The sequence below is a fragment of the Botryllus schlosseri genome, chromosome 9, assembly GCF_051294905.1.
Source record: "Botryllus schlosseri isolate E-star chromosome 9, Bs_hap1, whole genome shotgun sequence".
NCBI lineage: Eukaryota > Metazoa > Chordata > Ascidiacea > Stolidobranchia > Styelidae > Botryllus > Botryllus schlosseri.
In genome coordinates, this window is record NC_137244.1 from 24,434,690 (window position 1) to 24,575,241 (window position 140,552).

General features: G+C 40.4%; 14 protein-coding genes across 16 annotated transcripts; 8 read left to right on the plus strand and 6 right to left on the minus strand.

Annotated features, from left to right (window-relative positions):
* Window positions 1-4,226: 4,226 nt before the first annotated feature.
* Window positions 4,227-11,781, minus strand: LOC145446581 (uncharacterized). Its single transcript, XM_080324931.1, has 7 exons — window positions 10,708-11,781; window positions 9,788-9,960; window positions 8,312-8,459; window positions 7,155-7,303; window positions 6,876-7,098; window positions 5,776-5,878; window positions 4,227-5,220 (listed from the first exon to the last, which is right to left on the minus strand). Exons 1-7 carry the CDS (start codon window positions 11,720-11,722, stop codon window positions 5,088-5,090), a joined length of 1,944 nt encoding a protein of 647 aa, XP_080181057.1. The 5' UTR covers window positions 11,723-11,781; the 3' UTR covers window positions 4,227-5,087.
* A 4,310-nt stretch (window positions 11,782-16,091) lies between these two features.
* LOC145446906 (uncharacterized) lies at window positions 16,092-21,735 on the minus strand. Its single transcript, XM_080325274.1, has 7 exons — window positions 19,722-21,735; window positions 18,911-19,083; window positions 18,508-18,655; window positions 17,711-17,862; window positions 17,418-17,646; window positions 16,761-16,863; window positions 16,092-16,418 (listed from the first exon to the last, which is right to left on the minus strand). Exons 1-7 carry the CDS (start codon window positions 20,380-20,382, stop codon window positions 16,280-16,282), a joined length of 1,605 nt encoding a protein of 534 aa, XP_080181400.1. The 5' UTR covers window positions 20,383-21,735; the 3' UTR covers window positions 16,092-16,279.
* A 450-nt stretch (window positions 21,736-22,185) lies between these two features.
* On the minus strand, window positions 22,186-37,763 carry LOC145446641 (DNA-binding protein RFX6-like). Of its 2 annotated transcripts, none has more exons than XM_080324993.1 (21): window positions 36,487-37,763; window positions 34,796-34,919; window positions 34,370-34,431; window positions 31,096-31,173; window positions 30,999-31,032; window positions 30,790-30,900; window positions 30,653-30,730; window positions 30,428-30,541; window positions 30,078-30,127; window positions 29,846-30,005; window positions 29,638-29,782; window positions 28,590-28,675; window positions 28,401-28,527; window positions 27,228-27,344; window positions 27,046-27,162; window positions 26,811-26,872; window positions 26,257-26,396; window positions 26,080-26,195; window positions 24,940-25,201; window positions 23,673-23,788; window positions 22,186-22,350 (listed from the first exon to the last, which is right to left on the minus strand). In XM_080324993.1, exons 1-21 carry the CDS (start codon window positions 36,651-36,653, stop codon window positions 22,235-22,237), a joined length of 2,382 nt encoding a protein of 793 aa, XP_080181119.1. In that variant the 5' UTR covers window positions 36,654-37,763; the 3' UTR covers window positions 22,186-22,234. The 2 variants fall into 2 exon arrangements, with proteins under 2 accessions (XP_080181119.1, XP_080181118.1); XM_080324992.1 differs by having other exon boundaries at window positions 26,811-26,890; window positions 36,487-37,762.
* A 1,813-nt stretch (window positions 37,764-39,576) lies between these two features.
* Window positions 39,577-47,382, minus strand: LOC145446643 (uncharacterized). Its single transcript, XM_080324994.1, has 6 exons — window positions 46,584-47,382; window positions 46,290-46,416; window positions 45,400-45,513; window positions 42,379-42,516; window positions 41,263-41,518; window positions 39,577-40,703 (listed from the first exon to the last, which is right to left on the minus strand). The coding sequence occupies exons 1-6, from the start codon at window positions 47,154-47,156 to the stop codon at window positions 39,590-39,592; spliced, it is 2,322 nt and encodes a 773-aa protein (XP_080181120.1). The 5' UTR covers window positions 47,157-47,382; the 3' UTR covers window positions 39,577-39,589.
* Window positions 47,383-49,949: 2,567 nt separating this feature from the next.
* Window positions 49,950-55,019, minus strand: LOC145447276 (ficolin-3-like). Of its 2 annotated transcripts, XM_080325693.1 has the most exons (4): window positions 54,859-55,019; window positions 54,613-54,805; window positions 54,335-54,431; window positions 49,950-50,246 (listed from the first exon to the last, which is right to left on the minus strand). In XM_080325693.1, exons 2-4 carry the CDS (start codon window positions 54,670-54,672, stop codon window positions 50,137-50,139), a joined length of 267 nt encoding a protein of 88 aa, XP_080181819.1. In that variant the 5' UTR covers window positions 54,673-54,805; window positions 54,859-55,019; the 3' UTR covers window positions 49,950-50,136. The 2 variants fall into 2 exon arrangements, with proteins under 2 accessions (XP_080181819.1, XP_080181820.1); XM_080325694.1 differs by having other exon boundaries at window positions 54,613-55,019.
* Window positions 55,020-60,695: 5,676 nt separating this feature from the next.
* LOC145447265 (arrestin domain-containing protein 17-like) lies at window positions 60,696-85,965 on the plus strand. Its single transcript, XM_080325681.1, has 8 exons — window positions 60,696-60,937; window positions 62,037-62,159; window positions 69,759-69,845; window positions 69,907-70,031; window positions 70,091-70,236; window positions 83,349-83,586; window positions 83,900-84,067; window positions 85,074-85,965. Exons 1-7 carry the CDS (start codon window positions 60,721-60,723, stop codon window positions 84,050-84,052), a joined length of 1,089 nt encoding a protein of 362 aa, XP_080181807.1. The 5' UTR covers window positions 60,696-60,720; the 3' UTR covers window positions 84,053-84,067; window positions 85,074-85,965.
* Window positions 85,966-100,944: 14,979 nt separating this feature from the next.
* LOC145447264 (arrestin domain-containing protein 2-like) lies at window positions 100,945-107,372 on the plus strand. Its single transcript, XM_080325680.1, has 8 exons — window positions 100,945-101,287; window positions 101,943-102,065; window positions 102,539-102,625; window positions 102,683-102,807; window positions 102,867-103,012; window positions 103,971-104,208; window positions 105,678-105,840; window positions 106,494-107,372. Exons 1-8 carry the CDS (start codon window positions 101,176-101,178, stop codon window positions 106,673-106,675), a joined length of 1,176 nt encoding a protein of 391 aa, XP_080181806.1. The 5' UTR covers window positions 100,945-101,175; the 3' UTR covers window positions 106,676-107,372.
* Window positions 107,373-108,064: 692 nt separating this feature from the next.
* LOC145447263 (acetyl-coenzyme A synthetase 2-like, mitochondrial) lies at window positions 108,065-110,375 on the minus strand. The gene has a single exon (XM_080325679.1). It carries the CDS (start codon window positions 110,184-110,186, stop codon window positions 108,162-108,164), a length of 2,025 nt encoding a protein of 674 aa, XP_080181805.1. The 5' UTR covers window positions 110,187-110,375; the 3' UTR covers window positions 108,065-108,161.
* An 882-nt stretch (window positions 110,376-111,257) lies between these two features.
* LOC145445891 (mediator of RNA polymerase II transcription subunit 10-like) lies at window positions 111,258-113,226 on the plus strand. Its single transcript, XM_080324047.1, has one exon. It carries the CDS (start codon window positions 111,368-111,370, stop codon window positions 111,761-111,763), a length of 396 nt encoding a protein of 131 aa, XP_080180173.1. The 5' UTR covers window positions 111,258-111,367; the 3' UTR covers window positions 111,764-113,226.
* Window positions 113,227-113,255: 29 nt separating this feature from the next.
* On the plus strand, window positions 113,256-116,590 carry LOC145445887 (nuclear exosome regulator NRDE2-like). The gene has a single exon (XM_080324043.1). It carries the CDS (start codon window positions 113,256-113,258, stop codon window positions 116,460-116,462), a length of 3,207 nt encoding a protein of 1,068 aa, XP_080180169.1. The 3' UTR covers window positions 116,463-116,590.
* A 22-nt stretch (window positions 116,591-116,612) lies between these two features.
* LOC145445889 (putative RNA-binding protein 18) lies at window positions 116,613-119,023 on the plus strand. The gene has a single exon (XM_080324045.1). The coding sequence runs from the start codon at window positions 116,619-116,621 to the stop codon at window positions 117,237-117,239; it is 621 nt and encodes a 206-aa protein (XP_080180171.1). The 5' UTR covers window positions 116,613-116,618; the 3' UTR covers window positions 117,240-119,023.
* On the plus strand, window positions 117,284-119,935 carry LOC145445890 (adenosine 5'-monophosphoramidase HINT3-like). Its single transcript, XM_080324046.1, has one exon. It carries the CDS (start codon window positions 119,069-119,071, stop codon window positions 119,501-119,503), a length of 435 nt encoding a protein of 144 aa, XP_080180172.1. The 5' UTR covers window positions 117,284-119,068; the 3' UTR covers window positions 119,504-119,935.
* Window positions 119,936-119,965: 30 nt separating this feature from the next.
* Window positions 119,966-120,412, plus strand: LOC145446744 (adenosine 5'-monophosphoramidase HINT3-like). Its single transcript, XM_080325099.1, has one exon. It carries the CDS (start codon window positions 119,966-119,968, stop codon window positions 120,410-120,412), a length of 447 nt encoding a protein of 148 aa, XP_080181225.1.
* Window positions 120,413-120,430: 18 nt separating this feature from the next.
* Window positions 120,431-127,885, plus strand: LOC145445888 (phosphorylated adapter RNA export protein-like). Its single transcript, XM_080324044.1, has 6 exons — window positions 120,431-124,464; window positions 124,789-124,895; window positions 125,388-125,535; window positions 126,196-126,319; window positions 126,384-126,464; window positions 127,290-127,885. Exons 1-6 carry the CDS (start codon window positions 124,163-124,165, stop codon window positions 127,539-127,541), a joined length of 1,014 nt encoding a protein of 337 aa, XP_080180170.1. The 5' UTR covers window positions 120,431-124,162; the 3' UTR covers window positions 127,542-127,885.
* Window positions 127,886-140,552: the final 12,667 nt, after the last annotated feature.

Below are 140,552 nucleotides of genomic sequence, written 5' to 3' on the forward strand. Positions count from 1 at the left end.
ATTTGCCGCCGCCATGGTTTCTTCCACCATTGCTACGCGGATGATACACAGGTTTACGGTCTTATGAGAAATAGCAATGACTGGGAGAGCGTGTCATCCAAGTTACAGCGATGTCTTATCGATATTGAGCTCTGGATGACACAAAATCGTCTCAAGTTGAACAAAGAGAAAACTGAACTCATAATTTTTACGCCAACCAGACGCCCCATCGACTACAATCAATTCACCATCAGATTCGGACCAGACACCATCCAAGCCAAGACCTGTGTACGTAACCTAGGTATTCACTTTGACGGCATGCTCTCAATGGAAAAACATATCGACTATACATCAAAGATCTGTTTCATGTATATCCACAAGATCAGTCGAATCAGGAACTACCTATCTGAGGATGCATGCAAAGCCATAATACTGTCGCTGGTGATATCACGGCTTGACTATGGAAATGCTCTGCTTTACGGGGTAAACCAAAATTGCATCGACAAGCTACAAAAGATCCAAAACATCGCTGCTCGTTTGGTAACTCGGTCAAGGAAGCGTGATCACGTAACGCCGATTCTTAGATCCCTTCATTGGTTACCCGTGAAATTTAGGTCTGAATACAAGCTTCTTCTGTACGTCTTCAAATGCATGGAGGGAAGTGCACCAACGTATCTTCGTGAGCTAGTGACAATGTATAATCCCGGAAGAGCGCTACGTTCTCAGTCCCAAATGCTCTTGTCAGTTTCAAGAGTTAGAACATCGACCTACGGCGTGAGAACCTTTTCTTCCTCGGCCGCCATTCTGTGGAACAATCTTCCAATTTCTATCAGACTATGTGACTCGCTATATGTTTTCAAACGCAAAATCAAGACCGTTTTATTCACACGAGCGTTCGAACTAGAGTAGTGTTCTTTCCGCCCTACAACTATGCACTTCGTCTTTTATACATATCGTTTACTTTTATATTTTATTGCCTTTTATGTACAGCGCCCTAGTGTAGTAATTACATATTGTTATATTCGGTGCTCTATAAATTATTATATTATTATTTTCTTTATTCACAGTAAAACTGGTAGATACACACATAATCCGGGGAGCAACCTGCCCCCAAAGGAAAATGGCGAGATTGGAGTAAATTTTTAAAATTTCAGTAATACATTCAAATTGTTATTCCTATGCAATACACGGAGAAGTCAGATTACAGAATTGCAGCAGATGAAGAATTGGCAAGGGTTACAGAGCAGAGGTAGAGATGATTGAAGATGAAGAATCGAAATTACAGAAATTATGCTGTGATTCACAAGTGTAATTTTAGTCCAGTGGTGCATTCAAGGCCTTCCGAAGAATGTGCACAGTGCCCAATAATGTGATTTTCTGGATCATGTCGGATCGAACGTTACCCGGAATTTGTTGGATATGCCTCATGAGTTTTTTGCTCACGACCCCTGTATTATTATTATTAATATTATTATTATCGAAAATTTTGGCTCCTAGGGTGACCAGGCCACATAAACTTTGCTGACCATCAAAATCACGCGACGGGGTTCTTGGCGGCGAAGCCCACACGAGTTTGGTTTATCACACTATGGGTGACCAAGATAATCATTTGTTACGGCCCTCCCTCTGACCAATTGTCTTTATTACAGTCCTTACAATATGAGGTGGGGGGCGCTGGAGCACGATAATTTTTAAAAGGGGGCGATGGAGGAAAAAAGGTTAAGAAACACTGCTCTAGGGTATAACTGGCATCATGGATAATTGAATATCCATTGATAATGCGGTACCAGTAAACCATTTATCGTAAACAGAACATCATATGTGTAAATATACCGCGGTCTCGAACTTCTGCAACGACATAAAAAAATAAGACTGTAGATACATATACACTATGCAGTTACACTTTTTTACGCTATAGTACACATGCATTTGCACATGCATAAGTAACAATGAATATCATGAAAATCTTACCACCAAGTAGCCTATCCTCATATCATAGTCATTGAGGGCGAATGTGCAGCAAGGTATCGCAAGACAATGCTGTGATGATTCGCGGGCCATATCACTCAAACCAACGAAACGCACCAATCAGCGACGCGCATGCATTTCTGATACACATGTCATATCTTGGAAAAATGACACATTGTGAATTGATTTTATAAATCTAGTCATGACGCAAGACGGCCTGTTTATGTTGTTTTCAGTGTTCATAGTGTTTCTACCTCTACATCTATGGTTATTTTACACCAGGCCGACATTCTTTATTATGATTTCTGAGCTTCTGTGTGGGCATTTGTAAGGCGCCGCTATTTCGGATAGGTTGGCCATGACAAAACTAGAGATATAGGCCCACTAGCGTAGCCCGGAGGGGGTGAAAGGGGCCATGCACCTCCCCAAACTTTTCGTGAATTAATATAAAGTCTAGTATTTTTGAGCAAATTTATTCAACATGAAATTGAGTACCCGCCTCTCGATAAATTAAAATAAAAAATAGGCATGATGTACAAAATTGTATCCAACTGTATTCATGTGTGTTGCCTATTGCGCCCCGTGAATAAATGGAAATTGGTAATTGTGCGCATCTCACCAAAGACATTTCTCTTCTAATTGGTTGTGGTACGTGTGGGCGATCTTTTAAGTGACGACAACTGTCGACGGAGGTCAGGCAATAACAGCATGCTTCAACTAAATATATTATCACAAGTCGCTCGCCCGAAGCTCACCCGACAGGAACTCATGAATAGTCTTACCGTATCGTATGAACAATGGACATATAGCTCACGATCAGGGGTGGCCAACCTGCGGTCGTAGAAGGAAATTTGCGCGGCTGCCGATACGTAATTTAATTGGTATGTGCTGGCGGCCGTCGACATTCAAATTTAATTTGACTCCCTAATTTTCGAGTTAATTTTAATTCATTTTGAAATTTACTTCGCGCTAGGTGCGATTAAATGCCACTTCATTTTTCGAGAGAGAGATATGGTATTCTTTTTCGCCTGTACCATCGATATGCTTTGACGACGGAGATGCGATACGGCCTTTTATAGTAAGGTCATCTAGTCTGCACCCCCGGTTTTTTTCCTCCATGCTATCCGTGATTGCTGGGCGCCTAGCAGGATAGCCGCGGATACCAGTTTTCGAGTCTTTGGTCTGACCCGACCGGGGATCGAACCCACGACCTACCTATGGAGAAGCCGTACGCACAACCATTTTACTATAGCACCGCCCCTTGCGATCTGAGCCCCGCAGTACAAATGCGAATAACATGGAAAATGATGCGCCCCATATAGAAATAACTACTTACAGTCGTGTGCTCCTCACGAATGAAATTTATTTCTGGTATATGTTTGGGTGATTCCGCTATACCAACAATCCTAATGGGAGGTCAAGAAAGAACAGCATGCAACTAATCACATGAATAATAACAATTGTCCCATCCGAGGATGCATCATCATTTATAACTTTCTCTAATTATTTAGAAAACACTCCCTCCGTCAACTCTACCAGTGAATCCGATCACATGGTTTGAGAAAGCATAAATCTTTTATAGTAATATGTGCATGGAACTACTAATATTAATGACGAAATTAATTCGTGAATCTGAAAAAAATTTTGCCCGCCGCGATATCAAAACGGTCCGCAGTCACTATTAATAACATGACCAGTGGTCATTGACCACTCGCGATTTCGCTGCTTATAGTAAGCCGATACGAAGAAGTAGATTAGTCCCGACTTCACCGGAAATGGACACGGACAGTTTAACATGGGTATTTGGCGTCCAGTTAGTTCATTACGGCTATGCACTGGAATGCGACCGTAGGCTACATACGGTATCGAAATGCGGCCGTGAATAGCAAAAAGGTTGGGCCCCCTGCTCAAGATGAATAATTGCGTGCCTTCTTAATCTTTAGATCTTTTATCAGCTCTATACCTTCGAATCTTATAATGATAAAGTATATGTAGGACCGCAGGGCAGACTTGGACAACTACCTTCCAGCCAATGATATCTATATATATATCGGTCCCTTCAAGCATATATTCGAGAGCCGATCCGTAAGATCAGCCTGTATTCTGCAGACGTCGGTAGCCGATGTTTATTCACGATTGTATCACGCTCTCCGGCTGACTATCCTTAGCGGTTTAGTGCAACAATGTTACAAGACCGCTCTGGCAATTTTATCATCATCTTTATTGGTAGTGCACTGGTGAACTGGCGTCGCTCTTATTTTATCAAACACTCATACAAATGCAAGGCATGATTTTACTACGCAGGAAATGTGTGTATCTCCCTCCATCAATTGAATAGATTATTACAATACCAGAATCGAAATGTTATCTAATACACGCGCAACTGTTTCTTCTTCTTATAGTCATATATGACACCATCAACAGTGGAGGCTTATTAGGCATAAATTGTACTTCGGACAATACACAATACTAAATGCTGGTATAAAAATAGATCGTATAATGGAACAGTTCATTACCGATTCCGCACGAATGCAAATATAATACGTCCCATCGGGTTACCCGAGATCTTAACTATAGTACGCGACACTTGCAAATGTGACTTCATAATTCTAACAATGAACATATATCTTAACCATAACCTTAACCCACATTCTCAAGTGTCACATGGTTTTAGGTATCGCATGCTCATATATCCACAGACATGCATTACTAGTTATAAATATCATATTTTCACAATGCAAATACACGTTCTGGGTGAAGACATATAATATATTTGATCACAGCCACAGACAACGATGTCGTCACAGTCTGTATTTCAAAATTTGTGGGCAAAATACCTGAGATATGATATCAGTGCAAAGTTTATTCAATAAGTTCAGTTTTCCTGACACAGCAAGATTCTTTCGTAAGCGCTCCCCTCGAAATTGTTAACTTTCGCAAGCCGAACACAGCCGCGTACCTCAATTTAACATCGTCCTTCGTCATAATGTCGCAGCAATGACACACGTGGGCATATACCATAGGCACCGTGAAATTCAATGAATATGCTAACAGAGCATATGAATAGTATGTTTCGTCGATTCATTTTCTTCGCGGAGTGCTTGATTTGTTGTCCTCCAATCGACATGACGGTGACATATTCACAAGCGGGAGCTTTCCCAGTCTTTACTTGACATAAATATGCCACTTCGTATCTTATCGATTCGGAATAGTCGCTTTACTGCGGAACGAAATCGGGCATCTCGTACGGAGTATATCAATCCATTCATCAAGCTGCAATCATATATTGGTCTTAATTTAAAAGATTTAGCAACAGAACAACGTACACAATGATTATACAAAGTATTCGGAAGCTAATCCGAGCGGGTTTCGTTGACATTATTTGATTCTAGTTTTATTATTTCCGAAATGCGAAATAGAAAATTGCATCTGATGCAATTTATGAGTGAATTTAAGTTATGCACATCAGGAATATATAGAAATTCGCCCCGACATATTCTCAACTTTATCTGCAAAATACAGACCATAGTTCCTAGTTGATGATAGCTGCAAATCATGCGTGAGATGCTCTACGAATTACTGTAAGTCAGAACACGATATCACGTGCATTTGATATTCAGCAGATTAGGCGGTAACCTCGAAATTTTTCTCGACAGACCTGTACAGAACACTGTACGGTGCATCATGTAGCACTTTAGCATATCCTGAAATTCGGGCTTGTCACGGGGCCTTCATGATACCATTTCTATGTGTAGCTAATGCTAAGGCATAGTACCAAGCGAAGATAAGAGGCTATTTGATTTTGTGACTACAACATATCTGGCGCACCTGTTCAGCAGACCGAAGTAGAATGATGCCACGTACGGGATCGTGTAGTTTCCGCAGTTTAAAACACCGTTCGAAAATAGACCCGTCACAATGCCGAATGGAACTGAAATAGAAGGCGACTCGATAACCAGTAACCATTCATATTCATATGAAGAAGTGTTCAAAGTATATACATCGGTAATCCGTAATTCAAGTATAGGAATACAACTAACGGCGTGAATTTATATCTAATTACAAGTGGACGTATTGATTTCAAGTCATGCCAAAAGAATATAAGTATATAGAAACTAAAGTTATGAAAATTACCTCAACTATAGCAGTTTCATACATACAGACATACAGCTTACAAAATCACTAATTTCATCTCGTGGAATGTTACATGACGACTAGTTAGTAGAGTAAAGATTGACCACAAAGTGGACGATAGCGCCCCCCGGAGGGGGGGGTAGATACGGTGGAATAATTGCTGTTAAAGTAGAGGGAGTAGACATGGAAAAATATGTTGAGCTTGATGAGGGGTGGGTGAGTCAAAATGTTTGGGAACCACTGGATTAGAATAATGAATTACAATTATTATATAATTGTCTACTATATTCATATTGAAATGAATCCAAATATTTTTCATTTTTCTTGTTCATTTTTTCCATTTTTTTCCAAATTCTCTACTAGTTGCTAACGATTACCCCGGCGAGTGTCAGCCAATGGGTTCATTTCAATATGAATATACTATTCAATCGTATATTGAAGCTCTATACCTCCAAGAAGCTCTTCAATTATAATTTAAAAGCTACATTCTGTAATTCGGATATAAAGATGACCGTGGGTCAGGTGATTTTTACGATTCAACTCTTGGATAAGATGCAAATATATAAAAAAAAATACACTCTACTTCACCGAATGTAGAAAGAAACTGATTAGTATAGTCCCGTTATAATATTGTTAATGGGAAAAAGGATATAGTATATTCTCTGCAATATTAAGATGAAGTCGACAAAACTTTTACTTCTAATAGTCCAAAAATGTAGAAATACTTAGTTGTCAACCAACTCGCATACACTTGGTCTATTTCTAATATAATACAAACTATCCAAATTACTTACGCGTCGTCACTGTAAACGCGCCGATCATAATTAAAATCGTCACGAAAATCGCTATTTCGGGCCGTGCATTCCTTTTCTTATTTTGTTGACCAAGTGTGCTTTGATCCGATTTTGGTATTGTGTTTCCGGCATTAGACGATGACGTGTGGTCTTGTCCGAAAAATCGGGCCGTTGATCGCAACTTTCGATACGAAACAATTCCCGTCAGGATGCAAAATATGACCTGGAAAGTTTCTCGTGTGGTGGGTTACGATTTTATGGATGGGTTGCGGTACGTACCATGATTGTATAAGGCAACGCCAATACCAAGGCGTTATAAATGACATTTTGATGGCCCGCCTCCGAGGTGGCATTGTTCACTTTTGTCGTTACTGTGTGAATGAGCAGTACCGGTTGAAATTGATATGAAAAATGGTCGGGAAAGATAGCTGGAAATAGAAATAAAGTCAATTTGTAGAAATAAACCTATTTTAAGAGCAGTCAGGCCCACTACAGACTACGTAAAAGAATGTATGTAGGACAAGGCTGTTCAAAAATAACTTTTTTCCCGGATTCCAGCCATTCACTGATTAAATCGTCAGGTTACCCTAAAAAACGGTGCACACCAAATTTGGTTCAATTCTAACAAGTATAGGACTCTGCAGATCCAATTAAATTTTTTTGATTTATTAGGTAAAATTGAAAAATAAAAATTTTCAAATTTTTCTGCCAACCTCATGAGAGAGCGGAGTTATTTGAGTTTCTCGATGATAATCCTCGGATTATCCTTGATCGGTGGATAATCCGAGAATTACCAACGAAAAACTCACATAACTCCGCTTCTACTGGTCGGAATTGACTCAAATTTGTTTTGCATCGTCTTTGAAGACAGCTCAACAATTTCATGGGGTTGGAAGAAAAATTTGAAAATTTTTATTTTTTAATTTTACCTAATAAATTCAAATTTTTAATTGGATCTGCGGAGTCTGTTAGAATTTGTTAGAATCGAACCAAATTTGGTGTGCAGCGTTCTTTAGGGTAACCTGACAATTTAATAAGTGAATGGGTGAAAAAAAAGTTATTTTTGAACAGCCCGTAGGTAGGCCTATGTATTGTCAGGTAATTCATAACTGTCCTTTCATCATATTTTCATTCTAAATCAGTTGGTAGGCCTTGAAATATTGCTGCTAAAGTACTATCGTGTCACGTGATTCACGTGGAGTCACTACGAAACGGACATTCACAAATTTGTGCGGCTCTGACTTTGAACCAGTTTACCAGTGTTTTTAGGATTGCGGCATATAACGATTATTTCTTTGCGGAACATTAGTGTGTCCATTTCAAATTTGTATAGTCTGGTTATGGCTATTTGATACGTAATCTAACCGTTCCTAAAATGTTACACATGTAGTGATCTGAGTCTTTCTTGGAATCTGTGTTACTTGTTATTTTCATACCTGGTACAAATGCGAACAGAAAGGAAATAATCCATATCACGACCAGACTTGTAACGATGGATCGCGTACGTCTACTGATATGCCAAAATGTCCATTTGATAGTCATGAATCGCTCGATGCTGAGGAAACATAGATGTAACAAAGATCCCTGTAAAGCACCGGGAAATGTGTACATTTAACATCAATAGCAAACAAACAAATCTATACAGCGATTCAAATGTATGTTATAGCTCGCGATTTAGTCCGAATTTGACAACAAGATATTCCCATCATATACCGTTACCAATTCGTATTCATTTCAACCGATTTGCGCTTTGATCGCACCTTATGCCTGCCCCTCTTTATTTTACAAATCAACTCATTATATCTTATCAAACTACAGCCTTTCACCACACCATGGCTGTTAGAGCCATTATTTTCTTCCCTGTTGAACATAGAGTCCAAACCACGAAACAGACTTGATGGTTGAAAACACCTGTTCTAGTGTTTTCTTTCCGGAATGGTCATTACTCATTACTGCAGCGGTAGATTTCGACCAATTTCTCATCATCAAATGATTTGTCACCAAATTATCTTGCGCTGAATATTATCCGAACTCGAATGGGATATCACGAAACTGATTTCCCGTGTGATATTACCGATTGGCGCTACCCTTCTCGTGTCATTTTCTCATTTCAGAACCCTTTGTGAGCTCAAATTATGTTTCATGAATACGCTTCAACTTGCCAACGACCCACACATTATTTTATAATGAAGGCTAATCAAAATATCTTTCCACGTGGTAGGGACTAGGGAGATCGATTTCTACACGTTAAATGAACCCGTTACAAACGCACTGGTTTATATTTATATATCAATAGTGAAAAATTGTTATCATGCCCTTCTAATATGTATTGGAAGTTTCTTTAATCATAATAGCAGTTTTTTCTTTTGATTTTGTCAATCGATGTTAACAAAATTGATCTTAGATTAGACAGACTGAGCTGCAAACAAGCGGCTGGGTATTCAACTTCAAATGCACCACGTGATAAGAATATTGTAAAGCATTTAATTTCAGAAGTGATTTCCCATAGGATTAACTACAGTTCTCGATTTGCTCGGATTAATCACAGTTTTGAATTAGCAAGCAGAAAATGAACGGGAATGGGTGTTAAAATTGAAAGGTAATGTATTGATCCATGCATTAAAATTATTGATAGAAACAATCCATGATCAGTAAACCACAAAGCTAAGTCTACATATCCCGCCGAGTTGCCGGGCGAGACAGTTTAACGACCCGAGACTCCAGCATACTGGCTGGTCGTGTTGTTATGCAGTGTGTATGAGGTTTAGTACCGTATTAATGCGCACAGAGGAGTGAGACTGTTGACTAATAAATCGTGTCATCTCTGAGCACATATATATTCTTCCCCGTATTCCAGTCAATAGTAGACCCCTACTACAAATTTTACAACTACTCATTAGTATTATACATACGTGCGTTGTCACGGTGACGAGGGATCCAACTAGAATTGCTGTTGCAGAATTTTCGTCATTCCGAGCGTAGATCACCACTTCCTGTTCGGTAAGGTTTCGAACCCACATCATATTGGGCAGCACCGAAAACATCATCAAACACCCAGTCAAACCGTTCGCGATCGCAAGCGATACTAAAAAGTAATGCGTATATGATTACGATGAAACATTCTTCGATTGTGTTAGCCCGGCTTCCCAGTTATTGACCTTATGAAACTAGTAGGGTAGCGAAAATGAGTGTTGTTCGTATAGCGCGACATGATATCACCATGCTAAAATTACGGCTATATCTCCGGATATGACAGAGCATTTTCGAAGAAACTAGGAATCTGGCATATGCGTTGAGACATGATATGCGAAGTGCGTGTAATACCATATACCGACGCTTTAAAGACTGAACACGTATATAGATTACGCAATGCAGGCTTGGATATTATGGAAACGACATGTTCTGATGAAATGAGCAATTTCTCCAGACCTCACAGTTATGGTATGGAGTATATTCAGAACACATCGAAGAAATCTATTATTATGGTGGTAATCAATAAATATATGTGTCGCAGTTTTTGAAAGTCCACCGCTCCGCAGTACTTGTTATGAAGTTCACGTGGCCAAAATGGTCAAGAACCACTGCTCTAGGCCAATGTGAGACGTGGGTATCTAATGTAAAATTTACTTAAAGTCGTTTCGGCACCCTCCTATATTTTCAATATATCGCCATATTTCAGTGTTTTGATCTAATAATTGATCGATTGAAGGTCCGTAGCATCTCAAGGAAGTATGATGGTGATATACTAACTATTTTCTCCATCTCTTCGTGATTGCATTTAGGAATATGGGCTAGGATTTCGATGCCGTGTCAAAGTTATACAAACGCTCGCCTTTTATGTAGTCGTAATGCGACCTCATGTCGGAATTCTTCGCAAAAACCGCCGGAATCAAGATGTTCACGAAAATTATCGCAGCGCCGGCTAATCCCACGAAGATTCCGAACAGAATTCTTCCCCATTCCTTCTCACAATTCGAAAGAGTGTCGGAAAAATAGTTTTGTCTGAGGCACGCCGTTCTGTTGTTGTATGGTGGATAGCCACATAGTCCCGATACTGTCACATATACTCCCGTCGCAGTAGAGTTACTTAACGTTCTGTTTACCGCATTCACCTGGGTGCTTGATGCTGGTATTGGAGCGGTTCTCGTGTTTTCGACTGGATCAAACGGTTCAACCCGTTTCGTTGTTGAATACTTTGAGCTATTCTCTGCTGGTCCTGGGAATTGCCTATTCGCGGTTATAGACGACGTACTTTGCAAACTCTCTGTCGTGGTAATTATTGCCGTGCTCTTCTTCGTGTCTGGGCTGACACTTTCTGAGGCAGGGGGATCGATGGAGACTAGTCGGGTTTTGGTAACTGGTACCCCAGGAGATATTAAAGGAATTGTAGTTGTGACACGCCGCGATACGGTAACAGGTACCCCGACAGTTGGTTGAAATGAGAATGCTTCTGTTGATGTTGTAGAGGACGAACGTGTCTCTTGAGTTGGAGTACGAGGAATGGGTGGAGTTACAGTTCGAGGGGTGAAAATGGGCACCCCTATCGTGGCGCCTATGTCTGGCGTTGACTGCTTATTCTTCGTTAAAAACACCTTGGCGGTAGTTGTAGATGTAGTAGTCTTAATTTTGGGCGGGGTCGTTGTCAGTGCAACGAGGATGGGTGACTCTGTCGGGGGGGCCGTGGGAGGCGGGGTAGGCGATATTGTTCTATCTTTCACCACAGGTACTCCTACTGTATTTGGTCGATTGGGCCGGAATGGAATGTCGATCGGCACTCGCGCTGAAAATGATTGTCCCGATATCACAGGGAATAAAGTTGTAACGACAAGTATATACGAAGATTTCATGCTGAAACTATAGTTGCTGCTGAAAATTTGAATAGACCACGTTTAGTTCAATGGTTCTTAATCTTTACTATTTTTTTTTGTGGTGTATTGAACTGATAAAATTGCTAATAAACCAATGATGGTGATGATGATGACTAACCTGGCGAACCCCGCTAATTTACAAGCCTTCGGCGAACCCTGAATAGGCATGAGTAACAATCAATGACGTGGTAGTCCCACTTCCAAGGTTCCTCGTATGGAAATCACTGAGAGTGAAGGCACAGCAAGTTAATACCTGATACATCTCACTTGAGAAGCCTGGCGTAACTATCCACGATCTTCCTTCGATAGTACTGTCGATTGGATAGAGGCGAAACATACATCTGCGCTTATTTATATCGACAGCTTATGCCTGCTATAGCCCTTTCACAGACGCCGGAACTGCGACAACGCCATCAGCGCGTGCGTCGTGTGATGTCTGGTATGAAGACTATGATACAGCTTAATATTTCTCGATCGTCGGTTAAGAATCGTCACAAGACGTAGTTACGTGTTTCTCAGTGCTATCACGTTTTCTGAGATTCATTATCTCAAGGTTCGTGCGACGAAACACAAGTTTTGCTCAATAGAATACTAGATAGTTTTTCCTATCAAATTATAACTTTTCAATTTAATTACAACCGTTTATAAGCTAATACGAATACAAGATATGCAACCATATGCCCCAAGGTTGGTTTTAGGTGTTTGAACTTGGCGTCATTCTGAATTTATATCAGTCAAAATTGGGAATTTGTGGATGTTTGTACAGTTGGAATTTTGATTACTGCATATTAGTGATATGTAGGCTATGTATGCGATGAACAGTTATCCTGTGACGCGCAATACGTAGCAACTAATTTCCCTTCACTATGTTTCATCATGACGCCTATATAGACTGCAACATATGTTAGTGAGTTTTATAAAATCGATGCGTGACCATCGTTAAAGGCAGCGCATTGCTCCCCAGTTGATTATCTATAGATTGATGACGCGATTCGCAGATCTCAAGTTTCAATATACAACAACAAACCACTTCCAAAATCACTAATCTTCCAAGAACTGCCTGGAGTCTCGACCCTCGTAAATTTCTGAAAAGGTAAATTTTATTGCCTCCACGGTAGGCTATACCCTCCATGGTTAATTATTATTATTCAGTAAAATAAATGACATCTTTGGGCTTATCAAATCATATGCAACTGGTTCAGATCCAGGTTAGCCTCCTTCCATCAGGTTAAGCTTTTGGTGGCGTTCTGGAGGCGTGGCTTAGTACTTTCCTTGTATTGTGAACGCTACGTATAGTTTGATGCACCGATTGATATGAACCAATCCCCGTTTGCTGGTTTGCATAGCTGGCAATGTAATACATATCCAATGATTGATTCCTTAGAAGATTTAATTACAGTGCAATTTCACTGAATAAGCTAAGTCGTCATCGCCCCTTATCGCCCGTTCGTCCGTTTGCGCCCCCTGTGTTATTTTCATACACCGCCCCCCCCCCCTAAATCGCAAAATCGCCCACGTCGGGAACCACTGTTCTATACGGAAATGTCACTTGTCCGCCATTGTGGTATGGACTTGAATTCACAGATGATTACAGTTGTCGTTTGGCTTCGTCAAGTATAAATGATGTCTTATATACATTTTAATAATATATTCATTGCAGAAATATATTAAAACCCGAAGCTTTTCGAGCTGACACTCTTCAAGGGCAATCGTCAGCAAATGGAGAATTTCAAAAACATGCATCTATCTTAGGGTTGCCATACGTCCGGAATTTCCCGGACATGTCCGGAAATCTGCGTCCTGGGGGAATTTCTAAAATATGCCTAAATGTCCGGAATTTTGAAGGCTTGAAGCAGGCTCAAAAGTTTTTCGTAAATCAACAAAAACAATATTATTTTCAAGCAGATTTATGCTGTTCAAAATTGATTTTCGCGCCGCGCGCGAGTTAATGCAACGTATAATGATATTAGTATGGGCACCATGCAGGCACCACCCTCGCAAAAAAATGCAAACAAAATAAATATAAAGAACCATAATTTACTGAAATAAGTCTGATTGTAATCGCAATTATAAGCTAACGGTATATTCCTAGAGTTGGTTAAGGCCGATGAGATGCTTCAGTCACAGACAGTGGTTCCAAATCTTGGGGACGTTCGCCTTTATCTGGGGATCGCGACGATGTTGGACGTAATCAACTTCCTAGGCCGTGAGTAAGTTTGGGCAAGTTGAATTTTTTTAGCTTATCAAGTTTTGAGCTTTGCCACGGAACATTTTCAAATGGGAAATGAGGTCGCGACCATAAAAAATTGAAATTCACCGGATGTGCAACCTGCTGGTGAATTTTATAGTAGCCTAATATATGGAAGAATCAATATTATTGACACAATTCATACATAAAATTTAACAGCCAAATGCATATAGCAAGTGACCAACAAGTTACATCGACTACCCTATGGTGGGCCCAAGATCAGTGCTTTTTTGGGAGGATGGGGGCAGTAAAACTGTTGTTTCGGACCTGATTAAAACACATAAACAGATAGCCTCACCGACCTAACAGTATAGCAGGGCTGTCAAACACAATCCTGACAAGCCAGACACGGCCCGCCAGATGATTTCATCCGGCCCGTGGAGGAATCTATTTCAGACCCTAGCAAGTAGCAATCACCAGAGCTCACATTACAGATGGCCCAATTCATGACCTATGTTCCACTCCATTCCTGTATAGTGTATACCAGGGGCGGCCAACCCGTGGCCCGCGAGAAGGTTTTGAGTGGTCCGCGACCTTAATTCTTGAAATTAGTTATAACACAAAAAATTAATCAGCCAGGTAATTTATTGTGAACTGGCGAAGCAAACTAAAAATTTGATTAGTCTGACCACGGAATGTATGATGTGGATGACTAAAATATCAGTTCCTACGCATTGACGTAGGGGCCAACCACATTTTCCGTAGATCTTCGTATATGACCAAACAGTATAATATTTCGTGGCCGATTTCTTTGACTTGATATTTTTCTTAGAACTTCTCGTATGATTTATTGTCACTCGATTTCTTTGTTTTAGTATTGGTACCCCCCTGAAGAATAAAATTTAAAAATACGCCCAATTTACAGAATGGAGTATATGACTATATTCGAAATTATGAGAGAACGTGTCGTCCAACATGTTCTAGTCTGCAATGACAGAAAGATCGTTGGAGATAAAACCTTTGCACAAAATGTTAGACGCATATTTGCCGAAGCCCGAAATATTCGATATTAATATGCCCAAGAACCGATTAATCAGGTCCTTGCCAAATGAGCCTAGCGGTATATAGATTCGACCCGCAATATATGCAAGTGACATTATTATTGACCAAATACGTTCACAAACTTTTAGAAATTTTCGCAGCGGTTGAGACCTGAGTGCACTGCACACTGACTTTTCATGACACAATTGTAATCGATTTGAGCGCGTCGTAATATAACTATTGTTTTCGCCGTTACCTAACACATGGTTATTAACTACAAGTGGACTGCGCAATGGTTCGTAAATCTCATGTGGCCCTTTGGCCGAAAAGGTTGCCCGCCCTTGGTATATACAGTCGATTGGCAATGCTTTGCTAGTGTGACGTCATATTGACGGTCAATGTGTTACACCTCATTTTAAAATCCGCTAGTGGGCGCTAAAGAGTGTCCGGAATTTGTTTCACAAAAATATGGTGACCCTAATCTAGCTACATTGCATACAACCAATTATGACGTCATAGAAACAAACAACATGAAATACAGGCAAACCGCGAGTGCAGCTAGTGGCCAATTTTTAGATTGACTAAAAATTCCTTCTGCTGACACAAGCGCGGTCGGTGGATTTTAATATAAGTCGATTCCAGTGCAGACAGATGGAAATTAGTGCGGCCTCTACCTAATATAGAGAATCTTTCATCGCGATAGTTTTTAGAGCAAGTTGCATTCTCAGCCAAATGCTTGCCGATGGCAGAGTTCATAGCCATGGCCTGATTACGTTCTAGTAATCGCGGATCAGTTACGGCTGCGTGTGATGTCGTAAATTTATACTCAATTACAAATTGAGGTAGTTATTGAACCACTAATTTCACCGTGTCCAACAGCTTGTTCTACACTTCTCTATTACAATTGGGACGTCATACAATCTCCAAAATACATTGGCGGGAAAAGAATGAATTCAGTCTTGACTATAGCTATCTATCATCTCTGACCAAGCTCTCTTCTACGAACCCGTAAAAAACTAATAGTGTGATTTGAGAGGGACTGTCGGGTGTATCAACTTTGTGACGTTCTGTACATTCCGGGACGGACGAATAATACCGAGGCATGATAACGATAAACAATCAATTTTCGAACGTATATTTAAAATGCCACGTAACATAGAGATAATATAACATAAATTACGCGGAATTTGAATTTGAATGGGGATCATAACAGCGGCAAGATAGCAGGGAACAATGCATTATCCTTCATATTGTTTCCGTTGTTCCTGGAGTCATATTCATGATCAGTCCATTGAATTGAACTCACTCTAGCACTGTGAACTACGGCAGTCTTTATGTGAAAACTTCTTGGATTCAATAATCGTTCGATTTTTGATGCGCAAAATGCTTTTCACGGAAGAACGAAATCTCGGATCTCTCATCGAGTATATGATACCGTTGGCTAAGCTGTACATGTAAATATGTCATTGGTTACAATGGTTATATTTACTAAAATATACATTGCTAAAATACGCAGATACCAATGGTGCAAGATTATAATTATCTTTGTAACTTGTATCCGCGAATCAAACAATGTTTGCGTAAACCCACAAAAACACTTCCTGAATAACACTTTGTTGGAATAAGTGGGATTATTTTGCATAATCATTTGAATTATGCTATTACAAACTAGCTAATTTCATATGGAAGCAAGACCATACCACAATAACATCTAGCGTAGACTTATTTGTGACTCTAGCATGAAATCATGTGAAAATATTTTTAGAATAATTATTATTTGACCCTCACCTGTTTAGTGAGCCGAAATAAAATGATGCCACGTATGGTACCGTGTAATTGCTGCAATTAAGTACTCCTGTCACGAATAGCGCCATAACGATACCAAATGGAACTGTAAAACAAAATTCTGATATACAACAGAATAGTCTAGAATGGAAAGTTATTAAGGTCTCAGCAAGTTGTCAAACAACTGACTCGAGCAGTTGCTTTACGTAGGGTTACCATATTTTGGAATCGGGAAAGGAGGGCACTTTTCCAAATTTTCAGACTTGAAATTGTGGAGTAAAATTCGAAAAAAATGGTAAATTTTTCTCACTTCGCGGTCGGTTGACTAAAAAAAGGTCAACTTTCCGGCTCAAGTCTAGAAATACAGTTTTTTGTTCACACTTTGCGTTGGTTGACTAAAAAAAATTCGTCACTTTCGTTCGAATCACGAATTTCCTATTTAGCGTCATTTATGTCCATTTTCACTCGAATCTATCCACTATCTTAGCTCTAAAAGCTGTAAAGGAGGACGAATTCCCAAAAAAATAGGACATGTAGGCGTCGTCGGAGGACATTTTCAAAAACCTGAGAAAGGAGAATAAATCCTCCTAAAGGAGGACGTATATAGTAACCCTACTTTACCCATCTGCCTACCTAATGAATGCAGAAGGCGATACTTACGTAAAGTCAATGTAAATGCAGCAATCATTATGAGAAGCGTGATGAACACTGATATCTCCGGTTTAAGACGTTTCTTGCGGTTTTGATTTCTGGACGACGTTCTCTCCCCACTTAAGGTTTTCGCTTCCTCTGAATTACTCTGAGGAGACTTTTGTTCCATTCCGAAAAAGCGAGATGACGATTTCAACTTTTTGTATGACACAATTCCCGTTAAAATACAGGCCGATACCTGAATGGGAAAGAAGAGATTTTGACCACGGCGTTTCAGATCACACCGTCGTAAATATACTCGCCGTGATGACGTAAGGCAGGACTATTGTTGTTGCGGTATAGATCAGTCCCACGTACCCCGCCTGGTGAATGCTGTCGGTCTGTGCTTTCATAGTCATCATGTGTATCAGTAATGCAGGTTGGAACCTGTACTCGAAATGTTGAGGGAATAAGGCTGCAAACGATAATGGATATATATTAATCAGCGGTAATATTATTTTCATGCGCTCAAGACACGCAATGTACAAAGGGATGCACAAGACAGGCTCCGACGTGAAGAATATTGGACAATTAAGACGATGTCGAATCGGCCCTGTGCGATCCATCAATTTACTGACCATATATTAACCAGGCCGTCTATGTTTTAATAACATAACTTTGATGTTGTTCATGATGTTCTGTTGTTCTTTGACATTTCCTTGTCATTTATACATTTGTCTGGTCGTTCTCTGAACTTCTCTTACGTTAAAACTCCGTATCAACAGGAATATAGAGTTGGATCAGCTCAGGCCCCAGATGAGCCTCATACTCAGCCATGACACAACCCGACACTCTGGGGCGTGTCATTGGTGATGTCATAATCCATTTCAGTTCAGCTCATGACTAGTGACTATGCTTCACGTAATTGTAAAGTAAATCATCTGAACATCTACATACTTCTATGCTAAATTCAGCGCGAGTGAGTTCGCAAAAGTGTATATAAACTATAAGTTGCGCAAACAGACAGTGATAAAGCTGAGAGTCGCGTCACGTTGCATGTAGCCAAACCAAGTTACGACAATGGAAAATGTAAGAGCCTATAAATACTTTGAAATTCTACCCGGTGAAAAAGCTGAAATTATAGCACAGGTCCATATTCCCACCAGAGTCATGATGATTGTTCTCGTTCTTCTGTCGATATGCCGGAACGGCAGATTGATGGCCATGAACCTCTCGATACTCAGGAAACAGAGATGAAGCAACGATGCCTGTTCAAAGAAGCAATTCAGATATCCAGAATTTCAGTATAGTGTTAGTATAAATCAAATTTGTGTTGTTGTCACATAGTTTTCCACTCTAGAACGTGCTGAAACTATAGCCAACAGACTTCGGTAAAATTGGAATCTAAAATATTCCTCACGATTTCAAAAGACACCAGCTACAGTTTCTGAAATACTGATATCTCGAGATCTGGAAAACTCGTCAATAAACGAATGCCTATTTATTTAGTAAGAAAAACCTACCTGCTTTGACGCTGTGACAAGAGAACCGACAACAATCGCTCTGACAGAATTGGCATCCCTTCTGCCAAACACTATCAGCTCCTCTTCGCTCATGTTATGTATCCCGGCCGTATTAGGTATAACAGCAGCAAACAAAAGAAACCCGGTTATGGTGTCTGCGATCGCGAGTGATACTGAAAACAATTACAAATAGCAACACAATATTTCCTGGATGAAATTATTGTTGAAATCGATACGTGTTGTCTGTCGAGTAGTATATAAAATTTAGTTGGAATCAATCATAAACTGCATCCGGTGAAGGTCTACGTGGGCGCCATAATTGTAATAGTTTATTATTTCTGGAAAATTGGAACTTGGCTTCGGTAAAATCGATTCTATCGTTGGTAAGCAGGAGAATCACAGTTAATTCTATTATTATACATCGGCAATTTACCAAAATGCATCCTCAATGGTCCTCCAAGAATAAAATAGGGTTAATGACATCTATAAATTTAAATCGCCGGAAGATGGTACATATATGTTGTTATCATCGCTCTCATTCGTATTGCTTTAAATTCGAGATACTAAGAATTACGATACCGTGAGAAGAAGGAATGGAATCGAAACGATTGGGTGAAGTCAATCAACCGAAATCCCATCCTGGCTCACAGATATATATTAGCAAATGGAAGAATGTGTTAAAGAGAGGCATATATATTGTAAACTGCACTTAATGAGAATTAGACTTACGGATTTATAAAAACAGTTTATTGTTGGGGTATCTCCCATCTGCATCGAGATCTTCAATGTATAATATTCAGTTCTACTATACCTTTTATGATATCGTAGTGACTTCGCATTTCCCGGCATCTTGCGACTACCATCGGAATGAGGATATTTACGCATATAATAGCCGTGGCTGCCAACCCTGTACAAATTCCAAACAGAATTTTCGCCCATCTCTTTTCACATTTACCAAGAGGGTCGTCGAAGTAATTTTGTCGGAGGCACGCCTTTCTGTCATTGTACGGTGGATAGCCGCAAAGTCCTACTACTTCAATATATTCCCCAGTGAAATCGAAATCGTCCGTGATCACACGTTGAGTATTCAAGTACTCAACTCCATACCTGGTCGTATTTTCACTCCATTTGTATGAGGGCGCTATATCCTTATATCCTGATGTATCCCTTTTCGTGATACCAACATGGAATCTAGTTGGTTTAACAATTTCTGCGAGATGTGTATCACCAGCTTTCTGAAGTCTTGCGTTTTGCGATTTGACTGTTCTGGGATTTTCCACTGGTAGGCCGACATCCGAGCTTGGTAAATCCGAATCAGTAATGTTCCCAGTGGTCGAATTGCCATAACCCCAGACCATCGGAATAGCCAGCATAATATATATCAGTGCAGCTTCCATATCAAGAAATATGCTAACACTGCTTTTCAACCTATTTAAGAACCGTCCGCACTTCTGTTTTTGCAAAAATTTCATTCGTACAAATCAACATATAATAATTATTACACAAAAAGAAAATGAAGAAAGCTCCCATTTATTTATTATAATGTACAACAAGTAGACTATAGGTTCATCAATGAATCGGTCGCTGAGAAACAATTCTGGCTGTTTCATACCAGTTAGGCACAACTTCTTACTCCAAAAGCTCTCCGTATTAGGCCATCAAGTTTATCATCAAGAAAGCGGCTCCTTTTCCTCGTTTTGATGCCAGCTATAGTGCACTATGGCCAAACAAGTTGTGGGATTTTGTACAGGCACTGTCAGTGCTTGAAAGGCCAGGTCATTATACCCACATTCGAATCAGACTTTTGGATGCGTAATAATGTTAGTGCGCAAATATTAATTCACCCCGGCGGGTACGAGAAAAAATATTGTAAAAGCTACGATTGGCGGTGAATCGTAAGTCCGAGTTTTTACAAATGCGGGTCAAAGAATAAAGGTATTGGAGCCACTGTATTTATTATCCTATTAAGTTTATCTGAATTCTTCCACGTCAGACAATCGTCATCCTCACCATGTTCGTATCCGCACTGCAATTTTGTTTATCCGCATAAGCGCGTACTACCCCACAGGTTGAAAAACACTGTGCTAAGGGATGGGAGAAGCCCTTCTGTTGCGAATTTCTGGTGCTCTCTCGAAAACCAGCTTAACTATATGTCAATTGTAGAACTGCGATTACAAACATATATTGTACTCTGGTGCATGCTACTAAATCAATTGGAAAACACGAAAAAATTCGATAACTTATGTCACATCGCCAAACATGCAGGTCAGCCATATTGAACTTATGTAATAAACATTCAGGTCAATTTGTTCAATAATCATGACTCATGTTCTCGCGACTATATATATTGCGCTGAATAGTTTAAAGGTGGCGAATTACCCATATTGGCGTTCTATAAGTTCATTACTCCTATTCTACTCAATAGCTACGTGGCGAAATATATACGCCATCCGAACCGCGTAAGAGGTGCCTTACAAAAGCCTGTGGCGAAAGGGGGTCTGGCATCATAATCAATAATATCTATGCGGTGTAAAATAACCTAAGACTAGGTAGTCGGAACACCACGAATACTAAAATAACAACAACTCAATAGCTGTCTTCCTGTCAATTGTAGGTCATCCTCGAAATAATTGGCGTATTAATGAAGGTACGAGTTATTGGCGATCGCAATCCGTATTACCTTTACCACACCGATACACACTTAGCGAAAAGGCTGTGCGTTGACACCCAAAAGGAGGTACCACAACACAAAACATGTCTCAGAATTTATCGCGGTGTGATTCAAACACATTTTAAATATAAATGTTGATGAATAATGCTTTACAACCATGAATCAAATCAGAACCGTCTCCTCAGCAAAGTGATCAAACGATCAAACCTACAAGTGATTGAATCATGATGAAGATAAAATCGCCGTTTGATAATGCTGAAAACATCAAACAGTCCCATACTGAAATGGAAACGCACTAATAGGGATATTCTGTTCGGTCGAGAACAAGTTCTGTGAAATATTCGAGGGACATCCCGGGGTGTCTGATTTCCGTGGTAGGTAGTTTTCGTATACCGTCCTTTGGGTGTGAATATACACATGTTTTGCCAAGAGTTTCCGGTTCAGAAGCCTTTCCTTGTGAGGAATCCTGAATGTCGGGAAAAGATAAAACTATCACATCAGAACTTTTCCAAAGACCCTATATGCATTCCTGGCTCGTGTATATTACCACTCGCTGTTTCACTCGCCATGTCTGATCAATCGGTCGAGAATACAATTGAACAGCTTTTCACTCTTGATAGTAATTTATTAAATCACTTTTTGTATCAATTAAATTATGAAATATCAGTAATTTTGAAAGTCGATTCCCAAGACGGGCAGGAAGTATTTGGGGCGAAATTGGAAGTATCGCTGTTTATCTGCCTTCCCATCGATTCCGCGTCCCTGGAATCTGGAAAAAGTGAAAGAAGAGGAAATGAAGCCATCATGTACCCATGCCAGTGCTACCGTATGCCGATTTCGACAATTCTAGTTGGCTATTTAGAATAATAATCAGAGCGAAATGCCGATAATTTAATTCACATCTCATTTGTGAAATGTTTATATATGCTCTAAATTTGATTCAAATCTAACTTTTGATTTTCCTGAAAATGCCGTAGACGAATAGTATAAGGCGAAACGTGCCGAGCTTGGCGTATAGACCTTTGCCATTCTCGTGCTTATGAGTATGAATTCTGATTTGATGTGAACTGAACTTGACTTTTGTCGTATTTATTTCTAATTCGAAAGTTAATTCAATTCCGAAGTTTCTGCAAATTCAGTAGTTCTAATTCCAACCTATTAGGGTCCATCAAACCACTAGGTGTCGCCAGACTTTGGGTGGTAACCGCAGTTGTTACGTACGCGATACCGTTGTCAGAAACCCGTAGGCTGCTTTCCCGACTGTAAATAATGGCTATTACGTGTTCTACTTGGACCGTGAGCTCGTTAAAGGATGAATTAAAACTTCGGAACAACGGCGGTTAACAACCAAAGTCTGGCGACACCTAGTGTTTGATGGACCCTAGTCGGACCAGCTGAAAATTGTCTGTAGTTGTCAAACCATAGTGTCCTATATGGTGTCGACACAAGCAAATCTCACGGCTCAGTGATATTGTATCACGTCACAATTTCCATTTGCCTACAGGCAATTTGGCGGTCATTTTTGACCGGCTTGTCGAGCATTAAATTTGGTAAAACTGGTATCAATCGAAAGCTGACTCTGCAGTCTGCACTGATCACGGAAATATAAATTTTATTCCGCTCGCGGCCCTGGAACCCCCAAAATCAGCCTCAAATTTTTCATTGTTATGGAGATTGGCATATAGGCATTGTTGCGTCCCAATGTCAATCTCTCGTTTCGCCAGACATCATTGTTGCGTCTCAATGCCAATCTCTATAACAATGAAAAAATTGAGGGTGATTGTGGGAGTTCCAGGGCCACGATCGGATTAAAATTTATATTTTCGTAATCAGTGCAGAGTCAGCTTTTGATCGATACCCGTTTTACCAAATTTAATTCTCGGCAAGCCGGTCAAAAATGACCGTCAAATTGCCTGTGGCCAAATGGAAGTTGTGACGTGATACAATTTCACTGAGGCGTGAGATTTGCTTGTGTCGACACCATATAGGACACTATGGTCAAACTCTGGCCATATATGCGTTCCAAGATTTTTGACCCCATTCGACTTGCTAGGCCGTATGAAATTTAAAAAAACACGATCGGGGGCTCACCGTAGAATTCTTCACCATAGCTGCCCGGACTTCCAGCACATGTCGTTTCGTGGCTTCCGTTCAAGGAACCGGTAATTGGTATCGTGTCTATGTAGTTGTCGTAGGTCCCGATGATTCTGAGGTGATATCGATGGCGTCGGTAATATACATTCGGTTGTTATATTGACTGCTATGGGACGCCAGGGTTGTAATGACTCGAGTCATGACTCTACTCTAGTCCCGATGTTCTGGTGACTCTACTTGACTCGAGTCATTTTTCAAATAGGCAAAACGACTCGACTCGAGCCAATTTGTGTATGGATTCGACCTGTACTCGAGTCATTGTGAATGACTCGAACCAAGTCATATGACCCGAGACTAGGACGGCCAAGACAGACGTTGTAACTTTGTAGAATAGGAAAGTCACCATATTATTGGTATTTCGTCTATCAGTCCTGATACATGGAAAATAGGGCCGGAAACTGTTTGAACTGAGGAAAATTACGATATTATGAATGTGAGCCATTCTATATCATTCGAGCAGTGTTGAAAAAAGTGGTTTGATTTGATCCGGATTGAACTCAAAACTGAACAGTGAACTTAACGACTAGGTACTCGGACTCGAGTCATAACACTATGACTTGGACTCAACACCCTACTTACTGACTTGGACTCGGACTTGACTCGGTGGTGAACTGAAAATGACTCGACTTGACTAGAGTCAAAACTATAAAATTGAGATTGACTTGTGACTCGGAACCTTGTGACTTGGTTACAACCCTGATGGGACACTGCATAATTGAACTATTTGGAGGGTTATCTGTAGTTTTCTTTTGCCCATGAGAATATTTTAAAACAAACGTGTTTAAAACAATGCCCTTGTTTCAAACATGTTTTTTGAAGCCATGGCATCACGAATATTCAATGGTCGAATGACATTGACAATTAAAAAAAAGTGTTTTAAACAGCCATAATTACGACCAATCGAGGTTTCAAGGCTTTCACAAAGTATCTAAAAAAGTATCGAATCTACAATTCCACTTGATTAGTTAACTCATAGTGGCGAGGAGTGTATAATTTGAGCACTCAAAAAAATCATCTGTCACAACTCGACTTGAATCAGCGTGCCCATCCCTACTCATGCATCTGCTGACTCGAAATTAAGAATTCTAAAAATAGGAAATAGGTGGTGTGATAGCTCAATGCCCTTCCATATCTAAAAATACGAAATTATAGTGAGATTTGATGGAGCGAGGGCAGATGCTTTTAATAATAGAAATCAACTTACTCGGTAGCATCATCCGAAGGTTTCGTATTCACGAAGTTGCCTTGTAAATTCTCCATCGCGCTTTTGTTACCGTTTGCCAGTTCATCGAGAGGAGACATCATCCCTGTCCTCTCAGAACTTGGACTGAGAGAGTCCAGACATTTGTTGTCAGATTGCGGACGAGAGGCCATACTGATTACGGAGACGCATTGATGACTCGACAGCGGGGAAGTTTCGTCGACAGTGTAGCTACCGACGGGTGTATGCAGCGGCTGTTGATATTCTGAATAACATTTGGCGTCTTACAGGAGCCGAGGAAGTGGGCCGCGCTACAAGTCGGCAGATCCCAATAAGGATTACTGGCCTGGTGTAGCCTAAAATGACCAACAACATTCTGATCAATGTCTTGTAAACTACACATAACGGCATAGATAGACCTTGCGATTTCATTTGAGAGCAATTGATTGGTCACCGGAAAAGTAAAGTGCATGATGAGAGCTATACTACCGATACCTCAATACCGCTAATTCGTGCGAACGTTTGCAATCGGTTCCAAAACTTTAGGCTCAATCCTTATATCTTCTTGGAGGTATTCTATGTCGAAACATATATTTGTTCTAAAATCCTAACGATAAAGAGAGGTGGTCAGTAACGAAGTAGCCTGCTTCCGTTTGGAATACTCCAGTTTAGCAGGGTTACCATATTATGGTATCGGGAAAAGAGGACACTTTTACCAAATCAGAAAGTTAGTTGATCAAAACTGAAATCAGCCGATTTCGCTATTTTTGCCGAAAAATTTGGTGGGTTGACAAAAAAAAGGTCATCACTTTCGTTCGACTCCCGATTTACACACTTTTTACTTGAAATAAAAAAAAAAATAAAGGTCGTCGATTTCAATCGAACCACGAATTTCCTATTTAGCGTCATTTATGCCCATTTTAACTCGAATCTATCCATTTCCTAGCTGTAAAGGAGGGCGAACTGCCAAAAAGGAGTACATTTCCAAAAACCTGAAAAAGCGTCGTAGTGAGTATAGCTGTTTGATCGCCGCTGACATCAAACAATACGCTGCAAGGATTGTTGAAGATAATATTATCCCAATGATGACAATGACAGAAGCAAGTCCGATTCGCATTGTTCTGAAACAATTGCGTTACTTACGTTGCGGGATCATTGTTTGCTGCACTGCTCCTGGTTGGAAGACATCTGATTGAAAGTTATCAAGCGAAGTGAATACTTGATCTCCGTCGGAGATATAAGTACTGGCGGGCTGCACGCTGTTTGAAAAAATCAGCGTTAAGGCAAATGATAATGGTAGATCCGTCTGTTGACCCTTACGAATTCATCGATGCCGGCCCTCCGACAATAGCTGGCAAGCTGGCTTGTGTATAATTTGTTGTGGGGTATATCGGATGATTGTAAAAGGAGCTTGGGTGATGTACGAAGTCGGGAGAGAATTGCTTCGCCGGAAAGTCTGTCTGCGATCAAAAGTTTTCATTACCTAAAACAGGAGTTACCAACCTGGGGGTCATGAGCTTTTTTTTAAAGAAGATTCATCACTTCTAAGCCTAACCCACTATAACAAAAGAAATAAGCTAAAATTTTGTAGAAAAAAATAACAGCTACAGCAATAAGATACTTCTTGATTTTAGAGTTTAAATTCTTCCTTCCGCCATCAGACCAACAGTTTAGACATTTATCAAAGCAAAAACAACCTCAAACATCACATTAACTGAATATGTCATAATTAATTAATTTAACATCGTGTTTATTGTGTGTTGGATTGATATCATTTTATCATTCTAAGGAGGGCATGGGAACTCCTGGCCTAATACTTCCATCATACGGATAACCATAAGATTTTTTTATTTACGGCTTGAGTTTTGACATACCTTCGTAGCAGACGGCGCTTCCGAAAACATATTAGACACTTGCGCTGGATATGGCGAAAACGCTGAAAAATCCGAGGGCACTGTTGATAAAATCACTTGGATAGGTATATGTTTGTATTTTTATTGTGGAAAGTTACAGCTATTGTTTTTCATACCGGAAATCAGGAATATCTAGAACTTATAGAACTTCTAGATATCCCTGCAGGAAAGAATCTGAAAACGGATCATATCTCACCTTGGTTGATCACTGAGGGTCTGAGTTGGAAACTAGTGCCCGACAACGTGCTCTCCGGTGACGACATCCTATCCTTCAAGTGCGATGAAAACGAACTGGTGCCCGCTTTCGCTTCCTCTGAAATATCACACTTTTGAGTGCCATGTTTAAAATCAAGAAATGTGCATGGTTGAAAGGTATACTTCGGATGTTCTTTTCAACAATTGTCGCCAACTCCTGGTCCTTCTCGTTGTTGAATTGAGTTTCCACTCCGAACAAGATGTATTCGTCAAAGAGCATTCTTAGAACATGAAACGAACCTGTCGCAGAAGAAATATTACGGGACTTTGTTCTCAAGCTCAAATTTACATCATTCTATTTTTACGGAATATTGAAATAGTATATATATTATTGAATAAGTTATTCATATTGAAATGAACCAGAATATTTTCGGCTGACACAGCATAATCGTTAGCCACTATATAGTAGAGAATTGAAAAGAACATTGTATATCAAGAATCATATCACCAAATATGACGTCACGGGCATGGAAATTCGAATAATCGGGGCGAACAGGTGGCTTAAGCTCAATGTATACTCTATAATAATCGTGATCGTGATACATAGTTAAACTTTATCAATTATTATTCGTGCCTTTGAGCATTGACAATTGGCCTTCTCCTAAACACGGAGCAGAAAAAGGTTTTATGGAACGTATCTGTCATTAATTGCAATAAATCGACATTGGATCCGCGTTTTTGTGAACCGGTTGTGCAATGTAGAGATCACAGAGGTGGTCAAACTAGTCAAGAAACCTACTCAAGTAGAAGTAGAAGTAGCGACCCAGAAATATACTCAAATACGAGTAGAAGTGGTCTTTTAAAAAGCAAAAAAAATCTTCTTCAAGTATAGAAATAGAATTGACTGGCTTTAAATCTACTCAAGTAAGTAAGTAAATAGTTGTCAAAACAGTCATAATACGTTCTCATGCGCTTTCGATACCTGTAAATTGAGCTATACGGAAGGTGCAGAGAGTTTGATTCATATTGATACATCCTAAGAGGCATAAAGTATCACCGCTTGAGCATTCCACCCCAATATGGGATGTAAATTATAGTTTTGTTGTTTGGTACTCCCTGAAAACAGCCCCGAAATTGCTAAGTCATTTCTCTAATTCGAGGGATATAATACTTCTACTTGACAAGCTGAAAATAGAGAAAAGTAAGTAAGTAATTTACAAAATATTACGAAGTAGAAGTACCAGAAACTTTTTTACTTTGAGTAAGTACTACAAGTAGTGGAAAACTACTTTGAGTACTTCGAAATGGTAAATTTACAAACGAATTTGATAAATGGGCTAAGCTAAGTATACTCACCAAATGATAATGCGTTGTTCAAAGTCAAGTTGTGCATTATTCTAGCTCCGAAGAAAGACCATTTCAAAAGGAAATCCTGCGCTCTCTTTTTCGTGGATCGTCCATTTTGTTTGCTTGGTTTTATTACCTTTAGAAGCGGAAGTGAATCTTTCATATCAGGATATTTATTGTTTGCTACCTCGGTCTAACCTTCTTCTCTACAATACTATCCAACCAGGATATATAACGTTCCAAGGATGCGTGGGCCTGCAGCAAATCTTTGAGATCTTTCAACACTGTGGATTAAAATCAAAATATTTCTAAGGGCGACATCATAGTAGCATTGGGATCGATCGCTCAGTTGTCATGAATTGTTGCAATAATCATAAATAACTGAAGATGATAATCTGCTTACGGCACTGACCAATACATGTTGATATAAATAATTGATAGAGCTTGGAAAATTTTAGATTTTAACGAGTTCGTCCATTTGATCACGATACATAAAACAGCATTGATGTATATTGTATATACATTCAAGCTAAAGTACGCGCGGAAAAATATTTATAAACATCTTCCCCGTATAGATTCACAAAGTGTAAACATTCCAATAGCGATTTGTCTTGGCTTTGCGCGAGAATTGATTATTATTTGTAAAGCTCCTCATTTTCAAATCGACTGTATTGAAGGACGCCGTATCGATTGGATCTTTGCATTAGCGATCTATTTGTCAGGAATCCTAGAGTAGAGCTCGGCTGGATTTGAGCCCGCACCGACATGGACGATGTCACCGCGCTACATTTGACACAATTTTATATACTAGTTAATAATATAGTCTATTGCTCCAAACGCATCCTGCAACGCTTATAAGAAATTAGCTTCGTCTCTGTCTCGTGTGAACATTTGCCGATACCATATACATAAGGCTCTACCGGGATATTTTCGTCCCGAAATTGTCTATGGAGGGAAATAAACATTTGGCCAGTTTTATTTAGGTCTTATCAATGGTAGTATATTACTGTAGAAAAGCATTAATGCGCACTGCGCAGGCTTGATCATCGCGGTTTTACTGGGTAAATTCCTGAAGTATAGCCTACAGTCTGTCGCCGTGGCTTCGGGTGATAGTTTTTATTTTAATGAATAGAGAACTGGTCAGGTATAAGCGAACACTCATCTCCAATATAAATGTGGACTGTTTTTCACGCTATCGCATAGCTGGTATATAAATACCGTTGGTTTACTGCGGGAGAAACCTTACGTTCCGCATTCAACTCGCTGTCCTGTCCTTCGCTTTCCGTGGAAGCGTAGAACGCCTGAGAACCGATACTTCCAAGGTCGACTTTAGATATGTCGTTAATCATCGCCGACACTTTCGACGAGTCAATGAGTATGTTATTTATAGTCTGCAAAATAAGGAATATATAATGGGAATGGGAATCGGAAATTGATGAGTATATAACTCTCACTTTCGCTAGATGTAGAAAAGTGCATTGCCGTTTTACGGACTGCGCAAACTGATGGCAAATAGCGAGTCGCTTCTTTACGAAAATCTGGTGCAATCCAAGCATAGCGTTCATCTCCCATTCTTCCCAATGTTTCGCAACGTACCGCATCTCTTCCAACGCGCTGAAACAAACGGGTCTCTGATAGGTTTGTAGGCTATATATTTCGGCGAGGGCAAGATAACAATTCGTTTACCTCTCAGTGATCGCATCTCGCGATATCGGTATCAGTATTTCGATGAGGTTCTGAAAGAGATTTTTAGCGTACACTTAACTTAGATCGGCATCGTATTTTGAGGTTCGAACTAACTATTCTCATATATTCTCATATCAAAGAGCAAAATTATTGGATATACAATGAATAGAAAGTTTGAGAGGGAACAAATTTTTTCTCAGTAATAAAGTATATTGATTCAAAGCAAAACGAAATTCAAAACAAAATGCATATTCCATGGTCCGGAGATTTAGTTAGAGACTTGGAATAATTTGCTTGCCCATAAAATAGGCGAAAAACTTCATTTGAATAGAAAAATCGCAAAAAATTACCTTGTTTAGAATAGAATCTCCAAGGCATATAACATCGATGATAACTTCATTGTGCAGTAACTGATAGCAATATTGTGGTAACGATCTCCAAAATGTTATCATCATCGATTGCATCTATGAAGTAACATATGTTACTCAACGGTTGTCATTAGGATAAAGTTATTGGCCATTCGACATGTATTTTACTGTCGACATTTTCACCATGTAGGCCTATGTATAACTCACCTCCAAAAAATTCTTCTGACTTATCGCTTGCGAAATATCGTTACAATAGCCCCGATGTTTTACCAGTAATTCTTCGATCTGGAAAAGGGGAATTTTAAAAACAAAGCTGAGCCACCCCAAATATTGCTTCGAACAACCTGAAATCTCTCGAATTCCTTGGACAAAGATATTATGACTCTTGACAAGTCCGGATAATCCGACGACGAACCGGAATCAAACTTGAACCCGATATTCTTTGAGCATTGTAACTGAGATGGTGAAATATAAATTGGAACTATTGTCATAACGCATTGATGAGAATCGCATAACTGAAAATATTCAATGAATATATACATTATACACTCACGTTCTTACTTTCTGTTGAAAAGCTCGACGAAAACCTGAATTATAAATATGAATGAGATATCTGTAGTATACTACGAATAAAAATGTGAGAGTTTAACCTCGTTAATCCTTTGCTGGAATACACAGCGTGGTAGTATGGGCTCGTTTCTCTGATACCAATTCCGTAATAATGATACCTAAAAACGATACATTTTGCCAATAAGTAAGTTACAGAACTTACCCAACACAGCCTGTTTTTGTTGATTTCGGAGTTGGTATTGTTACTACGCAATCACGGAGTTTTAGCGTATCGTTATTTCATATTCCGACGACAAGACAGTAGCCAGTGGAATAATCGTAGCCTCAGGACAAGCCAAGTTATACGTCCATTATTGAAAATATTTCCATAGCCCACGAATCTCAAACTCAGAGTTGCTCGTGGGCCAATTTCCCTGGTTTTTGATAACACCCCGGGCTGCAGCATTCAGAATAGGAGTATTCAATGTCTTTCCAAGAATGCAAGTAGCTTAGGCCTTATCTGACGGGACCATGCAGAATGACATTCCATGCCCATCGTGAAAATGTGATTTACATTGTCGCAATTCACGCCTGGCACAAAAAAAATCATTGATTTTTCACTTACTTCCGACGCGGGTCGAACAATGTGTTCTCGCGGCCCGCGTGTTTTGAGTGAGACCCCTGTCCTAGCCCTTCAACACTTTCAACCCCACACTATAAAAACTTTGTAGCCCGTCCGTGTATTTCCGGCCTCTGTTGCGTGTACTGTTAATCGATTTTCATCGCTCAGTATCCGGATAGATCAGTGGTTCCCAACGTGGACGATATCGCTCCCCAGGAGGCGATTGGGTGGTCTAAGGGCGCGAAAATAACGAAGGGGGCGATGGCGCGTTAAAATGGCTATATTGGAGTCAGGTCGGAGAAATGACCTTTTTTGTAGTCAACTCACGAAAATTCAGCTGTAAAAGTGTAATTTAGAGGTCGAGCTGAAAAGTTGACCTTTTTTAGTCAACTCACCGGTGATTAAAGTTTGTATGCCCATTTTGGTTCCCAATATTTGGGGGGCGATGATCGGTGTGGAGCTTGAAAGGGGGGGATGAGTTGAAAAGGGTTGGGAACCACTGGTATATATAGAATATCTACTAACGATAGCTGAAATATTTACCGAATTATTGCTTGCCTATAGCCTGATTCGAAGTGCCATGGGCTGACACAGTGGCTGAGATGCGCATAATGTATAAGTAGTACACACAGGCCTACACACATTACAAAACGACATACAGACCATTGCCATCGAGTGAAAGACTAATTCCAGTCATTCTCACTTTTACGGCGATAAACGCTACCGTTTGTTCTCAATCAAGGTTGCACCCTACGCAATTACGACTATCGAAATCTGAATATACCGGTTATTCGTAGGGATGGGCGAATCAAGTAGCTGGTACATGATGGATGATGCCATTCCGAATCAAGTATTGGTCGTTGAGTATAACTCAATATCGCGCTATACCAGTCCAGCATGGATGACTTGGACACTCCAAAAATAGTTACCTTTTACGCGACAAAATAATGTCTGGTATACATCACATTAAAGATAACGGTGTTTTCAAACTATCTTCGTCACATCATAATGCCGAGGGACACTAACACTCGGAACTGTCTTTTTCGCTAATATGCGTAGCTTTGCGCAACATTTGAAGAGCTTCTCGGAGGTACAGAACTTCAATATACAATTGAATATAATATATTCATATTGAAATGAACCCGAATATTTACGACTGACACTCGTCATGGGTAATTGACAGCAAATAGCAACATGTTTTGGATGAAACGACGCGGCTAATCGAGATTTCAAGGATTCCACCGTGTCAAGAAAGTTCAAAACTATAATTGTCGTTGACTGTTAGTGACGAGAACCGTATAAGCTCAGTACTTCGAAAATTCGCCTCTAACTCTATTCGAATGCAATTACATTCGATTCGGTTTCGGTTAATCGAATTCTTATGACCAGACCCAGTCATTAGTCGTGTTTCTCATTAGTTGCTTACTTGTCTACGGTATCGTTTTCATTACGTCCGTACACTGATGACGTATCGCTTTCACACGTTTTCGGTAACGCATATTGTCAGCGCCACCTGTTCCGAGACTCGGCAGTATCAATACGCCCAATGTCAGTACAGCTATAAATACGTTCGAACTAATGTATAACGTGCCATTTTTATCTTGAGAAACAAACATCGCGTGAGGTGTGGAATGAATATGATTTGTGCTGCGCGTACGGCGAGCGCATTCCAGTACATCTGTACGTAAACAGACCTTCACCATACGCTTGCTTCAAACCGAAAGAAACAAACTGACATGAGCAATAATTCTTTCTGATGTTCGAGTGCGATTTCATTAATTACCGACCGTCTGGGTCATGTCTTCCGTTTCGTTCTGTCGGGTTCGTAAATCATTTCTTAGTCGAAGCCCGTCCCGATCTGGTTTGATAAATTTCCCGAGTCATGAAGGCATCGCATAATACCCAGCAGATTAATTAGTCGAGAATTTCTCTCCATCAGATCTTTCCGGCGAGAAGCGGGGTTTCAGATAAGGTTTAATCGTGTTGTAAGCAAATATTTGACGGTAACAATAATTAAAGTATCAAGAATATTCCCTGGTGGCTTTGTTGTCAGTAGATCAATGGGTGTTCTACCCGAGATTAATAATAATTCGTGTAATTCGGTTCACCTTTGTAAATAAAGCTTTGTGTGTTTACCCTGGGCTATACTGTGAAATTATAGAAGATCATGTGCAGAACGGAAATTCTGCCACTCACAGAAGAAGGAATACAGACATCTATTGCCTATACATATAGTCCGAACAGGGAAGTAAACGGATCAACTACAGTTGACATTCGACAATTACGTCTTGTGGATATCTTGCGTATAACATACAGGCCTCCATATGGAGCCGTCTTTGCGTTACTATATGTATTATTAAATATAAAATCCAAAATTACGTTATTGCATGCTGCTACTATAGTAAATTTCGAATCGAAACACTGGTTTCAGAAGTTGAACGGAGATTTATAACAATGAATTCGACCTTGCTCACAAACTTATATTTACCACCCGTTTAACATTTTAGGCTATACAAATTTATTCCGAAACATGTGTTAGACGCAGCGACGCGCACACAACTATTTAAATCCGAGATATTCCGCGACCGCATCTAATAAGTTCAAGTATGGTAGACCAAAAACTTGAAGTCAATTGTCGGGAAATCAAGCTATAAATTTGGTATGGAAACATTATCACAGTTACAGTTATGTCCTACTATTTATTTATAAAGACCTCTATTAAACGACATTTTATATTAAATAAATTTACTCACTTTGAATGTCCCCTGGTTCCTAATCGTCTCGTCGTGATTCCTGGAAATTTCTGTCGGATCATCTGTTACCAAGAGATTTCAGTAACACGAGCTGCATTGTGTGAGATAAAGAAAGAAAACCGCACGAACTATCAATGACGTACGCGTCATAGCAGGTACCAATGCAAAAGTATGACGTCACAAAGTTGGGATCAAGTATAATATGTATTTCATATTAACTCAAGTGTTAAAGACAATGGTGACGGTAGCTGGAGATCCTATTTACTATAATAGTGACCTTTAGGATATTTTAGTTTTTGGATCAAACGTGGGGGTGGCATTTTCGATGTCAGTATTGGTACATGTCTATCTATAATATTTTCTTGTTAACTGAATTCGCTTGATGCACATAACGTTCTGAAATACGCTTTCTTTGGCCGCGCTTACCTTTCCAAACGTCGCTGCGCAAGCTGGTTCTTGGTTAGTCCTACTGCAAAAATCCAGATAGTGACTGTACAAGATACATCTTGGCAAACAGATTCCTTCCGTTTTAGTGTAGTTCTCGTCCAACCTGCATGAGACGCAGCCAACGTTTTGATAGCGTTTCGTAGCGGTTCCGTGTTTAGTCTACGAAATCTCAGTTAAACCGAAGGACTCTCGCGAAAGTATGGATATCGTGGATAAATGAGTGACGCAACTGAGTTTTTCTAAATACTCTTACAAGGAGCACATATGTGAATGTGCAGTTAGGGATACTACACTAGTGTTGCGTCTATGCTATATATAAGTTTCATGATAGGAAGAGGGTCAAGTTTATAGCAACTCAATGGACTATACCTCAATGAGTTTTTACACTGATCTACACAGCGGATCATCATCATCATCATCATCATTGGTTTATTAGCGATTTTAGGCATGCACACTGAATGAAAAGTAAAGAAGATAGTATAGAAAAAAGCAAGCGACAAAAATGGGGTGACATGTCATGGAAGGCGAGATCGATAGGTCAGTCGTGGTCCGGTAATCTTGATGATGGACCAGTATTCATTTAGTAGTAATTGCTTGTATTTCGAATGGAATGTGGACATGCTCGTCGACTGTCGGATGGCCGGCGAGATACTAGCTCATTGATCGGTGCGGGTTACAATGATTTGGCAGGTTTTACAATGTTAGTGTCATACAGCGGCAGGGTCATATGACCAGATCGACAGGACTAGCTCTCACCTTATCAAGGTCATATTGGATTTGTTAATTCATAAATGATAAACACTATAGCCCACGTTAAACCGTCGCCGATAACCAGCACTCCAAAACAGCGAACTAGCAAAAACTTTTGATTTCAGTTACACACTTACACTATACATCGTTATCGTGGAACTTGGCATCATGATTCGTAGCTATTTCCGAATGCTGTACCAATTAAGTTTCTACCGCATATCCAGAGCATGCACACAACTGCAGCTGCCACAGCAAGTGAGGCAACACGTTGTGTCGTCAGCTGCACATAGCAATATTCTATAACTATAGTACAAAATATATGGTCGCAACGTATATGGTTCCTAGGCATGTACATTTTGAAAAGTCCTTTAAACGTGATGACAAATTTCAAAACTTGAAGGGAGCTCAAATAACTTGTCGTGAATTTTGGCCTAGTTTTTAGGGTGATTCACCAAGGAACCCCCCTCACGAACCGTCCATGTACGTCAGCGACAGGGCTGTCAAGTCTACCGGTTTAATCCAGTATTTAGAATGTAGAAAATCCATGTCAACACGTACAATTTATTTATTTTATCGTGGTGTGAGCCTGCTAACCCAACATTCATATAATATATAGGCCTACATATCATATAAGATGGTATATAGCCGTGGCCTGTGGCTGTATCTCTAATGTTGCAAATTGAAAAATTGATAATTTGAGAACGCTTGAAATGAGAAGTTAGAACTGAATGCGAGACCGGCTAATACTTTATATAATCGAAAAACATATTCAATCAGGGCGAATACCGGAATCCATGTGCAGGGTGCTTATCAATAAAATAACGCAACTGAATTCATATAAATCGAGTGCATGAGAGAAAAATGACGATATTCGAACACCCATAACAAACATATCAGTAAAATCAGCCGTTTCAACTTACCATTCCATAGTCCTTCTGTTTTGCTTCTTTTTGCTCTTACCGGTCTCTGTCTTCCGGACTTTCTCAGGCTTCGGCTGACATTGCCAATCATTATCCGACGATCGAATCGGCGAGATATACTCAAACTCATGATAGGTCTTATACGGATTATGTCTTGATTGATTCATATCCGAGAAGGTATATAGTTACGTCAACGTGATTCCAATTTTTACAATGCTGAAGCTCCTGTGACTTCCGCGAGCAGTTCTCATGATATATGAAGTAGCATTGAGTTGCTATTGCCTTTTACGACAGTACAAGTAATTCGCGAATATTTCGAAATGATATAATGGAATAAACATGGTTTGTTGACACTGTAAACGATTGAATTTACTCGCATCACCTGTCCGCTTTTAATTGCCTGTCTTTGATGTACGTACTTTTAATATCGCGATATTTTTCGTTGGAACTCCAAATCTACGGGTAAAAAGTAAACGAGCTACAAACGTAATTTTAGCCTCGCCCATTGCCACGCGGGATTACCGCTTGGGGTTCAGTGACATCGATATTTGTTTCGTCGAATTGCTTGATACGATGCGGCAAGAAAGTTGTACAACACGTGAAAACATGAAAGAGTATTTCTCATCAATGTGTGATCTGATAGCGCGCAAAATTCCCACGCAATTCCACACTCAAAATGGTGATGTCACCACACGCGCTTTGCCTACCTAACCCTAGTTGTAATCGCGCAGTGTACCATCCGAACCTGCTCGTATTTCAAACATTTATGATCTGTGCCCATGCCAGACGAGGCAAGTGAGGCAGGGACTCGTCTGTCGTTAGGTTAAGTAAAACATAATAATGAAAGCCTTCAATGCTAATATGATTGGTATTTGTCTACAGATGTTCATGAATGACTAATTTATAACATATACACACTCAAACATCCTCAATTTGCATATTTATTGTTAACAAATTAGTTGAAAGGAGAAGTGAGGTAGAGACAAGACAATCCTTACCTGTGATTGCGAACTTCATCATAAACAGAGCTGATAGACAGATAGGGGCATGGGCCTGTGCCTGTTGACGGTCTATATTTACAGAATTGGGACGCGATTTTCCTTGGCCCTCAAACGTTCAAGTGTAATGACGTAATTGGTTTAAATAATGGAGAAGAAACGAGTGAGTATAGATTCACTCGTGCTACTGAATGAACAGCCGAGCTCAGAATTCACAATAACGGGTATCAATCGAATGCTATTGCCGCACTGATTCCTTAAATATAAAGATTAATAATATCAGAGCACCAAACCCTTAACAAAATCGCCAAGAAAAGCGAAATCGGTATCGCTAATTACGAGGATTGGGCAATGAAACTATACGACGTGAGGCACAAATTAATCCGCCGCATCGATTGTTTGCCAAACGATCCGACACTGATAGCTCAGTGAAACAGTGTCTATCAATTCTCGCGAACCCACGGTCTAGTATTAATTGTGAGGTGGCGCTGGTCAACGTGTGGTGGAGACCAAATACCTTCTCTTACTGATTTAGTTATGGATAGGCTACGTGGGGATATGTGCATTGTGCATGCGTAGTACCTTCTTACGTAACTTGCGTTTGTAGAGTGACAATGCGATAGGAGACAAGTCGTCAACTTAATCAGCTAATCGGATTCTCGGTAATCTGCCTCCTCATGAACCTCACCGCACGTCACTGCCTGCAACAGATTATAATGGTAAAAAGAATGGTTCAATAGCTAGTAATTGCTTTAAACACACGTGGCTATTAAAATATATACAATATACATATATTTATTATATATATTGCGATCTTCAAAGAAAATATTTTACCTCGGTACAGGGATATAGGCCTGTCATATATAGAATTATAGATTGGTCCGCTGTGGCAACCAATACGGAGATGCCGAAAAAATATCAACTGGTAGTGTATATTAGAGCGATTTACTAGTTTGTTATAGCCTTTTATAAAGAATGAACACTGTTTGTTCAAAAATAACTATAATTTCCAAATTTCAACGGCTAGTTTAAAAACATTGTGAGGTTTCCTCAAAAATCGCTACATAAAAAATTTAGCCCAATTCTAACCTGTTTACGGTAAATACTATTTATTTCGCATCCACAATTTCTAGTCCAATAACTTCGCCTACGGGCCGGAACTGAGCCAAATTTGTTTTGACCTGATTCATGGGATGGCCAGTGAAATTTGAAAAAAAAATATATATAATAACACCAACATTTCTGCTTTAATAACGTCGCTACTACGAGTTACCTAAGTAGAAATTTTTCAACCAACTGAAATTTGGAAATGAAATTTATTTTTAACAGCAACACCATCGGCACCGTGAAAGTTAAAAGGAAAGCTATATATTAGGGTTACCATACTTTGGAATCGGGAAATGAGGACACTCTTTCAAAATTGTCAGACTTAGAATTGTGGAGTAAAATTCGATAAAAATGGTAAATTTTTCCCGACTTTGTGGTTGGTTGAAAAAAGGGTAAACTTTCCGGCTTAACCCAACTTTCTTTTACATTCTCCGTTGGTTGATTCAAAAAAGAAGGTCGTCACTTACGTTCGAACCACGAATTTCCTTTTATGCCCATTTTCACTCGAATCTGTCCATCAACTTGGCTCAAAAAGCTGTAAAGGAGGACGAATTGCCAAAAAAGAGGACATTTAGGCGTCCTCGGAGGACATTTTCAAAAACCCGAAAAAGGAGGACAAATCCTCCTAAAATCCTCCACGAAAAGTAAAAAAAAAACTGCGTGTTGAAGGAGTAATATGCGGGCAGACACTATGCTTGGCGAATATCTGCAGTCTTGAATACGACAGTAGTTAACGATTCACGTGCAGCATATGAAACTTGTATTATTTTCAACTTGATATGTCCCTTGTTGACATGGCTTTGTTTTCACGAGATAAGTTCAATCTACCACGCCACTCAATCTTCATCCTTCCAAAATATTTTGTCATCTCGTATTAACCATAAGTTCTTAGTGCTTTCGAGACGAGAACAGACCGTGTCATAATAAACACATGAGGGTTGGACAATGCCACATCACTGCATGTTCTACACTGGGACAATACATATACGATCGTAAAATTATTTATTTACACATTCTGGAGACACCGACGCCAATGAATATTTCATCGCGCTCTCGTCAGCATCCAAATTGTCTTCGCTCTCGGAGCACTCACGCACGCTGTCCAGAGTCGACTCCCTTTCGAGGACGTAAGAATGGCTCGATTCCCGACTGAAAGACCTGTTGAATGAGCCTCTCGCGTCTTGCGCAGGCCTAGACGAAGTGCTACCGTCCTGCGACAGCCTGGCGACTTGCGGGTGTAGAAGCCTGGCTCGTTTTGAAGCCGGATCGTCGCTAAAATTTCTTCCTATTGAAATCAGATAGGCTGCACGACCTCTGCGGTTAGGTATGATCTCGCTACCGCTCGGGCTAACGAGGTTGCGTTGAAAGAGATCGCCACGATGGTCCCGAAGCCTAGAGTTATTGGAATCCGTTGTCAAGTGTAAAGGAGATTGCTTTATCGAGGGCCTAGGCAATGATTGTGTGCGTCTGGTGTCGTCCAAAGACACGCCCCTGATAATACCTCGCACTCTACATGTAGCTGTGTCGTAGGAATGCGAAATGCGGCGAGCGTATCTAGCGTGACGTAGCCTCTGTGAGATATCGACAGTCTCTCGGAGCGACAACTTGTGTTCGTTGGACGAGCCTGCCATTAATAATGAACGTGAATTGGGTAATGAACGCCGGCTAGACATTCTCAGCAAAGTCAGCGCTTTTTGGCTAGTAGTGTTGTCCGAATCAAAAGAGGCTCGTGTCTGCGGTTCGGGCGTCACGCGATTACTGTATATAGAATGAGAACTAAAATATTCAGAACCCTGTAATTGCCACACTGCAGCAACCGGCGTGGACGACCGGCGCAGTCCTCCTATAGTCGATCTTCCCCGTGTTAATGTGCTCCTCTCATGGCACTGCCATAGGTTTGGAGTGCTGCTGGTTTTGGTGGACTTGGTGGTGGGTTCCTCGACTCTGTTCAGAGCCAGAAGAGGTTTGAATTGTTCCGTTCCGGTATCGACGGAATAGGATTGTTTTCTGAAGCGCCCAGTTTTAGCTGGCCGGGGAGATGTGGCTTCGACTTTCACTACCATGGACACCTTGTCGTGGTCGTCGTCATCATCAAACGAGGAGTTGTTTGCGCTGTATACGAAGTATATGTCATCTGATGGAGTATTTTTACATGCGGACATCATCAAATTGCAGGTATTCTCATAAGTATTATTCAGAGACGGTCAGTAATGAAATTGCTACTACTACTTTTCTAAGTAGATGTTCACAAGTTCACTTGCACTACTTCCTTAACTGATTTCTTCTACTTCTACTTGATGGAATCAGGTTCCATGGCAAAACTAGGAAGAGAATTCTTTGAGTTGAGTTTATTGTTAATAATGATATCCTTGCAAAACTGAAAACACCACAAGATTGCGATACAATAAGACGATAGGAAAATGTCGGAAAGACTTTGAGTATAGTCTTTGAAATCAGACATTGACGAGGGCGTAGATCGACGACGTAAATAGGGGTATATGTATGTAGCCTACCGTGCGCTGAAGAAAAAGTAATGAAGGATAACATAAAAAGCACAAGCGATAAAACGAGGTGGCATGTGCGTCGGAAGGCGGGATCTACATAGCAGATCGTGGTCCATTAATCTTGAGCGCCGGCTAGCGCTGACTTCCACTAACAACACTGAAATTACCTCGCAAGCTCTGTCGTGGCAAACCCATTCTCGAGTGTACGATTCCTTGCCTTGTCGAACGAGCATAACGAAGGGCCGATAGCGCATAGAAACCCGGAAAATATCGCGTAACCTGCCGCCGCCCAAAGCGCGTGTGCGGAACACCCGAATGTCGTGCTGACGCCGTCCGGAAAACCGTATATCTCCGGTGGCTTGCGGTTCAGCTCCAAATTAAAGAGGATTCCCGAAGTTCCAATTGCGAGGAGTTGAAATGTCCCTGCAAACAAAAATGTTTAGTTTCACAAATAACATAAAATATTAGCTCGTCTCACGTCATCGATGTCCCATATCTCCGACCTTACCTCTATATTTTAACAAGAGGTGTTCAGTAACGAAGTACTCAAGTAGGTTTTGCCTGTTTGCACCACTTAGTGGTTTTGTAATCAACTCGAGACACAAAAGTTTGAAATTTGCTCAAGTCCGTTATAACTCTCTTGAAATAATTTACAGTCATACAAATGTAATACGATATAAATATATATACAAATCCGGTAAGCGGGGTTAGTAAAAGCAATAAGCGCAATGTATTTACTGTTCTGTTAGTCAAGTCAGCGAAAATGGATTTAGTTTGCAGGTTTTTACTGAGACAGATAATTTCCGGATACAACACCATAAAGATCCGCATTCCGCCGGTTGTGTAGCACTGTTTTAGACTATTCTTCCACTTCATACTTATGGCTTTTGACTCCTTCCATTTCTACTTAACAGTTTTCCATTTTAGGCAAAAATGGGCCTAGAATACTTACCTTTTACTCCGTAGTACTTGTACTTTAGTAGAAATTTACTTTAGATTTTACTTGAGTACCAACGATGGATACTTTGACCACTTCTATGGTTATCGGTGTGCTAGGGATATTGTGTATGGTGATTCCATTACGGTTTTATCGACTGAAAAACAACTGAACATGAAATCTGGTCACGGCTCGGAACACTCCTGGGAACAAAATCACAGATAGACAGTTATATACACCAAGAGAGCCTAAGTGTGAGTGAGATTACAACTGCAATGTACAATTGTACATGAAGTGATGCTCCGCGCGATCAAAGCATGTTATTGAATAGGATTTTTGCATATACCTGACATGATGAGCACCAGTCCACCGGAATAAATAACGAATTGTCGGCGTACGGTCCATCCAAATATGATAAGAGCGATCGCGAATATTTGAACGGGCGCAGCCATGCAGAGAAACGATGCAAGTATCCGCCGTAACTCTGAAACAAATACCGCTCGTCAACCAAGGTCCGTTGACTACATGTCAACAGGAAAAGTCCATTAGCTGTTCATTAGGATATCGTTCAACAAACTACGGTCACGGTCGGGGCTATCGAAAATCTGCCGCAGACACACGACCTGCATTGTTGTGGCTTGTTAATCGACTTAAGCCTTTAGAAAATTCCTGGCCGATGGCACGTAATATTGGTAAACCGAATGCTCATGGCTTTATGATTCTGTCGAAGAACCGGTAAATGGTTTTTGAGGATACTGATTTATCATTCATATGCAAAAACATTAGTTTGACTAGTAATTGCAGATCATCCGAAGTTTGTCGATCAGCACGATATTGAGGTTAGCTTGTTAGACGGCGGGGGCGCTTTAGGTTATTATTGCTTTGACGGGTTGTGCCCGTGATTATGGAAAACAGACACGCAATATGGGGACTCAATCATCAAACTGATTAAAATGGTCGAGCATTATTTTCGAGTACACGTTTTCGAAGTGAAAAAGAAACTCTCTTCGAAATTGCTGCTCGTTCGTTATGTTAAGGCAGTGGTTCTCAAACTTTTTAGACCGCGACCCAAATCTGCGTTTTAGTGGTATCTCGCGACACCAACCTCACACATCAAAAATAATGCATTTTCAATATTAGAACGCAACGTTTTGGCCGGAATGCATGATATAGAGAGCGCGCAGGCAACATAGTTGTACGTAACGTAGCACCATGAAACATGTCTGACCCACGAGATTTCAAATTGGAGTGCATTCTTTTCCTCTGCGGGGGAAATTTGCAATGCATTTCTACTGCTTCCTACTACTTGCCATACGGGACTACTAAGTGTCGACCATTTCGACGACCGGGCATATCGATATCGAAGGTTCTGGCGAACCAGCGACGAGACGGTCGTTTTTGGCCAAGGTTTTATCGGATACCATCTTTTTGGCACTGGACTTTGACCAGACTATGTTGGCCAAAACTTCATGTCCACGTGTGTGTCCCGGGGTGGAAGGGGTTGGCCTCAAAATAGTCCCGCAATCGCCCGTTGCACACCCCTACACGAAAGCATCCCAACGGTGTCCGGTGGTGTGTCCAAGAGAAACAAATGTGGGACAAATCTTATCATGAATTCAAACCAATTTGTACGGTACAAAGGTCGAGTGTCTCGGCACATTTTATGATCAAACCAGATTGATGTAATGACTGTTCTACTCGTTTCAAACGAATGCATGGCGTTTTTTTGCATATTACATAGCCGTACAGTACAGTTTCGAGCACTTACAGCGCTGGTTCTCACCAGTAATCTACACCTACAGCACTGGTTCTCACCAGTAATCTACACATACAGTAATGTATCAGCTGTGTATCGGGGTAGATTTTTTTGTGACTCGGCGACAATTTGTGGTTTCCCGAAGACTTGGAGATTAGGGAAAGGGGTCCCAGGTTGTTAAAGTTTAATAACCACTGCATTACAAAATGTATCCGAGAAAATTGTGACAATCTTCCAACTACTTGGTCCCAATAATGAACAGTTGTCTCGCAGACTACATAATTCAGACTGAAAATTCATCGGGCATTCCTGCCATAAAATTACGTCACAATTTCGATAGTAAACCCACGCTGCAAATTTTCCGGGACTTTATAGTCCATTGATTTCGATCTTCGAATAATGTTAAATTTCCTTGACTATAATTCATCGCCGTATTAGCAACGCGTTCATGGGTATCTTGTTGTCAACGCAAATTTGATTTGACGCAGCAGCCTTCAAGATTTCCCTTGATAATAAGACGCGTTGTAAGTTATGCTATATATATGAGCTGCACCAAAATCATTCGGGCCTCGCACTATTTACGGCAATACGGCCATACTTGGCGGTTTCAGTTGTAGTTTGTAGGCGCAGCATTGTATTGATGCATTCGCGAGAAAATGAATTATTCATTTCTGATGCCCCTGAGCTCCATCACCTTAGCAATAACTGGAGAATATCATGATTTGAGTAAAGCTCATGAACAGTTAAATTACAACCTGCGAAATATTATCGATTACTCGGTAATTTTTGAACGATACTGCAGCGAGAGTTCGTGTGCTAAGATGCATAATTATAAGGCGGTATGTCGATCTTACAAGATCAATAAAAATGATATTCAGATAAGATATATCATGGTCGGGACAGTCTTACATATATTTTTTGTGGTTAATAAACATACCCACCACCATCATCAAGCGCCACCGCGAATCATGGAATTCGCCGGATGATTACCTTGATAACTGTACCCAGCATACTAGGCTCGCATTTAAAACAAGAGGTGCTTTAAAACACTTCGCATAAAACATGTTTTGAACAGTGCCATCACAATAATTTTTTCATTTTTTGTTCAAAACTTGTATAATTATGTCATAATTGTGTAAATATTTTCAAAAAATGACGCAGTATTAGTACTCCGGACTAAGAAAAAACAGCAAAAAAGTTTGACAGGGCCATGTTTTCTCAAAGATTTTTTGTTCTAAATGCAACCCTAGGATATATGTACATTTTGCTTATTGTCTGGATTTAATTCACTCCATGATATGCTAAAGAGACCTCGTCACTAGTAGGTTATGAAAAATCGATCTAATTGTCGGGTCAGAACCCTAATATTTAGATTATCTATAATTTATTTGTGCCAGATGTCATTGCATAGGGGATAGCGTGTTTAGAATCTAATCTCATATATACTCTTAAACTTATTTGATTGAATCACCGGATGTTTACGCTTCGATGTAAATTATTTCGGCAAAAACCTCACTTGCAATAGAATCGTTGTCGGTTTGGTGTACAGGCTCACGACTGTGACCGGGCACGCAAACGGCCAAGATTTCGTTTTGCACAATGTTCACTCACGTAAGGTCGTCCACTCTTCCCCGTAGGCTTCTTCTCTATGTTTCCCACGTAGACCCGCTGGAAGCTGTTCATATACTTTTGAATATCGCACTGGTGCACACCGCGGGAATTTTCCTGTATATATGCAAAGCGAAGAAACGTTAGAAGTAGGTTACTATAACTTAAGTTAGTAAAACGATCGAGCATGACTCTACGACACATATTTTACCCATTGGGATAAAGGTGGATTTAGATCGACTCTCAATTTGCTCCTGCCATAATGTTGCATCACGATTATTTTGAATCTCAAATGGATCGTACGCGACCTGGATCATTTACTAGTACGATACAGGGGTATATAGAACTATGTATCCCTGATACGATATCTATTCCACTTTATACTGACACTTATTATTGTTGGCAAATTGAATTTCCCGCGGTTTGCTTTCTTTTTAGTCGTTCAGGTTAGTAAAGGATTGAAGGATTGTCATAGATTGACATGATATGCATACGTAATCAATACGCAAAAATGCAATTTCACGACTTCATTGCATTGTGAGCGAAGTGGCGCGCGAAAGTGAGGTTAAATTCTTCAGCGATTCGTTAAGCATTCAATCACCAAAATGCCTAATGTATTGATCGAATGTGTGAATCATCTTTATACTTAACTGCATTTCATGCAACGATGTTTGAGTGCATGCCCTATACGTAGTAAAATCTAATCTTTTTGCGAGACTCATCTATACAATCCGAACCAACCTTCAGGCAAACCTCCATTTTTACTCAAGTTCTGATAACTGCTTTGATTGATTGTGCTTAAATAAGATATATCCATTCCCATCGCCTTCACGTAACCAATATCTTAATCTCGTGGTAAATAGCCTACCAAATAAAATTTCGTCAAAATTTACCTGCATCCGCGATTTCAGAGAGGAAACCGTTTCTGTCCAGCTGCAAACAGCTCCGCCAAAGTCCCGCATGGGTAGAAAACTGCCATTTCGAGCAATCGACAATGGTGCATGGTATAGATGAGTTGATCTATAAATTGCAACAGATGCGTACACGAATTGCAGGCCATTGGACAATCGACGCAACTTCCTAATGTTTATATTGTGAACCCGCACTCGGGGACAGTAACGTGAACTAAATCCCACCACTAAAGCTATACTAGCTCAAGGGAACATCTAATATTCTTAACACTATACCTTGATCGATTTTTTTCTCGTGTCAACACAATTATTGTTTCTTTCGGACGATGGCAGCATCGCGTTCCTGTGATCGAATGAAATGTCTCTGCCACCAAATCCGTGCAAATTGAACCGAAGTTTGTCAACCAGTTTGTTCCATGTCTGCAATTTATTGCCATGTTTATCTTCGGATTTCAGCGGCGTACGCCTGAGTCGTCTCTTTCGCATTGGTGAAGGATACAACCGGTTGCGATTGATATGAGATATAATGGGACTTCCTGGCCAGTCATTATGCGGCTTTTCCATCCAACTCATAGTCTGATTGCCCAACGTTATTTGAGCCTGAGTAGTGCTTTGTACGATTTCACCGGATTGTACAACCATCACTGTGTTCGATTGACTCCTATAACCAGGCTTCTTTAGCAGTTCAGGGTATAGCTGTTGAAGCAATATATCTTTCCGACATTCCTTCACGTATTCCGATGCGTCAATAACGAACCAATTGTCTGTTAACAGAGATATAAGCAGAAAGGCCGTCGATATCAACCCGCAGAGAACACCGAAAACAACAACCCTTCCAGCAGCGGGCATATTCTTCAATCCGTAAAACGATACTGTATACTTTGCATAGCGGTATCGATAAATATTCGCCGCGCTTATTTATTCGTCTCGCGCACATTAATCCGCTGATGCAGTGGCATTCTTTGGCACCGGGTTGTTGCGCGTCGCAATAAGCCAGCTCTTTGTAAATTATTCAATAATTTCAGACCGGTCTGCTCAGTGCTCAGATCTACACGCTGTTATTGTGATTTACATTTCGCTACAGCCCACTTGCGGTAGCTTTGACCATATCGTCGATGCGACACTTTCCAAAATGCTAATGTTTCAGACATTTTGTTTAGTTGGACGCGAACATATTGCTGGGAGAAGAATATTCTGGCACCTATGACTACTTACTTCAATTTCTTAATTACGGATCTTCTTCGTCAGTGCTGAGGATTAGACTGCGTAGATTATAATATTCTTCTTCTGAAATTGGCTCGTCGTTGCGGGGCGGATTCCGGATCCCCAACCACGACTCGGGAAAAGTTAAATCACTTGCCGCTAGGGTTGTGGTTTAAAATAGGCTGGTTTAATTCAGGTTTTTACCCCTAATTTCATTGGCTTTTTTTCTGCTGTTTTATTTCCTGGGTGTGGCTATTTATTGGACAACCATGTTGGGTTGGGCCTACAATGCACGTGCACAATGCACTGCACAGTGCACATACACGGGCGTAGTTTTTCTCATCCAGAGACCAATGCCGAAGCTGAAGAATAAGCGTTACAATTGCAAAGAAAAGTCCATACACAAAAGCATTCCAAAATGATTGTTTTTAATAAGTTTCAATTGCCACATGAACTTGATTTCACAAACTCGTAATTTATCAATTTGTTTCAACGCTTCATTTGTACTGTTTATGCGATGTTGCCCCTGCATAACGTTCACCAGTTTCTGAATACGCGGCTGCAATTTGCATAAGCTTAACCGCATGCCACCATGCTCTACTTCCAATAGAGTCCTATATTTCTTTTTTATGATACTCATTATGATGAAATGGACTTCAGACAGCCATGTCGTAAAAACGGGGTGAGTCGTTGATTAGCACACTTTGACATGATCGGGTACGTTTACACTCAAAAGTCGAGGTGTGGCAGAGACGAGCCAAGCCTCCCCCGTGATCATAAACTGAGCTGATACGGCATGGGAAATGTCAGTCCCAATGGCCATGTTGCCTGTATATTCCAGAATCCAGATGCGTTTATATACCCCGAGTGAAACAAAACAGTACAAAGTGTGAGACAGTGCGGTAAAACAACGCGCTATGTAGGCCTAATCCACCAGCCTACGATGTAGAATAAATTGCGAAGTTGCGACGGGGCAAAGAAAATACCCTACTCCTGCTGATTTAGTTGTTGTGTAATTTGTATATTCCATGACTAGCTTGGATATCGGATGCGCAGTACCTTCTTACGTATCCTGCGTGTGAAGGGTGTTAGTGATAAGAACCTATAGTCGTCAACTGTATCAGCTATAACCTTTCAGGTTTTATATATTTGGGAATCTGATTCCAAGGCAATCTGTCTCTCAATCATGAACGTCATCGCACATCACACGGCCTTGCATAATCCAGCAACGTGAATGCTTTTTCTCTGTCCTGCTGCAAAACTATTACTTTTTGCGCCTTCTTATCCTGATTATTCGTTTTTGTCGCAACACAATGCTTAATTTGTTACACAAGATAGCAAGCTGTGTACAGGCCTACTCCAAAAACCATAGGTAAAGGTTGCAAACTCAGCTTATTTTCAATATAAATTGATACAGTAATAAATTTATATGGCGATTTATGACGACTCCAAGAAATTTTTTTTTCGCTTATGTCTCTCAAAATCCCCCACATTGGGAATCACTGATCTAGACAGATGTCGAATGTAATGTCATATGGAGAGAACAAAAGAGAGTATAGGCTATAAGCCGTTCGAAACCGTTCTGATGATTTACGTTTAAATTTGGTCCGACTTCGCGGCGAATTTTTGAATCCATTCTTTCTTACCATCATCTTTATAAAAACTAGTGAAAGGATAAATCTATGAAATTTCTTGAGTCATTGTTGCGTTTCGGAACGCAACAACGAAAACCGGATCTTCCTCTCTTGACCCACTGTTCCTTGCGTTCCCCGCGTTTATCTGCAATCTATAGGTATAGTGTTCCCAGCCTACGACATGCTTGTTTATTTCTGAAGTGTCGAGGACGGACTGAATACCAATGAGTATTACGAAAGCGCCAATTATCCGTCGGCTCATTTCTGACGATTCAATCTCATTTTTAAAGTAGGAAAAACGACCTTTAAGGGAGGCGAACCCTAGACTAGAGGTCTCCACATGCAAGATACAATATGTTCATTCCACATATTGAAGACCACAAGTGGTCGCTAAAGAGTGTCAGTATTTTGAAGTCCTTTCATATTTTTTTGCGAAACTTCATCTCAGAGTAACGCAGGAATCTGGCGGAGGGCCACTGAGAGCCTTCCCGCCACCAGATTCCCTGGTTGCCCCCTTTGTTAAAGTTTCCATTCAGATTGGCGCGGGTGCATGCATTATGCCACCAGCCTCCTTCGTGGCGAGAAGCGCAATTCGTTGTCGACCAAGCATCGTTATCTTCGTCTCTCGTTGAGAATTGTTGATTTTTACTATATGAGAGAGCATTGTAGGTTATATTCCCGGAGTTTCCGGATACGTGCAGTCTGTAATTGTCAGATTTGGGTCCGATCCGGAAATTCCTGGAAAATAACAATTGGTGAAAATGTTAAACGAAGCAAACAGTGAAATAAGTCAGTTTTCAGAAGAGAAATTGCGTACAAAGTCATTGCGATGTCAGAACCAATCGATCGTCGCTCATTGAGAGAGAACCGTCGCATTCTGGAGTGTTTGGATCTGGCCAATCCGTCAATGCGTAACATGTTCGTATTCATTGTAGGGCTTTCATTCCGACACTTCCTATTTCCTAATTTGAGTATGAATGGATGTATAAAAATCAAGCTTGCCTATATTTAGAAACCCAACGAGTTCCTGTATCTTTCCTTATCATGTTGATTTCCAATTCCATATTTCCTTCCTTTGTTTTTTCATGCAATTCCTCGAGCCCTGGAGACAAATGTTGGTTAAATGAGAGAAAGCGTTGGTATTGAATTGAGCTACTTTATCAGTAGAAAATAGAAAATGCTACACCCAGTGCTTTCAACCTCTGCACCTCAGGGTGTAAGCCTACCATCATTTTGACGGGTCTACTAGTTCTACGCGGTGTACCATTTACCACAATACAATATCAGAGGTGGTCTGTAACGAAATAGGCCCTTTACTTTTCGGAGTAGCCTACTCAAATAAGTGTCTGCTTGTAGGATACTGCTTACTCACGTGGTTATGTTTTTACATACTTTCGATTCTACTTTGATGTTGTTTGGGCAAAACTACATACATTTAACATTTTTGTCCAAAGGAGAAAGTAGTTTGGGGCGAAGATTCCATCACGTTTGTCAGTGAAATTATCATTACGAGTGGGTGATATAGCCCCTATGTAATCTCGTCAGTTGTATCAATTTGCAGTGTGAACAGTCCTTCTGTGTTAGTCGCGATCTTGCATTCTACGTTTTGAAATCCTTTCTTGGGTAGGCTACTTTTCAAATATTCATAGTCCGCTTCCATTTAAATTCGCGCGGACATGTCTTGTACATCGCCGACTTTACTAATTGAATAGAAATTTACGGCGTCCTTCTACTTGATCACCAACGATGATTATACCTTGACCCCCTCTGCCAGCTACCGCAATAAATAGGCAAGTTTATGCTTCACGCCAGGTTGACTGGAAGTACGATATATGATAATACGTTTATCTCAATTTTAAGCTTATAATGTAAGTTCCTGCCCAGAACAGGAACAAGAAAGATTTCGACGTTTCAGGAATCGCACCGTGCATCTCATTTCCAAGGCAAAAGCAAAGTACAATGAGAGATTTTTCAACAGACACATAAAGGAGACTCGAAAAACATGGTCAGGACTTAACTCTCTCCTACATCGAAAAAAAGCCATAAGTCTGTTTCGGAAATTGTGAATTCGGATACCGGAAACAAACTTTCAGACCCGGCGGCCATCGCGAATCACTTCAATGAATATTTTTGTAACGTAGGCCTAAATATTGCTTCTTCTATTACAAAACCTGTGTCGGCCAGGTCAGAGGTGAGATCGATATCCCAGTCAATTGTGCTTGAACCTACGACCAAATACGAAGTGGAAGTAGCCATCCACAAACTGAAATCGCACAAGGCCGACGGCCATGACCAAATCCCATCATGGTTTTTAAAAATGATAAGCCTGCATATCGGTCAATATATGGCCCCTTTTTTCAACTTCATGATAGAAAATGGAGTCTACCCAAGCTATCTAAAAAAAGTCAGAGTAGTCCCTGTACACAAAGCTGGGGATAGAACTAATGTCACCAACTACCGTCCGATATCCGTTCTCCCATGCATCGAGATTGTATTCGAAAAGTTGCTCCTCTCCCGCCTGTCCTCATTCCTCGCCAAAATGTCTGTCATTTCCCCTCAACAATTTGGCTTCCAAAACAAACACCAAACCGCTCATGCCCTCCTAACAGTGGCCGAACAGTACTATGATATCTCAAAGAAGCGAAATGTGGGATGTAGCATTTTTCTCGACCTAAAAAAAGCGTTTGACCGCGTAGATCATAAAATTCTCATCTCGAAATTGGCGCGTTACGGACTTCGGGGCCCACAACTTGAGCTCATGAAAAGTTACCTCACTGGACGCCAACAAATGATTGCGATCTCAGACACCTTGTCCTCTCCTCACCCGGTGACCTGTGGTGTGCCCCAGGGCTCAGTACTTGGACCGGTCCTTTTCACCTTATATGTCAACGACATTTTTGAAACCTCCTCATTGAACACCACACTGTTCGCTGATGATACTCACCTCCTCTCTTCCGCATCTTCGACGGCAGAGCTAGATGCCCTGACTTGTGACCAAATGCCCAAAGTCCATGAGTGGACGGCCCAGAACAACCTTTGCATAAACGCCTCGAAATCGCAATTGCTGACAGTAAATTCAAAAAATAACCTAACCGTTAATATCGCTGGTCAGCCCGTTTCCAACACAGATAATGCCAAATATCTCGGAGTTTTACTGGACTCGAACATGTCCTGGAATAGTCATATTCAGTCCCTAGAAACTAAATTATCACCGAAGTGCGGCCTGTTCTACAGCCTTGGGCGCTTCATGCCAGCATGGGTTCTTCTGATACTCTTTAAATCCTTAATCCAATCGAAGTTACATTATGGCATCCTCTGTTGGGGGGCTGCCAGTAAAACTGCACTCAAGCCACTTCAGAAACTACAGCATAAAGTACTCCGAATCATAGCTAGGGCCCCAAAGGGGCCTGGCTGCCCATCCAATAAGTCGCTGCTGAAGAGATTCGGCGTCCTAAACATAGAAGATATGCGGAAACTAGAAATCGCCAAGTTTATGTATCAGTTTCACTGCGGTCGTTGCCCCGAATATTTCAATGACTTCTTTACCTCTGAATCAAAAGCGCACAAGTACAACACACGCGCGTCCACGTCGTCCAAATATCATATGATCGACCGAAAAGATCATCGCTCCATCAAATATGCCGGACCTGATGTGTGGAACAGTATCCCGCCGGCCATCAGACAGTCGACGAGCATGTCCACATTCAAGTCGAAATACAAGCAATTACTACTAAATAAATACAGTCCATCCTCAAGATTACCGGACCACGACTGACCTATCGATCTCGCTTCCCATGACATGCCGCCCTATTTCTTGTCGCATTCTTTTTCTATACTATCTTCTTTACTTTCATTACCGGTTACCGATTACCGGTACGAGTTAACTGCTCTGGGGTGTATGCATCAACAAATACATTGCGTGTTGTTCACAAAATTTCATTGTCAACGATGGGTAGCTAATGATGGTGTCACAAACACATGCAGCACAGCCAGTATGATGTGAAGTGATGCTTTCGCTAAATTTTGAAGGTTTCCGGTATCGGTTCACAATACGTTTTATGTTGCAGTCATAGCTTATTGCCATGTTTACTGGTGTGGCTGTGTGTCTTCTATTCTATAGACCTATACTCAAACAAGCAATTTGCTGCTCCGCAATGACAAATGTTAATAGGAAATACGTCGATAGTTTTGTGTGGTGGAGAATGAAGACTCGAAATAAATCTGAAGTGGGGAATGAAGACAAAAATATTAGGAACCATTGATATAGGTGTGGAGTTATCAGTATGTAATAGCTTGAGATGTATGCATGCATTGAATAATAGGGGAGGGGTCGTCGTGATAACCCAGTTGCTGTCTGGCCTTTGAAAACAAATGCAATCGAAATAACTGCGGGTATCAGAAAAGTTAAGGCCTTTAAACGTATCCAAATTTAAGTTGTGGGAGGTAATCAGCGTGATTTTCCTGATTTAGAATGTTTGAATTAACTTCGTCAAGAACAGTATTTGGTAAACCGGAAACCTTGACAAGAATAAAATTTGCCGTATATAAGCAACTCGATGTTCCTCAATAAAATCATATATCCTATTTTCTAGTGGACGAATATTTGAATCTTAATTCTTTATTGTGTCTCGAACAATCGCGCGTTTATAAATGGAGAGTTGAACCTGCTTTATACCTAATTAACCTGTGAACCTATTGAACTACGATCAGATTTGTTAGAAGTCAGAATTCAAAGAGCTTAAAGTATAGGCCTACTGAATTTAGAAATCGCTTCGCAACATTCCTGAAAATACCTAAATCTCAGCCAAAAAGCGATATTCATCATTGTTCGCATGCCTATGCCTACATACTTTTGCTCTTGTTGTGATTGAAGAAAACAGAAATTATATGCTACTGCCTCGTTTCGCACAGCTGGCTGAAGAAATTGAGCAGAAACGATCACATTAAACGACTGAAGGAATTTGTAAACATACGATTCGCATTTCCTATCCATGTAGCCTTATTCCGTTTGGATTCGGTAAAAACGTTAACGTGTGCCACTATACGAAAAAAAGTTGACAACTATCACTAGCCTCTAGATGGCGCAGGGCATACCATTCATAACAGAATGAGCTACTCATACAATACCCAAGTGTGGATCGGCGGAATCCTAAAACTTGAAGGAATCGAATAAAATCCAAACCATGCTACCGAGCCAGAAATCTCCTTCGCGATTCCCGAATCCTTTCACGTAATCTTTCCAATTTCGATTGAAACTCACGTTTCCGTATTTTCTTCGCTGGAAAACCTGCAACAGATCCGGCAAACAATCAAAATTCGAAAATCTCCTGAATTCTCCGGCTCCGGGCTCGATGGTTTAAAATATCATGCCTCGACCTTATTTGGAACTTCTGCATGGTCATCTTGAACCGAGCTTGCCCATTACGTTACAAACGATGGATCTTTGAAAGATTACAAATTCGACTCACAGTCCATTTCTTCTCTTGTTCTGATCTGACTTGAAGTTCACTCATTATCTCCGACATCATTTCCGCACCACATGAAACGTACGCAGACTATAGAACTAACTGACGATGGGGCGTAAAATTAATTGAATACGAACCCCACAATCTCCCTCTGAGATCCATGTACCGTCGACGTAACTTCTCTTGCAAAATTGCGCTGAAAATGAGAAATTACAATCCGACTCGAAATTGAACACTTATTCTTCGTACCTGACGAACGCGAACACACCGCGCTTCCGAACATTAAGAGAATCCAATAATTGAGCGACATTTTCAGAACTGAACTTTATAAGATAGGCGGTGGTGCGTGGTGGGTAGGTGCAGATGATAATGAGGCCAGCTTCAACTGAGCAGCACGCCCAAATGTGAATCTTAGTTCCGTGTGTAACAATTTATTACTAAAGATAATTTTCAGTACACAATCAATTTTCCAGCAATTGCGATATGCGTGCAATGACGAAATGTTGTGTTCGGCTGACTGTGAATTCGAGGAAGTCATCTCGCCGATATCATTTATGAAATACGTCGAATAGGGCTTGCAAGGTCGTTCACTCTATGAATCATCGCATCTGATGTTTTGACGCAAAAAAGGGAACCCGACAAGAACTAATCCTTTTAATTGCGCAGGGGCTCTCAACTTCCCCATGCATAACGCGCCACATTTAACGACAATAGATGCAACAATGGCTGCAGAACATTATTACCATGTAGGCCTATTTGTAATATTCCATTCACTGCATTAACCCTAGTCGTTTGCTGATCTTTCATTCAGTTTAATGTAGTGGTGGCTCGTCCCGTTAATGTCAACTGGCATTGCCCCGCCTGTAATTCTGTAACAATAATAACTTTAACTTGTTATTTATATACTGTGCGTCAATCAATAAATAGCGAAATTGCGGCGAAAATCGCGATATTTTCTGTGTTTTCTCTTGTAAATGCCCGAGCCGGGCATACATTTTCTTGCCCCGTAGCCCTCGTAACTAGCTTTAGGTATTCATTCTTCCAATCCAGCCCGCCAAGAAATCGTTTCACACTCCGTGGACGTGAGCTCAATATACTAGTTTTAGATGGTACACGAACTCCTGTTGGCACAAACTATGGTGGCGTATTATGATGAAAGTCGAGTCCATGGCAAGCAAAACACACCGACCTTGTTTCTGCCAACAGAAAGAGTTTGTGTACCATCTAAAATAGTACATTGAGCTTGAGCGATCTCTCCGCCTCGATTATTCAAACTTCCATACCAGTGACGTCATATTTGGTGATACGATTGTTGATATGCAATGTTTTCTTTAATTGTCTACTAGTTGCTGACGATTACCCCCGACGAGTGGCAACCCTAAATATTTGGGTTTATTTCAATACGAATATACTATGCAAATTTACTTTCAATTCAATTTATTGCTACAATTTTCATAATTTTGTAACACCACGTGACTGCGATACAATGAAAGATAGGAAGATGTCGAAACGACTTGGAGTAGTCTTATAGAAATCAGACACCCACCTGGCCTAGGTGATGTAAAAAAGAGGCATGCACACTGAATGAAAAGTAAAAGAAGATAATATAAAAGGACAGGTGACAAAAAGGTGGCATGTGTCGGAAGGCGAGATTGATATGTCAGGTCGTGCATGGTCCCGTAAATTAGAGGATTAACTAGTATTTATTCAGTAGAAATTGCTTGCATTTCGACTTGAATGTGGACATGCTCGATGGCTGTCGGATAGCCAGCGAAATACTGTTCCGCAAATCAGGTCCGGTATATTTGATAGAGCGATGATCTAATTTGTCTACCATATGGCAGTTGGACGACGTGGACGCGCGTTTGTCGTACGCTGCATTTAAAACAAAAATCAATTTAAAACAAACAGAGAGAGAGAGAGAGAGAGTCTTTATTTTCATCGAACCAAAATACATAACAAACGGCAGTGATGGTGGTACGGAAAATATGCGTGCACAGTATTCGGTATTAGATAGGAATGATCGATAAGACCATGAAGGTCATCTAGTCTGATCACACCAGCATCAAACAGGTACACTTGACTCAGAACAGTCTGGCTGTTTAAAACACGTCTCTTGTTTAAAACGCGCCAATTTCGAAAGGAGAATAATATGATCTACGCAGTCAAACGCCTTTTTTAGATCACGGAAACTACTACATCCCACATTTCGCATCTCCGGGATATCGTAGTACTGCTCGGCCAAAGTTATAAGGACGGCATGTGAGGTTTGGTGTTTGTTGCGGAAGCCAAATTGGGGACGGAAAATTAGAGACTTTTTGGCAAGGTATGAAGATTGGCTTTTTGAAGACAATCCCAATACACAAAAGAACAAATATCGGTCTGTAGTTGGTGACTTTTGTGGAGTTCTCAAATAGGTTTTGCCGACTTGCACTACTTAGTTTTAGTACTTAGTCAAGTGGTTATGTTTTCAAGAATACTTGAACAGTTTGTTGGCAAAACCATTTGCTTTTAACGTTCTGTTTTAACGTTCTGGATTTTGAAAATGTGAAAGTATTTTAGTGATAAGTTTGCATGACTTATATGAATGAAATTGTCCCTGTATATAGCTGAATATTTTTTCCTGAGATCCAAATAATAGACTACTGTAATTATCATTAGCTATAAGGTCACTGCTTGTTCATTTTACTTTGATTATTCTTTTCTTCAGCCATTCAGCTTGTTATGTCAAGAAAATGTCAAGTGAAATGGACTGAAGGCTCTGGAGATAACGCAAAAGATTACAAAGAAAAAGAATTCAATTTCAACCATGAAATACTACTCTATGGCGAACGTAAGATAATTCTGCATGTAACCCTCTTTGAAACGAGCCAAGTTGTCGTGAATGGGGCTTTACTATCCCCCATTGCCACGCTATGGCAAATCGCAACTTTCACTCTTGACAAATTATATCAATTTCAAAATTGACATTCACTCAAGTTTGTTCAATAATATATCACCCCCAGTAGGTTCGTCGCGATTGGTAATATATACATAGAAAGCCTTGATACATTGAACTAAAGGCATATGTCAGTTCCACTAAAGAGGGTAGCATTGAATTACGTGTTTTGTATGCCGCGACACGACCAATCAAGGTTGGCAGCGAAAAACAGTATTGCAACTATAATTCTGGACGATTTTCGATATCTTGGTAGTATACAACATCATTTCAGTACTCTCGAATCGAATACTTAGAATTAATACTCGATTCAGATTCGAGCATTCGAATCATTATGCCCATGCAGCCCTAATAATGTGGTTCTAGAAACTTGAATACCCGGAAGGGTTGCATCATTTTCTTCGAGGTAGCTCATAGAATTAAGATACAGTGCCTGTGTTTCAGCGACCGGACAGTCCTCAGTTTCACCCGGAAGCTATTCTGTTCCTTTTAACTACACTCTGCCTTATAATATACCGCGAACGTATCAGGGTGTGTATTGTTTCTTGTTCAGTTCAGCTTTGTGTTAAGCACGACTATGTCAAGTATGGTGTTAGCCTGATTATAATGGAGCCTGGGATCTTTGGCAAAAATTCCTACATCATTCCATTTGTAGTATCCAATCTCAATCCCATCTCTGATGTATAACAGGTAACTCGATTTGTTGCCTTGGCAGATTATTTTAAAAAAATCCATGGGACACTCAGATTGACTTCCGAGACTGACAAGTACGGTTGTAGTGATGAAAACAAGGGAAATTTCAAATTTGATATCAACGCCGACTTCACCGCTCATTATCCGGGTCAAGCTGTTTACATCAATGGATATGCCATAAGTGAAAAGTAATGACGTTACAGATCTAATGCTTCATATGCATCAAGATTGCTATCAATGCAGAATAACAGTTACTGGGCTGCTGATTTCTGTCTTGATATTTCATTGCTGCCAGCATTGCAGGCTGATTTGTATGACTTTGAAAAATTTTGAAGATTGATGTTTGCATCAAGAATTAGAATGGTACAATAGAAGTCCCGCATATTGAACAGTACTTTCTTGCTACATTCCAGCATACAGCATAAGGCACGCTGACTTGCAGTAAATATTCATTGCAACCTTTCTGTGTTGCTACAAAATCATGTTTTATTGGTTTTTCTCTTCTAACACTATTGATGCACATGTCATTTTCTGCAGCAGGATTCTATAGTAATGCAGTATGTGTGTGATGTGGTAAGTATTCGATTTTTGTTACTGAACAAAACTTTGGGGCTCGTCGAAGGCCTGCAGATTAGGGTCAAGGTTCCCCTGGTTAGTAAAGGTTAAAGACCACTGAGCTAGAGTTGGTAGTGAAAAGGAAATATTATTCCGCCATGTTTTGCTGCTTGATTACCGGCCTTCCTAATGGTGTCACCATGAACTGCTTACAGTCCCTAAAAGGGTTGAAATAACTTACAATTAATGCTGGGCACAGTGATCTGAGTAACTGAAGTCTCAAATCTCAATCGAGTATTAATTCTAATGACTCGAGTCGAGAAGGGGGGGATGATTTTTCAAATATTGAAATTTTACTCCCCTTGCTACAAAGAATTGATTTATCAAATATATTTATAGTTTTGATAGCATTTTACCGTGTGCCAGGCTGTGAATGTCGATTAATCGTACCGCACCATACTAAAAACGTTATACAAAGCTACGCTGGTTAGTGGAAATGACATATCCGGGAAGTTTAGCTTAACCCAGACCATTGGCACAAAGTGCAATGAATAAGTACAGTTGAAAGAATACCAAATAATCTTTAATGTGACGTAGAACTGGCAATGTACCCTTTGTGAACGCATAAAAGCCACAGAGATTCTGCGTCGTTGGGAGGGGCCGTTCACACTTTACTTTGTGTGCCTTTGAGTCGACTTTTATCAAAATCCACCAGCCAAGGGTGTGTCAACAAAAGGAGTTCGTGAACCATCCAAAAATAGTACATTGAACGCGATCTGTGTTCAACTGTTCATCCAGAGTTGACAACACTTGTGGAGTTTCTTGCCCAGCCCCAGACATATTTATCCCGGTAGCTAGAATAGGATATAATTGGCTGTGATGTTTATGAACAATGTTTCCTCTAAGCTGCGCGTAGCTGACAAAGTCGTACTGCGCGCACAAAAAATATGTACCGCGCACAAAAAAATCCGCCCGTGGTTCGAAAAAAATATTACTATATTTTTCGCAGAAGGCACTGATGATTTTCAGTCCAAATTGACGACCATTTCAGATGTAATCAGTAATCCGACGAAGCGACACGATATCATTTTGTGTAAAATGTATTAAAATGCAATAGAAAAAACTTGAATCCGGCCCAGTGAACATCAGAGTTCGTAAAATTCACCAGATATTATCTTTAAAATTGGGTAATAAGAGAGTTGAGCCGGAGTTATGACCTTTTATTTAGTCAACACCACACACTACCAGAAAAATGCATGTAAATCGGGAGCACAGCCTTGGTAACCATATGTTACGCATTAATGTCCAAGGGACCGCGCTGTGAGTTGGTGAGTTTGCGCGCAGTCTCGTGAAAAATTAGAGAGAGCATTGGTTATGAATGCTCCTATGCGGAGATGGTCAGAGTATATGGTCAGCTTTGCTACTGAAATAGAAGTATAAGTACGTGGATTTCTTCTAATTAAAAGCTGAAGTATCTCTTTACAAGACATTCCAAAACAACATCAAGTCAAAGCAAAAAAATGAAGATGTGAAAAGTACTCAAGTAGTTTCCAATAGATGTAGGAGCCTGCTTTATTACTGACCACATCGATCCTGTGATAACAATAGGCTACCATATATCTTAACCCCCATCGCTAAGCCAATTATGAACGCGTGGATCTCTGCTGCGTATATCGAGATTCGTGGAGAACACATGCAGTGACACATCATAAATTTTGATGTGGGAAACATTGATTTGTGATGGTCTCAGAGAACACTACTCAATGTGGATAAGAAGGTACATCAGACCCAAATGGTAGGCTATACTTGTCCGCCGTTATTGTCCCACATTTTTGTGTGTTTTAATGTCCATGTGTTATTGCCACTTATTGCGTGCCAGGTGAATGAATGGAACAGAGTCTAACCATAATTGTTGATAGCCTAATATGATAGACTTTTTTAAAACATTCATGAGAAATCAGATACAAATGTTTGTTATTCTTCATTTGGGACCACAGCCAGATAAGTGTACTATAGACATATTCTTGCCAATGAAATTGAAACTTCCTGGGATCGTGTTCAGTTGTAACCAACCATTTGTACCTGGCCAAACGATCACCGGCAAAGCGTCATGGACAATAGAGAGGACCCTGACAATCAGAAGTACGTATATATAGTATAAAATGGTCGTGGAGGTGGCCGTGACCTCAATGTAATATTTTTAGATGATACACGAACTCCTGTTGGAACAAACTATGTTGGCGTATTTTATCAAAGTCGACTCTCGAGGCATAAGAAATATACGCCAACCTAGTTACTTCCAACAGAAGGATTTCGTGTAGCATCAGAAAATAATACATTGAGCTTAAGCGATCTCTCCGCATCTATTATTCAAAATTTCATGCCAGTGATGTAATATTTGATGATACGATTGTTGATATAATATACAATATTCTATTGAATTCATTAATAGTTGCTGACGATTACCCCTGACGATTGTGAGCCCCAAATATCAGGGTTTATTTCAATATGAATAACACTAGGCAATTGTACTTTGCGGAGTACTCAAATATATTTTGCCGATATGCACTATACTTAGCCAAGTGGTTATGTTTTTAAGAATACTTGAACAGCTTGTCGGCAAAACTGGCCTACTTGGTTTTAACGTTCTAGATTTTGAAAGTTTGAAAATATTTTTGTGATAAGTAGGGCGATGTCTACATCACAATTTTTCATCATGCGCTTCTTGATATAAGAACTAAGAACCACGCAATGCCCACGCAGTCTTGCTTCAGTAAGGATTTTGCGGTACGTTGAGCAATGAGTGTAACACCATGTCAACCTATTTGTTTAATTTGAATGTTTATGCTTCACAATCAACAGACAATGGGCCGTCTATAACGGTAGGGCTATAAAGTTGGCTAGAAGCTGTAAAATTCCAAATGATAAGTTCATCGACAGTGCAAAATCTGTGATACAAAGGATGCGAAATACAGGTTGCAAAAATATTTTGACTTTGTGAACAATTTTGACATTTTTTGACCTAACGCTACAATTTTGACAAAATTTTGGCTTTTTTTGACATGTCAAAAAAATCGCCCTAGTGATAAGTTTGCTTAACTTCTATGAGTGAAATCGTCCCAGTATAGCAGAATATATATTTTCCGGAGATCCAAATAGTACTGTAATTATTATTGGTTAATTAATATAAGTCTTAATCATAAAGTCACTGTTTTTTTCATTTGATTATTCTTTTCTTCAGCCATTCAGCTTGTGATCTCAGGAAAATGTGAAGTGAAATGGACTGTAGGCTCTGGAAATCGCGCAAAACATTACAAAGCAAAAGAAGTCTATTTCAACCATGAAATATTGCTCTATGGTGAACGTAAGATGATTCTGCACATAAGCCTCCTTGAAAAGAGTCAAGTTGTCGTGAATGGAGCTTTACTATAGCACCCATTGCCATACTAATAAATGTGACGAATAGGCTATTCATGAGAGTTCATGGGTATTAGCTTAAATATCGGAATATGGATAAATCGCAACTTACGCTCTCGATAAATTGTATCAAATTAAAAATTGAGATTCACTCAAGTTTGTTCAATAAGACCAGTAGGTTTATCGTGATTGTTAATATATACATAGTTCTCTTGATACAATGAACTATGCATATAAACAGGCAGTGTTATTTTTGGCATTTTACACATTTTAATGTTGGCAATTTTCGCATCTGGATGAATTCATGTTTATAGACTCGAAATAACCATGTAAAACGCTTCAGTTTGGTCTCTCTTATGAAACGGAAGTGACAAAACATGCAGTATCCACACTCTGCCATCGAACAACAAGATTTAAATCCAAATTGAAAACGATGTTGGTTACCAAATTTACCCGAAACATAACCAAGTGCTTCTGCAATATCTGCATATGAACATGCAGACAGTTTTCAGTTGCAAATTAAAGGGGAATGAAATTTGTTTTCTGCACATTGAGCTAAATGCAGCCTGGGACGCGCATGGCGGCTACATGATTTAACAAAATGCATAAACTGAGCAAGTGAGCATTGACAACAGGAAAATGCCTAGTAATTGAGCTGAATTTAAAAATTAGGGCCCTGTATCACACATTCCGAAATATGCTGATTACTATACTCATAGGCGCCGAGTTACGGGGTGACACAATTATGGGGTGGCGGCCACCACAAAATGCTTAAACGCCCGCCGTCTGCGCTGTCAATTAGCGAGTCCGTGAAATCGCGTAAACGCCAACTACACGCGCGCGAATAATTGAATACGCAGCTTCGTCGGCGACGACGAACTATTACTTAAAACGCCTCAATAATTTGTACTCCGTGATTAGCAATCATAGTTAATCGAAGCGACCTCGTTTACGACGTCGATTTCGACAGCGCGCGCTGAGAAACACCATCTCCTATCTCGACCAGATGAGCGAATTCGCGTTTAGAGGTCGACCGATTATCGGCTTGGCCGATTATCGGCGCCGATATTTGGAAATTTCTCGAATATCGGTATCGGCCAATCTTGGCCGATATCGCGACCGATATTTTATATATAACTACAATCTACCTTTTCTGAACTGATCTGCAATTCTGTATCATGTTTTGATTTTCGGGTTATCCCAAATTTCAACGAATGTTCACAATTAAGCAAAAGTCTTTTCGATTTCAGTTTTCTCGTTTGTGGTTCACCTTTCTGTGGCATGAACAAGTGCCACCTTGCCTAATATATAATATTTTTGGCGAAATAGTTCTCTGCTCCTTCCATATTAATATCGGCCTATGATATCGGTTATCGGCCTTGTGAGCGTCGAAATATCGGTATCGGTATCGGCCTGTAAAAATCAATATCGGTCGACCTCTATTCGCGTTCTACTTGTCTCAATTAAAATGTATTTGCTCGCATATTCGTTTACAAAATATTTCTTGAGGTAGTTTCGTGATAGTCTTTTTAATTGAAAGGCGAAATAGGACAGTGTGTTTGTGTATGCCTGCGAATTTAAAGTCATTCCTGCGCAAAGTACGCATATTCATTACTCTAATAAGGTTTGGCTACGTTTTATCGGGAAATACAGCAATGCATCTCAAGCGTCGTTATAATGAGCAAACAATTGTCGCGATGTCAGACTCGGAACCCATTGTGCTGTACGCAAGTTGAGGAATTACTGATTAGATGCGCGCTTTCTCGTTTGCTATCATATGCAGGCTACTAATTCTTGTCTGCTTTATACACTCGTATTCCCTCGATGTCACTTGTCAGTGTTTGATTTGTTATTAAAACTGCCCATTGTGCAGTGCACGGCGTTGAATTACGTTGATAAGTATTGATGCAACAAGAGATTCTCGTGGCGCAAATTCTGAATTTATTCGATTAGTGTGAGCGGGAACCTTCTATGTTACAATAAACCTCAACTTGAATCTACGCAATTGTCACGAACAGACTCGAACGGACATAATTGATTAGCGCTAATACTAAAACATCAGAATATGTGTGTTAAGGCCGAGTTATCAAAAGATACGACAGGCCTGAATCACCTGAAATCGGTGCCATAACAGAACAGATTCCACAGCAGACTTCAATCGTATTAATTTGTGAAATTGTTCGTCGTCACCGAGGTTGCGGATCCAATTGTTCGCGCGCGCATGTTGGTGAATTGAATTGTGGATATTGGAGCGAGATCAAGGAATCGCTAATTAACCGCTGGAGTCGCTGGCAAGCTTACGCTTGATGCTAACTTGGTAAATTTGAAACAATTTCAAACTCCTCCCTTTTTATTCAAACCCCTCCTTTTTGTCATCTGGCCACCCCATGTAAAAATTAAAGTCGGCGCATATGACTATACCTTTGGGTGCAGAGATCATCTATACTTCCTAATCACTTAATTTCATCTACTCTCCATAATCGTCGGATATCATCTATTTCCTAATCGCTAAATTGATCAATCCACAGAGTGGTCGTAAATTCAAATTTAATCACTGGACTTTTTGGCCGTTTCATTCACCTTTCATGGACCACTTTGATAGCAGTCTGCGGACCCCCGAAGGATTCAAGGTCCCTAATTTGACAATTCTGCTTTACACACTTGTTTTGTCGCTTCATACTAACTCCTGTCAATTCTTGTTGACATTTTTATCAAAAACTTTAATAAAAATTTATATTTTCAAAAAGCCTTATTTTTGGCTTATTCAAAATTTTATTTTAGGCAGTTTTGGCATCTGGTTCTGGAAATGCCAAAAATAACACGGCCTGCATATAAATGAATAAGTTATTTTGTCGCATTTACGATGCATTTTGTGTATCCTGTGAAATTACATCAATTGCACATCCATTTCGCTTTGGTTTATAGCACGGGCGGGCTACATGCGGCCCGCGGACAGTTTTCCGTCTTATGATAATACGGCCCGCGGCTACAGTCTGCCGAGATTCCCCCTAATTGCTTACTACGTCAAATCTTAGTGACTGTATGTTATTATATACAATAATACATGTATGCCAGAGGTCTCAAACACGCGGGCCCCGAGAATATTTTGTGCGGCCCGCGAAGGCATTTGGGAATTTCAAGTATTCGACAATATATTCAAGTGTCATATAACTTGAAATTCACTCTTAAACTACAACAAAAACCTGAAATTTAAACAAACTTCACCATCACATCACCTCTAAAATCTATCACGCGGTCGAAGATCGGTATTATGTCACATTTCCGGTTCATGATGATAAAACATGACCCGTTGATGACTCGTGACTGAAAATTTTATTTTGTGCGACCTTTCTTCAAATTACTCGATTTTGGATTGTCTGGGTAAACTGAAAATGACTCGAGTTGAGTCGTGTCAAACGTTACAATCAGAGTAGGACTTGCGCCTCGGATAGTGACTTGGAAATCCTTCGGACGCAACAATCTATGAAACTGTCATGGGGAAGCAATATATCAAAAGTCTGTAGCTTGCGTTGCCTGGGGTCTGTAGTTATCTGGCCTACATGGAAGCCATTGGCATTCTGTAACCCCGTGACGTGTATTTGGTTACGTCCTGGGTGTTGTTTGTTCTCTTTATCCATGTTATTATCGGTGGCGAGTAAAGTAGTGGTACGCTCCACAGCTGTACCACCAATGGATTCATCGGTGATTGGTCATTTCTATTCCAGGGGTTAGTTGTAGCCCCTTCCTGGTACGAAGCACCACATCAGGGGGTACGAGATGCATTGTGGAAATAGGCCTATATGTTGTGGAATATTTTCGGGGCGAATTTATGCAATTGGGAAATATTCGTCGTGCTACGCGCGATTTTACGTGAATAGGCTTTCCGATTTCTATATAGGTACCATCAGCGGTGTCTTATAAAAAGCCACGAAGTGGGCCGTGCTACAAGTGGGTAAATACGGAATTTTCGACCTGATGTAAGATGGCCAATGTAGTCGAAACACGATCAATATGAAAAACAAACAAACAAATCATCAGAAATTGTGTTGAAAATGGACAGGGGGCACGGGAGCTCTTATTGAAAGCATACGCGGTACGATCGCTAAAAGGTTAAGAAACGATGCTGCTACTATGGCACAATAATGATTATATTTAAATTGTTATTGATCTGTTCCAATGTTAACCGGAGATTACTGGGATATTATACATTGAATCCCCATATAATTGATCCTGCGGCCCGCGAAGTCATCAAAATTAGGAAATTGGCCCGCGAACACATTTGAGTTTGAGACCTCTGATGTATGCGCAGTGCGCACTGCGCAGCGTGCGAGAGTGGAGCTTACGCGTAAGTTCGTCGAAACTGGAAGAGTTGCATTATCGGCATTTACGATGTACTCAACCCTAATATAGTTTGTGGTAATCATGGTGTTTGTCGACTACAATGGTCATTTACACCAGGCTGATATTCCTTGTTTTTGATTCCGTAGCCAGGTCGCGGGCCACTTTTCAAATGTCGTAGAAGCCGCGATCTGCATGAATTCAATATCGAGATAAAATAGGCCACACAGTTGAACAACGACGCTATCACGTCACCTATTCAGCCCTAATGAATTGATATCTTGGTACATTGGGGTACTGATATGGGCTTATCGAACGCCTTGAAATCTTAATTAGTGATTGCTGCGTGTGTTGATTGATCAGAGAGAAGCAGACATGGCGCCTGGCGGCGCCTGTATGGCAATGCTGTTCTCAAATTCAGATTGTCTTCGTCATTATCGGCGAGAAATGGCTTTGAAGTGACATTGATGTCGGTAAATACATTCATTAAATGCGATTTACAACTTGTGTATGTGGATAAATGGGCAAATAATGCATCGATTCAGCAATCCGGTCCGCCAAGTACATAATTTTCCTATATCCGGCCCGCCAGCTGGAGAAGTTGCCCGCCCCTGGTTTATGGCGTATCAAACCTTGTTGCAGTATGTCTAACGTATTTTATGATCAAGGTCAATTATACAGTAGTGACATTGTCAGCCGAGTCCGGCTACAAACTTTCACCGGAATGAATGAATGAATGAATGAATGACTGACTGAATGAATGAATGAATGAATGAATGAATGAATGAATGAATGAATGAATGAATGAATGAATGAATGAATGAATGAATGAATGAATGAATGAATGAATGAATGAATGAATGAATGACTATCCAACGCTTTCCTGTGATCAAAGGTTTGACCAGATATTGAGTTTGTTGTTCGCAATGTAACTCACAGACACAACATAGACAATAGTTTTGACTATCCCATGATAAAGTAGATAAAGCAGCCATATTTTTCATTTGACCATGATATGGTTCTTATGTTACGGATATAATTGGGTTTAGCCACATTTCTATAGACCTGCGAGGGATGGTGTGAACCTCTGAAAGGTTCAGGTTCGTGTGAACGCGAGCCTATTTGACCCGAACGTGAACCTCATGACGTCACGTGACGTGATCCAACCATACAGTTCAGGGAAGTGATAGCGTATATTTATGTACACGATAGGCTACCTAGCGACGACTCGGGCCACATAATGCCACAACCTGAAGTACATATTGATGTTTTAAACGTCTTCAAATGTATCAAATGGAGCAATAAAATGATATAATAGTCCCTAAAAATCAATACCTTCCATCGCTTTGCCAACAATTTTGCAAGGGAATAGCCTATATATATAAGCTTACGCCTTAACGGTCTAGGCCAGGCCGGGCAACGGCAACGTATTCGGCGTCCGAGTATTGATATGTTGATATTGAGCAGAGTGTGAAACGGGGTTCTATACTTGCTACCGATAATACCCATTAACAAGTTATACAGAAGTAGCCAATACCGAAATCGCACTGATTTGGATTTTTATGATACAATAAACATATGAAATCAAGATTGACCCCGTACGTCTGCTAGATTTTTTACATCAGCAACGATATCAATTTCATTGATAGGTTGAATAAGCATCATTCGCTGACTATATACCTACATATGATATATTTCGCTCTTGGTGTTGTGCGATTGCGGGTCAAGCTGACAGCAGAGAGTCACTAAATATTTACAAACGGAAAGCTGAATATTTCGAGCAAACTTTTGTAAGAAAGCAAGTAAAATTTGGTGTTGATTTTTATGCTGCCAGCACCATGCACAGAGTGGTGCGAAGTTGAAACGCAAATAATTTCAACCAAAGAAGTTATAATGACGTGAAAAATGGTAATCTATGAAAAAGATTCACAGTGCAGAACCTACCAAGGTTCGTTTGTGAACGTGAACCTCCAAATTTCTTAGGTTCACTCACAGAACGCGAACGTGAACCTCACGTTCACACCATCCCTACAGTGCAAACCATAATAGAGCCAATCTGTATATTGTTTAGGGCCGGGCAAAATCAAGTACGTGAGATATTCGATTCTAAATCGACAATCGTGTATTAAAGCTTCGAGTCAATTCGAGTATCACTTATTAGCATGTCAAAATAGTATGAATAATTGGAAAAGTTCAAATATGTATGTTTTATGCTGCCATAAAGAATGTCGGCTACTGGTAGTTCCACATCACAATACACAATTATGCTATTTGGTATCTTCTCGACCATACAGATTTCATTGAACTATAAAGGCTGTATGAGTGTAGGTTGATCACAACTTCGCACATAAGTTATTTCCACTAATGTGCGTAGCTTTGAACTATACGTGTTTTGTATGCTGCGGTGCGAGCAATCAGGTTTACGGCCATCCACAGCGAAAAGCAGTATTGCAATTATAATTCTCGATGATTTTCAGTATCTTGGTAGCAAAGTAGAATCATTTCAGTACTCTCGACTAGGGCTGGGCACAAAGATTCGATTACTCGAATCTGAATCAAGTAATTATTTTAATGATTCGAGTCGAGTAGCAAAATACGATTTTTTCGAGTAGTGAAATTATACGCTCCTTGCCACTTGAAGATACTTTATCGACGAGAATCATGGTTACGATACTATTTTCCACTGCAGAAGCCTTGAAACATTGATTGGCCGTATCGCAGCATACGAAAAATAGTACAACGCTACAAACGTTACTGGAAATAACACATTTCCGAAGTTATTATCCTCCCACAACATTATCACAAAGTGAAATGAAATTGGTAGGGTCGAAATAATACCAAAGTATCTTTAATGTGATGGATAACGGACTGTTCATTCGTTGTGATGGCATAAAATTAACATATTTGAACCTTGACATCTTATGTACTGTTGTTACGTCATAATGAGTGATACTCAAATACTCGACTCGAAGCATAATACGTGAATCAGAATCGAATCACTCAGGTACTCGGTTTTGCCCAGCCCTACTCTCGACTCAAATCATTAGAATTCATACTCGATTCAGATTCGAGCACTCGAATCATTATGCCCAGCCCTAATATTATGGTTCTAGAAACTTCAATAACCGGAAGAGTTGCATCAAAATACCAGCAGACTCATTTTCTTCAAGGTAGTTCATATTATTAAGATACAGTACCTGTGTTTCAGCGACCGGAGAGTCATCAGTTTCACCCGGAAGCTATTCTGTTCCTTTTACCTATACTCTGCCTTATAATATACCACCAACGTATCAGGGTAGGTATTGTTTCTTGTTTAGTTCAAATTTGTGTGGTATTTGCATAGCGATGTGTTACAGGAATGCACGGCAATGTCAAGTATGATGTTAGCCTGATTTTAATGAAGCCTGGGATCTTTGGCAAAAAATCCTACACCATTCCATTCGTAGTTTTCAATCGCTATCTCTCCTCTGATGTACAGCAGGTAACTCGCATTTTCTTGTAGATTTGTTGCCTTGGCCGATTATTTAAAAAAAAATACAGCGGCCACTCAGATTGACTGCCGAGACTGACAAGTACGGTTGTTGGGGTGGCAAGAAGGGAACTTTCAAATTTGATATCAACGCAGACTACACTGCTTATTCTCCTGGTCAAGTTGTTTACATCAATGGATATGCCATAAGTGAAAGGTATTGACGTTGTAGATGCATAAACGACTTTTTGTTAAAAGTAGTTAACAAGTAGCCTACCCGTCTAATGCATGATCATCACTCTATTTATCAAGCTTACCATCCAATGCAGAATAGCAGTTACTGGACTGCTGATTTCTGTTGTACATTGATATTTTGTCGCCGCCAGCCTTGCGAGTTGCTTTGTATGACTTTGAAGAATTTTAAGAATTGATGTTTGCATCAAGGATTAGAATGGTACAATATAAGTCCCGCATGTTGAAAAGTAGGCTACTTGATTGCTACATTCCAGTTAACATAGGAACTAAAACATTACGACTGGGTACTTGGTAGCACTTCGTAGCTATAGTGGTGGTTCTTAACCAGGGTTCACACTAACCCCATAGGGGCTCTGCGGGAGATAGCGTAGTGCAGTGGTTCTTAACCTTGCCCCCAGCGCCCCCCAGGGGGCGCTGGCGACTTTGAAGGGGGGCGAAAGCGCTCAGGGGGCGATATGGGGGGCGCTGGGCTCAGGGGGGCGGTATGGGGGGCGCTGGAGAAAAATGACTTCGCAGTAGATCATGTGGTGATAGGACATATCCTTAATTAGTATTCAGGGCAAATTAACACCGAAAACTTCGTTACATATAGCCTTCAAAATACATATAGGTTTAATTGTCCATGGGCGCCTAAATGACTGACACCGAATGTTCCTGTCTTGGCAATCTGAACCCCAGAAGACGAATTCCATCTGGCAGGGAAAAATTATATGTCAGTGAAGAAATACCAATCTGAAATCGTGTGCGTCTTTTAGTTTAGTACGATTGGGCGACAGGGATATTCCTGTTGGGCGATATCCCCGTTGAGCGATTCTATATTTTTTGATATTGCAGACAGGGGGTCACGAAATAACATCATGCTACGAAGTCATACCAACGGGTTCGCCCGCCCGAATATGTTTAATTATTAGTAACGGGCCCTACAGTTTCCAAGAAACCTCACAATGTTCGCTTTAAGCTTTGATGAGTCTGCGCACACTCAACAACTCACTGCGCTGACCCTTGGACAACAGTGCGTAACGACTAAAAAAAGGTAATAACTTCGGATTTGTTCTGCGCAACGTAGATTTTCTGTGCGCAGAGACCGTGTCAGCACTGCGCACGTGCGCAGCTTAGAGGGTACATTGCACCTCACTCAGCTCTACCGGTAAATGTGTTTACGTGGGCAGAGAGAGGATAAAATTGATCTCAATTTACATGCTATTCCCGATGATATTGACCAATTTAATCATTAATTAGTGAAATTTTTCGCGCCTCGCGCGACTAGCCGAGGATAGCTGCCTCAGTGAATGGACACCCAATGTAGATACCTACTAGGCTATCAGCAAATAGCGGACAGCCTAATGGGGGTCTGGGAGTGAAGTCCCCCGGAAGTTTGGTTTATCATCCGATGGGGGCCCTGGACCAACGTTTTTTGTTTGGAGGGGGGGCTGACGAAGTGCTGTTACGGCCCTGGTAACGAATAATTGTACCTGCGGTTTAATTATTAATTACGTGCCCTTTATTTTCCTATACAACAGCTCACTTAGTGCTACTGGTAAATCTGATTACGTGGGCTGAGAGGATAAAACGTTTATAGCGACTTATATATGTAATGACCACCTTTCCATTAATGCATTATAGAAAATTTTGGTACCTAGGGCGACCAGGCCACACAAACTTTGCTGACCATCAAAATCACGATATGGGGTTCGTGGGGGCGAAGCCCTCAGAGGTTCAGTTTATCACGCTATGGGTGCGCAAGGCAATCGTTTTTAGGGGGTTGACGAAGTGCTATTACGGCCTACGGCCCTCCCTCTTACTCATTGTCTTTATTACATTCCTTACAATATGAAGTTGGGGGGGGGGCGCTGGAGCACGATAATTTTTGAAAGGGGGGCGCTGGAAGAAAAAAGGTTAAGAACCACTGGCGTAGTGGTAACGATAAGCACCCGTAAATCTGACGGACCTTGTTCGACTCCCGTCGGAGGTTTATCTGGGCTGGACGAAAGAAAGCACTCACAAGGAATAGAAAGAGCTAGTAGAAAGGGCCGCGGCTGCAAAAAAGGTCAACATCGAAAATAACTGTGATATCGGGCACTCTAGGCCGAGGTTCATGTTAGAGAAAAGCATCGCTACTGATGCGTGACGCTCGACATCCTCCTATCTGTTCATGTCATCGCGTTGTGTCTTATCGCATTGTAAATTGTACTTGTTCAGATGAAAAATATAACCCAACGATATTAATATTATTATTATCCGGGATTCAACGTAAATCAAGACACACATGCAGCAGGGCTCGCTGACGTGTTGTAAATATTCATTACAACCTTTCTGTTTTGTTAGAAAATCATGTTTTAACGTTTTTTCTCTTCACTGTTGTTGATGCACGTGTCATTTTCTGCATCAGAATTCCATAATAATGCAGTAAGGTGGTAGATTTTCTATTTTTGTTACTCGACAAAATTTGGGATTCGTCAATTGCGTGCATAATAGGGTTAAGGTTCCCAGGACCGTAACTGCCGCACCCCAAACCCCCCAATTGGGGGGGGGCGAGCTCGAAGGGGGCCCAAAATTATTTCGTGAATTAGCATAAATTATAGAGTATTTTTTTAAAAATTCAAGCAACTTTATCAAAAATTTTTCGCGCTGCGCGCGATTTCACGTTGCCAAGTATCTTGAATATTGTGTACTCTTCCCACAAGAAAAAATACCCAAGATTTATATAAATGGGCATATCAGCGTTGGCCATTACCTCGCCACGACGCACCAAGACATAAAGGCCATGTAACATGCGACTGCAAGAAGTGTGCCAGAACGATCGGCAGCGAGAAAACCTTAGCCGAAAAGGACTGCCCTCATGCTGACCGAAAACTTCGTTATATATACAAAATACATGGGGGTTTAATAGTCCATAGGCGCCTAAATGACTGGCACCTAAATGTTCCTGTCTTGGCAATCTGAACCTCACAAGACAAATACCACCCCGCAGGGAAAAATAATATGCCAGTGAAGAAATACCAATTTGAAATCGTGTGATCTTTTAGTTTAGTACGTTTGGGCGATTGTATATTTTTGATATAGCAGACAGGAGGTCACGAAATGACATTATGTAACGAAGTCATACCAACGGGTCCACCTGCCCGAAGATGTTTAATTATTATTTACGGGCTCTACATTTTCCAAGACAACACCTGACTCAACTCTACCGGTAAATCTGACTACGTGAGCAACTGAGCATAGAGGACAAGAAATTGATAGCAATATATATTCCCGATCTTATTGACCGATTTTATCATGAATTATCGAAAATTTTCGCGATTAGCGCTGGCCTACTAAGCAGTACATCTATAATTTCGTGGCAAAAGGGAACAACGTGGTGGCGGCCTGACGGGTCGGTTTGTCACCCTATGGGAGCCCAAGACTCCAGTTTTTTGAGGCCTGACGAAGTGCTGTTTCGTTCCTACCAACGGGTATATAATACACTCAGAGATGTTTGTTTATTATTTAGGGGTCCTATACCCTTTCAAACACACCTCACTCTGCTCTACCGGTAAATCTGATTACGTGAGCAGAGAAAGGATAAAAATTGATAGCAATATATATGCAATTCCCGATCATATTGCCCGATTCAGTCATGAATAATAGAAATTTCCCGCGCTTCGTGCGTTTAGGTGATAAAAACTGACTCACTAAACGGAGACCCAATATAGATGATGAGCAGCGGTAAACAACGTACAACCTGAGGGGGGTCTGGGGGGCCAAGCCCCCCAGAAGTTAGGTTTATCACCCTATGGGGGGGCCAGGACCAACGTTTGGGGGGGGGCTGACGAAGTGCTGTTACGGCCCTGAAGGTTCCCCTGGTTAGTAAAGGTTAATGACCACAGGGCTAGAGTTGGTATTGAAAATGAAATATTATTTCGTCATATTTTGCAGCTTCATTACCGGCATTCCTAACAGAGACGAGCGGATTTGAAATTTCTATGTCCTAATCCAATCCAAATCCAAAGTTTCAAATCCTAATCCAAGTCCTAATCCAGAAATTTTGTATATTCAAGTTCAAGTTTTTTCATAAAATTTCATCACTTCAAAACATCACAAGACAGCAATACAATGAATGATAGGAAGATGCCGAAACGACTAGGAGTAGTCTTAAGATCAGACACCCACCATTCCAATCCTAACCCTGATCCTAACCCGATCTAAACTTGGAATTCCTCTTAAAAAGCCCACATCTTATGCCCAGTGGTGGCTTTTGGGGTAGGCGAGGTAGGCGGTCGCCTAGGGCCCCCCCTGGTTGATTTACGCGCTTTCGAGGGCCCCCCCTCCTCGGTTTACGCGCTTTTTCCAACTATTTCTCCGGTTTACGCGCTTTTTTTCAAGTATTACCATTTTCTGAATAACCGCGGAATCCTTGTATCCATAAAAAATATGGTATTGTACCGTAAAGACAGGTCAATCATCAAATCTCATTTTTTAGTAATCGTTTTACGAATAACCACAAAAATCCATGCGCCAATTTAGAATATGGTACCGTAAGCAGTAGTCGATCATTAAATTTTTGCGCTAGTTGCAAGAGCTCACTTTGATTTGATGATCTCTATCTATTTTTCCATTAGCTAAAGGGCCCCCCCTCCTACATTTACGCAAATGCTATCATTTTGCAATAACTGAAAATACATGTACCCATGTAGAATGTAATACCGCGCACAGAAGTCAATCATTAAATTACTGCACCTGCTAAAAGCTTACTTTGATTTTATGAGGGGGGGCCCCTTCTTCATTTACGCGATTTTTGGTTATCATTTTACGAATAACCGTGAAAATACATGTGCCTATGTAGCATATGGTACCGTAAACAGTAGTCGATCATTGAATTTCTGCATCCACTTAAAGAGCTTACTTAGATTTTATGAGCCCCCCTACATTTATGCGAATTTTAGTTATCATTTTGCGAATAACCGTGAAAATGTATGTACCGATGTAGAATATGGTACCGTAAACCGTCGGTCATTAAATTTCTGCACCTGCTAATAGAGCTTACTTTGATTTTATGAGCCCCCCCTCCATTTATGCCAATTTTAGTTTATCATTTTGCGAATAACCGTGAAAATACATGTAGGCCTACCCATGTAGAATATTGTCTTGTAAACGGTGTTCGATAATTGAATTTCTGTGCTTGTTAAAAGAGCCTACTTCGATTTTATGTTAATGAGGTCATATTGTAACATGGAATGAATTATTATTGAGTATATATTTCCTAGTGGCAGCAGTGTATATTTCAGTGCATCAAAATTTTCCACTATAAGTTTGTGAGATTCTACTTGCTAGCTCTTGATGCCAGCTTTCATATGATACCGTATGTTAATTGATAATGAACCGTGTCCACACTGAGCCTGAATATCCAAAATATCAAAGGAAATAGTCATTTGAAAGCCAATGAAAGCATAGGCTATTAAAGCCTATATATTGTTGTTTACTGAGCCATTCTCTTGACTCAACATATAAGTTGTGAATTGGGCCTTTTCTGAATGGAAATCCATTCTCAGGGTTGTCATGATGGTAAATTTGTTCATTTCTTGTCTGCGGATTAGCAGCGTATTTTCAAAGCTTTACCATGCTCAATGTGCACCCGTTACAGTCAGTCAGAAAGTGTTTATGGTATTGTCAGAAAGTGTTTTTTTTTATCACAGGTGGATGTCTTTTAATTGGTGGTGTACTATAGATAGATATGCAATACATCTTGCATGCAGGAAAGTTTCTAGCGGCCTGATGCCTGATATTTTATGCCTCAAAAATCTATGTCGATACTTGAAAGGTTTGTATGGCTATCATTGAGAAAGGTGTACGAATGGCTACATATATTCAATTTGTTGCGAGGTTGATAATTTAATGTGATGTCACAGAAAAAGACCAAAATGTGACCAAACAATTAGCAATGGAATCAATTTCAGCACGGCAGAGGAAAGAATTAAATGATCACAAGGCAAGTTTTTGCGGGTAACCCTAAAAGGAGGGAACGCGGAAACTGCGGAAAACGCGGAACTCGCGGAAATGGCCCCTAAAACGCGGAAACTGCGGAAAAAGCGGGAAACCTCGATTCCTAAAGCGCTGAAACAAGAGGAAAACGCGGAACGCGGAACAGTCGGTCATTGACCTTTATAGATCACACAGTACGCACTAAAACGAGGAAACAGCGGAAAAGGCGGAACGCGGGATAGTCATCATCATCATCATTGGTTTATTAGCAATTTTATCATTTCAATACACCACAAAAATGCGATACAATGAAAGAAAGGAAGATGTCGAAGCGACTAGGTTGTCTATGGAATCTGACACCCACCTTGGCCTAGGCGATGTAAAGAGGAGGCATGCACACTGAATGAAGGTAAAGGAGATAGTATAGAAAAAGAATGCGACAAGAAATAGGGCGGCATGTCATGGGAAGCGAGATCGATAGGTCAGTCGTGGTCCGGTAATCTTGAGGATGTACTGTATCGGTCATTGACATTTGTAGATCTCATAGAGGAACTCTAAAGTCTAAAACGACGAAACTGCGGGACACCAATTTTAGATTAGGGTTAGGGGAGGTGGGATATTAGGGTTAGGGGAGGTGGGATATTAGGGTTAGGGGAGGTGGGATATTAGGGTTAGGGGAGGTGGGATATTAGGGTTAGGGGTTAGCTTAGGATTAGGGTTAGGTTAGGGTTATGATTAGGGTTAGGTTAGGTTAGGGTTAGGGGAGGTGGAATATTATGGTTAGGGGAGGTGGGATATTAGGGTTAGTGGGATATTAGGGTTGGAGAGAGGGGGATGTTAGGGTTGGGGAGAGGGGTGATATTAGGGTTGGAGAAGAGGGTTAGGGACATGATATCCAACCCTAACATCCCCCTCTTCCTCAACCCTAATATCCCGCCAACCCTAATATCACCCTCTCCCTCAACCCTAATATCCCACCTCCCCTAACCCTAATCTAAAATTGGTGTCCCACAGTTTCGTCGTTTTAAACTTTAGAGTTCCTCTATGAGATCTACAAATGTCAATGACCGACTATCCCGCGTTCCGCCTTTTCCGCTTTTTCCTCGTTTTAGAGCCTACTTTGTGATCTATAGAGGTCAATGACCGACTGTTCCGCGTTCCGCGTTTTCCTCTTGTTTCAGCGCTTTAGGAATCAAGGTTTCCCGCATTTTCCGCAGTTTCCGCGTTTTAGGGGCCATTTCCGCGAGTTCCGCGTTTTCCGCAGTTTCCGCGTTCCCTCCTTTTAGGGTTACCCAGTTTTTGCAACTTTTTTTTACAGCTTCTGCAGCTTCCTAAATACTCGGAAGTTATGTAGTATGGTGTTTTAAGCTGTTTGGAGGAATCTTATATTTCGACTTTTCTTCATTTTTTCAAGCAACTTTTTGCAGCTTTTCGATTTTTCATGCAACTCACTTTTTACTGGAAATATTTGGTACTTTATGTAAATAGATCGCTTGATTATCATCACGGTCGTTTAAATTTGAGGTCATTTCTCAGTTGACATACATTCAGGCTAGACCGCCGTAAATTATATTAGCCTACTACTGGGTCAATTTTTTCAGGCTATTGATTTTGTTGAAGGCGCCAACACTGAGTTTTGCGACAGTGCCTTGGATACGCATCGATTCGAGTATCTCATACCTTAATAATGTCAAGAAACTTATCCATAAATGTACTTTTTTAGTGTAACTTTAGTGAAAAATAAATGAAAAATAAATGCAACTTTTTACTTCAACTTTTATGAAAAATATGTGCAACTTTCCATGGATTTGACTGCAACCAAAATTTGCCCTAAGATTCATCATTGGTTTTATTAGCAATTCAGATCAGATCAGGTGTTGCATAAGACAATTTGACCATTACACTTTTGAAATGAGCTACCAGTTCAATATAAATGTGACTCGGTAAACAGCATATTTAGTAAGGCGCACTCGTCAGTTGACAACCGTACCTTTCATTAGCTACGATGAGTTTGGTATCACTCAGTTATATGTTATGTTGTAATTGGTAGCATCAGTATCTCCTAATTACTGCAGTCAAGTATCTGTTACAATGCCGCGAGTACATGCTAATTGTAAGTCAAGATCTCAGAAAAGGAAGTGGTTCAGATTTGGAAAGAAAGTGACAATGCAAATTTTTAACTGCGACACAAATATTTAACCATCTATTTCAGCTCAGGAATGTTCTGCACAAATTGAGGATGATGCTGTTTTTCCACCAACTATATTGCCTTGTAGACTTGAATGATGTAACAGTGCTTTCAAATACGTATATTGTATTTGATTGTAGTGGTCTTTTGTCTATGCTAGTTGTGGCGATTTAGGTTTAATCCAACCAACCAACCAACCTTACCGACAAAAATTTTTTTTCTATAACATACAATTTTTTCATTAGTGCGTGTTGTTTCGTGTGTGTAACTGTTTATTTACAAATTGCGCTGCTGCTATAGTACCGTATGTCCGTATACTTTAAAGTTTGTTGTTGTTGTCATTGTTGATTGTTGCGTCATACTTTGCCGTTTTGCTTTTGCTTTTAAATCTATTTAAATCCCTTAGGTGTGCAGTTAACTCTTGAAGAGAGGCACCCAAAAATTATCCGAGTTCAATAAATATTATATTACAATGGATGTTCTATTGAAAGCTATATTCTTACAGATCATGGAACTAGCTCTTCACAGGTGATACCAGTACTGATGTGTTCCTGTGGTATTACTGGTGTTGTACCACATTGCCGCACATTTTGCTTTTATGCCTTATCATGCAACAAAATCTTCTTTGTAGCAAAAAGATAGGCCCAATCCAGCACCTGGCTGAAACCTTGACGTGGTGTGCTGGCTTATTACTAATGTCAGCCGACAGCTTTCTGGATTTATGTGGTATATTTGGCGTGCAGTTGCCTTGTTATACTATTATGTCATGCTACATCCCATAATTCTTCTACATAGGTGGGTCTGGACACGCACTGTAGTTCACTTGACTCACTTGTTTTCGAATATGCCAAGTCGTTTATTGTACTGTGGCATGACATTATAATTATTTTATATGCTGAAAGTTTCAGTTTCAACATGATGTACAGACAAAGCACTACCGGAACAGTGTATACGTTGTGTTGGTGTAGAACAATAAAAGGTATCGTTAAGCGCTAGTGAGGGGGGTCTGGGGGGCGTAGCCCCCCAGAAGTTGCGATAATATAGATAAGGAGGGGCCCCCCCGAAGTTTCGCCTAGGGCCCCCCCAATCGTAAGGCCACCACTGCTTATGCCTATATAATAATGTAAACAGAAATAATTAAAATGCATAGTGAGTGTCAAAGTACATGAAGTAGCTTTGGTAGGACGGTAAACCTGGTCGCCATTCGCCACAGGACATCAATCTCCCCGAAAATCGGTAAATCCAATCCTAATCTTAATCCAATACAAAAAATCTGAAATCGTAATCTGAAATCCGATAAAATTTCCAAATCCTAATCCTAATTCATGCTCTGCTTCTTAATGGTTTCATCATGAACTGCTTACAGTCCTAAAATTGGTTAAAATAACTTACAATTAATGCTGGGCACAATGATCTGAATATGAGAAGTCAAATCTCAATCGAGTATTATTGTAATGACTCGAGTCGAGTAGGGAGAGCTGATTTTTCAAATACTGAAATTACGCTCCTTTCCGCAAAGACTTGATTTATCAAATATGTTTATAGTTTTTATAGTATTTTCGCGTATGCCTGGCTGTGACTATCGATCAATCGTACCGCAGCATACTAAACACATAGTATGAAGCTACGCTCGTTAGTGGCCATGACATATCTGTGAAGATGAGCTTAACCCAGAGCATTTGCACAAAGTGCAATGAAATGGGTACGGTTGAAAGAATACCAAATAATCATTAATGTGACGTAGAACTGGCAATATATCCTTGTGAACGTATAAAAGCCACATAGATTTCGCATCGTTGGGAGGGGCCGTTCACACTTTACCTGTGTGCCTTTTGGAGTGGACTTTTATCAAAATACACCAGCCAAGGCTGTGTCAACTAAAGCAGTTCGTGTACCGTCTAAATATAGTAGGCTACGTTATGAACGCTCTCTTATTCCAAATTTCGTGGTGGTGACGTCATATTTTGTGATACGATTGTTGATATACAACAGTGGTCGGGAACCGATGGCTCTTTTGGGTAGATATGGCTCTATGACATATTTTTAATTTTGTACTTAATTTTATCGGTATTGCAGCAACTTGTTAGTAAATTTTCTTAACGGGCAGAATAATTATTCTCGAGGCAGCATAAACATGTATTCGAGAGGACAAGACAGTGGCGTATCCAGGGTTAAGGTTTCGAACCCCTTTATAAAATCCTCAAATTCAAGTTTCTGTGGCGCCAGCGACCAATATCCCTATCGAATTCGATGTAGCCTCCCCGGCATCGCGCGCTGCGTAATCTTGGATTGCACCATACGTTTGTTGATCAAAGAGAATAGCAGACATGGGGACGCCTATATGACAATCTAGTTTTTAAATACACATTGTCTCCCTCTGACGCACGTCGAGAAATGAACTGCCATGGAAGTGACATTCCGATTACAAATCCAAATTACAATCAACGCTTCGCTATCCACGTTTTTCATTGATAAGTAGCTTTCTAGTACTGCCGGAAAATGCAAGCGAGTAGTGCAACGTTTATGTTACCGCCGAATTCAGAAGTCGATTAACATTTAGATTTTAGGAATCAGTGCTACAGTTATATCAGAAAATTAGATCAATATCAATTATTATAAATTCTGAGCTATTTAAGATGAATTGCGCTATCCCAGAATGATTAGTAGCCTACCAGTTTTTCCAGAAAAAATATATACGGCGCCCCCGACTAATCCCGTGTAGTGAGTTTGAATGTGTCATGACGTTTCGATTTTTAATTGTTACGTAACAATTGATTGACATGTATGGCTCTTTGGGAGTTAAAATGGAAAATATATGACTAACATGGCTATTCAGATCAAAAAGGTTCCCGACCACTGATATACTATGTTCTTTCCAATTCTGTACTAGTTGCTGACGAATATTCTTACCCCTGGCCCTGACGAGTGTCAGTCGAAAACATTAGGATTCATTTCAATATGAATTGAATATACTATACCGGGGGTTGGAAGCTCCCCGCACGCGTGCCATTTCTGGCACGCGAGATGATTTTTGATCACACGCCCAATGATTTGACGCACACGACACCCTGTTTTGGCAAAAACTGAAGCATAAGTTTTTAAAATGTAGGGGAGAGTGGGTAGGTATGGGCCACTAAATCTTACAAAGCTATAACTTGGCCAAACTTTGTCTAATATTCCTAAATTTCGGTATAGACTATCATTAGTTATCTGGCTAACTATTACTGGCAGAATTAAGCTAAAATACCCATGTATTTGGAAGTGACATCAAATTTTGTAACAATACATCATTTTTGTAAGTAAAAAATAGGCTCCGAGGTATGGGCCGGGGGGTAGTGAGGTATGGGCCGCTGTCTGTATTGAATCAATAAATGCCATTCATATCCTGCAAACCTCAACTCTTGTCACAGTTACCAACAGTTTGTATATACTGATATAAAGCTGGGCTGGAAGTGGACAATTCATATATTTCAATTCCCGTATTGATTGAAAGCCGTAACGCATAACGAAACAAGATAACTAAAGATATCTAACATGAAAATCACTATCAAATCATGCTTCTTTCGCCTCAACTACCCCATCAAATCCAAATGTCACAGCTCTATCTCTTATTTAAGTGGGAGTGACAAACCATGATACGTATTAGAGCATATGATGACATACTGTGCCAACAAACTTTTTTCCGCGTCATGAAAGACAGTATTGGAAAACGATTTTGAAATCTTTTTCATGCGAGACTCATCCCCTGGTTTTCCATATACCTGTTTAATGTGGCTCTACCAATTTTGTACTGACGGCATTCTTCTCTCCCTCCCATGCTTTAACGTTTCATATTGCCAAGCTCAGATCTGATTCTGAAAACTGGCTTTTTATGGGTTTCATGATTTACTTTCAAGTGATTGTATATGGGAGGGATAAGACCAACACCTTCTGTATTCTAGAGATAAATATATTTAACAGGATCATTCAAATATTGATTTCAGGTATATGTTATGCTGTCCCATACCCCAGCCTATTGAGGTATGGGCCGGCCCATACCCCAACCTGCTAAAAGGCCCATACCTCAAACACTCCATCTTGGGGATTCTTACCATAATTTCAAGATCCGAGAGATTGACAAAGCATTAAAACTATACTCTATAGATAGCGTATTTCTATAGCTTTCACACCATGTATAAGTCTAATCCAAACATGCACATATGTGGACTCAAACCCAAATTCCCTATTTTCAAATAAATTTACTTTAGGCCGAAAAAATTATATATCTCTAGCTGAGTCAAAAACTCCGCTGGCCTCATGGCTGTGAGTAACATGGGTGAGTCTGGAGCCTTTTACTAACAATCACAGAGCTTGGCAACCATATGGGATGTCACAGTCACCAGATATGGCAGTGGCCCACACCTCAACAGTGGCCCATACCTACCCACTCTCCCCTACAATGCTCGCAGGCGACCCAAAATTATTTTGTAAATCAATATAAAATAGAGTCTTTTCGGGCAGATTTCATTTCTTTTGTAAAATGTTTCCGCGCTTCTCGCGATTTAGTGGATCCTGGTTTCTTGATTATAATCCCATCTAAAAATAGTACATTGTACGCTCTCTGATTCGAAATTTCATGCTGGTGAAGTTATATTTTGTAATACGATTCTTGACATTCCAATTCTCTACTAGTTGCTGACGAGTACCCCTGACGAGTGTCAGCCGAAAATGTTCGGGCTCATTTCAATATGAATATACTATTCAATTATAAATGGTAGCCTTCATATTTACCGTTGTGTCATCATAATGAGTGATGCTCGATTCGAAGGCTAATAGCCTACTCTATTTAAAATCGAATCACTCAAGCAATTGATTTTGACCGGCCCTACTTAAATCCTCGCCACACATGTGTTTGATATGAAATATACACGGGTTACTTTATTTTCAAGTCCCGAGAGAAAACCTGCAGAAGTCACGCTGGCGCTTGTATTGCAAGTAACATATTTTGGGAGAATGACGCAAGCTATGGAAACAAAATGTGTAAAGACCATAGTGACCCGGTGGAAAAATTTGGATCGAATTGGACCTCGCCTTGACTTCCAGAACCAAAGCAGTCTGGTTGTTCCCGATGTCCCGGAGTCGGACATGCGACATTGCCAATTCATCAAAGTGTATTACACGTTAGAGGTGACAGGATTTCTTCGCATTATTAAGAATTATCGGCTATGTGAGTCCTATATTCAGGTTGAAATAACAAAATCTTGTCATGGCCATGTACCTAATATAAAACAAAAGATCTCTTCTAATCATCACAGTTTCATCGGTAAAGTCATTCCAAACATGTTGATAATGCAGCAGTATTGCAAAATTTGCAATTACCGCTATAATGATTGTCTCATGTGCGGACTCGAAGCACACGGTATCCAATTGACAAGCGTGCTGATTCTTCCCGCCTTTGCAAATAGATGAGCACTGCAACACTTTTTTTTCACAATTTCAGTTCACGTTGAAACTGCCAGGAGCTTGCTCTAGTGATTTATCAAATGCCAGTCCGGTGACAATCATGAACAGTATGAGCAATCAGCAAAGTCAACACTTGCCCCCATCGGAGCCAACAGGGATGTCGATACCTCCCGCAGACCGTGGAACATAGGCTACACGTCGACAGGTTTTCGCTTATACTATTTCTACGCCTTTTATGGTATTCGGGTGGTGTTTCAGTTAGTGTTTGATTGGTCCAATAATATATCTGACCGAAAATTCTGTCATTTCCAATATGACATTCCAATCAGGTATTGGGCAACATTGATGTAAGGAGCAGCATGAAACCTCGAAAAAAAAAACTGGATTAGTCTTGCTTATGCATTGAGATTCTGTAGAATGTTTCGAAACTTGAATAAAATGGACCATCTGCATACCGGTATAACCCCACACTACAACACGTAAACCGAAGTGGGCTTGTATTTGATACTGCATGGCCTTGCAATAAATATTTCGATCAATTACAATTCCGTTGATTCCAAAGATGTGTTTAATTACAATCAATACCTATAGCAATATTACTCTGATTTCAAGTTGTAGCTCGCCATAATAGCAGTTTAAAACTCCCACTCCGGCATTTAGGTCTACTCTTTCATAACCAAAATATACGACCGTACATTATTCCGTCTGAGGACGCGGATCATTGTCTCCTGAACTCGCATTTATACCGTATCAACTGCTCGGAGACCCCTAATTGTGGAACATGCGGCACTCCAGAAACAGTAACGCATTTTATATTATATTGTTCTCGATTTGATTTTCACCGTCGATTTCTAGTTGAATCGTGCAACTATTACGGCATCATACTTTCACTTGAAAATGTTCTCACGTCTCCTCAACTGGTAACCCCGGTGGTGGAATTTGTTCTGTCGTTGCGAAATATCTGTGAAATATTGTTTACGCTAATCATCTCGTACGTGGTGCAAAAGACCTAATCGGTCATAAGCGCCACTATTCAAACATTAATAATAATAGTAATAACCAAAATATAGTAACGATTGAGAATCTGAATTCTGAGCTCAGTGATAAAAATTGTCGTTGTACTTCATAAAACTTTCTTGAATCCGAATTGTAATGTAATGTACAGTGCTAAGAATATATTATCTCTGCCTTGAATTGGCATTTCTATTCAGGTCTTGGCGATGCTACACAGGATACAGCAAGTGCTCTGCCCTCATACTTACAAGCAACGTCCAACACAGGGATATCTAGAAACTAGAAGTTCTTGATATCCCTGGTCCAACACCAGTCATTTTCAACTCATACCATAGTATAGTGCCGTATCCAGTACGCTTAACGGAGTTACAGACCAGACCTCTTATTAAGACTGGAACCAGTCTGCATTCACATATATTATTCTACTTTAAGTTTGTATATATAGTCTTCTTGCCACTCGTAGCTGCAATGTATTCTTTTCTCGTATATCACACTCGCTATTAGGATACTACTGCAACGTGAAGTGGTGAAGTAGATGTTTTATTGAAATCAGTGTCTGATTATGTCTATTTTCTTGCTGCCTTTTCTGTATACATTCACTTTTTTCGGTAACTGTACAGTAGCTAGCTGTCAATCAGCACCTTGTTTTTTTTTCGTCTGTGATGTTACGATTTCCAAGGTATTAATGGTATCCCCCAGGGCATGTCAGTGCGTTTCTTAAAGATCTTTTAGTTTAGTTCGGAGATACCAGTTGTTTCTCAAATTGTCACCCTCATAATTCATTACTGCTAGTTGATATCCTCACCGTATGCCTGCATAAACTAACGAGTTATAGACCTTAATTCACTACGTGTCAGGGTGGTGGCAACACCATGAACCACAATCCATGACTCTTATTCCAATAGTTTTTTACAACTCAACTTTACATCTCAGCATGGAAACGGACATGCTCGACAATGCAAAAAGTTGCGGCGGTGTGCTGCTATAGATTTGTCTGTCTTTGCGATGACGCTTGCATATCACGGACTATAAATGCGATTAGTGACATTTATACAGATGAGTAAAATATAGCTGACAAGAGTGTTTCAATATTTTGGTTCAATTTAACAACACAAGATGTGGCGAGATGGGCAGGATATATTTTGACGGGTAACAATGGAATTTTCCGGTACAGCCGATTGAACAGATCCGACGCCTGGATCGACCATAAATTGCCTTGGCATAACCGATTTTGAAGGTTTTACTGCATATTTTGCTGTTTTATTCATCAATCGTTTTAACACTGCGCAGCAGTTGCCCACTAAACCATCACCGCCCCATTGGCTCTAAGCGCCCCCTACCGCCCAATTTGTAGCTAGCTACTATTAAACTAGACATTATCGGCCAGGGTTAATGGGATTCATGGAATTGTTTTTTCACCACCAGTCACAAGAAGAACAATATAATGAAATAACAGCAAACAACAAACGTCAATTGTTTTAATGCGATGGCTGCATTTGCTTATTCTCCACTAGCTCAGCGGTTCTCAAACTTTTTTAGACACGTGAAAAAAATCGCGCCCCCCTTATGGTCATATCACAAAATGCAACCAGAATGCTAGCAATCCCATTGAATAATTTGACGGCATGGAAGGTTATGACAGTTGATAAGAGAATTCTAAAATATGAAATTAGGACTATACACAGAGCAAAAACAATGAATTGAAGGTAAATCGCGCGAAGCGCAAAAAAAAATTCGGTTGGCCGTAGCTTCGCGCCCCCCTTCAGATGCTTTCACGCCCCCCAGTTTGAGAACCACTGCACTAGCTGGTCGATGTGTGACATATGTTTGCTCACAGCGCATCGAAAGTCATGCATGGGCGCAACAAGTCGGTTTCGTTTCTTCGACTTGATGGTCATCACTGCAATGTTCCCTCTAAGCTGCGCACGTGCGCAAATGCGCAGTGCTGAAACGGTCTCTACGCACAGAAAATCTACGCTGCGCACAAAAAATCAGAAATGATGTTTTTTTTTATAGTTGCTGCGCACTGTTGTCCAATGGACCACGCAGGCGCGCAGATTCGTGAAAATTAAGATGGAACATTACCAGGGCCAAATAGTGTTATCACCTCACGGAAGATATTTTTTTGGTATGGCCTCGTACACGTGAGCGATACTGATATCATTTCAATAGCGCATTATTTTCTGGGAATGGCGAAATAACATGGTTTAACAAAGTTATAAATAACAATGGGCTATAGCTCGAACTTAATCTGCGAGAAACTAACGAATGATAGTCTTCTTCGCGTGGCATGAACATTGTGTAAGATTTACTCAGGACCGTAACTTTCGCACCCCAAACCCCCCAATTGGAGGGGCCGAGCTCGAAGGGGGTCCAAAATTATTTCGAGGATTAACATAAATCATGGTGATTATTGGGTACCCTTTCCCAACAAAAATTGGGCAGTTGGGCGTCGGCCATTACCGCACCATGACGCGCCAAGACATATGAAGTTAAGGGCTATGTAACATGCGAATCCAAGAAGTGCGCCAGAACGATCAGCAGCGAGAAAACCTTGGGCGAAAAAGACTGCCCCGGTGCTGACCGAAAACTATGATGTATACAAATATATGTGTAATTGTCAATGTCCATGGGCGCCTAAATGGCTGGCGCCGAATGTTCCTGTCCGGCGATCCGAGTCCCACAACAAGACAAATGCCTTATCGAGGGAACATTATTTTCCAGTTGAGAAATACCAATTTGAAATCGTGTACGTCTTTTATTTTAGTACGTTTTGGCGATTTCAATATCTTTGGACATAGCAGATAGGGGGGGTCACGAAAAAGCATCATGTAACGAAGTCATTATATCAACGGGTACGCCCGAAGATGTTTTACAATTATTTAGAGGGCCTATCTATTCCAACATACCTTACTGGATCAGCTCTACCGGTAAATCTGATTATGTGAGCAGGGAGAGGATAAAAATTGATCGCAATATATATGCAATTCCCGATTATATTGGCCGATGCAATCATGAATTATAGAAATTTTTTCGCCCTTCGCGCGTTTATGGACGCTACTACTAAATGGGCACCCAATGTACATGATAAGTACCAGAATAAGCGTAGAGCCGAAGAGGGGTCTGGGGGGCGAAGCCCCCCAGTAGTTAGTTTTATCACCCTATTGGAGGGTGGTTGCGCACTGTTGTCCGAGGGCCTGCGCAGTGAGTTGGCGTGTTTGCGCAGACTCATGAAAAATTAGAGGGAACATTGGTCATCAGAGATGAAAATCCTTGCTCGCACTCCCGTAGAAGGGAAAATTAGCAGCTGGGGAATAGCGTGAGAAGCTAGAATCGAGTACGAGGAGGCCATCATGCTAAGCCCGAAGTTTATTGGAGAACAATCTTTGTGTTCAACCCAACCTTAACTAATAACTCCCTTCGGTAGAAAAAAAAACACAGAATTTGCTCGCGTACCACCTATGGAAGACCTTCGCGTACCACAGGTTGGGAACCACTGAGTTAGAGTGACGAATAATAGACAGGCTAGCATAGTAGCTTGTAGTCTGGGTACAATAGGGTTACCATCAATGTTCCCTCTAATTTTTCACGAGTCTGCGCGCATTCGCAAACTCACTGTGCGTAATGACAACAACAGTGCGTAATGACTAAAAAAAGGTCATCACTTCGTATTATTTATGCGCAGCTTAGATTTTCTATGCGCAGAGACCGTGTCAGCAGTGCGCGGTTGCGCAAGTGCGCCGCTTAGAGGGAACATTGGTTACCATACGTCCCCTTTCAAGGGCATTTGTCCTCTTTTTTTACTTTTTTGAAAATGTATTCGGAGGACGCCCAAATGTCCTCTTTTTTGAGAATTTTGGTTAAAAAAATAGGGTAAAATTCGACTGATATACAGTAAATCAGCACTGAAGTTACGCTCCGGCGGGTATTTCGGGAGCTGAGCCGGAAAGTTGACCTTTTTTATTCGTCAACCGACCACGAAGTGGGAAAAATTGATCAGTTTTTCAGGATTTTCCTCCGGAATTGCAAGTCTGAAAATTTTGGAAAAGTGTCCTCTTTTCAGATTTCCAAAATATAGTAACCCTAGGGAACAACCTTCTAGTTTCGATCACAAACAGAACAACAGCAAAGAAAAATAGATAGGTAACACAGGCTTGTTCACCTTCATGCATTCAACTATACTCAAGGAAAAATAGGATAATATGCTTCAGATCTAACCAAAGAAAATAGATTAGATGATGAAGTGGAAAGATATTTCCCAGCAGAGCGTGAGAGCGTGGACTGCGATGTTTTGAGTTACTGGAAAACAGATAATCGGTTGCTGTTAGAAAACTTGTAGGGATGAATGCAACATCAGCTCCACCGGAAAGAGCTTTCAGCCATGCATGAGAACTATATAGTGCACCGGTCGTTAACTCAAAACGCGTGGCGGGTCACTAAGATTAGCGATGGGCAAGGTTGCCACAAAAGAAGAAATATTTTATTAAAGTACAAATACAATAACAAATATCATGATCATAAAAGGGCCGCGTGTCGGTGACCACTGGAAGTGCAACCGAGTCAAATTTGGAAACAACTTTGTAGCTCTAATTCTAATCCTAATCTAATTCGGAAAAGCTGAAAATTTTCTAGTTTTCCAAGTCTGCCCCCAATCGCCCATTTCGTGGCCCGCGCCCGCTTCACGCTCGCCAACGCCCTGAGGGGGTCGCTGGCGCCCACTTTGGGAACCACTGTTGTAGACGAAAAAATAGTTGATTAGTGAGGATGATTATTTTTGCAAAAAACTGCTCTAGAAAATTAAAAAAAGAGAAATGAAGCCCAACAATGAATTTTATGTAATTGACGAGCACATAAAAAAGACGAGCGCTGAAAAACATGAATGGTTGATTTTTACGTTGTTTCCGCTGCTTCGAATATCTTCCGCTACGCTCCGTTTCCTGCTTATTTAGATTACACAGCCAGCATATTATGTCAGTTATCAGAGTCCGCTTACATCAGTGGTTCCCAACCTGTGGTACGCGTACCCCTAGTGCTACGCGAAGGTCTTCCAGGTGGTACGCGAGGGTATTCAGTTTTTTTTCGACCGAAGGGAGTTATTAGTTCAGGTGGGGTTGATTTTGAGTTTTTTGGAGCTGTCGTCTCACGCTATTCCCAGCTTCTAATTTTCTCTTATACGTGGGAATGCGAGCAAGGATTTTCATCGCTGGTGACTATCAAGTCGAAGAAACGAACCCGACTTGTTGCGCCCATACATGACTTTCGAAGCGCTGTGAGCAATGAGCATACGTATGCGACGCATCGACCAGCAAGTGGTAAATAAACAAATGAAGCCATTGCATTAAATAAATGGACATTATTTCATTATGTTGTTCTTTTTGTGATTGGTGGTGAAAAAAACAATTCCATCCACCCCATCCACCCTGGCTGATAATGCCTAGTTCAGGGGTGTCAAACTCAAAATGCATCGCGGATCAGAGTCATGAAATCGTTCGCGGGCCAGACCAGTCAACGGAATCCAAAATGTTGCCTCTTGCCATTGCTTCTCACTGGAATGCTTTATCTTCAAGCATATATAGATAACACACGAATCGCAGGGGTTTCATTCTAGCGAGTCGCAACGACAATATTTGCGAACGATGAAATTGGCGAAAATATACGATGATGGTCCGGTTGAATACAGTTAAGAACCGCTAAAACAGTGACATTACCGGCGATACAAGTAGGCATATTTCTGTGTTCCCTTTGCTTTAGTCATAATCTGGCGTTAGCCCTGCATATGCGTTATGATGAATACAAGATTTTTAACTGTCAACGCGGACGTTGTAATTTGGTTTATTACTGTGGAGAGAGAGAGAGAGAGAGAGAGAGAGAGAGAGAGTCTTGAGAGAGTGACGGATGTGGGTGGTACTCGAGCACTCCATAAAACCTCGAAATGGTACGTGGGTGGAAAAAGGTTGGGAACCAATGGCTTACATCGATGGTCAACCTTCCGCCAAATTCGCCTCAAATTATTATGACTAACTGTTCCGATATTTCCGCTGCTACGATTATCTTCCTCTACGCTCCCTTTATTTATATTCCACAGCCAGCATATTATGTCAGTACAGTATCAAAGTTTGCCATGTGGTCGATGGTCAATCTTCCGGCAAATTCAGCATATTCGACTTTTCTGCTGTTTCCGTCTTTTAGGAATGCGTATTTCCGCGTTTTAGCGCTCGTTTTCCGCTGTTTGCGTTTTTCCGTCTTTTAGGGATACCTACCCGTCTACCCATGGAAAACTTTCTCTTTTTTTAATTTTCTAGAGCAGTTTTTTGCAAAAATAATCATCCTCACTAATCACCTATTTTTTCGTCTACAACAGTGGTTCCCAAAGTGGGCGCCAGCGACCCCCTCAGGGCGTTGGCGAGCGATAGAAATATCGGCGTCTTTAATCCGAGAGCTATACGTGTAATTTTGGGAAAGACGTTGGCCAGGTGATAATCGCACGGGTTATTTTGAAACTACACTCTAATTTCAACCGAAACAAGACGGTAAAATTCGATGAAACTTAGTTCGAACATGCTTCAGAACAAGCTTCGACTCGTGAACGTGTCTACATTTTGATGCCGTATCGATCATTGAAATGGTGACATCTTAAATCAGACGGCCATGTGCAATTTTTCGACAAATATTGGCGAGGTGATGATACTCGCGCAATTTCTCTGAAAAGGAGAGATGAAATTCGACTCGAACTAGACGGTAGAATTGGCTAAAACTCGGTTCGATTATGCTTTGGGACAAGCCTCGACTCCTGAACGTGGTTAAAAGTGGAGCACTTGTCTATGATAGAAATATCGGCGTCTTTAATCCGAGAGCTATACGTGTAATTTTGCGAAAGACGTTGGCCAGATGATAATCGCACGGATTCTTTTGAAACTACACTCTAATTTCAACCGAAACAAGACGGTAAAATTCGATGAAACTTAGTTCGAACATGCTTCAGAACAAGCTTCGACTCGTGAACGTGTCTACATTTTGATGGCGTATCGATCATTGAAATGGTGACATCTTAAATCAGACGGCCATGTGCAATTTTTCGACAAATATTGGCGAGGTGATGATACTCGCGCAATTTCTCTGAAAAGGAGAGATGAAATTCGACTCGAACTAGACGGTAGAATTGGCTAAAACTCGGTTCGATTATGCTTTGGGACAAGCCTCGACTCCTGAACGTGGTTAAAAGTGGAGCACTTGTCTATGATAGAAATATCGGCGTCTTTAATCCGAGAGCTATACGTGTAATTTTGCGAAAGACGTTGGCCAGATGATAATCGCACGGATTCTTTTGAAACTACACTCTAATTTTAACCGTAACAAGACGGTAAAATTCGATGAAACTTAGTTCGAACATGCTTCAGAACAAGCTTCGACTCGTGAACGTGTCTACATTTTGATGCCGTATCGATCATTGAAATGGTGACATCTTAAATCAGACGGCCATGTGCTATTTTTCGACAAATATTGGCGAGGTGATGATACTCGCGCAATTTCTATGAAAAGTAGAGATGAAATTCGACTCGAACTAGACGGTAGAATTGGCTAAAACTCGGTTCGATTATGCTTTGGGACAAGCTTCGACTCCTGAACGTGGTTAAAAGTGGAGCACCTGTCTATGATAGAAATATCGGCGTCTTTAATCCGAGAGCTATACGTGTAATTTTGCGAAAGACGTTGGCCAGGTGATAATCGCACGGATTCTTTTGAAACTACACTCTAATTTCAACCGGAACAAGACGGTAAAATTCGACGAAACTTAGTTAGAACATGCTTCAGGACAAGCTTCGACTCGTGAACGTGTCTACATTTTGATGCCGTATCGATCATTGAAATGGTGACATTTTAAATCAGACGGCCATGTGCTATTTTTCGACAAATATTGGCCAGGTGATGATACTCGCGCAATTTCTCTGAAAAGTAGAGATGAAATTCGACTCGAATTAGAGGGTAGAATTGGCTGAAATTCGGTTCGATTATAATTTGGGACAAGTTTTGACTACAGAGCGTTTCTGCGTTTTGATGCGGCAGCGATAATTGAAATTGTAACATCTTCTTGCGTATTGTATTTGATTGAAATAATCTTGCGATAAATCATAGTTGTCTGTTTGGACACGTTTTCCGTGACAGATCTGCCTAAAATTTGGTATGGACAGAGTTTTATATACGTTTTATCATGTGTCAGTGTCCAAATCCGGATACCATATCCGGATACGCCATTGTTCCATCAGTATGTTGATACAACCGTTCACGTTGTTGCATTTCACATTTAGTATGTACCCTTCGATTTGTGTGATAGAATTTTGTGTGATAACTTCACTCTGGTGTATAGAAGTATCTCTTTTCTTTCATAGACATGCCAAAACAACTTCATGTCAAAGCAGAAAAATAAAGATATGAAGAGAAATAGTTTCAGATAGATGCAGGGGTCTGCTCTGTTACTGACCACCTCGATCCTGTGATAACTCTATCGGCCCTATCGCTAAACCAATTATGAACCCATGAAGTACATCCAGAGGTGGTGAGTAACGAAGTACTTCTACTTTTTCGAAGTACTCAAGTAGTTTTCCTCTACTTCTGGTACTTACTCAAGTAGATCTGATTTTCGCTACTTCTACTTCGGGTAATCTTAGCGCTGGCGGCCACACCTCAAAATTCAATATAACCGGTATTATCCGAAAGCTATTGTTATACTGATTCCGAATATATAATTTTTATCTGGTTCCGGGCACTGGAACCCCCCCAAAAACAAACTCAAAGATGAAAATTCCCATTGTTTTAGACAATCGGAAATCTCCGAAACAATGCGCGATCAACTCCGCGAGCCCATTGTGTCGCCACAAATAGTCCACTCGGACTTACGAAGTGTTCCCAGTGATACTTGGCATAATCCAAACCGCTACGCATGCTGTTGATAGCGTCGGCATTTAACTTAACGATTTTTTTACAGTGCATTCATTGACGGACGGAGTAGAACAGTGGATCAGTATTTCGCCGGCAATCCCACAGTCGTCGAGCATGTCATTGTCCAGTGTTTCAATTCAAGTCAAAATACAAGCCGAATTTACTGAAATTATTTCGCCTATATTCAGATCCGGGAAAGTGTGTTTTATAATCGGGAGTAGATGCCAGAAATGAGTTTAACTGATAATTTGCGGTAGCATTTAAGACATGTTGAATTGAACCTGGTGCGTCCTGGGAAAATTGTTACTACCCAGCTGTTTTCCTGGGGACAAAATCCAAGTAGCTACGACTAGCGATCATGACCAACTGTCCACGGCCCGTTTTTGTATCGCTAAAACTTTTCACATTTAAATTTAATCCAGTATCCCAAATCATGGTAAAATACAAGCCGATTTTACTGAAGTTATTACGCGTTCGTGGTTTTATGCAGCTGGGAAAAACTATTCAAATAGTATTTCTGCGGTACGATGCATTCAAATTAATTTCGCTACGCTTGCTGTAGGCCGTCTCGGCGTTTAAACTTAGCATCTGATCAGCCCTCACAAGTCGACCCGACCATTAGCCGTGACTCTTATGACCCTGTCATATTAATCCTCGTCCATCAATATCATACCCGGAAACCCCTTTCAATGAATACTTGTATACACACTGTAATTCACAGAAGATTTGTATTTTGCGAACACAAGATATTTCATAGGATATTGCAGAGACTGAACAGGTTGCAAGATGAAATCACTATACCAACGTAAAATGCACGAACATAACAATCCCAATACACGGTAGGACAGATATAGGTCGGTAGTTGGTGACATTAGTTCTATCTCCGGCTATGAACAGCTTTCAATATCTCGTCCAGAATTTCCCGATTGTCGATCGGAAGTTGCAATCGCAACGCTTCTATCTGCAAGAATGTGTCTTCGGTGACACAAGCTTCAAAAGCAGCCCATTTAGCGACCCAATCAAGTGAATTAGGGGTCTTCAAAAATGACTTTTTTTCTCAAATCGTACTGACTACTTGATAAAATTGTTAGGTTACCTAATTTAAGCCTACACACCAAATTCGGTTCAATTCCAACCAGTAGCCACGTTGCTACAGGAGAAGAAAGTTTCTATTTATTATATAAAAGTAAACAACAAAAAAGTTGAAAAATTTTTGTTCACCCCATGAATGTGTTAGGTTGTCCATAGAAACGATGTTCACCAAATTTGGTTCAATTCCGACCGGTGGAAGCGTAGTTATTGTCGTCGAAAAATTATAAAATATTGTTTACGGTGGGCACCGTAAATACTATTTTATTCATAATCCAAATTGGGGTGATATCGGTATACACTCTGCTAAATTTCAATGTAGGAAGAGTCAGACGCTGAATGCATTGCCCTACCTGTGGCCCAGACCGTTTAGGCGTAATGCCTTGCAAGTCCTCGTCGAATTGATGACAAAGCGACGGAATACGGGTTTTCATAGGAGGGCTATCCGAGGTTCCGTCACGACCGTAGACGCTACAGGGCCAAACGAGATACCGCTGCATTCGTCTCCAGACCACGCGTTCATCGATACCCGATACAATCGTATCGAACGTTTGTCGGACTCAGAATCGGCCTCCAAAATATAGTGTATATAGGGAAGTTTCCACCGTTTTCCCAGCAGCATCACACCACAAACGGACCAGGTTCAATTCAGCAAGTCTTAAATGCTACTGCAAATTATCAGTTAATCCCATCTCTGGTATCAACCGATTTTAAAACAGCAATACGTCCCCTCGAATACTAGCCAATCTTCAGGATTACCGGACCACGACCTAACATCAACCTCCGCTACATGCCACCTCATTTTGTTACTTGCGTCTTATATTCTCTGCATCACTTTTCATTCAGTGTGCAATTTGTGCATGCCTCTTATTTACTTCGCCTAGGCTAAGGCGGGTGTCTGATCTTAAAGGCTACTCCAAGTTGTTTCGACACCTCCCTATCTTTTCATTGTATCCTTTTCCCGAATCTGAGTAAGCGAAATAACTTCAGTAAAATTGGCTTGCATTTCAACTTGAATTGAAACACTGGACATGCTCGACGACTGTGGAATTGCCGGCGAAATACTGATCCACTGTTCAACTCCGTCCGTAGATGAATGCACTGTAAGGAAAGTCCGTAAATTTAAATGCCGACGCGACGGAATACGGGTTTTCATAGGAGGGCTATCCGAGGTTCCGTCACGACTGCAGACGCTACAGGGTCAAGCGAGGTACCGCTGCATTCGTCTCCAGACCACGCGCTCATCGATACCCGATACAAACGTATCGGACTTTTGTCGGACTCGGAATCGGCCTCCAAAATATAGTGTATAGAGAAGTTTCCATACCGTTCTCTCGAACACGTGAAGTTGCAATCTTTGCAGATTCCACGTAGAGTAGCGATCCAATCGGCATACGACTGTTCCGGTAGCAAGTTTTCGTGGCAATTTCTTTTATGTTTACGACACCGTATATTTTTTGAGCGTAACAGTAATATATAGACCGTGTTTGGCGTAATCGTCAGCGTCACTCTGACTTCCTCTCGATCACGCAACGCAAGTAGTAGGACTACAAGTAGACGAAATCGATCTGCAGTGGTACATCCGCTACAGCACCGTCACCCATTCCGCGAAGATACATGAATGTTAGGGATTCGGCTGAAGACAGAACAATCTGTCGATCTAGTCAAGTAGATCTAAACTTGCATTCAATTCTACGACTGATATCCGCCCATGCGTCTGACCGGAGTCCGCAGGAACAATCTTCCTGGTTTTCAGAAGCGGTCTGGATTCCAGAATGAGCCGAATCCTGTATAGTGGAAGTCGGTGTATCTGTGCCTGTACACTGTACAATAATCTCCCGGTTAAGTATACGCAACTTGAGTAGTAGCCTATATATGGAGGCAAGAGCTGATGACTGGCTTCCTTCAAACACTTCCAGAATGTACATAACATCAGTACCGTATTTTCAGTTATTTGTAACATTGTATTGTTGCAGGATGTCAGCGACAGCCGTTTTAGATACATTGAATAGTTTAAGACAGTGCTTTTCAACCTGCATGCCGTTTCGCACTTGTGCGAATGAAAAATAATTGCAGTGCGAATGAGGAATCCTTAAATCCTTAATCCAATCGAAGTTACATTATGGCATCCTCTGTTGGGGGGGCTGCCAGTAAAACTGCACTCAAGCCACTGCAGAAACTACAGCATCGCCACGTTTATGTACCAGTTTGACTGCGGTCGTTGCCCCGAATATTTCAATGACTTCTTTACCTCTGAATCAAAAGCGCACAAGTACAACACACGCGCGTCCCCGTCGTCCAAATATCATATGATCGACCAAAAAGATCATCGCTCTATCAAATATGCCGGACCTGATGTGTGGAACAGTATCCCGCCGGCCATCCGGCAGTCGACGGGGGGTCCGTGGACATATGAGCACGCGACATTACAGCTTGCGACAATTTGGCATGCGACACATGAGAATGGGGGTCAACTTACGGGTTAGGGGTAGGTTAGGGTTGGATTTATGGTTGGGTTAGGGTAAGGTTTTATACAGTCACATGCTGATGTGTTCCATGCTGAACTGACGTTTTCCATTGTGTCGCATGCTCATTGCTCATATGTCGGGCAACCGCCGTGAAGTACTCTGCTAATAGGCTCAGTATGTTAATATGTTCTGTGTTTTGTGCTACTTGTTGTTTTCTTCTGTTACGACAATACACGAATCTTTCATTGAGCTGTGTACCTGTTGTTATTGAAATCGAGTGATAAACGAGGAGCAATATGATAAGAGTTCAAGACTGATGTTATTGAAAGGCTTTTCCTGGTATGACATTGATCGGCGAGGGCATAAATATGACTGCGTTAGAGTCATCATGGCTATTGATCGACTGGCGAGGGATGATCAGATGCATAAGGTGTGGGCAAGGAAAAGTTTTAGCGATACGAAAACGGGCCGTGGACAGTTGGTCATGATCGCTAGTCGTATCTACTTGGATTTTGTCCCCAGGAAAACAGCTGGGTAGTAACTGTGTATGTCAATGATTCATTCTTATTTATGTTAAACTGCTATCGCAAGATATCGGTTAAGCACATCTCTAGTACCCCGGGACAATTTTCCCAGGACGCACCAGGTTCAATTCAACATGTCTTAAATGCTACCGCAAATTATCAGTTAAACTCATTTCTGGCATCTACTCCCGATTATAAAACACACTTTCCCGGATCTGAATATAGGCGAAATAATTCAGTAAATTCGGCTTGTATTTTGACTTGAATTGAAACACTGGACATTGACTTGAATTGAAACACTGGACAATGACATGCTCGACGACTGTGGGATTGCCGGCGAAATACTGATCCACTGTTCTACTCCGTCCGTCAATGAATGCACTGTAAAAAAATCGTTAAGTTAAATGCCGACGCTATCAACAGCATGCGTAGCGGTTTGGATTATGCCAAGTATCACTGGGAACACTTCGTAAGTCCGAGTGGACTATTTGTGGCGACACAATGGGCTCGCGGAGTTGATCGCGCATTGTTTCGGAGATTTCCGATTGTCTAAAACAATGGGAATTTTCATCTTTGAGTTCGTTTTTGGGGGGGTTCCAGTGCCCGGAACCAGATAAAAATTATATATTCGGAATCAGTATAACAATAGCTTTCGGATAATACCGGTTACATTGAATTTTGAGGTGTGGCCGCCAGCGCTAAGATTACCCTACTTCGTAATATTTGGGATCTACTTACTTTTCGCTGTTTTCAGTTAGTCAAGTAGAAGTAGTTCAATCTACCAATCAGGAAGATAGCCTGAGAAATTTCGGGGCTGTTTTCACGGAGTATCAACATTTAATTTTCGTAAAAGTTGAGTAAAGCGTAGAATTTTCGTCGCACTTCGCGCGCAGTGGATACGGAGTGACCAGTATGATTTCACGAAAGTATCGGTGAATATAATTTAGGTCGCGGGTTGGCGTGGTTCCGTTCACACCACATTGTCGTCCTTCGCCCATATGAAATAATTCATCACAGTATATATGGCTCATTATGACGTTTGAAACTGATGTTTCGCAATCTAGCATTTACTTGTCATATCGTAATCTAGCATGTCCATGGCGTGTCCTAATCTTGAAAAGTGGACTCTGACTTTTTTTTACTTTTAGAGCTGCTTAGCATATCACCTTTGAAAATATCTGGACTAAAGGCAGGGTTGTAACCAAGTCACAAGGTTCCGAGTCACAAGTTTTGACTCGAGTCCGAGTCCAAGTCATTGTGCTGACTGCTCTGTTTCCAGTTAAAAAGTCTTGTTAACCCACTTTTTATTACTCTGTCTGGTGATATCGAATGGTTCGCATTATAATATACTAATTGTCCTCACTTATAACAGTTTCTGGTAGCATTTTCAAGTGTCAGTACTGATAGACAAAATAATTATAGTGGGATAACTTTACTATTTTTCGAAATTACAATGAAATGCCTGTCTTGCTAGACCCAGTCTAGAGTCATATGACTTGGTCTGAGACTCGGACTCCGAGTCATGCGTAGTGACTCTAGTACAAGTCGAGTCAATGCACAAATTGACTCGAGTCGAGTCATTTTTCATTTTTAAGAAAATGACTCGAGTCAAGTCGAGTCACCAAAATATCATGACTCAGTCGAGTCATGACTCGAGTCATTAGTCATTACAACCCTGACTAAAGGCATGAAATACATGTTCCACTTTTAGAAGTAGTACTTACATTTTACTTTTAATTCCCAGTATCATATACTTTGAGTTATAATTAATATCAGTTCTTTTTTCTGGATAACATATAGCCTAGGCCTACATGTTGAAGTATAAAAGCAAGTGTAGTAATGCCTTTAATTTCCGGAAAATATATCGAAAATTGGATACATGTTGGTATGCATCAATATGAATCAAGCTCGTCACCTTTCGCATAGCTCAAATTGCACCTTTTTACAATCCATGTGAACGAATTAGGATCGTTTTAACAACTACTTACTTACTTGAGTATTTTTAAAGTCAGTCAATTCTACTTCAAGTAGTTTTAGGTTGCTTATGGAAGTAGTAGTAGCTTTCTTGACTACTTTGACCACCTCTGAGTACATCAGACCCTAATGTCACTTTTCCCACCTTTTTGTGTTTTAATGTCCATATGTTATTGTAGGGCAGGGGTGGGCAAACTTTTGAGCTCGCGGGCCGCATTCAGCATCTGAATCCATTCGCGGGCCGCACTATATAAAATTGGGATCATAAACCAAAACGCAATATTGCTGGTATTCGATTATATAGTGAGGACATGGAGAAAATATATATGCTTAATTGAAACAAACCAAACATTGCTATGATGATATCGTACACGCGCCAGAAACAATGGCGAGATTTCATAGGCTGGTCGACCTCAATAACCAATTTGTTAAAACTATAGAGATGAAAGTCTGTTGTCCCGATTCTTAGAACAGGATTGAAATTTAAATCTGTGAGCACACTGAGCAGTGATCTGTTCATAGATTTATCAATTCTGCTTAGGGTTCAGTTCCAGGACACACAATGCTGACAGCATCATAACCATGTTAGCTTCAAACACGCTTCTACTATATGTGTAGATTTCGCGCCTCCTTATCGTCATATCACAAAACACAACCAGGATGCTATAGCAAACCTAACGGATAGTTTGGTAGCATGGGAAGTTACGACTATTGATGAGAGATTTTTCAATATGAAATTCATACTAAATACAGAGCAATAATTATGATTTGGAAGTAAATCGCGCGAAGCGCGAAAAAAAAATTCAGTTGAGCTCAGCTTCGCGATCCCCTTCAGATGCTTTCATAATCCCAAGGGCGCGAGTCCCCCAGGTTGAGACCCACTGCCTTAGAATTATCATGGTGAAATATACTAAGAAAAAGTTTAATCAAGTCCCTGTATTAATTCGATTTTTAGTACGCATTTTATCAATATTTTTATTGAGTTTCTTTGGACTCTCGTGGGCCGCACAAAACGGTGTTACGGGCCGCATGCGGCCCGCGGGCCGTAGTTTGCCCACCCCTGTTGTAGGGTTACCATATTTTGGAATAGGAAAATGACTATGGTAACCCTATTTATTGCCACTTTTTGCGTGTCAAGTGAGGGGATGAATGAATGGAACACAGTGTAGCCTTAATTGTTGATAGCCTAACTGTGATCAACTTTTTTAAAACACTCATGACTAATCAGATACAAATGTTTGCTATTTTTCATTCGGGTCCCATAACCAGGTACGGTAGTGTACCGTACTAAAGACATATTCTTGCTGATGAAATTGAAACTTCCTGGGATCGTGTTCAGCTGTAACCAACCATTTGTACCTGGCCAAACGATCACCGGCAAAGCGTCATGGATGATCGAGAGGACTCTGACAATTAGAAGTAAGCAAATGTCATGTAAAAGGGTCTGTGGACGTGAGCTCAATGTACTATTTCAGATGAAACACAAACTTCTTTTGGCACAAACTAAGTGTACTTTTATCAAAGTCGACTCCCGGGGTACATAAATTACGCCAACCTAGTTTCTGCCAACAGCTGGAGTTTGTATACCATCTAAAAATAGTACAGTGACCTTGACCGATCTTTCCGCCTCGATTATTCAAAATTTCATGCCAGTGACATATTTACGATTGTTGATATGCAATGTTCTTCTCAATTCTTTACTAGTTGCTTACGATTACCTCTGACGAGTGTCAGCCTTAAATATTTACGTTTATTTCAATACGAATATACTATGCAATCGTACTTTTTTTGGAGTTCTGGAATAGGTTTTGCCGACTTGCACTACTCGGTCGAGTGGTTATGTTTTTAAAAATACTTGAACAGTTTGTCGGCAAAAATCTACTTGTTTTTAACGTCCTGTTTTAACGTTCTAGATTTTGAAAATTTGTATGAGTGAAATTATCCCTGTATAGCTGATTATCTTTTTCCTGATATCCAAATGATATGCTACTGTAATTATCATTAGTTAATTAATATAAATCTTTATCGTAAGGTCGCTGCTTGCTCATTTTCATTTGATTATTCTTTGCTTCAGCCATTCAGCTTGTAATCTCAGGAAAATGTAAAGTAAAATGGACTGAAGGCTCTGGAGATAACGAAAAAGAATACAAAGAAAAAGAAGTCTATTTCAACCATGAGATATTGCTCTATGGCGAACGTAAGATGATTCTGCACATAAACCTCTTTGAAAGGAGCCAAGTCTTCATGAATGGAGCTTTACTATCACCCATTGCCACGCTAATAAATGTGACCAACAATCATGGCAGTAGCCTACATTGGTCTTAGCTTAAATATGAGAATATTGATAAATCGCAACGCACTCTTGAGAAATTGTATCAAATTTGTTTTGTCCTCTGAGGATGTCTAAATGTCATCCTTTTTAGCAATTTGTCCTATTTACAGCTAGGATAATGGACAGTTTCAACTGAAATAGCTAATACGGACGTTCGAGCGGGTCATTCGGGAGTCGAATGAAAGTGATGACCTATTTTTTTTGGTCAACTCAAACAAAATTTCCAGTAAATATTACAAAATCGACTGTTTTCAACTGCAGATTTGCACCGAAACACCAGCAGACTTATTTATCTTCAATGTAGCTCACAAAATTAAGATTCGGTACCTGTGTTTCAGCGACCGGAGAGTCCTCACTTTCACCCGGAAGCTATTCTGTTCCTTTTAACTACACTCTGCCTTATAATATACCGCCAACGTATCAGGGTAGGTATTGTTTATTGGTTCAACTTTGTGTGCTACTAACATCGCGATGTAACACAGGAAAGCACGGCAATGTCAAGTATGGCGTTAGCCTGGTTTTAAAAGAGCCTGGGATCTTCGGCAAAAATTCCTACACCATGCCGTTTGTAGTATCCAATCGCAATCCCGCCTCTGATGTACAACAGGTAACTCACATTTTTTTGTAGATTTGTTTGCCTTGGCCGATTATTTAAAAAAATTTCAGGCGCCACTCAGATTGACTGCCGAGACTGACAAGTACGGTTGTTGTGATGAAAAGAAGGGAAATTTTAAATTTGATATCAACGCTGACTACACTGCTTATTATCCGGGCCAAGCTGTTTACATCAACGGGTATGCCATAAGTGAAAGGTAATGACTTGGGCGATTTTTTTTCACCTAAAAAAACTTAATTTTGACCAAATTTTACTTTGTGTCTGCAAATTTGGTGTTTTCGCACATAATGTTAAAATTGTACTAAGCCTACTTATCTTAATTTCTGGTGGGTCAGGATTCTATATTAATGCAGTATGTGTGCAATGTGATAGACTTTCGCCTTATATTACTTTGCCGAAGGCTTACAGATTAGGGACAAGGTTCCCCGGGTCAGTAAAGGTTATGAGCCACTGAGCAAGAATTAGTAGTGAAAATGAAATATTGTTCCGTCATATTTTGCTGCTTGATTACCAACCTTGCTAATGGTTTCACTATGAACTGCTTCAAGTCCTTGAATTTGTTGAATAACTTACAATTAATGGTGGACACAATGATCTGAGTACTCGACGTCTCGAATCTCAATCGAGTATTAATTCTAATGACTCGAGCAGCGAGAGATTATTTTTTATAAACTGAAATTATACCCTCCTTGCCAAAAACAGTTGATTTATCAAAGATAATATAGCTGTGATAGCATTTTCCCGTGTGGCAGGCTGTGAACCTCGGTTAATCGTACCGTAACATACTAAACATGTAGGCAGTACAAAGGTACTCTCGTTAATGGTAATGAGATACTTTTGAAGTTGCGCTCAACTCAGTGCATCGTCGCAAAGTGTGATGAAATTGGTATGGTCGAAAGGTAACCAAATAATCTTTGATGTGACGTAGAACTGGCAATATATCATTTGTGAACGCATAAATGGTACATATTTGAAATTTTCGTCAATCGTTCACACTTTAGTGTCATCATAACGAGTGAAACTCGACTCGAAGGCTAATACATCATTCAGAAACGAATCACTCATGAACTTGATTTTGCCCCGCGTTACTTAAATCCACACCACATACAGATTCTTGTTGACATCAAATAGATACGGGCTGCTTTCTTTTCAAGTCCCGAGAGAAAGCCCGCAGAAGTCACACTGTCGCTTGTATTGAACGAAGCATTCTTTGGCCGAAGAACGCAAAAACTGAAAACCAAGCGTAAAAGAACCGTAGTGGCCCGGTGGGAAAACTCGAATGGAAGCGGATCTCGACTTGACTTCCAGAACCAAGGCACTCTGGTCGTTCCCGAAGTCCCGGAGTCGGACATGCGACATTGTCAATTCATCGAAGCGTTGTACACGTTGGAGGTGACAGGATTTCTCTGCATCAATTGAATTTATGTAATCAACCACAAGAATGTTATCGTCACTGTGGTTTCAAAGAAGATCATGTCCATTTTTCAAATTTTTGAGAAAATCAGGTTTCTGTAGAATTTTCATTTTTTTCGACTGTATCTTGTTATATTTACGTTAACTCAATGTTAACCATGGCCAACATATGCCGGAACCCGGAAGATAATGAAAGCTTAAGGAAAACTTTATTCTCGAAAAATGTATAAAAGGGACATAACCTACTCTGATTCCTGACTCTAACAGTCTTATCTATTCATGGGCATGTTGTAAAACGACAATCTCTGCTTTCATCAAAACAGTTTCATTCCTAAATGGCAGTAAGATACAGCGCTGTCGCAGTGTTGCATGATATAGATCAGGCCCAAGGCTATTTTTAAAAATATTCATGCAGAAAGTGATTAGTCATAGTCAGTTAGTCACCAATACAAATCGGATCGTTTGGTGCTATGCGCTATCATATTGACTATCAATGCTCAATCTAGATTGGGTGAGAGGTTTACCTGAGCTTTCTCATATAATCGTATGTCATTTGCTAGGTCACCAACATCAACATGGGTAACGACACAAATTACAATAACAAGTCGAAGTAGCCAAAATATCTTCAAGAAAAAGCATAAAACTGGATGCCCTAGAAATACTGTAGTAAATGGAGGACTAGCCTGTACACTGCAGAGTTGCTAGTAAATCACCAGTGCCAGTTTTCAAATTATAAGATACGTCTTTGCATCTAACGCAAAATGACTAAGGATGATGAACATAGCTACAATTTTCATTTTTGTAATCTGTACCCACCGTACAGCGCAGGGTTGTAACCAAGTCACAAGGTTGCAACTCAATCTCGCCTTTCTAGTTATGACTCGAGTCATTTTCAAGTCACCACTGAGTCGAGTCATAGTGTTCACTGTTCATGTTCAGTGTTCAGTCTCGATTTCAAGGCATGTATAACTCTCTACTTTCAACTCTCGAGTGATACCAAATGCCTCGCATTCATAATCTACTCATTTTTCATACTTTTAACATGTTTATTCGAATAGGTAAAATGCCCCACTGCCGAGTAACGCTATCAAAATATGTGATTTGAATCAAGTCGAGTCTTTACAACCCTGATACATGGTCCGCATTGCCGTGTTGTCAAGGCAGTTTTACCCATGAAATTGATGTGAATCTGTCCAAATGCTACTTTCTACTTGACATAGTAGGTATTTTGATTTCAAAAATTGTTCAAGTATAAGTACCTCGTTACTGGGTCACCTATGCAAGCAAAATTTCCATTAGTCTCAGAACCTGGTAGCTATCGAAATTTGCAATTGAAGCTACATCTATTGTCTTGAAATTGCACTGAGCTGCTGAGTCTAATTGACAATCGTGTTGATTCCTCCAGCAATGACAATAAGAAATTGAAACGTGATTTTATGCAATTTCAGTTTACGTCGAGAGTGCCAGGAATTTGCTCTACCGATTTATCAAGTGCCAGTCCGGTGACAATCATGAGCAGTATGAGCAATCAGCAAAGTCAACACTTGCCCCCATCAGAGCCAACAGCGATGACAATACCTCCCGCCGACCGTGGAGCATACATGTCGACAGGTTGCGCCTTGGACTATTTTGACTCCTTTAAGATATTCGAGTAGGCTTACTAGCTAGTTTGAATTTATGTTCGATATATTTATGACTGAAAAATCCAGGGAAATCTGTCGTTTCCAAAATTGTATGTAACATTCTAATCAAGATGTGCAAAGCATTGACGTTAGGAGCAGCATACAAATACAAAATTAGATTAGTCATATTTATTGTCTTGAGAATCTGCAGAATGTTTCCATGCTTAGTACTTGATCTATTGTTTTAATAGATTTATCTGCATACTGGCGTAGCTCCTTGTTGCAACACATAATCCAAAGTGTGTTTGCATTTAATACTAAGTACGTGGCATTTCAATATTTCTGTCAGTTACAATTGCAAAGACTAACAGATGTATTTAATTTCAATCCATTTATCTATATATAGAACAATATTTCTCTGATTTGAAATTGTAACTCGGCATAGGCTAATTGCAATTTAACACTCCTACTCCTTCATATACTCTTTCATAACCAAAATAGCAATTATTCAGAAGACGAGGTCACTGGAAATTGTTGGTCCACTTCATAAAACCTCATTGAACGTAATCTGAACTGTAATGTAATGACCAGTGCTAGGAATTATTATTATTATCTCTTCCTTGAATTGATATTTCCATTCAGGTCTCAGCAGTGTTACACAGGATACAGCAAGCGCGCCTTCCTCGTACTTTCAAGCAACAACCAACACCAGTCATTTTCAACCCCCCATACCACAGCCGAGCGCCGCACCTGGTACGGCTCAAGGGGTTGCGGGCCAGACGTCTTATTACGACTGGAGCCAGTCTGCATTCACATATTCATAACTTTACGTTTGTACTCTTCCTGCCATTAATGACTGCAATGCGTCATTTTCTCATATATCACTATTGCTATTAGGATAATACTGCAACGTGAAGTGGTGAGGTAGTTGTTTTATTGAAATCAGTGTCTTGTGATGCCCATTTTATTGCTGCCTTACCTGTTGACGTGAGTTTTTTCTTGAGAACTTTACACTAGCTATAGCCGCCAATCAACACCTTGTTTTTGTATTATTTATGATGTCATGACTGCCAATTGCCAAGGTTTTCCCCATTGCACGCCAGTGATTCCTCAATATCTTATCATTTGTTTGGAGATAACATATCTTGATCAAATTGATATCATAACCCTTGCCTGTCAGTTAGCAATCATCACCGCATGCCTGTACAAAACAATGCGTCTCAATGGCTATCTCTACGTTTGAAGATGGCGGCAACACCCTAACCCGGAAGCTTGCGGTTCTTGGTCCAATAGTTCAGCATTTATGACAGTTTTGACTATTACTAAATTATGTTTATAGCACTATAATGTATTTGTTTGGAATGTGTCTTTGCCTCGGTCTGTATTGAGTGATACCATGACTATTTCGCACTAGCTATCATTATTTTTGGGTTAGTTACAATAACAGTTCAAGACTCCAGTGAATCAATCTTCTGTATATATATATATATTTATCGTTGAAATACATTGAAATTCGTATTATTGCATTGTGGAATATGAAGCTTAGGTAGCTGGGGATATGAATTGGCTGATTTAAAGGTACTGCGCTTTTACGAAATTAACTTGTCCACAACACTTTGATCTGCCCGCGTAGTCACATCGTCAATCTCGACTATACTGGTTAATCTTATCATATGGGATGAGAAAGGATAAATATTTGGTAGTAATATGTGTAACTTACAATCGAAGTACATTTATCAAGTCGTTTCGGCACCTTCCTATCTTTCCATTGTACCGCAATCTTGTGACGTTAGATTTGATGAAAATTTTAATAAAATGATTGACTGATAACGAATAGAGAAGTCTGACAGGACGTGCCGCTTCCACAATAAGAAACTTTTACGTGCAAGGTTTTTCACAAGAAGACAGTAATGTCACAGAACATTACAAGGAATGTCTGTGACGGTGCAAAGTCCCACAGTATAGCATCGTGGGTATTTGGCGTCCAGGTTTACCATTACAAAATCTCGCTGGAAATGCGGCCGTACGCTATATATGTATTCAAAATCAACTGTGAACAGTAAAAATGTTGAACATCCCTGAATTATGAAATTCAACTTGGCATTTGTATGGTATTTTTTCGAATTTGGCTTTGACTCAACCTGTATTAAGTGAAACCTTGACTACTTCCCATAAGCTATCACTACATTGGGTTCAAGACTGTAGAGAATCAATCCTCTGTATATATATATATTATTGAAATACATTGAAATTGGTATTATTGCGATATGGAATATGAAAGCTTATGTAACTGGGATATGAATTGGTTGATTACGAGGCCCCTCGCTTCAATGAAATTAACTTGTCCACAACACTCGGATCTGCCAGCGTACTGACATCGCCTAAATTGTCAATGTCGTTGACGGCTATCTTTCTCAATATTCTTCTCATGATTTTACCAGACCTTGTTTTCGGCAAGCCGTCCGTCAGTAAAATCCCTTCGGGTACTGCGAACGATGATATTTTTTCTTTTATCATGCGTCGTACTTGCTCGCCGAATTCTTTCTCGTCTACAGTGTGGCCTTCTTTTAGGATCACAAATGCGTATGGAGTCTCCCCTTTAATATCATGCGCACAACCGATCACGGCTGACTCAGCAACTGCGTCGTGTTCATCAATAACATCTTCGACCTCAGCAGTTCCAAGGCGGTGTCCGCTAACGTTTATTACATCATCCATACGACCTGTGATCTGATAATAGCCCGATGCGGTTCTGTGGCAACCGTCTCCAGAAAAGTAGTGTCCGGGGAAAGGCTTGTAGTAAGTTTCAAAAAAGCGTTTGTGATCTCCGACTATTGTGCGAGCCATTCCAGGCCAAGGAGATTTGATGCAACAAGCGCCGGAAACATCATTCCCAGACAGTTCATTGTGTTTATCATCGAGAATAGCAGGGCTGACGCCAAAAAAGGGTCTCATTGGCATCGCAGGTTCAATCTTATCCGAAGGACCAGACGGTCTTGGAGTTATCATTATACCACCAGTTTCTGTCTGCCACCAAGTATCTACAACAGGGCATTTTCCATTGCCTACTACATTGTGATACCATTCCCAAGCTTCATGATTGATGGGTTCACCTACACTGCCTAACACGCGCAGTGAAGATCGATCGTATTTCTTAACCCATGAATCACCGTATTTTAATAACAAGCGGATCGCGGTAGGGGCGCCGTAAAATTGAGTTAATTTAATCCTTTCCACCATATCCCAATATCTTCCTTGATCTGGATATGTCGGTGTGCTTTCGAACAAGACAGAAGTAGTTCCGTTTGAAAGCGGACCGTAAACAACATAGCTGTGTCCAGTGATCCAACCAATATCAGCGACGCATCCAAAAATATCACCTTCTTGTATATCGAACACAAACTTGCTAGTTACAGTAGCGTAAAGCAGATAACCTGCTTGAGTGTGAACAATACCTTTTGGTTTCCCTGTACTTCCAGAAGTGTAAAGAGTAAACAACCAGTCTTCGCTGTTCATTGCTTCCGGCTCACACCAATCATTTTCATGCTTCATGGCCTCTTCCAAATTAATGTCTTTATCGTTCCATGGCACCGAGTTCCCAGTTCTAGTACCGACTAACACTCGTTTCACAGTCGGACACATTTTCACAGCATCATCAACGACATTTTTTAGGGGTATTATTTTCCCACCCCGAACTGCTTGGTCAGTCGTGATTATTGTTTCGGAGGAAGCACTTTGGATTCGTTGCGCTAACGCCTCTGCGCTAAACCCTGCGAACACAACGTTATGCACTGCACCAATTCTTGCACAAGCCAGCATGGCAGCAACTGCAGTCGGAGATACTGGCATATATATAGTGACACAATCACCTTTCGCAACTCCTTGAGACTTCAAAACGTTTGCGATTTGACATACCTTTGCGAGCAATTCTTTGTATGTGATTTTCTCCACTTGGTTTGGCTCATCTTTTTCCCAAATTAGAGCTACTTTTGACGGGGTAACATTGGCGTGTCTATCGACACAGTTATAACTGACGTTCAGTTCACCATCCTCGAACCATTTTATTGAACCTTCATTCATGTTGCAGTTTGAAACTTTAGAAAAAGGCTTTATCCATTCTAATCTTGACGAAGCAAGTGTACCCCAAAAGTTGTCAGGATGCTGTACGCTATAGTCGTACAATTCCTTGTGGGATTTTACGTTAGGGAAACTGGAGCATTCCGGCATATGCGTGGACAGAAAACTGTGGTATCTCGTTGACCTTCCATGGCGCGCAAGGAGTTTCGATTGAGATGTATAGGCAGATTCGATGAGCTTTTGGGCTACACGTAGCATACTTCTTCGATAAATCTCCGAGAAACCTACCGGTATAGGACTCAAGAGCAGGCTGAGAAATGAAAGTTCGTGGTATCACGCACCTATCAGTATAATAGTATAGTAATGTACGCTATTTATTCCCTGTATATAAGTTCCGACGCGTAGGCAGTCTTATTGGTAAAACGTAGCCCTCAAAAATCCTGTCTTACACTGACCCCGCATAGCCAATAAAGCAGGTGTAAAACTAGATGACTCCCTGACTGACTTCGAGGAGGCGAAACTGTTTTCGCTGGTCGGTGACGAAAACAGAGTTTGCAAGGTAAACAAGACAGCTTTCCGCGATCTGATTGGTCGATTCTGCAAGTTGCAAAAGGTAGAGGTAGAGGTCGGCAATGACTCTTCTAGTTCTTATACTGATTTGGTTGTAATGAGATCAAAATTTATCGGTCGTAATCTTATTCCTTACCCATATTTCGTTCCATATACTTTATACACATAAACATAGCAAATTTTATAGACCATAAAATTATCTATAACAACAAATATTTCAGTTTTGAATAGCGAGATCATTTTGGAATCGATAAGTTAAAAACACAAATTATTATAATTTGCTGTTATTTTATACCTTAGAGGCGTGGAGTTAACAATGGTCAAGATCGACTGACAAGAGTGATAAGAGTGAAGTAAAATTGCCAGATCCTTGGGATGTCGCTAGTAAGGCAAGATAATTTCTTATTCTTAGGTCACTCCAAAATAACAACGTAGCCGACGGGGTTCGCGTGAAGACGCTATGAACGGTAACGGAAAAAATTTAAATGACGAGCTAAACCGGTGCCAACAGACAGAAACATATTTCTGACGCACAGAAACTTGTATCCCTCAATTTTTAGGGGGATACACCAGTGCACTCCCGTGAGTTGGTAATCTACAGTAAAAATATCTAATGTGACCAGTAAAATGCTCATCACGATAAACCATATAAAAACCATATAAAACATGAAAACGTAGGTTAGTAATCTATACTCTGATTGTCGTTGCTGGTAGGGTTCGTCAGTCTTAGAAGCACGTATATGTGGTGTTACCGTCGTTGCCGTCGCCATTTTAGACACATCGAATGATCAGTACTACCTTTGGCTCTTGGCTTGACGAATGTTGATTGTGTTTGCGGAGCTTCGGACTGTTGTTGCGGGATCTCTGGAATGGGTGACAAATTCGAGCCCCTCGAGGAGCATTTAGAGCAGTTCATCGAAAATGTTCGCCAGCTCGGTATCATTGTGAGCGACTTTCAACCACAGGGTCAAACTGTGCTAAATCAAAAGATCAATTCTATGATAAATGGATTGAAAGAAATCGATGCGTGCAAAACGTCGCTCGCGCAAGTGCACGTGCCGTTGGAAGTATTCGATTATATAGACAACGGCAAGAACCCGCAGCTTTACACGAAACATTGCATCGAGAAAGCGCTGTCGAAAAATGAAGTGATAAAAGGGAAGATTGAGGTGTACAGGAAATTTCGACAAGAATTGCTGTCACAGTTGGAAGCCGTTTATCCAGAGCAAATTGAAGAGTACAAAGCCTTACGGAAAGAACCTTGAACAGATGTTGTCATGTTGCACTTTGTAGGAACAACATATATGCACATGCCTTGGGCAATTGGGCATTGTCCTTCAGCATCTGGTTGAATCAATCTATTGAATCAGGAGCCAAGATAAATATTCTACGTCTCTCATTGATTACATTCTATACACACCTTTGTTGCTCTTTGCTGGGATGTCAGAGTAGCATATAGAACGGAACTGCTTGTGAATGGATAGGTTATCAATCATGACCAGCTACATCTGCATAATATATTTGCTTAGTTCATTTGTAAGTCTAATATTCGCTATGCCACTAAACTTACTTCAGGATCTATGACCCTCACACATGACTAGTGACAGATTTTGTATAGATGTCTTGATATTTTATGTCTTACCTCTGCAAATCTCTACATAGTTTTCATCACTTGGCCAGGCATAGATATTGGCCTACTACATCCATGACTAATGACTATTATGTTGCAAATATTAGTGTATGTCAGTATGTGTACAATAGGGCTGTTCAAAAATAACTTATTTTCCGGTTTCCAGCTAATCAAGGATAATCCGAGAATTATCAACGAAAAACTCAAGCAACTCCGCTTCTATACTAGTTGAAATTAAGTCAAATTTGTTTTGAATCGTCTTTGAAGACAACCCAACAATTTCATGGGGTTGACAGATAAATTTGAAATTTTTTTCAATTTTCGCTAATAAATTAAAAATATTAATTGGATCTGCGGAGGCTTATACTTGTTAGGATAGAACCAAATTTGGTGTGCAGCGTTTTTAGGTTATTCTGACAATTTAATCAGTAAATGGCGGGAATCCGTAAAAAAAGTTATTTTTGAACTGCCCTAGTGTACAATGATGTGAAAGGTCTTCATGATCAGAGCATTCAAATGAAATATGTCTGACTTTTGTAATTCATGCTGCGATAAACCAGACTGGATTCAATTTTAACATTATCACCTACATAACAATATGTCATGGATTATTGATAAATTTGTAAAGGATTGTTCTTCTATGTCGGTTTTGCTGAAAATTAACATTCTTGATATTGCCGGGTACAAATGGTAGGATATACTCATATGATACGTTTATTTCTTTACGACAAATATTTCTAATAATTATTTAGGACATAGAAGACCTGCCCTATTCTCTGTCAATTGTGATAACGAATTCCTATATCAGTTGGTAGGTTAACTTGGGAAGTTTTGGCTATAATTGGAGAATATATTCATATTGAAATAAGCCGGAATATTTGCAGCCGACTCTCATCACGGGTAATGGTCAGTAACTAGTAGAGAATCAAAAATAACATTGTTACCGACGATTACCTAGTGCCAACCACAGATATTCCGGTATGTTTCAATATGAATATACTATACAATTGTATACTGAAGTTCTGTACCTCGAAGATTCTTTGCGAATTTGTGTTTTACGATATTTTACTGACACTCGTTCTTAACTTATTGCTATAGGACAGCGTATTGTTATCTTTTTTGTAGATATGAGTCTATTTCCTGCTGCCGGACACATTTCCAAGTCTGAGGCTGCAGAGAAACACGACGCGTCCTCGGATCAGTCATGGTTGCAAAACAAGAGTTATCAAGCCAGCAAGGCTTCGAAACTCGTCGAGTATGAGCAAAAGTTTGGGTATGAGTCGAGTTCAAGTGAAGATGAAAGACAACGTAAATTTGTGAAACGAGACACGACATCAAGTCGGGATAAGAAAGATCAAATTAATCCGTTGGCAGCAAAAAAAGAAATTGTCAACGATGTAAGTTTGTTGAAAGTATCGTACATTGTCGATAAACTCGAACCCGTCAGCTCTAAAACATACAAAGCGGATAAGACAGGGGATAAAGACAACGTACATTTTTCACGTCCTTACAAAGTTCTGATCCCGAAATTTTACCGAGACTGTTTGTTCTGTCTCGGAACTCCCGATTGGAAACGCGTCGAAATGTCGGTGACCAGGAAAAAGAAAAAACGGAAAAGACCAAGAAACGCAGACAAACAGGATCGGTATTTCAACAGCGCGGCCCCCACGCCGCAGACATACTTGCCTAGTAAATTTTCGCCGTTATACGAAACGTTCTGTGCCCTTCGTAAAGAAGATGACGACACAGCCGCAGAGGAAGTTGACGAATCGTTTAGTGACACCGTCAAAAAAAATACAGAACGATTCAATCGTCAGACTAGAGAAAATCCAAACGATGTTAGTTTATGGAAAAGATTCGTTGCCTGGCAGGATGAAGCTTTTCACCTTGATAATGAAACCTCAAAAGCGCGTGTTGTCATTGAGAAAAAAATCGAGATACTAAATCACGCCGTTCGGTCCAATCCTAAAGACGCGTCTCTTCAAATAATGCGAGTCAGATTACAGTCCGAACTCGAGCACGAACAAGGCATCGTCGACAAAGAATGGGAGAATATACTATTTCGATTTCCTGACAATATGGAAGTTTGGAAATCGTACATATTACACATCAACTGCAACAGTTTTTCTGCGTTCAGCATCAAGCGTACAAGGAGAGCATACTCTCACTGCATTGAAATACTTAGGTCCGTTAAAGAAGGCACTTATATGCAAGAAACTATGTCCGAAGTGTCGGGTGAACGGAGACTTATCCAACTGCTGTCCGAGTATGTTGATTTTCAATCCGCAGCTGGACTTACGGAGCAATGCGTGGCCTTGTACCAGTGCATGTTAGAGTTGAACTTTCGTGGGCCGACGCAGGATGCCGAATGGTCGGACACGGTGGAACATATGAAGTTATATTTCGAAGGAGATAATCGAATCATAGGCAAGCCGAATTCGAAAGGGTTCGCGGAGTTTGCGGATAAACAAGTGACGGGGGGATGGGTCTCTAAGGCTGACGATTTGTACGATGATTCCGCCGAGGGTGAAGATGAAGATGACGATGTAGATCCGGACAAAAGCTTGACTGAAAATTGGTTGTTAATCGATAAAACGAGAAGCCACAAACACTGGTTACCGTGGAAACCTTCATTTAAGGGTGAGGAATGTGATGATGATGAACGAACAGTGCCTTTTTCTGATATTAAAGGATTTTTATTCGCAGTAGAAGCGGATCGTGCCAAAATACAAATCTTGAATGGATTTTTGAGCTTACTAGGCTCTCCGGTTTCGTACGCTACCACCGTATCACACCCTTATTCTGTTCAGAGCATATTCCGTTTCACTCATTCCAATCAAGCCATGCGCCCGTACGAACAGCTCTACGTTCCTAGACCGTTTTTGATCGGAAACGAGCAAGAGTCTCAATTGGGATGTCTCGAAAATGATAAACATTTGTACGTGTGTAACGTATTTCAACAACTGTTTGACGGGACGATGAAAAATGAGTCGCTCCATGCATTGTTGTGTGATTGTTACGCTCTGTATTTTGAAAAAAGAGCAATCAGTTTTTACATCGATGATCAATCGAAGGATTTGAAAAAATGCGGGAAAGAAGCGAAAAAAGAGATGAAAAAGATGCTGTCGGTAAAACCGAATCTTGTTTGCGTATGGATGAGTTTTGCAGTTATCGAATGGCTATGCAGTAAAAAGCAAGATGCGTTGAAGATATTGCAAACATCAGTTGCAATGTCAGTGCCGTTGCTGAACCACAAGAATGTGGGCGTCAAAAGACAGCGCGCGCACAAAGTCTATCTTTTATGCAGAGTTATTTCGCAGTTACATATCTCCACTTGTAACGATTGCGATGTCGGCGATGTGCGGAAAAGCAAGGACTGCCCGCACAACAAGGTTTTGTTATCTGTCCTGGCGTGCTTGGGAGACGGATGCAAATTTGGACAAGCTAACGGTGAAAGTTTGAGGTCGACAGCGGTAGCGAAAGCCAATTCTGGATATGATTATTTGCTAGAAGAGTTGCAGTCATTGTACGAACAGTTTGATTACGAGAAAGACTTTTCTGGCATGACCGAAAACGAATTTTCAAGCCCATATTTTAATGTAGTTTGTTGCTTTTTCGTATTTTCCGTATATTTCTTACCAGAGAAAACGCACAAAATTATCGACGAGGCAATACTTTTTTTGTGTAAGAAGATGAAAAAAGACTGCTTCCAAGCGAAAATCGACTTGGAGAATCTGTACGAGTTTTATTTCTGGTATTTGAGAGAGTCGAAAACGCTTTTGATGTCTGATTTCAAGCGTATGGTGTACGAAGCGGCTCAAAAATATCCGTGCAATCCGCATTTCGCTTGGTTTATAGCCGAGTTTGATTTGTCGTCTTATCTCAGTCGGAATGTCAGAAGGCATTTTGCGAAAGCCTGTACCGATCACCAAACTTCGGCAATCCCATGGTTATGTGCGATCGATTACGAACTGAAACGTAGAAAAAGAATTTTAGAAGCCACGAACGATACCGGCTGTGCTGATGCCAGCAATCATACCTTGTTGGATGTTAGAATTCAAAATCTGTTCGAACGTGCGTTATCGATGGATAGCTGCCCTGGCTCTGCGGTACTGTGGAGAGCTTACATTCAAGCTCAGTCCCAAATCGATCCGCTCAGAATTGAAGGATTGTACACCAGAGCGTTAGACTCTTGCTCCTGGTCACGCGATCTGCATTTGGACGTCTTGCTTCATCACCCTGATAAACTGAGTGAAGTCGTTGGCAATATTTCAAAGAAAAATCTGCGTTTACGTACTCCGGTGGAAGAAGTTCAGTTACTGATGACTTTCTAATGTGTGTTATTATCCTATTTCATGATCAAAGTCTAGAAATTGACCGTGACAAGAAATATGTGGATGTATATTTATCTGTTTCACGTTATTGAGACAACATACACAAATCTTTCTAATTCTTTTTCAGATTAGGGTTAATGAAGCTTTTTAGCCGAGATGACCACCGGTTTTACAGCCGCTCAACATGATAAAACCTCCCAACCTCTTCCGTTGGAGGAGGACTTTGAAGGGGCGTCTTTAGCTCAACGGATATGGATCGGGAACATGGACGTAAAAATCACCGAATACACAATGGTGCAGATACTGAAAAATTTCGGAAAAATCAAACAGTTTGACTTTCTCGTGCATAAAACCGGCACGCTGGCCGGTCAGCCCAGAGGGTATTGTTTCGTGACTTTTGAAAAAGAAGAACACGCCGCCCGCGCTATTTTAAAGCTTCATAACATGCGGGTGCTGTCTAAAAGGCTGCAAGTGCGCTGGGCGGACAATCATCCAACGGAAAAGTCGGAGCGCAATAAGGAGACGCTGAAATTACCTACAGATGTCGCCGTCGAAGATAAAGCCCCTTTTAAGTCGAAACGTTCGTCGCAAGCCACCATTCACGCCATCGAGGCGAAATTGAAGGAAATGGAGCGCACAAAAGAGCAAGCTGCCCAATCTTCTTCGACTAAGTTACATCCACTGTTGGCGCTTTCGAAGCAAAACGCGGCGGCTAAAGCTGCGGCCGCTGCTAAGGAAGCAAGTAAACCGTATTATAAGAAAAAAAGGAGGCGTTAACAAATTGTAACTGTGCGCTATGATAAATCTGTTTCATTAAATACTATCCAGCTCCGGGCGGGCTGTTGCTTGCACATTGAGACTGGTTTTGAGCTTTCTACTCAAGATGATGGATCAGATATGATCACAGCTGGTCGGAGGCGGTGGTAGGCCCCTGCAAGTTGTGTTTCTTGACACTGGTGTTTCGTAGTGCCTTAATGCTTGTAAGTTATGAGTAGGCGCACTTCCAAAACTACATACAGAGAAGTCATTCGGATAACTTCACATCCATTGATATTCATGGGCATAAAATAAATTGGCAAGGCTGCTTCTGCTTCTGGGACACCTGTGATCTATAAAAAAATTATCAATGTTCCCTGTCCAACAGTCGCAGATTATAGTTTTTGCCAATGTTTCTTTATACCTCCAATGGCCTTTCAAGGTGTGATATGGACTCGACATTATCGGTGGCCGATGGGTATATTATGGAGCAAAGCTACGGTCTCGTGGTAATTGTGCAGAAGTGAGGAACCCCTGCAATATTTCAGTGGGTATGCGGATTCATTGTTGGATAACCTAAAATCCTTGAACTGTCTTGCTCAATATTGCATGATGTATTTTACAATGCCATGTTGATGTCCTATCGTCATCTTTGTATTTTTTTTCGGGACGGCTCGTGCTGTCTCATTTTTGCTTATTTTCAAATACCTAACAGCTATTTGTGTTGCCCCTGTTTACTATGTGTCAATCATTTCAATATCGTAGAGTGTTGGTGATCATGTATCACTAAGTCGACTTGCAGGATTTTGCTGTTGTTATACAACACACTGCTTTTGAATCGTGGGCCTCACAATCAGGCACTTGGTTTCAAAAACTAAGTAATGCAGATTATTTTAATGGATCAGCCGAGTCCCTGAATCAATATGCCTGGCAATTTAATTTCGGAGTAGCACTCACCAGGGGTAATTAGGAAAGGGCATACTGTACCATGGGAAGTTGGACTGCATTGAGAGCTTACAAGCTAGCATTTTTGCATCTAAACTCATAGTAATGTGTTGCTTGAATTATTCATGGCTACTTTTCGAGACTTCTACCGTATTGTCAAGCTTTACAACCGGAATGTGATGCAATTCCTGTTGATGACAGGACCACAATCCAGGGTTGTGCGTAGCTTGAATTGGATTGTCAGCGTTCAAAATGGTGCAAACCACTTTTCGTCATTATGTCATGTAATGATATCTATTTGTCATCCTCTTTACAGACTGGGTTGAAGCCATATTTTGAAGAAGGGTTCCATACTATTACCGAGAATGCTATTACCGAGAATGGACATTACCGAGAACGGACGTTACCGAGAACGGACATTACCAGGAATGGACATTACCGAGAATGGTCAATGCCAAGAATCTAACTTAGCGTAACGGAAGTTGTCGAGAAATTTAGACCTGAGAATCGGTACCGAATGTGGCACCACCGTGATGCACACACGCGACCTGTTCATATGCATAACATATGCCTGCATTGCATATATTGAATTCTCGGTACTGTCCATTCTCGGTAATTTCCATTCTCGGTATTGTCCTTCTCGGTAATAGCATTCTCGGTATTGACCGGACACCTTGAAGAAGCTTGCCTATCCACATGATACATACGTAAAGTTTGTTAATTATTTGATAGCGTTTGTGCGTCATGAGTAAAACAACTGACTGTACCCACGTTGTGGCTATGTTACTCGTTTCAAAACTGTATGTTTAGTAACCAACATGGTTGACATGAAAATTTATGTGAGAACGTATCATTTTTAGTGTAGGTTAGTTGTAGTACGCTTTAATGCTGTCTTTCATAAAGTAATGGGAAATCGAACTTCGAAAGAAAGCAACTGCATTTTCTGTAACATTGCCCAGAAAGAGCAAGGAAGCAGTAAAGTTTTGGCGGAAAATGAAAGTTTAGCTCTATTCAACGATATAAATCCCGCATCGAAGCAACACTATCTTATCATACCGAAAGAGCATCTCGTCAGCCCGAAAACATTGGATTCGGAAGAGCATGTGGAGCTGGTCAATGAAATGGTAAAATACGGCACGGATTATCTCAAGGAACACGGCGGGGACGAATCGGACATGAAAATCGGGTTTCATTGGCCGCCATTCACTACTGTGAACCATCTACACTTACACGTTATTTATCCGGTATCAGAAATGTCTATACTTTTCAGAATTATGTACAGCGATAAAATTTTTGTCACGCCAGACTATGTGATCAATTCTATAAAGGCAAAAATGTGAACCGATATCCTCACTGTTCAAGCACATGTAGTCTTCTATTCGTTATGCAAAAATAAGTATCAAGACTCAAGTGAGGTTTTGCGGATTTGTTTTCACACCACTGGAAAATGGAATCAACCTACCTCCCATCTATAGCAATAAGTATTCAATATAATCAGTAACCATCCACCTTTAATGCAACAACATTCATCTTGCCAGTACCCATAGTCTGGAGAGTATATGACTAGATTGGACGTGTACATTGCGACTTAGGATCTATAGGTGCTTTTGATCTCTATAGAGTTTTTATCTTGTTACAATGACATGATATTATGTTCATCATTTAATATATCTATTCTTGTGACTTTGTTCTGTTAGTATTTATTTAATCTTTTATGCTTGGTGACGAGTACTAACTTTGTTGATTGCTTATATCCGTTTTCATTCTTACAGTTTGTAGGCAGTAACTATGAATTAAGAAGTATGTCAGATCTTCTTTTGAACGCATGCGTGTTCTGTCAGATATGCAATAACAACCATCGCACTGTGCCTTTTGAAGAAAATTCAAAGATGGTCGTATTCAACAACGTAACACCCGCAGCAAAATACCATTTCTTGGTGGCGCCGAAGATTCACATTGATCAAACGAATTTATGCACCGAAGAGCATATTGAACTGATCCATGATATGGTTGATTTTGGCAGATCTTGCTTGCTTGAAAGAGGCGGCGATTTGGAAGGTTCAAAAATTGGATTCCACAAACCCGTCGGCACCTCTGTTAGTCATTTGCATCTGCACTGCATATACCCAGCTTCCGAGATATCAACAAAGTATCAAATGAAACAAAGTGAAGTTTTTATCTCTCCTGACACTCTGATTGGTAACGTCAAGCGAAAATTACGATTTCAACGTGATGGCAATCCGAAGTAATCTGGTGTTATGATAGAAACGATGCATGACCAGGGTTGTAATAAAGTCACGAAATTCCGAGTCACGACCAATCCTACCTTTATAGTTCTGATTCCAGTCATTTTCAATTCACAAGCGAGTCAAGTACGGATCAGTAAGCAAAAGTTCAAGTCATGGTATTGCGACTCGAGTCCAATTCATTGTTCAATTTCAATTTGTAGTCATGTTCAATCCAGTTTTTACAACTCTGCTTGCGTGATGTGTATCGCATCCATAATATCGTAATTTACCTCAAGATTAACCGTTTTTGGGCCTAATGCTCAAGTATCAGTACTGATAGACAAAATAACCAATAATCTGGTCCTAGTAATGCCGTCCTAGTCTTGAGTAATTTTTCGGATATAATAAATGACTTGAGTCGCTGCTCGAGTCATTATTACCAGGGTTGCAACCAGACATGGGGTAATCGCGATTAGTAATCGTAATCGATTACGACGATTACAGCATTTTGAAGTAATCGTAATTGCAATCGATTACATTCGAAAAAAATCCGAAGTAATCGTAATCGTAATCGACTACTTCACATATTTAATCGATTTCTTTGTGAAATAACGATTACTTTTTATTTGTACGAGGACTATGACATAAACTGAACATTCGCGAACAAGGAGATATTATACCAGGTTTATTGATAGCATCAATGTCCGATTTCCAAACGCCACTGCTCCTTATTACGTCAGAAGTATTGGCTTTGCTGGTTAGTGTAATTGTAAGAACACTCGCCATGCTGGGTATCAGGTTATCAATACACTGCAGACGCCACTGCCTCGCAGCAGGATAATATTCACCACCCTGCCTAGTTTCAAATAGTAACTCATGTATTGATGTTTCGTTATGTTTAGTTAAAAACGCAGTTTGACCGCTGTTGCTTGCCGAGCAGTAGGACTATGTACGTGCGTAATTACACCGGACAAAGATATAGCCATTCACTTACACAAATAGTTAGCCTGTGTTGTAGCTAGAATCAGTAGCATAACAGCACTTCGTCCCCACCACGTCAATTTTCAGGTTGATGACTGAATCTCGTCAGTAATATTAGTGATCGCATTATATTACTATTCATTGTTAATCCTCTCTCAGCCCCGATGGTCACATTTACCGATAGAGCTGGGAGCACGAAATTCATAATTTTTACATCTTATATGTTGTTATAATTACTCTATTTTAGTTTCGTGATCTCTCGTCTGTTATATAGCCTAATCAAAAGATGTTGTATAGTCGCCCAAACGTATCAGACTGAAACTTTCGTGAGATGCGCGAACAAATTACCATGTCTTCATTCCTCTGTGGGGTCCCGGGTGACATTTGTATTGTGGGGCTACGATTGGAAGGACAGGACTATTCGTCACGCCCATCTAGCGTGGCTATTGACAACGGACACATACCTAGCGTTTCGGCCTAGGTATTTCTTTTGTAGCACACTTCGTGAAGTCGCATGTTGGTCGAAACTGCATATGTCTTTTGGAGTGTCGTCACTGTCGTGACGCGGTAATGACCGGCACCGCAATGCCTATTCCTATGAATCAGACATGCTGTTTTCTTTGGGGAGACGTATGCATTTCAAAATCAAGCTATCTGGATTCATTAAATCGCGAACCTCGAAGAAAATTTTCAAGTCTATTGAGTCTCTCAAAAAATACTCCATAATTTATGTTGATTTACGAAATACTTTTTAGTAGGGATGGCGTGAGCGTGAGGTTCACGTTCGCGTACTGCATGTAAACCTCAGAAATCTAGAGATTTCACGTTCACAAACGAACCTTCGTAGGTTCTGCACTGTGAACCTTTTTCACGTAGGCTATTACAATTTTCCACGTCATTATTACATATTTGGTTTAAATTCTTTGCATTTCAACTTCATGCCACTCTATATGCAAGGCGCTGGCAGCATAAAAAATCAACACTAATCATATAACTTGCCAATCTCTAAAATTTTCCCTGCTTTGTTACAATGCTTTGCTCGAAATATTCAGCTTTCCTATTGTAAATATTTATTAACTCTATGCTGTGAGATTGACCCACAATCACACAACATCACGAACGAAATACAGTATATGTATAGTGTCAGCGAATGATGCTTATTCAACCAATATTGATATTGATATGAAGAATACGTCGTTCTCTTATGTAAAAAAATCCTGCAGGCGTACGGTCTCCATCTTGATTTGCATAAAAAAAAACAAATCTGTGGATTACGATTAGGGTGTTGGCTACGGCGGTATAACTTTTTCATTAGCTAATATCGGTAGCAAGTATAGAATCCAGTTTTACACTTTGCTCAATATCAATATCGCAATAGTCGGACACCGAATACATTGTCCGGTCTATCCTCGTCCATTAAGGCGTAAGCTTACATTCTCTTGCAAGTCCTCGTCAAAATTGACGGCAAAGCGACGGAAGATATTGATTTTATGGGATTATTATTGCATTTTTTTACTCAATTTGATATATTTTGTGAATTTTAAAAATTCAGCATGTACTTCAGTATTGTGGCATAATGTGGCCGGAGTCGTGTACGTACGTACATTTATATATCGCTTCCGAGATATGTAGAGTTGGAATTACCAATGTGACGACACGTGACGTCATAAGGGTAACGTTCGCGTTCACACGAATCTGAACCTATCAGGGGTTCCCACCATCCCTACTTTTTAGTCCCCGTCGAGCTCGTTCTAAACATTATTGGGGTGCGGAAGTTACGGTCGTGACAAGAATAGCCTACCAATCGGTGGGTGCTAGAAATCATCCCTCAAGTTGGACAATGGACCCTTTATGACGTAGCAAGCAAATAACGTATCATATACAAAGAAAGTTGCTTACACATTTAAGGCCTTCTGTCGCAATCCTTATATTGCCTTCCAAATATCTTCTAAGATTGGTTTTAAGAAGCAAAATTAATGTAATCGTGAGCAATCGTGATTACTTTTCCAATGTAATCGTAGTCGTAATCGACTACTTCCTGATTTTGCTGTAATCGTAATCGTAATCGTAATCGCGTGATTCATAAGTAATCGTAATCGCAATCGATTACATTCATGAAGTAATCACCCCATGTCTGGTTGCAACCAAGTTCTAAGGTTCCAGTCACAAGTCAATCTCACTTTTATAGTTTTGACTCGAGTCAAGTCGAGTCATTTTCAATTCACCACCGAGTCAAGTCGAAGTCAGCTAGTAGAGTGTCGAGTCCGAGTCATAGTGTTTTGACTCGAGTCCAAGTCATTATGCTCACTGTTCAGTTTTCTGTTCAATCCGGATCAACCCACTCTTTTCAACTCTGCTTGAGTGATATAGAATGGCTCGCATTTATAATTTAATAGTTTCCTCAGCCTCAACAGTTTCTGGCACTATTTTCCAAGTATCAGGACAGATAGACGAAATACCAGTAATGTGGTAACTGTACCATTCTTCTAAGTTACAATGAAATGTCTGTCGCCGCCGTCCTAGCTCGAGTCATATGACTTCGTTCGAGTTATGCACAATGACTCGAGTACAAGTTCAGTCAATACAAAAATTGACTCGAGTCGAGTCACCAAAAATCGCGACTCGAGTCGAGACATTACAACCCTGACCATGTGCATGACAAATGCATTCTGTACTATGCAACTTTACATCGTGGATTAATTTATCCACACTGGTGATTTATTCCTAAATTTTTATTTAGATCATGATAACTGGTACCGGTAACTTATAGAGTTAATAGGAAATTAAAACATGGAAACGAAATATCGAACTGCATCAGCAAGTCTAAACCAAGCCCTATCCTCGGACGAGGGAGAAATACACAGTGACTCTGATTGTGACAGTGATGCTCCAGTCATGAGTAGTAAAAGGCCGAGGAGTCTCGAGCCGAGTGATTTTTCGATGCGTGCTGAGTGCACACAGCGTACAAACCAAAGTGTAATTTCAAAGCGATCGAAGAATGCAAACGTGTGGGGGTCAGTGTTAGTCGAACAAAGTTCAGCCGATATTGCTTCCAGCTTTGGATCTGTGGGTATGCAGTATCACATTTCAAGGTTAGTGGACACTCCTCAATATGTGAACACATTATACCGTGAATGTTTTTGTCGGGGAATTGCCATTGAGTAACGCAACAATTTTGGAGCTGCCATAAGATTTGATGTTTTTCTTGATGGTAGCTAAGTGACCAATGTGCTTCTTACACGTGAGTAATCCTTCTATTACCATGGTCGATGCTAGGTTTGAGATCTTAATGTCGGTGCTAGTTTTATTGTCCGAACCCTGCGGGACCACGTCAATATATATCCACCCTGAAGCAAAAATGTATTGAATGCATTTGATTTGTCTTGACTTTTCAAAAGTATGCATTTGTGCCGCAGAGGTCCAGAGTCCTTCGACTTACCAAAAGTCACAGAAGAAACGAATTCTAATGGGTCGGAAGAAGATATGAAGCCGTCAAACGTAGCAAAAGATGTGAAGAGAAAAGGTCGGTTACTCAGCGTGTTACATGCGAGTAAATATGATATTTTCCATGTCTAGGCTACTTGGTGTGCCTCAAAGGTTGATTTTTCCACATAGAGATGGTTACATTTGATATTTTTACAATTTTCATTCATTCATATAGGCCTATTTTAAGAACATAGTAATTATTTTATAGATCTCAACTTTTTTTTTCTGAAATTTAGACTAGAGTTTAATATTTCTCGCCTATTAGCCTACAACCTACAAAATCTAAATCTATATGGAAGTGTTACGCTGACTCAAGTCACATTTTTTGAATGACTCAATTAGTTTGGACTATCCTATCTGTGCAATTAAGTATATGCATCCGGATATTAATATCAAACGACACTTACTGAAAATATTTGGGGACTTGACTTGACTCGAGTCACTTTAAAAATTCACTCTACTCGACTCAAGTCAAAATTTGCTTTGGTAGTGAATTTACTCCAATACCGGTATATGGTATGTGCTTCAGACGCCGGAAATCATCGTAAGCGCAAGAACGCGAAAAAGAATAACAACGTTCCAAACTACAAACCGGGTCAGTCCGTGACGTTAAAGAAGCGTATTCAAATTTGTGACGACGACCCTGTCGACAGAGTATCCGAAGAAATCGCGTTCAGGTAAGAAGATAATATAATAACGTTGGTTAATGCAAGGTAAGGTAGTGTTGTATAGGAAGGGCACTTGACATGACACTACCTTTTCTCATTATTATTATTATTATCATTATTGTGATGCACACTGCTGCCGCACAGTACTTTCAAATCTCTCGATTTTCAACTCAAAACCAACAGATATTCAGAGGTGAAGATATTCTATATTTTCAAAGTACTCAAGTTGAGTGCTAACCTGCACCTCTTACCTCGTGTGGGGGTAATGATGGAGCATCCCGCTTTTTGATCGGTAAATAGCAGGTTCAAATCCCCGGCCGGGTCATACCAAAGACCTAATTAGTAACACTGGTGTCCATGACTTCCCCGCTTGGCGCTCAGCGTTACCGGGATAGCATGTAGGAGTGGTGCAAGACTTAAAAAGCGTTACAAGGCAAAATCCGTACCTTCCTTGTCCAGTGACATATGCACATGCTTTATGCATATGCACAGATCGTGTGTATAAAGCATGAGTCAGTGTGTATGCCGCAAAAACATCACAGGCAAAAATATACAACGTCCCATTCCGAAAAAGAAAATCATCACCAATACGAAAATAGATTTGTTTCTTCACAAATACACCCAAACTGAATATGTCAATGTAGCCTACATGACCATATTTTTACGTAGGTTGTGGGAACGTAAAAGAGATCTGATTCGCGCTCTGACTGAAGTGTTGGGCGTGCCTAAAACGATCGACTTCTACAATAAAACCGAGAACATTGAGAGGGACGGAGGTTTGATGATCATGAATGTACGGCGGTTCGCAGTTTCTCCAAGAAAGACTTAAAACGTAACTCCGCATGAATTCGTTTTAGGGCAAGAGGAGGCGAACGCCTGGCGGCACTTTCCTCTATCTCGTGCGCAACGACCCGAACGTAGATCAAGATCCGATCAACGTAAGTCGAGTTAATTTTGGTGGTTGTCTGTGACAAATTCACGCTTTTTACGAGTGTCCAGGTAGTGGGTGTAGGAGGGTGTGCAATAGGGCTGTTCAAAAATGACTATTTTTCTCAAATTGTACTGGCTACTTGATAAAATTGTTAGGTTACCTGATTTAAGCCTACACACCAAATTTGGATCAATTTCAACCAGTAGCCTCATTGCTACAGGAGAATAAAGTTTCTATTTATGATATAAAAATGAACAAATAAAAAAATTCAAAATTTTTTGTTCACCCCATGAAAGTGTTAGGTTGTCTATAGAAACGATGTTCACCAAATTTGGCTTGATTCCAACCAGCGAAAGCGGAGTTATTGCCGTCGAAAAATTTGGATTTGAATGAAATAGTATTTACGGTGGGCACACTTATAATAAATAATTAAAGAGTTGGTCATCGTGAATACTATTTTATTGATATTCAAGAATTTTTCGATGGCCGTAACTCCGCTTCCACTGTTGGAATTGAACCAAATTTGGTGAACATCATTTCTGTAGACAACCTGACACTTTCATGGAGTGAACAGAAAATTTAGAATTCTACTTTTTATTTATTTTTTTTGTATAATAAATACAAACTTTCTTCTCCTGTAGCAATGCGGCTACTCGCTGGAATTGAACTAAATTTGGTGTGTGGGCTTAAATTAGGTAACCTAACAGTTTTATCAAGTAGCCAGTACGATTTGAGAAAAAAATACATTTTTGAACACCCCTAGTGTGCAGCCTTTATGGTATATATACCTCACTTGCACTTTCCCGAAATTAAGTTCTCATTTGTATTCTAGAAAGTCTTTGCTTTGGAAGCTGAAAAAGACAAGCTGTTATGGGAATTGAGAAAGCCCTCCAAAAGCAATCACTGTGACGTAATGGAGACGAAGCAGAGCTCCGTTACTACTCCCGAAGATAATACCGTGGAAATGTCTCTGCCTGATGAGAAATGTGTTGTGGATGCAACCGAGAAAGTGCCGGTTTCCGAAAAGAAATTCAGCGATGGCGAGATCGAAGATTCAGATGAGAACACTGACACTTTCGGATGATGCGAGGTATTCCGCCAGAGTTGAGATTAATCCGCTTGTGGATAATATCCGCACCTGTTTTTGCTGCAAGCGAAGTATGCAACGACCTTCATTGTGATTGCGCTGAGAAAGACTCTCCTTTGCACTGTAATGTGTTTACTACCACAATGAAGCCAACTTGGTTGTTCAGTATCAAAACTTATTGTCTCACTTGTCATTACTAATTTTCGCAGTTGTGTTACTTTTGAAAATTGCATAGACTTTCGCGACATAATTTGCTACTTTTTTAAAACATTTCACACTTTTTGCAACTCTTTTTATTGTGGTTGTTTTTCGTCTGAGTATCATCAAGGTTATGTTGTCTATGTCGTTGTTCTCTCCTGTGGTCGTCCATCGCTAGCCAGCTGAAATCGTTTGAAGAAATGCGAATCGCGCTTCACATGACCATGGATATACTTGGGGTGAACTTAGGAAGGGGTAAAAAAATGAGGTAGTCGCGTTAACGAAGAAATATCGAACGCAGTGTTCAAAATGAAGTAGGGTGAGGATTTCAAGAAGCCGTTTTCCCTGCCGGCTATCCTGTTGGTGGTGGTGAAGGTATTGTTTACGTTTGATGATCTTCAGAGCGGATTTGGACCACTAGATAATTCTAGTTCGCTTATTTGGGGGAAGTGCCCGCAGAGGTGGTCAGTAACGAAGTACTTCTCCTTTTTTCAAGTAGGCTACTCAAGTAGTTTTCCGCTGCTTGGGTACTTACTCAAAAAGATCTAATCTCCTTTTACGTAATATTTTGTGATCTACTTGCATCCTTTTCGCTATTTTCAGTTTGTCTAGTAGAAGTAATTTAATCCTCCAATCAGGAAGATAGCTTGGGGAATTGCGGGGCTGTTTTCACGGAGTATCAACATTTAATAGGGTTACCATACGTCCTCCTGTGGTCAAATTCATAGCAAAATTCGACTGAGATTCCGCAAGTCAGCACCGAAGTGACGCTCCCACGGGTATTTCGGGAGCGTAGTGGAATGTTGACCTTTTTTTTAGTCAACCACCTGATAAAGTGAAGGAGAAATCAGTATTTTGGGCGCTGAGCCCGACTGCGAAGTGAGAAAAATTGACCAATTTTTCAGGGTTTTCCACCGGTATTCTAAGTTTGAAAATTTTGACAAAGTGTCCTCCTTTCTCGATTCCAAAATATGGTAACCCTAACATTTAATTTTCCTGAAAGTTGAATAAAGCCCAAAATTTTCGTCGCGCTTCGCGCGCTTGGATTTGAAGTGACCATTATGATTTCACGAAAGTACCGGTGAATATAATTTAGGTAGCGGGTTGCGTGATTCCGTTCAAACCGCATTGACGTCCGTATGAAATATTTCATCACAGTATATATCAGTGATGAGCGGATAGTGCTTTTCGAGACTCCGAATCCCTCCGACAACTTTGGTCTCTGAGGAAAACTCCCTCCGACTCCGACGATCTCAATCCCAGACTCCGAGATACTCCGAAGAATCTCGTCAAGTATCCGAAACATCCATATCGGTAGAGCTAGGCCATTCAATAACATTGTCGAAGAATCCCAAATGTACAGCTCCGCTGAGAACAGTTATGCACTATAGAATATCACTAGTTGCATCTCTGAAACAGAACGACTGAAAAATAAATCTAAGATTGTACTTGCAAGCATCAGGAAGGAACTAGCAAGGGTAGCACACAGATAGAACACCGTTAACTTGAAGAAGTGTTTGTTCATATATAGGCCGGTTCCACTACCTACATGCAGCAGAGTTTCTTGCTCTTGATGTCGTAGCGAGACCGAGTGGATGCAATAAATCATCCCGCCACGGGGAAAACCCGAGACAGACTCCATGAGGTTGCTGCAGGCCATGAGCGTGCGACGACGTCATTACCTGACAATCACAAACTGCGGTTATATTAAGGTGACAGTGAAAAGAAGATGGAAATTGCCATAACGGACAGTAGGCCTACCAATCAATCGTAGGCATTTATACATATGTTTATCCGCTTAAGACCAGATGTGGTCAGTAACGAAGTACTTCTACTTTTTCGAAGTACTCAAGTAGTTTTCCTCTACTTCTGGTACTTACTCAAGTAGATCTTTTTTTGACTACTTCTACTTCTGCTTCGTAAGATTTTGTGATCTACTTACTTACTTTTCGCTATTTTCAGTTTGTCAAGTAGAAGTAGTTTAATCTGCCAATAAGAAAGATAGCCTAAGGAATTTCGGGGCTGTTTTCACGTAGTACCAACATTTAATTTTCATAAAAGTCATGGTATACCCAGAATTTTCGTTGCGCTTCGCGCACAGTAGATATTGAGTGACGAATATGTTTTACGAAAGTATCGCTGAATATAATTTAGATACCGGGTTGCTTGGTTCCGTTCACACCGCATTGTCGCCTATACGAAATATTTCATCACAGTAAGTATGGCCTCCCATAACGTTTGAAACTATCGTTTCGCAATCTAGCAATAACCTTTTATACCTATCAGCCCATGACGTGTCCTAATCTGGAAACGTGGACTTTGACTTTTTTAACGTTGGATCTGTTTTAGCAGACCTCCGTTGAAACTTTCTGGACAAAAGACATGAAAGTAGTATTTGTATTTGACGTGTCCTAATCTGGAAACGTGGACTTTGACTTTTTTAACGTTGGATCTGTTTTAGCAGACCTCCGTTGAAACTTTCTGGACAAAAGACATGAAAGTAGTAATTGTATTTTTCTTTCAATTACGAGTATTATACGTTGAGTTCTAATTGTAATTTTGTCTGGAAAACATACATGTTGAAGTATAAAAGCAAGTGTAGTATTGCCTCATATTTTCCGGAAATAAAGCTTTACACTATATGGCATTTTTACGATCTGCCATATTTTTAATTAACGCATACTAATCGCACAAAGTGTTAAAGCCGTATCCAACACAACTTCTCCGTATTGCTTTTCGACTGAACTAGAGGCCTTGTAATATGGGGGATGGCGCCATGTCATGATATTCTCTAAAACGGGGTGTTCGAGTGGACAAAGAATTAGTATCGCATTTCCATATCAATACTATCATTTACATCCCATGATGTGGACGACTGCTTATTCTGTCAAAAATCGACACCTCCTGGGATGCATCAATATGAATCAAGCTCTCTACACCTTACACATAGTTCCATTTGCAGCTTTTGACTGTCCATGCGAACGAATTACGATCGTTTTCACAACTACTTACTTTCTTGAGTAGATTTAAAGTCAGTAAATTCTACTTCTACTTCAAGTAGTTTTAGGTTGCTTATGGAAGAAGTACTTCTACTCGTAATTGGGTAGATTTTTTCGTTCTACTTGAGTAGCTTTCTTGACTACTTTGACCACCTCTGCTTAAGACTCACAATGTAGCCTATAATGCGATACGCAAAGTACAATGTAGGGAACTGTGGTCTCTCAATCTAACAGCGGTCTTGCAAACGAACATGAGAATCGAATTCCAGAGTTGAAGGTCAAACTACAAACAAAATGAGTATGCAGTTCCTCCAAAATGAAATCTTATTGATGATTTGGTGGTTGGTTCGGTATAATTACAGTGATTTGTAATCCAAGGGCTCGACTCGCGCCGTGAGAGGTCACAATCCCGCGTATTTTATGCCTACGTATCTTGGTCAAAGCAATGTTTTTTTTTTACTTCTTCTCGCTAATGTGAGAAACATTTCGTTCACTTTAAGAATTTTGTAAATCACACACAAATTGAAATATCAATATCTTAAAAAACATTGTCACATCAGACCACCCCTCATTACTATATTTCCTTACTTTTTTGCCTTATGTCGTTATGCGTATTTGGGGTTCTGGTTTAAATCAGTGTGATTTAAATCAGGTTTTTTTCGTTGATTTTTTATTTTAATTTTACCATTTTGATTTTATTGATTATTTTGGTTTTTTCAAATTTTCGGACGAGATGCATGAATGTGGTTTATTATCGGACAATATTGTGCATTTTATATATACCGGAGATAGCATCTCGTCACCGCCACTGGTATAGTTCAGCTATTTGACAGACAGGCGGGAAAAGAGCAAAAAGCGATAGTCAATCAATATGTTAGCGTTTTGCTGTGGATACTAGTTAGTTGTCTGCGACATACTGTTGCTATTTCCGAGGCATTGGTGGGATACCGCAAGCGAAGCGCAATCCGAAGTCTTTATAGAATTCGAAAGAGTCCCTCATCTCTGATCCAGTGTGCTGGCAGAAACCACTCCATCGATCAAGATGAAGATGCAACTATTATGGATAGTCCCGATTTGACTCAACCTGTTTCCTCGATCGCTACTAGAACAGATAAGTAATGATTCGAGCGACCAATCATTATCACATAGGTTAGACGTTTTCAGCTATCAATACCACATATGTTGAACGTTTTCATTTTCTGGATGATAATTCACAGCCCCACATTATTAAAGTTTAAGCGTTATCCTTCATCACCTGGATTGACATGGTCGTTATTCACCCCATTTTCTTTTGTTCGTGTTGTTGTTATAGTTATGAGTAAAAAAAACATAAAAATCAAAAAAAAAATCATGATTTGAATTATTTAATTTATTACAATTGATTTTAATCAAGGGCAAAATGATTTAAACCAGAACGTTTCTCTCTATATAATATATATGTTTCTCCTTCATGAGTGTTGTTGAGTCAAGTTCTGTATTTAATGATATCGGCTGTGAATTGTTTTCATCGGAACCGCGAAGATTTATAGCCATTCTACGCTGACCACAACACGATGTCTACAACTGCTTAGCTTCACAATCAGATGACAGCATGAGGAATGCAGAAGTCGGATTTTCGTGGTAGTCATTGGTGAACGTGTGATATCGAAGTGATTATTTTCGCTTAGATTAACATAGTCTTGTTTTCCATCCCGAGAATTCCTCGCGCTAGTGATACATTGCTGCAAGCTTGATTGAAAATTCTCTAATGCGTAATCAACTATCACACATCAAGCAGCATAGCTACCGAAAGCCATGAGTAAGTGTATAATCACTAATCAGCTGTGATTGACATTATGGAAATCTTCAAGCTGAGAGTGCTACTGATTAAAATAATCCCAGCTCTATATCGCATTTTGTCGGCACGTCATGCGAACTTATACAGATCGGTTGAAAATATAGCGTAGAAGCATTTTGTAACAATCGACTACCGGTATGGATAATTATGCTGATATTTCCTTTATCCGGTATGCGTATAGTATTGCGGATAGAAGCATCACATAATTGACGCTAGATGAGCTAGGACAGTGAAGAGTGGCCAGGGCAAGCAAGCGGGGCAGTTCATCACCTGTCGTCAGGATAAGTGCGAGAAAATTGTGAAAGCTTCAATGATTATTGGTATTTTCTATCGACGTTCTGTTCATGAATGTATATTTTTGAATATTTTACTCCCCAAATGACTTAATTTTCATAGACTATTTATTGTTCAACAATTTAGAGTGAAAGCAGAAGTGAGGAACAGAAGAGTTTTACCTCAAGGCTGATAGCGCAATTCATCATGAACAGATCAGAATTCACAATTACCGGTAATACCGTAATCGAATGCTATTGGGGAACTGATCGGGCTGATTACATCAGTCTGAAGAAGGTTACCCGATGCGGCATATGCATGACTATTTTATTCTTCGAAACATATTCGTTGGCCGCTTGTCAAGAAGTAGCCTATGGGGTAGGGTATGATCTTCAAATTGTTCGCAAATCAGCGGGTGTAGAAACAAACGCTATTATGCAAATCATACGCAGGGTCGGCAAGGATATCTCACCTGTCTCCCTGATCGTACGATAGTAGGACTATTTGTCCTTGTTATTATCAGTTGATACCGCACGATTAACATTCACGATCCAATGATGCTAATAATCGTCCAGAGTGATGAGGGTTCAGAATCTTGAAACATACCGATGCTGCTAACTTCCAGGATGGAACTTTTCGGGCTGAGAAATCCAACTTCTTGCATTTCCGCTGCCAGCGTCTGTAATTTAATTTCGCGAGAGTGTCATTGCGTCGCGTCAATTAATCTTCGAAACCTTACAATTTTCGAGCTGTAGCTTTTCCTGTAGCTTTTGTGTCGCCACGGACAAAAACCCGTCGATACCCGCCGGGAATAAATATGTAAGATACCTTCCAATTAGCTCCAATTTCGTCGAACCTTCGGTAATTTAACATATGTATCAAGTAATCTCATGTATGTCCTAACCAGATATACGTTACGAGTGCGATGGAAATGATGTATGAAGAGTGGGAAATGTGAATATATTTCGATATGGAATCCGGACAGAAGAAAGCCGCACGCTAGATGACAGAAAGCTGTACTAGAGCAGGGATTCTCAAACTGGGGTATACTCGAGCAACTTCATTGTTCTGGTGCCGGGACAATACTCTATGAGAGCGACTTTAATGTTCATCCGACAAGAGTGAAAAAGTGTAAGCTTATCAAATACAGCGTTTATTACGGCTCAACCCTCAAACCACCATATGCTCTTACATAACCATGTAACGTTATTCGCATCATCTACATTAGTTGTAGTGAAGCTGTTTCTTTACTGTCTCGGTGATGTCACTACTGTCACTACTTAGTACTTAGCCTAGATCTCGGATTAGTTGTGCCAGACTAGTTCCATGCTTATTATGAAGGATACTTGATTAGCGCTATTGCAATGATCAGTGTTTGCTTGTTCATTGTACATTGTACGTACGTACAATGATAAGAGGCTGTAACTTGTGAAAAGCTCATCCATTGCAGTTAACTGATGTTTGAGAGTGTAAATATATAGTTTATTGTGTTTTGTTTTTCTATTGCACATACCCGTTATGCAATATTATTTTTTAGGTTTGAGAACCCCATACCCATAGACATAATTAGCTAGCGAACTCGTTTTGCGCCGCGTTGATGTGATACTATATTTTCAAGATGCTCATTTACATGACAGAATTGGTATCAATAGCTATCTAAACTTGTCTTCATTTCTCCGGGATGGTTTGATAATGAACACTGTGAACATAAGCAGTTAGCACTCATTTAGGTGATACGATGCAGCGAGAGCATTTCCACAATATTATTGAACACAATTCCGACAAATTGTCACTCGTGAATTTTCATCAGAACCGAGTTGCGCAGCATCGTACAGCAACACTGTCCAATTTCCTTGTAGGCTTGATGTTGGTAATTAGTACGCCTACCTAGATTAAAAATCTCCTCTACTTCAGTGAGGCGTGCGTGCGGTTATGAAATGATACGGTGTAAGTGTAATGAAAAGATATATCATTAAATTAATTTGGGGTCAAAACTAGTTATTAAAGGGTGCCTTTACTGTTCCGTAATTTTACGCTCCAATAAATATTAAAGCTGGATATTTGCATATTCCATAATATACATATAAGGATATACAATATACAATTTCCAAATAGTCAGCTTTTATGCATATACAACAAGTAATTTATTCATCTCATCCCACATGCATTGTATCATCAATCCAATGTAACGATTTGCAATCTGTCATCGCCGAATACAATCTTTTATACTTGGCACAGTATAGCACATCAGAGTTATGTATCGCTAATAAAATCGCGACCAGTCGCGTCATGTTATGCACGTAAGTATGTGACAATTATTCAAGTCATTTTATCAACGAAACATTTAGTGATATTTGTATAATTGATAGTAATATAATAACTATAATTTCATACGTGTAAGTTTTTTAATATCAGGTGAATTTATATGAATGATCCATAAACACGGTGTTAATCCGGGGATTGGATGCGAAAGAGCTGTTGATCACAAAATCACTTGTTATGATAAAGTTGATGTTGTGAAATCATTATTAGAAAGCGCGCCGATGTTGGAGTGTTTACATGTAAGCATAAACCCAAAATCGTGGCAACACCTGTCGAGTATATATTTCCGCTTCACGACACAGCTGGTTAGCTCGGCCGTGATTAAAATCTCGAAGTGACATTGGTACTCTTGAACCTCTTGGTGCAGTGAGATACAAATTTGTAATTTATGAATTGGACTTCGTTGTTATTTCAACACGTAGACACTAGACAGATTGTTAAATATATAGATATCACAAATATTTTAAAATAGTGCTCAAATTGTTATTCTGGTAACTATATATTATAGAGTTTGTTGAGTAGATGTTAGAAATAGGCGAAATCGAATCAGAGCAGATTCGAATCGGATACTGAGAATTCTGCTCGAATCACCACTTTTCAATATTTATTATTATTGACCGAAATTTATAGCATTGAGAGCATAGAGCATACATAGAGCAACGAAATCATCTAAAATCATGGATCCTAAATGACCTAAACAGCGTGACAGCCACATTGTTCCAGCAGCGGAAATAGTATTTGTGAGGGCGTAAAAGTAGCTGAAGCTCGATACCATTTATCGACCTGATTGCAAAGCCTAGGAAACATTTTCTGATTTTCGTTCTACCACCCCGAGATATTGTTGATTAACTTTGATGGTTTTTCATTAATATACACTATACAGTATACACCGAGATACTTCACCATTCCTAACTGCGACAGTCTTTTGCGTTATATTTCCGAGGACAATAACCTAATTGAAGACCTTGCGCTATCGCATCAAATTCAATAGAATCTTAGAGCGTGAGATCGCCTGCGGTACAAGTCAGTGTCACCATTACCGGGAAAGTTAATCAAAACCGCTTTCACGCCGGTAACTTCATATTTGGTGATACGTTTGTTGATATGCAATGTTCTCTCCATTTCTCTACTGGTTGCTTACGATTACCCCGGACTAGTGTCAGCCGAAAATATTCGGGTTTAGTTCAATATGAATATATTATTCAATGGTATATTGTAGTTCTGCAGCTGCAAAGAGCTCTTCAAAACTGTTTTGTTCACAATTTGATTATTCATGTTGATTCGATTTGACATGCCTGATTCGAATCATACGGCTTGATATGCAATCAGTGATTCGTTTTACCCGTCCATAGTCAAGATGCGTATATAGCTGAACCAAATTTGCGTGTTGACGCGATTGTTCGGTCCGCAATACATTTATTCTCATAGTTATTACTGATGTGATATTTCTGCATAATTTGCTTCGTATGTCGCTTGGAATCATAATGTCCATTACTTGATGGCACCAAAATGAGGTGGTGCGAAGTATGTGTAATTGACTCCCCTCGATTCTGATCATGAGTCACAGGATTACGTGATGAATCCTACGGAGATTACGGAAAGTCTTTCGCGCTCCAGATCTTTGAATCATAATTATAAGGCCTTCTTCCTCATAAACAAGTGCATTATGTTATTTACTGCTCGATATGCCCGGGTTGTTTTGGTCTCATAAGATGATTTCAGATGTCTTGATTGCGTATCTAGATTTTAGGTGCTGCGTATTGAATATTTTCTCTCAAGTGGCTTACCAATGTTTCAAAAAGTGGAATTGGGTTCGTTAGGCTTATCGGTAGAATTAGATCTTATCTTGTCTCTTTGAACAAGTTGTTCCGAAATGGTAAGTCTCTTTCGCTAGGGAATTGTGAAGTAAGTGTAGGGAGATCGTGGTGATTAGTTGGTGACACACTGGATCTAAAGTAGGCTAATATCTGCGATTTATTTTGCGCGAAAAGGTATCGCTGCCTTATTGTTGTTGAAACGGGTGCACCGGATGATCATACTCTTTTTTTTCTCAATTTACTCACTATTTTTTGTCGTCAATTGCGTATTGAACATATGTGACATCAGGAACTTACCTGCTCGCGCCTACCATTTTTGGCCAAGGTTTTATCGCCGCAGATCTTTCCCCATCTGCATGTTGACCAAAACTTCACGACTCGGCATGTGTTTCAGCACGGAAGGCGGGTTGCTCTCTAGAAATACCTGTGTATCACATTTCCGCACCCGATCGTTGCACACCCCATGGCCTAGTAGGCCATGCACAGTGGCACACCCCTACAATAATGCATCCCAACGGTATCCGACGGTGTTTTCCAGCGAATCCAATGTCAGACAAATCTTATCATGAATTCAAATCAATTTGTGCAATACAAAGTTCGACGCATTTTCACGATCGAGCCATATTGTATGTAACGGCTTTTCTGCATATCTCGCTTATTGGTCATATAGTACCCAATACAATGACCTCGTTAACGAACAAACTGACCACAGGAAATCGCGCGAATCGCCAAGAAATTTTTCGTTGCAAGAAATTAAACAAAGATTAAATGCATATTAGATCGCCCTGGTGTCGTCGCTACCCAAAATTACACTCTTCGCGGACCCATTTAAAAAACCCTGCTCTACAATGTAGGCCTATACATTCCCAGCGCATGCTATAATAGGCAAATGACCGTAACATATCACATATTTCCCCAAATATTAGCGAATAGCCTATATGTTGGAACCGCGTAGTGTAAATTTCATTGTTAGCTGTTAGGTTTTATGAAGATGATACAAAACGATTTTACATCGAAGCCACATTTGTTGCTGTTGATGGATAATGTATATATACCGCGAAACGTTGTTACTGTTCACTTCCTGTTACGAATTCTTGCGTCAATACAAGGGAAATGAAAATATTGGCACGGTAACCTGTAAAAATTCATGGTCACTGATTTGCCCTGAATGATATGCTCCGTATTATCAGATACATACAAAACTATAATGGCCTGAATAGCAACAGGGATCAAGCAAGCATTATATCTACAGTACAATGCACATTGTGTACTTTAACCTGCTCATGCCCATGTTCTAATGTCATGAACGAGGACAAAATTTCGCAGATATCGACTACCCTGACTGTACAGCATCTTATTTGCGTGCGAAAGTATTGGCTAGATTGGATAGTAGTGACCATCCAATGCCATACTGCCATACTGATGGTATGCTGTTTTAATTATATTCCATGGTTATTCGAACATTTTTCAATGTGAAATATCTCAATAAGCGTCTCGTTTTCCTGTGAACGCGTTTGACCTATGCGCGATGCAGCATGACATGTTGGTCACGCATTTACATTCATTCCGTAGCCCGGGCACTCAAGGTAGGCTTGTTACTAGAAACAAAATTTAATCCGTGTCACTTCTCATCATGTGCGCCATTGTGGCTATGGCACGCATTTTCGGCAGCCGTATTTTTCTTGAAAAACTCCGTGTCTGTCATTGCTATCGCGAACAAGACAATCCCGACGAAATGCGAGTCGCAACAATGAGCCGCGGAGTTCATATGGGAAACTTCGCCCGTATTTTGAGCGAACAACGTATCTTATTTCATTACGAGCTGTAACCGACCATTGTGTTCGGAATGTAACTGCGATAATCCAGGATATTGGTTCTAAATAACAACCTACATAAGCTTGGAACTTGACACTACTGAAATACCGAAAAAGTGGGTGATTCCGAACTAGTTGTTACATGTTGGCACTTTCCTACTAGAGGTTAGAATGAAAATTTCGTCTGGACAGTACTAACGAAGTGTAGTATTGTAAAGCATAGCGCTCAAAATATTTGGAGGTAATCTTCATTGTGTATGCAGCATTACGTTTCAATTCAATGCCAATGCAGCTAGTTCGCCTATATCAATTGAATAGCTTGTGTTTAGCTATGAATAGCTTGTTAGTTGTTACCTTGTTACGGCCATCAAAGGAGCGTCGATTGTAAGTGAAGATTAGATAAATAAATATCGGTAATTAGACAGCTGTTGCTTGCATCATAAAAGACATCTCATGACTTCAAAAAGTGCCTGCGAGATTATAACAATCGAAAATATTCGTACAGTTGAGCGTATCGCACCGTCAAGCAAACCCTCTATTTGTCGATAGCGACCTCGTGCCCAATGTCCATCGATGCAATCGACCAATCAACAGAACAAGATGTGCGGCTGTTTTATGACCCCGCAGATGTGACTTATCCCATGGCTCAGGCTTCTGTATAGATATTTATTCAGTTATTCGTCAATGCCGGATCAAAAGTGTAATTCAGCATGAGTTGGACTGCGAGAAATCTAACACCATTTGCGTCAGTGCGCCCTTGATCATTCATTGTGTGGAGAATCTCGGCAATTTATGTTATGCCCGAGAGATTTGCCAAGTCTGCCTATTGCGTTTTTAATCATAACATTTCGCAGCGGTGACGACATACTCAGAGCCACATTGACACAATAGCCATCGCAATGGTATCGATTGTTTTCTTTAAAATGGAACAAGTCAACCGCAAAAAGTATGCAGAAATTGCACATGTGTTGTTTTAAATGTAATATAATAATTTATTTCGCGCAGAATCACACTCGTTTATCTTGGTCTTGAAACATATCCGAAAGGCTTAGATAATTGTGATTAAAGACTTCTCTCATTCTCTTGTCCTATGTCCATCCTATGTCCGCAAGGTATGATAGCTATAGCCTGCATACGTACGTACACGTACAGTACACAGGCTATGCCAAATTCTACATTATACTCCAAAGTACTGTATTCATACAGAGCAGTATACGCGCGAATCCGCGAATAAATTCGTTGCCCAAGTTCCAAATTTTTAAACGAATCGGGGCATTTTCTGTTACATTGATTATTCAAACTATTCAAATTATTCAAAAGAATTACACTTTCTTGGTTGAATTCTCATGGTTTATTACATCACATACACGCAGGTAGAGTCTACTTTCAATTTTGTTAAATTACATGTTTTATCATTTGGCATTGTGGAATAACCACTTGAAGGTAAATGTCAATTATACCCATATTAAAATATTATTGCCCGCGAAGTGACATAATGAATACTTGTTTCCTAAAAGCGGCGGGATACCCGGTAAATTCGCATCTTAAAGTCATGTATCGTGACCAATCTGACCATCGTACGGATAGTGCGGGTAGCTGAATCATTGCGTTTCGTACTGGCTTGATGCGACGTGTGGAACGTCTCGAAGTGATTTCCTCGCGACGAAAAACTCTCAAACCAAGTCGTGACTGTGATGCTTGATTGTTTTCTTCGCAAATCCTAGCGATTAACAAGCGCGCTGTGAAGC

Bases quoted from the DNA above. Each gene is read 5' to 3' on its own strand.
- LOC145446581 (XM_080324931.1), bottom strand. From the start codon at position 11,722: ATGAAATCTTCGTATATACTTGTCGTTACAACTTTATTCCCTGTGATA. The intron at 9,961-10,707 runs GCGAGCGTTTGT...ATTACTTTTTAG, and splicing joins GCATTACGACTACATAAAAG to TATCGCTTGCGATCGCGAAC. The intron at 5,221-5,775 runs GTGCGCCAGATA...ATATGATTGCAG, and splicing joins TACTTCGGTCTGCTGAACAG to CTTGATGAATGGATTGATAT.
- LOC145446906 (XM_080325274.1), bottom strand. From the start codon at position 20,382: ATGAAATTTTTGCAAAAACAGAAGTGCGGACGGTTCTTAAATAGGTTG. The intron at 18,656-18,910 runs GTAGGTTTTTCT...TTCTTTGAACAG, and splicing joins TTGTCACAGCGTCAAAGCAG to GCATCGTTGCTTCATCTCTG. The intron at 16,419-16,760 runs GTGAGGGTCAAA...TTACATGTACAG, and splicing joins TATTTCGGCTCACTAAACAG to CTTAGCCAACGGTATCATAT.
- LOC145446641 (XM_080324992.1), bottom strand. From the start codon at position 36,653: ATGAATCAATCAAGACATAATCCGTATAAGACCTATCATGAGTTTGAG. The intron at 29,783-29,845 runs GTGAGAGTTATA...CTTATTTTGCAG, and splicing joins CTTTTCTACATCTAGCGAAA to ACTATAAATAACATACTCAT. The intron at 25,202-26,079 runs GTAAGTAACGCA...AATGTTATTCAG, and splicing joins GCAAACAATGATCCCGCAAC to AATATCAACAGCCGCTGCAT.
- LOC145446643 (XM_080324994.1), bottom strand. From the start codon at position 47,156: ATGCCCGCTGCTGGAAGGGTTGTTGTTTTCGGTGTTCTCTGCGGGTTG. The intron at 45,514-46,289 runs GTAAATTTTGAC...GCATATATACAG, and splicing joins CTCTGAAATCGCGGATGCAG to GAAAATTCCCGCGGTGTGCA. The intron at 40,704-41,262 runs GTAATTTCAGTG...CTTCGTATACAG, and splicing joins GCCACGACAGAGCTTGCGAG to CGCAAACAACTCCTCGTTTG.
- LOC145447276 (XM_080325693.1), bottom strand. From the start codon at position 54,672: ATGATGTCGGAGATAATGAGTGAACTTCAAGTCAGATCAGAACAAGAG. The intron at 54,432-54,612 runs GTGAGTCGAATT...GATCTGTTGCAG, and splicing joins AACAAGAGAAGAAATGGACT to GTTTTCCAGCGAAGAAAATA. The intron at 50,247-54,334 runs GTAGCATGGTTT...ATTTGTCTCCAG, and splicing joins CGAAGGAGATTTCTGGCTCG to GGCTCGAGGAATTGCATGAA.
- LOC145447265 (XM_080325681.1), top strand. From the start codon at position 60,721: ATGATAGACTTTTTTAAAACATTCATGAGAAATCAGATACAAATGTTT. The intron at 70,237-83,348 runs GTATTGACGTTG...TTTATTTTCAAG, and splicing joins GGATATGCCATAAGTGAAAG to TCCCGAGAGAAAACCTGCAG. The intron at 83,587-83,899 runs GTGACAGGATTT...TCACAATTTCAG, and splicing joins AAGTGTATTACACGTTAGAG to TTCACGTTGAAACTGCCAGG.
- LOC145447264 (XM_080325680.1), top strand. From the start codon at position 101,176: ATGAAATTGAAACTTCCTGGGATCGTGTTCAGCTGTAACCAACCATTT. The intron at 102,066-102,538 runs GTAAGATGATTC...CCTGTGTTTCAG, and splicing joins GATATTGCTCTATGGCGAAC to CGACCGGAGAGTCCTCACTT. The intron at 102,808-102,866 runs GTAACTCACATT...AAAAAATTTCAG, and splicing joins CCGCCTCTGATGTACAACAG to GCGCCACTCAGATTGACTGC.
- LOC145447263 (XM_080325679.1), bottom strand. From the start codon at position 110,186: ATGCTACGTGTAGCCCAAAAGCTCATCGAATCTGCCTATACATCTCAA.
- LOC145445891 (XM_080324047.1), top strand. From the start codon at position 111,368: ATGGGTGACAAATTCGAGCCCCTCGAGGAGCATTTAGAGCAGTTCATC.
- LOC145445887 (XM_080324043.1), top strand. From the start codon at position 113,256: ATGAGTCTATTTCCTGCTGCCGGACACATTTCCAAGTCTGAGGCTGCA.
- LOC145445889 (XM_080324045.1), top strand. From the start codon at position 116,619: ATGACCACCGGTTTTACAGCCGCTCAACATGATAAAACCTCCCAACCT.
- LOC145445890 (XM_080324046.1), top strand. From the start codon at position 119,069: ATGGGAAATCGAACTTCGAAAGAAAGCAACTGCATTTTCTGTAACATT.
- LOC145446744 (XM_080325099.1), top strand. From the start codon at position 119,966: ATGTCAGATCTTCTTTTGAACGCATGCGTGTTCTGTCAGATATGCAAT.
- LOC145445888 (XM_080324044.1), top strand. From the start codon at position 124,163: ATGGAAACGAAATATCGAACTGCATCAGCAAGTCTAAACCAAGCCCTA. The intron at 126,320-126,383 runs GTACGGCGGTTC...AATTCGTTTTAG, and splicing joins GAGGTTTGATGATCATGAAT to GGCAAGAGGAGGCGAACGCC. The intron at 126,465-127,289 runs GTAAGTCGAGTT...TTTGTATTCTAG, and splicing joins TAGATCAAGATCCGATCAAC to AAAGTCTTTGCTTTGGAAGC.